Below are 144,179 nucleotides of genomic sequence, written 5' to 3' on the forward strand. Positions count from 1 at the left end.
GAAAAACAAATTCAACTCCTCCTAACTCTCTCTTTCTGTCTCTCTCTCTTCCTGTCATCTATCCACATATGTATATATATGAACATATATAATATATATATATGTATATATATGTATATATATATATATACATATATATGTATGTATATTATATATATATATATATATATATATATATATATGTAATCATTAATTATCAAGAAATACTGGCTAACTTCCAAGTTCATCATAATTTTGAGGCAAAGAGGAGCTATAGTAATCAACAATAATGGATAGTCACCCATGGAATGCAAATTCCTTAAACTAGGAATCTTTCTTTCTCTCTCTCTTTTTCTTTCTTTCTTTCTTTCTTTCTTTCTTTCTTTCTTTCTTTCTTTCTTTCTTTCTTTCTTTCTTTCTTTCTTTCTTTCTTTCTTTCTTCCTTTCTTCCTTCCTCCCTTCCTCCCTTCCTCCCTTTCTTTCTTTCTTTCTTTCTTTCTTCTTTCTTTCTTTCTTTCTTTCTTTCTTTCTTTCCTTCTTCCTTCCTTCCTTCCTTCCTTCCTTCCTTCCTTCCTTCCTTCCTTCCTTCCTTCCTTCCTTCCTTCCTTCCTTCTTTCTTTCTTTCTTTCTTTCTCTTTCTTTCTTTCTTTCTTTCTTCCTTTCTTTCATTCTTTCTTCCTTTCTTTTTTTAGTATATCTTTTCTCAGGGACTAGGATAAAGCTGGCCATCTAGCAAGTAATAACAACACTACCATCACCACCACCAACAATAATAGCTATCATTCATATAATACCTACTATGTGCCATGCACTGTGCTAAGTGCTTTATGAATATTATCTCACTTGATCCTAACAACAACTTTGGGATGTAGGTGCTATTATCTCCATTTCTTGAGGTTAAGTGACTTGCCTAGGATCACATAGCTAGTAAATGTCTGAGGCCAGATTTAAAATTCAGTCTCCCTGACTGTAGGCCCAGACTTCTGTTCATTGACCACCTAGCATCTTAGCCCCATGACTCTCTATAATCCAGGTTAGAAAACTGAAACTGGGAGAGGGTAAGTGATTAGTCCAGGGTCACGAAGCTAGAAAATTTCTGGGCATTTGAATCTAGATATTCTATCTAATGAACACAGTTGAAAGCCTTGTTTAAGAATATCAGTAAAGTCTTTTATGTTCCAGAAATGGCACCCAAGGAAGATGAGGGAGTTGGGGAGAACTTAGGATTTCTATGATGAAAACCAAGATAATGCCAAATCCAGTAGAAGACTACTCTCACCAATGACAGCTAGACTTTTCAAAGTTCTAGAAGAATTTCGTGAACTTGGACTTCAAGTATTGCAGGTACAGTGAAACATATGGTGAGTCCTTCTACTGATTAATTTTACCCTGTTGCCATGTAGGCTCTGATCACTGCCTTTGATTGTGGATGCTGTATGGCTGGGTACAATTCTGGCAAATGCTTGTTATCCAGGGGTGTGCTGGGGTTACCTTGAATGCTCTACAGGAATTATTAAGTTTTCAGTGTGAGCATTTACTGCTTGGGAACTCAGCAAACACTACAAATCAGGGCCTGATTTATTGTTTTATTGATTATGTGGACTTAAGAAAATGGCAGATAAAATGTTAGTAATTCAAATTAAATTTAAAAGTGGGTCATGCATCCTTTTTTTTGGGGGGGTGAGGAAGCGAAGGGAGTTGGTTGTTAAACATTTACCAGCACACCTTTGGTGCTATCTTTTCTACTAGGATCTCAGCACATCTGCCCTGAGAGTTGACAATGAAAACTGGGAATATAAAATATAGCATAGGTTCACAGATCTACAGCTTCAAGGATACTGAAAATTATTCTAACTCATTTTCTTCATTTTATTGATGGAACAAGTCAGGCCCAGAAGCACCGTCCAGGGTCACACTACTAGTAAATAGCAGAGGTGAGGGTATGAACTTTGATTTTCTGAATCCCAGGTCAGAGTTCTTTTTACTATACCTTGCTATATCATTATCTTCCATATGAAATTTTTTCCCTTCCATATTACCTATACCATATTACCCTGTAGTATATTAGTAATGTATGAAGAAAGTATATCAAGCAAAAGTTATACTGACTGATTTTTTTTTACTGTAAGTATGATTTTATTAATGCAAAGAATTATACATAAAGAAATTCCCTTTACCAGTGTCAGCGCTGGTAAACAATTGCCCTTCCACTCATAGTCCTTTTTTTCTTCTGGCAATCAGGGTTAGGTGACTTGCCTAGGGTTACACAGCTAGTAAGTGTCTAAGACTGAACTTGAATTCAGGTCCTCCTGACTCCAGAGCTGGTACTCTATCCACTGTGTCACCTAGCTGCCCTACTCATAGTCTTAAAGATCTGCCTGGTTCCCTGAGAGCAAGCATGAAAGAAGCATTTTAAGGACTTACAGAAAAACTGTGAGATAGTTTAAGTGCTGGGAATAGAAAGACAAGTAGAAAGAAAGTCTGGTACTAGCCTCAAAGAGTTTACATTCCAAGTGAAGAAAACACATAAAAGGGAAATATTAAGTTACTTGCCTAGGGTCTTGCAGTCAGTATGTGTCAGGGGCAGGACTTTACACTGGAGTCAGGAAGACTCTCTATCCATTACTACACACTGCCTCTCATAGCTAGCTAGATAAAGTCAGCCTGGACTTTACTAAAAATCTGTCAATCTGATTTATCTTGGGCAGTCCAGATGGTCCCACAGTATTTCTGGCTTTTCTTCATATATATATATATATATACATATATATATGTGTGTGTGTGTGTGTGTGTGTGTGTGTGTGTGTGTGTGTGTGTGTTGAGATGCCTACGGGGTTCACAGTGTAAATTCTAGAAGGCAAGAGACTATACTTCATCTTTTCACCCTTCTGACTCCAAGGGTTAGGACAGTGCTTTCTATATAATATCTACTCAATGAATATTTGCTAAAAGCATGAATCAATGAATGCATTTAAGGGTTCCTAAATGTATCACGTAGAAGGCTAGGGCATTATCTTTTTATTTAAACTTAGGCCAATGGACATATTTTAAAAATTCCTCATCATTTTAATTCGAAAGGAAATCTAAATTTATGGAGCTCCATGACAAGCCAATCTAAACTATAAGCTATTCCCACAATTAAAGTAGTGAGAAAATTTTATTTTTGTTTTTATGGAGTCATCTGTTACTTTATGTATAGAGTCAGTTTTAACAAAATTCAATATGGTAATATAGAGTGACATGTTTCATTTCATAATATTAAATTTAATTGTAGTAAAAGTAATTACTATCCCATTGGAACAGTAAGCATAACATAAAGTTCTTTTCACTTTGATGAACGCTGTAATTCTTGTCAAAACATTAAAGCTAACTGACTAAAGGAGATCTTTCTTTTCCCAAGAATCTTGAATCATAGAAGAAGTTTTAATATTGCAGGGCCACCCTGAGTTATGAATGGCTGACTTAGAATTTTCAAAGTTGATATAGCTAGATTAATCTGCTCACTTTAAAGATTAGAAACCTGAGCTCTAGTGAAAAAATTAAGTTACTTACTCCAGGTCACACATTTATTGACAGAGATGGAGCTAGAAAGCATCCCAAGTTTCTTGATTTTCAATACAATCTTCTTTCCCTTTGATTCAGCCTAGCATCTTGTGCATCCTTGGCATCTATCTGAGGATGTTATAGACATGGGCTTATCCCTAGCTCACCAACGTGAGGCTTCTCTATTTTCTGTCCCTGTTGGACTCAGATAGTGCCATCCAGTGACTAGTGTAGGAAACTCTATTGACCCAAAGCTCCTTTTGACTTTGTTAGTCGGCCTTCATTTCACATGCAATGGCTTGTTTCTTTCTTTTGCCTTAGTCTTCTGTGCTCACGACAATTTTCACATCATCTGATTTTATTTTTTACATGTACTTATGAGGAACAAAAATCATTACTCAGGAAGAAGTAATGAGAGATTCCCAAGGACTTTTTACTACATATATATGTAGTACTCTTACTTTGTAATACCATGAACACTTTCTTGGGAAAAGAAAAAAAGAGAATCACTTGGCATGGAACATGGTGAGCAAGAAATAACACTATAAAGAATGAAATAGATTGTATTTTTACAGACAGGAAAAGACTCGTTATTGAGGTGGGAGTCAGCTGACTCTGAACTATGATCAGAATTGGTAAAAAACAAGAGAAAAGAATGTAAGTGGGAAAATACATAGCATAGAACTGGAAAAGCTTAACCTGTATCTATATAAACAAATAATAATTGAACATCAAAAACATGAAATGTACAGTAGAAATGACATTGTCACAGACCATAATAATACCATCTGGACTTCCAATTAATTAATTAATTAATTACAACAAGAAAATAAAAAGAGGTCAAAGGTCACCTTAGAAAACTTCTGATTTACTTGCCAAACGAAGATGGTCACTAAGTGCAACACTAGATTAGAATGTAAACTTGTTTATAAAATCTTAGAAAGAAAAATCATTAAAAAGTTTAACTAGTGTCTTCTCAGAGAGACAACAGTGAAGAAATGTGCTAGTTTAAAGAAAACTTGGTAAAATATTAAACTAAGCAGAGTCATACTGAGGGAATTCAGAGATGAAAATGGAGAAGAAGAAAAGTAGAAAACATTTTTTGAAAAAAAAATTAAGTTATTTCCTTCATCAAGAGCAGTAGAACTACCACACTTGGACAATAACAACACAATTATGGGTATTTTTGTACAGGAAGTACAAATGGTACTAAGGAGTGAACCTATGGGAAAACAAAAACAAAACAAACAACTGGATTCATTGGACCAAGTACATATAGAGGACTGAATATAAGGTGTCTGAACGAGGGAGAGAAACCAAATATTAAAAAATGACAGAGAATTCATTAACTTCCTATCTATGTAACTATTCTTTCATCTCTGCAAAACTTTTATGAGAATCACCTGTGCATGAACTGAGACCAGGAATGAAATTTGTCAACAAGGAATTGTATAATTTGAAGAGAAAATGGATTAGTCCTGGCCAAGAAGATGGGATGGCAGTGCTCCACATGTACCATCATGATAGCAAAAGGATTGGAGAAGTCTTCTTTATATTCATTAAACCCTCATAGTTAACTTTTAGTTGCACATGTTAAAAAATCCTACAATCTGCATCTTTTGAACTCCCAAACTGATAGGTTATAGATCGTTTTGAATATTCAACTCAGTTCAATTCCACAAACATGTACTAAGTGCCTTCTGTTAACAAGCAATTGTGCTAAGCCCTGAGAAAATCAGAATACAAAACAAACAAATAGCCCCTGACCTCAAGGAGCTAATGACCAGATGGGTGGATAATAGCTACACTAATCAAGAGGAGGTAAGTAGAGGTGAGATGAGGTGATATAATAAATATGACTGGGAGAGATTATTTTAAGATAGTGAAGTCATTCACAATAGAGATGGTACCACCTGAATGAATCTTGAAGAAAGAAGATATCTTCTTTGCAAAATTGGGCACTGTCTTTTGTTGGATGAAGGCCTAGATTTAGACCTCAGTTCAAATTCCACCTCTGGCACCAGTTCACATAAATGCTCTCAGATTGTTCCTCATCAGTAAAACCATAATTATATGAGGCAGTGCCTGCTTCAAAGGACTATGATAAGAATCCATAATGTACTTTACAGAGGTATCAAGCTAGGGGCGAGTGTAAAACACCCCAGATGACAAAACATTAAAATGTAATCGGGAAAAGTTTAATGAAATTAATAAAAATCTAATGAAACATAGATAATATTAATTTGAGTTTGACAGAACTTGAAGCCTCATATACATATAATTCATTATACCTCATCATACTATCCTGCTCTTGTACAACTCTTAGTTACCTCAAATATCTATTTATTTCATTTTTTTATCCTCTCTCTCCCCAAACACAGGAACAGTTTACGTTTTATTTATATTTTTGTGAGTGCAATTTTTTTCAATGGTCCTCAACCAAATGATTCTTCTTGATTTTCTAATTGGTTTCCTCCTTTTGGTGTATTTACAGAATCTCCAATTACTTGTTTGTGGTTCAACAGCAATTCAGTATACATTTATTGAGCACCTGTGCATGCATATTCCATGTTCTAGATACTTTTATGATGCCAGATGAACAAGATTTAATTGCTGTCTTCAATGATCTTTCAATTTAGCATTTGATATGACATGTCCTCAGGTATCTATACTATGAAATAGGATGTGGTTAGTACTATTAGCGGTACCAATAAAATACAGTGGGACCTGGTGAAAGGCACAGATCATAACTAGTTTCAGTGATCAGGATGGTTTAAAAGGTTGGGTATGATTAACAAGTACCCCTACCTAGAAAGTTAGGTGAGAATCTATATCAACCAATGATTCAGTGTACTACAAATTCATATTCATAATTTCAACTGGATGCTATGGGATCGGTATAGTCTTCTAATTCCTCCCTAATTGATTCTATAAAGTAGTCCTCATAGCAATTTTTCCACATCTTCTCTCTTCAAATCCCTCACACAACTACTTTTATCTCCTTCACAGCTGAAGATTTGAATTCATACTTCTCTGAGGAAATAGAAGCCATCAACTATCTCTTTTTTTATGTAGGAACCCCAACATTAATATCATACCCCAAATTTCCCTTCTTTACTCCAGTTCTGATGCTGATTCACCCTTTTTACTAGGTATATCTTTCTGCTTATATCCTTAATATGATTCCCTCCTATTTCCAGTAAAGTGTCCCTATAATCATTCCAGCTGCAACTCTAATCTTTAATTTCTTGCTAACTACTGGATTATTTCCTTCTATTATCATATCTAAGTTCCCATAGTTAAAAGAAAAAAAAAACTCTCTTGGTACATCCATCTACATAAGATATAATCTCATACCTTTCTCATTTTTACAATTAACTTCTGAGAAAACACTTTCTAATCATTGTTTCATCTTCCTTCTTTCCAAACCCTTTCAGTGTGATGTCTATCCTTGACAGTCAAAGGAAACTATCCTCTACAAAGCTACCAAAGATTTCTTAATTGCTAAATCTAATGGCCTTGTCTCAGTCTTTATCCTTCTTGACATCTCTGTGGCATTTGACCTGATTGGTCACATTTTCTTCCTAACTACTTTCTCTTTTCTTAGTTCTTGTGACATTTCTTACTATATTCTTTCATTTGGTGACCTCATTAGCTCGCATGGGTTCAATTGTCATCTCCATGCAGGTGATTAGCAAATTTGCATATCTAACCATAATCTGTCTTCTGAACTTCTGTCTCACATCATAGTCTGCCTATTGAACATTTCAAGCTAGATGTCTTGGTGTCTCAAACAAACCACTTACAAAATCATTGTTCTGTTTTGTTTTCCCCAAACCCACCCTTCTTCTGAATTTCCCCTATTACTGTCTAGGGCTTTACCATCCTACCAGTTACTCAGTTATGGAATCTCCGTGTCATCCTCATTTTCTGTCACTAATTTCACATATCCAGTCAGTTCTTAGTTCTTTCCATATGCCTTCTCTCAGTCATGTCCCCTCTTTACTTGCATAGCCATAAAGATAGTTCAAGCTTTCATAAACTCTCGCCTAGAAGTGGAGCCAAGATGTCAGAGAAAAGGCAAGGACTCACCTGAGCTCTCCCCCAAACCCTTACAAATATGTTTAAATCATGAGTTAAAAATTCTAGATCAGCAGAACTCACAAAAAGACAGAGTAAAACAATTTCTTTCCAGCACAAGACAACTTAGAGGTTGACAGGAAAGTTCTGTTGCACTATGGTGAGAGAGGAGTGCGGTACCTCTCCCCATATCATACTGCCTTGGATGAGCCAAAAATTTACAGGTTCCCAGAATTACCTTTGAAAACAGCTGCACAAAAAACCTGAAGCTTGTGACAGTGCCCCCTCACTTGGGAAGCAGAACCCTGCTTTAGCATAGAGTTAAAAGTTAAGAAATAGTCTGGAAAATGAGCAAACAACAGAAAAAATAATTCTGACCATAGAACATTACTATGGTGACAAGTTAGATCAAAATACACACTCAGAAGACAATAGAGTCAACATTCCTGTATTCAGTGCCTCAAAGAAAAATATGAATTGGTGTCAGGTCATGGAAGAGCTCAAAAAGGATTTTTAAAATCAAGTAAGGGAGGTAGAGGAAAAATTGGGAAGAGAAATGAGAGCAATCCAAGAAAAGCATGAAAAAAGAGCAGCTTGGTAAAGGAGGCACAAAAAAACACTAAAGAAAACAACACCTTAAAAAACAGACTAGCCCAAATGGAAAAAGAGGTACAAAAAGCCAATGAAGAGAAAAATGCCTTGAAACAGAATTGGCTAAATGGAAAAAGAGGAACACAAGCTCACTGAAGAAATAATTCCTTAAAATTCAGATTTAGGCAAGTGGAAGCCAACGACTTTATGAGACATCAAGAAACAATCAAACAAAATCAATAAAATGAAAAAAAAAAGAGAAGAAAATGTGAGATACCTCATTGGAAAAACAACTGACCTGGAAAATAGATACAGGAGACATAATTTAAGAATAATTGGACTACCTGAAAGTCATGATAAAAAAAAAAGAGCCTAGACATGATCTTTCAAAAAAATTATCAAGGAAAAATGCCCTGATATTTTGAATCAGAGGAAAAAATAGAAATTGAAGGAATCTACCAATCACCTCCTGAAAATGATCCCAAAATGAAAACTGCCAGAAAGATTAAAGCCAAATTCCAGACCTCTCAGATCAAGGAGAAAATTCTGCATATGGCAAAAATATTCAAATATTGTGGAGCCACAGTCAGGATAACAGAAGATTTATCAGCTTCTACACTAACAGATCAGAGGGCTTGGAATATGATATTCCAGAGGGCAAAAGAGCTAGGATTACAACCAAGAATCACCTACCCAGCAAATTGAGTATAATTCTTCAGGGGAAAAAGTGGGTATTCAATGAAACAGAGGACTTTTAACATTCCTGATAAAAAGATTAGCACTGAATAGAAAATTTAACTTTTGAAAACAAGATGCAAAAGGAGCATAAAGAGGCAAACAAAAGAAAAATCATAAGGAATTTGATAAAGTTAAGCTTTTATATTCCTACATGGGAAAATTATGTTTGTGACTCCAAAAAACTTTATTATTATTAAGACAGTTAGAAGGAGTATATATATATATATATATGGACAAAAAGTAGAGGTGTGAGTAGATTGTGATGGAATGATTATCTTAAAAAATTTAAAAAAAGGGATAAAAAAAAGAAGGCACTGGAAGAAGAAGGGAGAAGTAGAATGGGATAAATTATCATTCATAAAAGAGGCCTGAATGAGATTTTACAATCAAGGGGAAAATGGGAAAATTGGAGAGTGGAGTGCATGAATCTTACTCTCATTAGAATTGGCTCAAAGATGGAATAATGCACCTACTCAGCTGGGTGTAGAAATCTGTCTTACCATACATGAAAGTAGGAAGGGAAGGGGATGAGGAGGGGAGCTGATAGAAGGGCAGGCAGTAGTTTGGGGGAGGTAAAAGTCAGAAGCAAAACACTTTTGAGAATAGACAGAGTAAAAGGTGAGAGAGAGAGAGAGAAAGAGAGGCAGAGACAGAGAGAAGGGGGAAATAGGATAGAGGAAAATACATAGTTGGTAATCATTACTACAAAAAATATATATTTACAGTGAGTTTCTCTGATGATAGACTTCATTTATCAAACATACAGAAAACCAAGTCAAATTTATAGAAATAAGAGCCATCCTTCAATTGATAAATGGTCAAAAGATATGAACAAGCAGTTTTCAGACAAAGTAATCAAAGCTCTCTATAGTCACATGGAAAAAAATGCTCTAAAATAACTATTCATGAGAGAAATGCAAATTAAAACCACTCTGAGCTACTACCTTACACCTATAAAATTGGCTAATATGACAGAAAAGTAAAATGATAAGTGTTGGAGAGGATGTGGGAAAATCAAAACAATAATATACTATTGGTGAGGTTGTATACCGATTCAACCATTCTGGGGAACAGTTTGGAACTATGTCCAAAGGGCTATAAGTAATATCACTAGTAGGTTTGTATCCCAAGAGATAAAAAAGGGGAAAGGACCTATGTGTACAAAAATTTTTATAGCAGTTCTTTTAAGTGGTGGCAAAAAATTAGAAATTGAAGGGTTGTCCATCAGTTGAGGAAAGGCTGAACAAGTACTGTATGATTATGATGGAATAGTATTATGCTTTAAGAAATTGTGAGCAGGTTGCTTTCAGAAAAAAAAAAACATGGAAAGACTTTGATGCAAAGTAAAATGAGCAGAACCAAGAAAACATTGTACAAAGTAAGAGCAATACTATATGATGATCTACTATGAATAACTTCACTTTTCTCAGCAATACAATGATCCAAGACAATTCTGTAGGACTTATGATGAAAGGTGATTTCCATCTCCAGAGAAAGACCTTTTTTTTTGTCCGTGTTTTCTTTCACAAAATGAATTACATGGAAAGTGTTTTGCATGACATATACATGTATGTATGTATGCGTATATATATATATGTATATATATATATATAATGTCAAAGTGCTTGCCATTCAATAGGGAAGGAAAAGGAGCGAGGGAGAGATTTTAGAACTTAAAATCTGAAAAAAAAGTTAAAATAATTTTTACATGTAATTGGGAAAAAACCCCTAAAATATTAAATAAGACACAGACTGTCACCTAGACTACTGTAACATCCTTCTAATTGCCCTCCTTTCCTCAAGTTTCTCTTCAGTCCAAACCATCCTCCACACCGTCAAAGTAATTTTTAGTAAAAGTAAATGTCTAAAGATAATCTTGCCTATGTGATTGCTTTGCTCAGCAAAACTCGATGGTTCCCCATTAACTTAAGATCCTCCTTTTGACATTTAAAGCCTTTCACAATCTGACTCCAAATCATCTTTCCAATCTTGTTATAGATTCTTCTCCTTCCCAACTAACATTTGAAGCAGACCAACAAACAAGAACAAGTTAGTCCGTGAGAATTTTTGTTGGAGCCACTTAACAGTGCCAAGATCAAAGAAGGGCAGCAGAGAAACTAGGATTACATGACCTTTAGGGAAGACTAGGCCCAATTTCTAATATAAGGCATCAGATAAAAGAAGTCAGCTTCACCACAAAGAGTAGACCCATACGTAATGATGGACTAGAAAATTTATTTTGGGCAACATCAGGAGAGACATTGTGGATCAAAAAGTAGAGAAAGCCCCTAAGAGGCTGGTGGTAATTTGTATCTTCAGAGAATTGGCAGAGGGGGCCACCAATATGGTGGCAGAGTGGATTCTTCAGGGTGCTAGAGAAAACAAATAGCCCTTCAATTGGCTTAAGACAAAGGTGAGTGCAAATTCTTTGTACCCAAGAAGAAAACATGATTGGAGGAGAGGGAAAGAAAGTGATGGAGAATTGTACGTGCAAGGAGCACTAACTCTGGAGTTAAAGGTTCTGGGTTCAAATCCTGTCTGTGGCACTTATTAATCTGTGACACCTTGGAAAAATTACTTGATCCCTCTGGGCTTCAGTTTCCTCTCATGTAAAATGAGGGTGTTGATCTAATCTACTGTGGCTTGAAAAATTGAAACTCCATAGAATACTGAATTGACGGTCTGACAGAGGGAGTCCCCCAGGCAAGGGAGATGGAAGGTAGGCAGTTGAGGTTATGCTTTACTAAATATTCACATGAGTTTGATTTTCATAATCTTGCCTCTTTTTCCTTTTTTAGTTCACTGTGTATTTCTTTGATGTTCTTAGTAGTAAAACTTTTTAAAACTCTAAGACCATGTTGTGTGCCATTTTTAGGAAGCAGACCAGAACAGAAGGGAAATGCTTGCCTCATTTTTCATTCTTTTTTTTTAAAGCATAACTGATAACTTTAAAATCTTACTTCATTATCACTTTACGATCATTTGCCTGTTCATCCTCAATAGAAGCCAACCTTGTGACTGAGGAGCTACAGTTAAACCAAAGGAACAAATATCTTGGCCTTGCATAAAAACCTGCGCTTCATTCTGCAGCTATAGCCTGCCACCTCTCTGAGGAGGTGGAGGCATACTTCACTCTAAGTGTTCTAAAGTCATGAAGTCATCATAGCCATAGAGGGAAATCCAGAGAGCATCTCTTCCGAACCTCTAATTTTACGGTAGAAAAAACTGGTGCCAGGGGAAGTTATATGACTTAACCAAGATTGTGCAGGTAATTAGTATCAGAGGCAGGATTTCTTTGTGGGTTCTCTTACTCCAGAGACAATATTTTTTTTGTGTCACATTTCCTTCTGCCACTGCGGTGATCACAGTTTATTGAGGGCAGCTAGGTGGCAAAGTGACTAGAGAGCTGGATCTGGAGTCAGGAAGACCTGAATTCAAATACAGCCTCAGACACTTATTAGCTGTGTGACCGTAGGCCAGTCCCTAAACTTCTTTTTGTATTAGTTTCCTTTTCTGTAAAATAAAGATAGTAATAATATCTACCTCCCAGGGTTGGTGTGAAGATCATGTGAATTAATCAATCATTAAACACTTATTAGGCATTCAAGAAGCAAAAGACAGTTTTTCCCCTCAATAAGCTTTAGATCTAATAGCATGAGGTAATAATGGTAAAGTGCTTAGCACAGTGACTGGCCTGTAGTAAGCACTCTATAAATGTTAGCTATTTATCATTATTATTCATATATCCTCCTCTGCAGACAAGACTAGGGGTAAGGGGGTGACATTGAGAAATCAAAAGGAAACAGTGTCACGTCAAGCTCTGAAGCTTTTTGGAGGAGAAAATAGTGGGGGTGGGAGTTGGGGGAGGCTCAGGCCTTCACTATGCTTACAACTGAGGATATATTTCAGCTGGCCAAACGTACTAAACATTCCATTACCTTGTGTTTCTGTTCAGGGGCTCAAGTTACCAAGAGTGTTTTATTTCTGAATGGCAAACCAGACACTTTGCCATTGCTGTTTGGTCAAAGGGTTTTGTCACTTTACTCTGATGTCCACTCTTCCAAGAAAAATAATGTTGTGGTTAAATACAGAGCAAGGGGTTTTATATGTGACTACCACATTTGCAATTGTCCTTGATTTCTAGTAACGAATGTTTCGAAGTATTGACAAGGCTGCAGTGAGACACTCTTGATGCCTGTGTCTGGGCCCCAGGGATTTATGTCCAGGCACTGATAATGCTGTATGCCATCCTTTGATGGATGGCCTTGCTCTTTGTGTCATAAAATGCCTGGATTATGCTATGTATAGAAATCCTCATGGATCCTCAAGTTTTACTGTGTTGGTGGTTATTTTCACATGTGCCTTATCTCAAGAAACCAATCATTTTTATAGTAGCTCAGTCATGTCCACAGCAAATGGTCAAAAATAATCTCTAAAATGAAAACATTTTCCAGGAGCAAAGGTGAAAAAAAAGCCTAAAACCATAGGAAAAAAAAAACGGTTTATAAGATGCAAGAAGGCATCCATTCAATAGCCCAAAATGGAGTTGCTGACTGCTGAGAATTTATTACATGCAATGAGGATAATTGAGGGAGACAAGGACGAATTAAGGGAAGAGTTGGCAACTTTACACTTTGTGTGACTTGCAATTTTGCTAGCGCATTTAAAAGACAGCTTGACAACTTTTGAGTGACTAATAGATTTGGCAGAAGATATCAATCAAGCACTTTTTTATGGAGTAAAAAAAATATAGCACCCTCAGAACAGGAAGAGAAGATGCCTGATAATTGCAGTTTCTTCTCTTGAGGTTCATAGCAGAATGGTGCCAATTCCTACCTGATGGCTTACTTAAACTCCCCAGCTGAAAGCCATCTCTCTCTCCTTGGAACTCTAATGGCATTGTTCCCAAGTGGTAGAATTTGTCAATTTGTCTCTTTGATCCTCTGGTGGGTTTTTAATCTCCTTGATAGATATGCTGCCTGCACTGAGTGGTTGAAACCCTTCCAAGACTTATTTTCCCACAACATTCCTCTTCAGGTCTCCCCAAGTATAGTCTGTGGAGGATGTTACCAATGTGATGGAGGTCTGGTAAAGTTTTGGATGCCAGTGATTGTACATAGAGAAGGTAGATTGGTCATATTGCAAGAGTGGAAAAAAAAAAAGAGACTGATATCTTGAGTCCTCTATTATTATAAATGCATCAATAAATATTTACATGTATATGCATGTGAATGTTATAATATATGTATATGCATATAAGTATATATAATATCACTATTTCCAAGAACTTACACTCAGAAAAGAGCTAATAGTAATAGAAAGAAGCTAATAGTAGAAAGGAGTAACATTTACAAGATCTGAAACTTTAGTAGACACTCTCATACTTGGCTTTAACCCATCCTCGGTTTAAGACGTTAAATAAAATGTATATACACAGAAATGAAACATTTTAGGCCCGGGGGGGAAGGGGCAAAAGGAAAACATAATTATCATTGAACAGACTTTAATAGAATCCAGCTGTGACAGAAAATTATTTACAGCCTATAGGCTGCATTTCAATTGACCATAAAGTTGTTTTTAAGTCACTTGGAACAAATATTATTGCCACAATCTGAGGCAATTGATCTGTGGGGGCAGTAAGGTTGACAGGTGTTGCCAATAGGTGTGTAAAGGGCACCAACCTCTGTCCCACTTTGAGGCTGCCTGTAGGCAGTAAATAAAAGGACAAGGAGCCTCAACTTCTGGGTTAATGTTTTTAAACTTGTGCTTTTTCTATGTCTCTATGGCTGATTATTTTAATAGTATGGAAAGTTAGAGACCCAAATGAGATCACTTTGAGCATTAGCATCTTGAAGTGGTTGGCCTTTTACACCTGGAGTTAGAAAGGCAGGGGTTTGATTCCCACTCTAAAACATTTACTAGCTGTTTTAGCCTGAACCAGTCACTTAAACTCTCTGAGCCTCAGTTTCTTTATCTGTAAAATGAGGATAATAAAACACCTACTTCACAGGTTGTTGAGAAGAACAATTAATTTAATGTACGTAAAGAGCCTGACCATCCTAAAGGTGTCATACAAAGGCAAGGGGTTATTATTATTGTTGCTGTTGTTTTTATCATCATCATTATTACCATGCTTTGTGGCACAGCTGTGACTCTAGGGAGACTGGTTACTTGGATGGCTTTCTATGTGTCCGTGTGTTTCTCTGCATAGCTTGTGTCCTAAAGGAAGTCTTGTTAGTCAGGCCATGCTTCACGCTAACCGAAGTCTTAGAGACAGAAGACAAAGAAGGATTTAGCTGATGATGTCTCTGTGACACAGGGTCAGTGACAGCTGTCTTCTTACCACCATCTGAGTCCTATCCTATTCTTTTGGGATGCCTACAACAGAAGTTCAAAACCCTGAAATATGGAAGATATATCATATGGAGTGCACAAAGAAGACTGATTTAGAAATCCTGCTGAGATTCTTGATTTGCTGTAGCTCCCTGTGAACGAGAACAAGTAAGTCCACTTAACATTTTTGACATGAGTTTCCTTGTCTGTAAAAGGAAGTGGCTAAAGCATGTGTATATCTAAGGTTCTCTATAGTTACAATATTTTGTGGTCGTGTACATATGAATGATAGCTTAGGCAGTATATTTAAAGAATCTGCAAAAGCTATTTACTCTTACTAATTGAAACTTTATACAGAAAGCAAAAAAAAGTACACGAAGTTATAACCTTTAGGACATTAGTTGTGATCTAGGAGATTTGATAACTTTAAATATCTACATGGGACATAGCCATATTAGCGTGGAAAGACAAATTTTCCTATTTAGATTTGTCACCATTCTGTTGACAACCCCATAGACTCTAGAATAGTTTGTTTGTTTTTGGAAACTCTAAGATAATGGTGATGTTTTCTAAATTGAGACTGGCCAGTTCTTTTCTATCTGGACCAATTACATAACCATGGAGGCTTTGCATGGACAACATTATATTTAAGTGAACTGAGTCAGAAGACAGTTCCTGCTGTATAGTTAGTAATGCTGTCATTACAGAAGTTATTTATTTTCATGAATTGTTCCCATATGTGACAGTTTCTTTGATGGATTTTCTGGTACAGCTCATCTCAAGTGGATTCCTCATGATTCTTGAGTAATATGTAACATGGATAAAATGCTAGAGTAGGCCATGATGTGATTTTAAAGGACACTAGATGGCAGTATGGGATCATAGTGTAGTCTATTCACACTGCAGTTTCATGTTGCTTCCATTGACATCTGTGCATTTGGTGATGATGAAATCACCTAAGCCTTTCTTCATATGTGGAATTAGTACTGGCTTTCTTGTTCCTCACACGGGATTTGACTTATGAAGTCAACAGATTGGGAAATGCTACTTTGCTTTCTTGGTTCAATAGCATTTGTTTTTTTTTGCAATTTGGGGAACATAGAGCAACTGAACAAATATAACTAGTCACATCTACAAGGAAAATCTATTCATCCACTTTTCAGAATAAATTAGCTGTTTTGTTTATCATCACCATAACATATCAATCCATCCATCACAAAGTAGTTACTCTGACTTGGTTATATAAGCCACTGATTGTTAAGAATTTGTTAAGAATTGTTAAGAATATTCTCTTGGTGTTAACAGATCAATTCTTTGGTAATTAAGCTACTAATAGTCAAATATTCAATTTGGCCAAGAACATAGGCCTGCTTTCTGTGTAAAATAAAAAAAATAATGAAGGAGGGAAAGAGCCAGATGAATAGGGATAGAAGAATGATTGTGATTCTGAGCTTCTCTCTTTCATTTCCCCCCAATTCAGTCAGCAGCCAGTTGAAACTCCCACTTTCTTTCACGTAACCTTGTGTAGTCTAATAGTACAAGCTGAAATTGCATATTGCTCTATGTGAAAAGTTTGTCTTAGGAAGACATTGTTAGAAAACGTTTTCAAGGAAGAGTTGATAGAGATAGACCTGGGAAGATCACTGCAATCAAATACTTTCTCTGTTCCATATTCATGACGAAAACAATTCAGGTAGATCTTGATTATTTGCTTGTGAGAGGAACTGTTTGCTACCACATAGAGAAGTCGGAGAAGAAATTTGCCCATATTCCACTCAAACCCCCAATTTCTATGAATGATGGGATGGCTGTATTGCAGGGAACCTCTTGATAGGATACAAATCATTTCCAGAAGCCTTTTCTTTTTGTGGGTTGCTGAATGGCTGTTCCCCGTGCGAAAGTAATTGGAATAGGAAAAGTCTTCCTTCAATGCACATGAATTGACATTTGGTCTTTGAAGGCCACATTATTGAAATATACTACCGGTTATCCTCCAGTACTTCACTACTACTCTAAGAGATCTGTGATTTCATCAACATGGAAATTCCCAGTAGTGACAGAGATTACAACTCAACCCTGCCTTCCTGTCCTGTGTAATTTTTTATCCATTTGCTGTCATATACTTACTACAGGGCATCCACCTAGCATGCTGGTCTTTTTATATTCTCTGGGAGTCATGTCAATCCTAATGTGGTAAACATTCTATACAATTTCATTTGAACTAGATAATCCTCATTCTTGATACATAACTAGAGCATTTTGACCTCTCCACCGTTCTCCTCCCCCCTCTTTTTCTTCCTCCTGCTGCGAAGCAGGTGTTACTATGCCAGAAAAGCTTCAACTTTGGGACTAGTAATGATTTGCATCCTTCTTGTATGCAGGCCAATCTACCTAAGCTCATAGTGGCTCGTCACCATGTTGACCTTAGAATGAAGAATTTTTTTAGCCACAGCAAATATCAGCGATTTTCTACTAAAGCATAATTCTCAACTCTGATAGCGAATGGACCTAAGAATTCTTTGGCTCTAGTATGATGGAGAAAAGAGACATGGCCTCAACCCAACTGGGTGGATTAACTCCTTTTTTCCAATTTTGAACCAGTCCTACATTTAGTAATTGGAAAATTTAAAAAAAAATGACTTCAGTGTGAAGAGGATCTCTAAAATATTGTTTTTTATCTGTCTCTAAGCATACACACACATATTATATATATGTGTGTGTGTGTGTGTGTGTATGTCCATGAATGTACAGATAACAATTAACATTACCACAATGAACCATATACCAGATTGTTCATCCTTCTATCCAGCATAATTCTTGAACTTACTGTTAACTGAATACTAACAGTATGCTATCAATAAAAGTGACATTTTCCCCTAGGAAAGTGGGAATGTGGGAAAAAAAACGACAGACAGGCAATAATACACCATAGGGTAATTGTCCCATGGTTATATTCTTGGATATGCCTCTGAGTAGGATTATATCTTATAATTCAGACTCCAAAGGCCTCAAAGACAAGGAAGCTGACAGTATTTATGCTCTATACAACATCCAACAGTATGAGAACTCACCCAAGTACGTTTCATTGTTAATAAAATATGAACCTATTTTTGTAGAGTAATTAATCCAATACAATTATTTGCTGTTTATGTCAAGAACAGTGGTTGAAGAAACAACAGTCAGTGTGGAAATCAGACCATTATTATTTTAGCATCAGCAGAGCACAAGGCTTTGAAGAGACTCCTTGCTTCATTGCATCCATGGGTATATTTCAAGCGGTATTTGCTGCCAGAGATACTTTAACTATATAGACCAGAACCCTGGATTCTCTAAATCATCAGGTGAGAAGTGATGACTGTCACCTAAAATTTGCCGTACTCCCTTCTCTCCTTCCTCCCCTGGTTGAAGCATGTTCAGTCAGCATTCCATCCTAGTGCATGGGAATTTGGGGTGGGTCTGTAAGCACTTTGGGGGATTCTTCTCCAATGCCCTTCCTCTGAACTCCTTTACACATAGTTTACAGCAGGCATAGATATATGTGGACTGTTTCTTGTCAGGCATGATAACTCAGGGGTTCATACTGTGTGGTGACAAAAAAAGGATTGACAGCTGAGCTACAATTCCTTGGATAGAAGGGTGGTTCTTGCCCCTCAGGTTTCTTTTTCCTAACACCTTTCAAGTATGATGATTCTTGGTGTCCTTTTGAAGATCAAGTGTGTGGTATATTTCTTCATATACCCCACTAAATGAGCTCTTGACCTCCAAGACATACCTGTGCCTGGAATAGAATTATCTTCTGTTTTATTTTCTTTCCTTCTTTTTTTGTGTCTCAAAGGCCTTGAAAGACAGATGATATCTTTTCCTTCCTAGCTATTAAGTGACTAGGGTAGCAGCTATTGGAGAAGCTGTGGCATCAAACACTGGCTGAAAGGGAAAAAAAATTCCCTCAGAGAAGGAGATCTCCAGAAAGAAAGAGCCCACTTGGTACTGATTGGGCTGTAGTCAGAGGGAGGTGAAATATAAGGTTGCCCCCACAAAGAAATATAAGTGTCCCAACAAAACTTCAGTATTAGTTTCTCACCTGATTTGACCAGTAGTGGTAAGTTACTAGTTTCTGTTACAATCATCTTATTATTCTTTATTGATTAGTGTTCTTCTTTCAGTATGGGAATAAAACTGCCTCTGACCCCTAATTCAGCTTCCATGGATTTAATTATCATCTTCTTGCCTATGATTCTCAAAATTTACCTCTCTTCCCCCCATCTCTTTACTGACTTCCAATCTCATATCTCCAACTGCCTTTCAGACATCTCAAACTGGATGTCCAATAGACATCTTAAACTCAATATGTCCAAAACAGAACTCACTACTGTTCCCCCTAAACCCTCCCCCATCTACTTTCTCTATTGCTGTAGAGGACATCCTAATCCCTTAGGCTCACAACCTAGGAGTCATCCTGGTTTCTTCATTGTCTTTCTCTCCCATACTCAACCTGTTACTAGGGCTTGCTGATTTTACTTTTTCAACATTTGCTCTGTAGGCCACCTCTTTTCTGCCACTGCCACCACTCTGTTGCAGGCCCTTATCGCCACATACCCAGATTATTGCAATAATCTACCTGCTAGTGGGTCTGCCTGCCTCTAGCCTCTCCCCACTCCAATCTGTTCTCCATTCAGCCACCAGTGATTTTTTTAAAACACAGATCTGATCATGTCACTGCCCTGCCCCATCACATCTCCCAATCCACCTCAACAAACTCTAGTGGCTTCCTATTGCCTCCAGGAGCAAATGCAAATTGTTCTTTTTGGCATTCAAAGACTTTCATAACTAGCCCCCCCACTTTTTCCAGTCTTTTTGTGACTTATTCTCCAAATATATTTTTTTTAATGCAGTGACGCTGACCTCTTGGCTGTTTTATGAACAAGATACTCTATCTCTTGGCTCCAGGCATTTTTTCTGCCTATCCCCCATGCCTGGAACACTATTCCTCTTCCACTTTGACTATTGACCTCTTCTGCTTCCTTTTAAATCCTAACTAAAATCCCATCTTCTATTGGAAGCCTTCCCTAATCCCTTTTAATTCCAGTGCTTTCCCTCTTTTAAGTATATCCTATTTATCCTATATGTAGCTTGCTTTGTGTATTTTTTTTTGCATGTTGTCTCCTCCATAAGATTGTAAGCTCCTTGAGGGCAAGTACTATCTTTTGCCTCTTATATTCCTAGTATTGAATACTGCCTGGCATAGTGTGGGTATTGAATCGAATACCTGATTCATTCTTGTACTCAAAGTATCTTTTCCCTTTCTTCCCTTTCTGGAAGAGTCAAAGGTGGAATTCGTTGTCGGAAGTTTCAGATGGAGATATAAGTGAGAAATTAGAGAATCAAGTTCCCCTGTTGAGAAAGCTGATAATCCTAGAGTAATTAACTCTGGGCAATTCTTGAGGGCAGGTAAAGAACAGAGAGTGGTAAGGTAAAGTTCTTCAGCCCCTGTGGTCTCAGCTGAGCAATGCTTGGCTAGCCACTGTGCTCAGTTATTATTACTGGTCATAGCTGACTAACTTTAAAGAATGTGCACGTGTTCTAGTTGGTGAATATTTGGGCTTCCTAGGTAGAAATCTTACCATTTGACAACAGATATTTATGTCTCTCAAAGGTGAATTATACCCCACCAAAGACTTCTGATTTTTGGTGTCAGGTTACATTCTTTGCTGTACATAGAGAGTAGGCTGGGTATATAGGAATCCCCTGGAAAAGTGTCCTCATTGGCCTTTCCTCTTTACCCTGAGGAGAGTGAGATTAGAACTGTCTTATGACAGATAAATGTCTGAAGGGAGACTGCTATTGGTCTAGGCATTTAATGATTTATTCTGGTTCTTGCCATTTTATTTTTAAAACCTTTTCTCTCCTTTCCATTCTGTAATTACTTGTTTTGTCAGTCAACAGTTATATTTTTTAAGCACTTACTATATGCCAGGCACTCTGCTAAGCACTCAGATTACAGAGAAAAAGTAGAAAAAAGTCATTTCCCTCTCAAGGATCTAATAGGGAGACACAGGATGCAAACAATTGTGTAACAAGCTATATACAGGATAAATTGGAGATCATCAACAGAAGGAAGGCATTAGCATCAAGGGGGACTAGGAGGGGATTCTTTTTTCTTTTTTTGAAATTGGGGTTAAGTGACTTGCCCAAGGTCACACAGCTAGTAAGTGTCAAGGGTTTGTTCTGAGGCCAGATTTGAACTCAGGTCCTCCTGACTTCAGGGCCAGTGCTCTATCCACTGCACCATTGGGAAGGAATTCTTGTAGAAGATGAGATTTTATTTGGGATCTGAAAGAAGACAAAGAAACCAGGAGATGGAGAAAGAATTTCAGTAATGAGGGGCAGCCAATGAAAATGCCCAGTTTCGAAAGATGGAGTGTCTTATTTGAAGAATAGCAAAGAAGCCCAGTACATGACAGGGAAAGATAAGGTATGAAGAGACTACTAAAGAAGGAGGGGACCAAATTAGAAATGTCTTTGAATGTCAAAGAAGGGATTTTATAGAACTTGTTGAATGAGGAGTAGAGTGGAGTGATGTGACCAGACTTTTTCTTTAGGAAGATCACTTTGACAGCTGAGTAGAGAGGATGGACCGGAGTATGGAAAGACTTGAGTCAGGGAGACCAACAAAAACACATTCATGCTTTATTGTTTTAGTACTTTATGATAAGCAGGTCAGTTAAGAAAATAAAAAGGTCCAGTTCTTCAAGTTGCATGTTCACTAGTCATTAACTAGTTAAGAAGACTGGTCACTGGACATAAAAGTTACATGGATTATTTAGGGTAGTACTCTGAGTATCCAGTGGAGTGACTAATGAAAGTAAACATCATGAGATCAATCCACAGTGGGAAGGATGTGGAAAGGGAAGGGGCATATGCATACCATTTACAGGTAAAGAGTCCAAGAGGAATCATTAAGACAATTAACTTTGACTTGCACTAACTAGTTGGCACCAATTTCTGATCAAACGGGAACAAAATCTCTTAACTATTGTTGTCTTTCCAAGTCATCAAAACAAAGTTCTTCAGAGTAGAATGTTTCACAAGATCTGATTAATTTGTCCTTTCTTCTGTCAGATAGTCAACGGTTGTGGTATGGGATGCAATATTGTATTCCAGATGACATTTATATTTTAAGGCAATTATGGCAAACTCAAATAGAAATGGATCCCCATGGCAGAATACTGGCTTAGAAAACCACAAATCGACAATATCTATGTTGCACTTTTATTTACTTCATTAAACACTTCCAATTGTATTTTAATCTGATTCTGTCTACACTCTGGAATTTTGGGGTTGCAGCCCATGAGCATTAAGTTTTACACCTCAGCTTTAAGGCATCTACTCTTTCACTGAGACAATGATGTTTTAATATAAATGAAAGTTTCTTTGAAATTATAAACTGGTAAATGGTCACTCAGTGAATGGGTAAAATGGAAACTGGATAATAGGGACCTTGGAGAGGGTGCTTTCCCATGAGATGTATACTTTCCATAGAATAAAGTGACCAGAGGGGAAAAGAGGTGTGAGAGCAAACAAACAAACAAAAAAAAAGGAAAAGCTTACTCAAGAACAACCCATGAGAACTGATTTGAACTGTATTTAGGCAAAAATAGTGATTCTAGAGGTTCTAGAAGTTCATGTCCTCTAGAGAGAAGGCACCTAGAATGATTACCTCAAAGTGCTTACAGAATGGAAAGAAGATGGTATAAAGGGGTTATCTATGAAAATCAGCCACAAAGGACTTGGCATCACTAAGGAATGGGTCTAAAAAGAAATGTACTAGCTGATTTGGGAATGAAGTAGACCAGAAATGGCAAGGACAGACGTAAGCTATCCCAAGCCTAATTTTTTAACTTCCCTTTATCTAATTATTAACATTTTGTATCCTGAAATATATTACTCTGCAGTAAAGGGGGTTTTATGTTCTAAATGTATGATTAAATTATGATTCATATGATTTTACCCATGGAAGAAGGGTATAGAAACAGGCGTGTGGGTGTAGCCTGTCAGCACAAAGTTGGAATTCTGAAAAGAGAATACTGTTTAATTGCTTAGATGAATAGAACCTTCTGTTTTAGGGTACCCTCAGCAGTTTTGTCCCATACATTAAGCATCTTCTAATGAGATTGTTTTGTTTATGTTTGGCCCAATCAGAGGTAATGTGACTGCTGCATTATGGTTAGACCTTCTCAGAAGTCTATTGAAACTGTATTTGATTTTAAGTGGTCTTAAGTTATTCTCCTAATTTTGGGGAGGACCTGTGTGACCATTCAAAAATAAACATGTTTATCTGCAAATGGAAAAGATTCTATATATCTTTGTGAGAGATTGAAGATGATAACTTTGGATACCTGAACAAATGAATGCATAAAGTGATTATTGTGTGCTTAGTATGGGCAGCTATGTGGCTCAGAAGATAGAGTACCCAGACGGGGGTCAGGAAGACCTGAGCACAAATCTGGCCTCAGACTCTTATCTCAGAGTTCAAATATGACCTCAGCCACTAGCTGTATGACCGTAAGCACCTCACTTAACCCTTTTTGCCTCAGTTTTCTCATCTGTAAAATGAGCTGGAGAAGGAAATGGTATGAAGAGTCAGACATGACTGCAAATGACTAAACTGAAAAAAAAATTGTAAAGCACTTACTGTGTGTAAAGTACTGTGCTACGCACTGGGGATACAGATAGAAAAAGGAAGATGATCCTTCCTCTACTGTGGATGACAAACATGGAAGATTACAGCTGTCAATCAAAGGTAAAGGTCCCATGTTGCTTAGGGTGCAGTGACAAAGCAGGTGTTAATGCTTCTTTAATGCACTTCCTGCTTTTGCTGCTGCAGCTGCTACTACTACTACTACTACTACTACTACTACTACTACTACTACTACTACTACTACTACATCTAGCATTTATATAGCACTTTAAGGCTTGCAAAGAGCTTTGAAAATAGTTACTTATTTTATCTTCATAACACTATTGGGAGGTGGGTACTATTATCATCTCCATTCTGCAAATGAGGAAACTGAGGCAGAAAGAGGTTGTGACTTGCTCAGGTTGAGGTAATAAGTATCTGAGATTAGATTTAAACTCAGGTCTTCCTGACTGCAGGGGTTGTGTGAGGATTATATGAGGTAATGTATTCAAAGTACTCTGTAACCATAAAACTAATTACTATAGAAAATTTTTTTTTCTTAAAGTTTTGGTTTCTCTTTCAGACTCATAATAAAGAAATAGCCGTCAGATACAAACCAAGTATAATTTAACAGACACTAGATTCACTAGTTTTGGAAACATAGATGCCTTAATTTGAATCCTGCTCGGGTCCCTTCAGGTAATTTATGCAACCTTTCATTAGTTTATCATCTGCAGAATTCGAGTAACAACACTTACCCTCCTAATATTTTTGTGAGGAAGAAGCTTCTGTTAAGGAAGAACCATAAAGTACTATGCTATTATTATTCAGTAAAAATGAAACAAAGTATTTGTGACATTAAAGCAAAGATAGTGTCCTGAGGATGAAGGGAAAAGATTTTATTTATTTTTTGGCTAAGGGGAGATGCTGGTTAAAGTTGTGGTGTTGATGGTTTGACTTGCTTGGCACACACTGCCTCCTTCCTGTCTCTCCCTTGGGGTGCCTCTGCTGTTTCATCTAGTCTGGTTTGCCTATCCTGGGTATGGCAGCTGGTAGGGATAGCTAGCGCCTTCTCCACAGGCCTTTCTTCCCCCAGATGATGGTTGTAAGGGCTGGCCTGGATACAGGACAGGTGGTCTGGGGGTTCTAAAAGAAAAACTTGATTTTTTTTTTAAACAACAACTTCCTTCAGCACAGATAGTTCACACTTCATTAAGTAACTGGTAGAGCATAAATTGCTATAGCCCTCAAGGAAGAGACTAGCTGCACAGTCATAAAACTAGGTTGTTTACAGAAGCTGCATTTTAAGGTTATTCATTAGGGGGTTGCTATTGAACATACTTGGATTTTACCTCTTCATAGGGACAATATACAGTTGTAGTCTTAGTTTGTATTTTATAATTAGAATTACAGATGGGGAAGTTCCATTGCCCAAAGGACAGCTGTAATGGGAAGAAAAAATAGGTAGATTCTGGAATCTATGATTATATGCATAGAAAGAAAGGTCAGTATAAAGTGAAGTGGGCATCGAAAAGATCAGTTGATGGGCTTAATATGAACTCTCCACATTGCCTATGTCAAATGTTTACATTTAAAATAGTCATCTGGTTCAGTTCAACGGAATGACACATTAAGTGTTTACTAAGTAGTACAGTGGATAGAGTGCTGGACCTAGAGTCAGGAAGATCTGACTTCAAATTTGGCTTCAGACACTTAAAAGCTGTGTGACCCTGACCAAGTTACAACCTCCATCTGCCACAGCCTCCTCAACCATAAAATGCAGATAATAGTAGTAGCATCTACCTCTTGGGGTTGTTATAAACATCAGATGAGATAATTGTAAAACACTTAGCATAGTTCCTGGTTCAGGCTCTATGTAAATGTTAGATATTATTATTATTATTATTATTATTATTATTATTATTATTATTATTATTATTATTATTATTATTATTACTTTGCTAAATATTAGAGGAAACGAGTTTAGATTATAGTGATCCCTGCCCTCAGAGTGCTTACATTCTTTTAGATAACCCATTTTAGATAGGCAACATAGTTGAGTAGGAAGTCCATTGCATTTGGAATTCAAGTACCTGGGTTTGAAACCAGTCTCTGCCACATGGTACTTCTGAATTTGGCCAAATCATCTTTTCTCTGGGTATCAGCCTCTTCTGCAAAATGATGGGTGGATTTGATAACCTTTAAGATTCCCTCCATTTCTAGTAATGGTGGAGAGGGTGGCATAGTAGGTAGATACCTATCTCTTGATATATACTTTGATCCTAATACTGGCAAGCTGTTGAGCCTGGAGGTAAGGAGGATCATTTCTACTGCTTCAAAATTGTTCCATTTCTAGAACGTGTAACAGACAAATTAGATAGAAATGGAACAATTTTGAAGAGTGCCTTTATTATTCATTTTATCGTTAGGTCAGTGTGGCAGAACCAAGAAGTAGAAGCAGTAGAAATGATACTGTTCAGCTTTGGCCTGATGTGGAACTTTACACTCACCGACGGTAGTTTTGATTAATACCTCTGGCAGCTACTCTGGGAATATATATCCAGACCAGAACAAACACGGAGGGGCCTGGACACCATTTAAGGGGTGCTTTTATGCTAGCCTTTTCCATGTTTTCCCCACATTATTGTATCCATTATTTCATTGGATGAACATGGCAGTAGATTCTTGTAGACTCTGTGCATGGATCACAGTACTCGATTGGAGAGAGGATGCTCTCTGGACAACTTGCCTGGCTGATCTTTTAAACTAGCTAGTCCAACTTTTTCCTAAGACAGAGTTCCTAGGTAATCTCCATTACTTCCTAGGTTTTATCTGATGTAAAAAATGGCAAAGTTCAAGTGTCTTGTGAAGGACACTGAATGAAACTGAATGAAATCAGTCACCACTAAGCAAAGCTCTTTTCAATGCAGATGTTCCCCAAAACAATGCAGACTGCAATTTGTAGATACTATAGACCTATGGTTCTTGAGCAGGGGGACCTATTGTTGTCCAATCCATGAGAGCCAGAGTGAATTGAGTTTAAGGCATGGTCTTTAAGAAAGAAATCTAGCCAGAAAACCCAAAGATATCTAGGTAGGTTTCAGCCATCAAAATTTACCTTCCTTTGGGCAGAAAGCATTCAGGGGAGGAAAGAAGAGGAATTGCATATGTATATTCAACAGACAAGGAGCACAGTGAACTCTTGTGAAATCTCTCCCTTTCCTTCACATACTTGTGACTTGATCCCTCAATGTCTTCACCATTTTGTCATCTCCAGCATGTAAGTCCTTTATACACATGATATATTACAGCTCATTTTCTATCTTTATTGTTTTTAGTACCACTTCTAGTGCCTGTGGTAATCCAGGACTGCAACATCAGGTAGAATTCAAATATGGCAGGTAGCCCAATTGTCTGAGGGTTAAAAGAGTTTGTTTAAAAAAAAAAAGAATTTTTTTTTTTGGTGTTTCATCCATTTGTTTCCATCTTTTCAGATTCATTCTTACATGTTCTTTTGATGACTTTTGGTGGTTGGTTCTTTTGTCAAATCTTCTTTAGGGTAGTTTTGCACTCTGGTCCTTCTCTCTATTTTATGAGGCAATACTTCTACAATTTTGTTTTGTAAAATTTCACAAACAAGTTAATACTCCAAGCTGGTGTTCCCTTTGTCTGCTACATATCTCCACTTGAAGAGTGACAGTTTTTTTTCTGGTACTGAACTTATAGGTTCTTTGGCTGCTTTCATTTTGGCAGTCAATTAATATCACTATGAAATTAGTATAATTTGTGTCTATTTACTTTCTTCCATCTATATCCTAGTTCTAATATCAATCACTTGCTTATATAAGTCAGGTTGGAGATTTTTTTCATTTCATTTTTATTCTACCTTCCAGATTCATACTAATATACTAGTTTTGCTCTAACAAGTTGTTTTGACTATATACACTGTGATTTAACAACTACTCTTACATCACTAATGAGTGGTTTTTTTTAGTGTATTAAATGGAACAAATTACTGATATTGTATGATATCATTTGATGCTTTCTACTTCTAGCTCCTTTGTAATTTTTTTCTCAAAAATATTAATGATTTATAGGTATGAGGTTAGTATATATTTTATAAGCTTTGGGTCTCTTTCACTCCTTAATCTTGATCATGTCTTTCATCATTTTTTTCTCTGTCTTTGCCTTTTCTAAGTATACAAGAAGGTCCTAAATATTAAAGTAGGTCACAATTTATTTTGTAGGGCATTATTGAATTCTGGGAAGAATTTCTTAACCTCTTCATCTACCTCAGGAAACATTGCATGAGCTGTAATTATATTCATACTTGTCTTTTTCCCAAAAAAAACCCCAAATAATTATCATGCTACCTGCAATACAAAGTCATCTTACAATGTCTTTTTTTTTTCTAAACTCTTCAATAAACATTTGGGACAGATATGACTTCTCTAAAAGGCAAATGAAATGTTGCAGAGAAGGCAGCACTGATGGTTGTAACTGTTGTCTGTGATTTGCTTTTCACTTTAGAACGGAGTTTTATCTTTCTTTGTTGTAGATCTATGATATAAACTTAAACCAAAGAGGAAAAAGAAGGTGAGAAGAAATTTCTTTCTTGTGAGAACTGTTATGAATAATGTTTGAAAGAAACATTAAACAGAAAATTCTTTGAGAAATTAAGTTTATAGTGTATTTTAGAAAAGCTATTTTATATGATGAATGAAAAGAACACTAACAAAACAAGAATGTACATTCATTATTTTCCAAGAGACAAAATTAAAGACTAAATTTCACTAAGATGGTAAAGTGAATTTCTGAGACTATAACTAGTAATGTGAATCAGTTGAATGGTGAATTGTATTTCAGAATTGAAGAGAATTCATCTGCTATTAATATATGAATTTGAGGTAATTCTGGCTATGATCGTTTTCATAGCCAGAGTATTGTAATTTATTATCTATGTTATTGTTGTATTATTTATTTCATTTGCTTTAAGCTGATATTTAATTAATATAAAAATTATTAAATCATCGCCGATGAAAGGACTTAATATATAAAGAGATATGAGCAACTGCTCTTGGAAAAAGAGGTTGCTTCAGTTTAATCAATAAATGCTATTTAATGAACTGGGACAGGGATTCAAGCCAACTAGTTAATTAATGAGAAAGGTTAAAATTTCATTAATCAGAAAGAAAATACCCAATCACACCTGTAGCTTACTACAGAAATCATAATAACACAATTAAATATGGAAATGAGTCAAATAGGAAGCTGGGGGTGACCTAAAAATGTGTTTAACCTTTTAAAGCTTGTTATAACAGGATCATGAGATCACAGAACCAAAGCCAAAGGATACTTCTATTACAAAACTGTCATTTTATAGACGATAATACTGAGGCTCAAGGAGTTTAAATGAATTGTCTCAAAGCACATAACATAAATAACTGCTAAAGGGGGGATTTTAACCTAAATGATGTTTCTTCTTTCCTATGGGCACAAAGGAAAACAAAATGAACAGTATTCTGGAAGGGAATGTATGTTGAATTTCAAATCAAGGAACATAGTTTGAATAGTGATTCTACCAAGTTCTATCTGTGTGACTTTGACTAAGCTATGTAATCTCTGATTCTCAGCTTCCTTACCTATAGAAAAAGGATGTTGAACTAAGTGACCTCTGTGTTCTTTTCTAATTCTACCTCTGTGATCTTACAATCCATTTATTTCCTTTCTATGGGAAAACTTGTGAGCCATCCCTTCATATATAGCTTTCTTCTATCTATGGTTTAATTTATAATGAAAATGTCAAGATTGAGGCAATCTTCTTCCAGTAGTATAGCCACACATTGGCCATTGGTCAAGGACCTCACATTTAGAATACTTACTGATTACTCAGTATGTATAGATAACTGAAAAAAACCCGATTCATCACTTTTAGCGTCTTGCTCTCATCTGTCATAATTATAAGAGACATCAATACTAAGAACAAGGCTTAGATTTAGAAGCAAGGGGAAAAAGTGTACTTTTTGAACACCCTGTCTTGATTCTTTCTATTGAGTAAAATTTGTCTCAGGGGGATATAATTAAATGTTAGATGTCATTTGATTCAAGATACTTTGAAATGCATGAATTAATGAAAATGAAATAATATATGACTGCAGGATCATGGTAAGATTCTTAGGTAGCTGTAGGACATTTTATGCCAAGCACCAAAGCCATGGCATCTCTTTTCATTGTTTCAATAACTGAGTCCATAGATTTCAAGCTTACTGATTTAAGAAAGCAAGGTACAGATCTGTTCTATCCGACCTCATTTTTAATGTTAAAAGGTTTTTGGGGTTTTTTTTTGTACTTGACCGGATAAGACGTTACTAGTAGCTGGTGTTGAAATGCTCTCTTACTCAGCTCTAACAGATAATGTTAAATTGCTGTAAAAATGGTGGGGGTACAACATCCTGGGAGCTACAAAAATACTGTAATGGCATCCTCAGGAGAAAGTTGAGTTGTTGTGGTCTGGGAAGGCAGGAAGTGAAAGAATGGCATCAGAGGAGAGATGTTAACATTGGGGTTATAAAGAAAATTGTTGTGGGGTGGGGGAAGCACTTTAATACTATAACAAGTAGGTGTTCTGACCACAAATTTTGAATACAGTCAGATCATAGATTTAGAGTAAGAAGGAGAGTTAGCAGCAGTTGTCCAGTCTAACACCCTCATGTTGTAGATGGGGAAACTGAGGCAAAGAATGATTAGCTGATTTGCCCAGAGTCATATAAGTAGTAAATATAAGAGCTAGGATTTGAACTCAGTCAATCTGACTAAAAACCCTATATTCTTTTCACTACATCTTGTTACCTCTCTAACATAGTGAAATTTTTCTTTTTACCATGGAATTGTATACTCAGTTTTATTTTTTTTATTTTTTAATTTTTTTTTAGACAATTGGGGGTTAATTGACTTGCTCAGGATCACACAGCTAGTAAGTGTCAAGTGTTTGGTCTGAGGCCGGATTTGAATTCAGGTCCTCCTTATTTCAGGGCCAGTGCTCTTTCCACTGTGCCACCTCGCTACCCCATCAGTTTCATAATCATGACAATACATCTTATAATTACAAATCTGAGCATGTGGTATCACCACAGAAGACCTTGGGCACAAGGATGGAATAGATGACCTCTAGGATCCTTTTTTATTTTTGGTAATTTTTATTTTATTTTAAACTTCACTACAAAAAAAGAAACAAATATTAAAATTAAAATACTATAAAATAAGGGGAAAAAAGCATTGTCGTGTGCATTGTAAGATCTTTTCAACCAATACTTTGCTTTTCTATGAACATGATCTTATCCACATAATCCAAAGAATAATCATGAAAGTCCAGTTATTTAAGATATGATCATTGTTTTGATTCACTATTCAAATTACTTCAAAATATATTTTTATATTTTTGTTTTGACTTGAAGTTTCCATATTCTGTTGTGTGAATAAAGGACTTAGTTGTAAAGAAAAGATATTGGGACATAAAGTAGGTCTTTTTGGTCCCTGAAAGCCGGGCAGGTACAGGATCTCCTTTGGATTGTAGAAAAGCATTGCCTCACCCCTTTTCTCTGCAGAATGAATGTCTCTACCTGGCAATATTGATGGGAATGCTAGTTGCTGCTTGGGAACCTCTTAATCATGTCAAGGGAACAGGGACAAATTATCTACGCCAATGAATCCTTTAAATGTCACCATATCATACTTCATATTAAAGAGTTAGAATAGTAAAATCAGTTACTTTTGAGGCAGTCATTGGCATAGTTAATTTGGAATTCCTTGGAGCTTACATAAAACTCCTTTTCATCTTGTCTAAGAAAACCAGCAACATCATAGTCTCCAGACTTTAATCATATTTCAAGGTGCCCTAATGTCACTAGAGACAGAGTCTAGGTGTAATCACTTAAAAGCTCATGAATAGATAGTTATGGAGCAGTCAGACCAATGGCTTAAATGGACATAGTATTTTAAAAGAAGAGACTGTATTAATGCATATTCCAGTTCTGACATTGAATGTACGCCCACACAGAAGCATACACAGTAAAGTTTCTTAGCAAAACAATAAACTAACTGAATATATATATATATGTAAGTGCTATTGACAACCTCATTAGGACTATGTTGGCTTTCTTGGCTATATATTCTGCCTTTTCTCCTTGATTCATGCTGGGAAGATCAGGAGACTATATAGCTTAACACTAAACTATTGTCTCTGGATTTCTGCTTTCCTGACATAAAATCTGCTGTTATGCACATCTACCAAGAAGAAACAAAAGATCTATACAGCATCCCAGAGGAGCATCCTATTTCATTAACATATGGTAATTAAGTCTTTTTCAGGTGTATAGAGCTTACTTATATGTAATAGATGGATTCTAGAGAAAAAGTTATGTAAATTCAAATCTTTAAGTGCTGATCAAATGCCTATCCTGGAACCATGCTAGTTTCCGGAGATAGAAACAAAAAAAAAATGAAAAATGTGCCTGTCCCCGAGAAGTTTATACTATATTGCCAACTTGGGAGGTGTTTGCTCCACAGTTTTGTGTTTGATCTTAGGTGGCACAGTGGATACAGCACTGAATTTGGAAGTAGGAAGACCTCAGTTCTAATTATGCATCAGATTCTTACCAGATTCTCACCTATAAAATGGCAATAATTATAAGATCTCAGAGGGTTGCTGTGAGGACCAAAAGAGTTATTATATAGAAAATGCTATACTAAGTACTGAGTAAATGTTAATTATTATTGTTATTATTACTGCATTATTTGCTTTTTTGATTAAAATTAAATCATTTGGAAAAAAGAATTAAGATCTTTCTATATGAGAACCAGTTAAAGGAATTAAAGATATTTAGCCCAGACAAGAAAAGACACTCTCTTTCCATCCAAGAGAGATTTGATTTCTTGTGTCTTACCCAGGAGAGATGAGCTAGGAGAAATTAATTAAAGTTATAAAGAAGCAATATTAGTCTTGATGAAGAAAAAAAAAGCAAAACTTCTGACCGTTAGATTTATACACAAGTTGAATTAGCTCTCTGGAAGTACTGAGTTTCCATTAACTGATAGCTTCCAAGCAAAGACCAAGTTTTCACTTGTGTAGCATATTGCACAATGGATTCTAGTACCTATATCGGGTAGACAATAATCCCTCTAATGCCCCATCCAGCTCTGAGGTCTGAGATGATTAATATCTCCTTTTACTAACCTAGGATTTTTATTTTTTATTTTTTAACCCAGTGGCTTATTATATTTGTTTACTTAAGTGGAATGGGAATTGCCTCCTGTTTATAAGTTGTTTCCTCAAAAATGACATGAAGTTCATTAAGGATAGGTGCTGTATCTTAAATGTAGCAGATATAGATATTTCTTCTCTTAAGCCTCCCGAGTTTCCTTAACAAGGAGCAATGTATACTGATAGAGTGCTTTCTAAACTAATTCCCCTCCACATTAGGTGAGACTGGTTAAGAGGACAGAATTAGAATACAGAGGAAGAAAGGTAAATCTTAGCATATAAATAGGTGAAGGAGATTGAGAGAAAAGGAAAAAAAATGATCAATAGTTTTCTATGAAGAGACTGAGGAGACTGTTTTGATGGATTGGAAGACATTCATGATTCTTGCTCAGGATATGGGGCAGTGAGGTGGCACAGTGGATAAGAATGGAGGACCTGGAGTCAGGAGAATTGATCATTTTTCTGAGTTCAAATTTGACCTTAGACATTTACTAGCTGTGTGATCCTGGACAAGTCACTTAACCCTGTTTGCCTCAGTTCCTCCTCTCAAAAAAATGAGCTGCAGAAGGAAATAGCAAACCACTCCAGTATCTTTGCCAAGAAAACCCAAATGGGGTCACAAAGAGTCAGATGCAACTGAAAAATAATTGGAAAATAACATAATATAGGCCATGAAGAGTAATTGGAAGTTGGAGTGAAAGAGAAAATTATTCCCTCTTCCCCTCTCTTAGTTTCCTTTCTTGAGGGATTATTCCTTTCCAGGGCCAAATCTCTAGAAATTTCAGTACAGAATTATAATCACACTTTTTCAAGGATCCATTGGCTACTGAAAAATATTTACCTCAGAAAATCTCCCTATGTATCTGGTCTTGATGTGTTATGTCCTTTCTATAAATTCTGGTGTGTAAACTCCCTTTAACAATGACAGTCAGCTCCTTATCTCTATAGTCTTAGAAATTTGCTGGGTAATGCAGAGGCATTAAATTATTTGTCAGTGGTCACACAGTTAGTTTGTTTCAGTGACAAGATTAGAATCCAAGACTTGAATCTTTTTGTTTCCATGACTGATTTGCTGGCCCCTATGACACTCTATCTCTGAGGCTTTTAGTTGAACACTTATTGCCATAAAATTTTCCACATACTCTTTCTTCAGGGATTCTTTGCTTCTCGAATTTATTCTTGATTCCCAAGCATCGATGTTGAAGTATTCATTTCGTTTTATATACTGTTTGCTTTTGTGTAGCACTGTAATCTTTTTGATTTTCATGTTTAATTGTTGATTTCCGATAGTTATTCATTTTCTGAATTCCATTGTATAGATCTTTTTCATTGATTTTAATCAAGAAATAAGGTGTTCAAGTTTTCCAGTGCACATACTGACTAGATATATTTTTAAATGCTTTTATTGATATTTTCTTTCTTACATCCCCATAGAATCCCACATACCCCACTCCCCCAAGAGCCATTTTATCTGACAAACATTATTTTTGGAGGAGGAAAAAGAAAAAAAAAGTTAGCACAACTGATCAATATAATGAAATATTGTGAGAAAATTTGCAATGTGTGACATTTGTGGACCTCTTACATCCATGAAGGGGTTTGTCATCTCATATCTCTTCATCAGAATCCCACCTGATCTTTATAATTTTAATACACTTAGTTTTGATTTTTGGTGTTTCCTTTCCATTTACATTATTATAGTTAATGTGCATATTATTGTCTTGGCTCTCCTTGCTTCACCCTTCATCAGCTCATATAGGTCCTTCCATGCTTCTCTCACACATATCATTTTTTACTACACAGAAATTTTATATTATTTAATATACCACAATTTGTTTATCCATTTCCCAGTTGATAGATATTAACTTTGATTCCAATTTTGAGCTATCAGAAAAAAAGTGCAGCTATAAATATTTTGTAGTGTATAGGGAATGTATTTTTTCTTATTAGTTGCTTTCTTGGCATATGAAGTCAGTAATGGAATCTCCAGTTCAAATGGGTGGGCATCTTGGTTACCTTATTTGTGTAATTTCAAATTGCTTTCCTAAATCATAGTACCATTTCACAGCTCCACCAGTGTGCCTATCTTTCTACAACCCCTCCAACATTGCCTGTTGCCATTTTTTGTCATTTTTGCTAATTTGCAGGATGCGAGGTAAAATCTCAGGGTTGATTTTATATATATATATATATAATTTCTCTTATTATTAGTGATTTTCAACATTTTTATGTAGTTGTAAATATTTTTATATTCTTTTGAGAACTGCCTATGTGTGTGTGTGTGTGTGTGTGTGTGTGTGTGTGTGTGTGTGTGTATGTGTGTATTTTGGATACCAAACCAAAGACATTTGATATAAAAATTTGTTTTCGCCTTCAATAACTTCCCTTCTTATCTTAGCTGCATTAATACTGTCTGTTCAGAAACTTTTCAGTTTTAATTTCCCTCTTCTGCTGTCAACACAGTATTATTTTACTTCAGTTACTTCACTTTAATCTTTTTAAAGGTAGTTTTGTTCTCATTGGGTCTCTTCCCTTCACCTCTGATACCTTCTTATTTGATATTCACCCCTTTCCACCTTAACCCCTGTTTTTTTTTGTGCGCACTTAGAAAGAAGTCTTACTGTTACCTGTTGTCACTCCATTGCTTTTACTGCCATTTCCTGCTTCATTTATTTACTCCTCCTGCATTTCTGTTGTTTGAGGTGTCTGAGAGGCAAATAATCTTTTCAATTCTGGTTTTCATCTAAAAATGTTTAAATCTCTTCTTTATTATTGAATATCCATATTTTGCCTGGTATAGTTATGCTGAAATTTGCAGCATAGGTCACCCTGGGTTGAATCTTCAGCTCCATTGCTCTCCAGAACATATTATTCCATTTCTTCCACCTTTTTTCCAGGGGCTGCAGAATACTCTTATATTATTCACATCCTTTCTTTTGTATTTGAAGATCTTTCTCCTGATAGCTTATAGAACTTGTTGTTTCTGAACTGAATTGTTAAATCGTTAAAGACACTTCATTTCTTTTGAGTTTGCAGTGTTTTTTTTTCTTTTCTGAAGACAATCTGTGAATTCTTTCAATTGCAATTTCATTTTGTTTGTTTGGAAGTCATAGATATTTGTCTTCTCTGATTTCTTTCATTATGGTGTCAAGGTTTTTTGTCCTGTCATGTTCTGGGAGACCTATGATCTTTAGTTTGTCTCTGTCTATCCTGTCTTTGAGTTCAGTTCAGTTTTCCTTGCATCGTGAGCATGTTCTGTTTTAATGTTATTGATTTTTTGCTTTACTTCTTCTAGGTTGCCCTTTACTTCTATATATTTGCATTCTTAATCTTTTTTTTTTTAGTGAGACTTGCAACACATTGCAGATTCATGATTTTTTTTTATTTTGTTAGGTATTTTTGCTGTGTAAGACATAAATTCTGCTGCCATGATTCTTATTTCTCTTTTAAACCACTCAGGAACAGTGCATTGTGGTTCCATATTCTCCATAACCTCCACAGGGTTCTTTGTCTCAAGTGTTGAAGCACCTTCTTTTATTTTGCCATATATTCATTGAGGTAGCTAGGTGGTGCAGTGGACAGAGTACTGGGTCTGGATACAGGAAGACTTTTCTTCTTGATTTCAAATCCTTTGTTAGACACTAAATAGCTCTGTGACCTGGACAAGTCACTTAACCCTGTTTGCCTCACTTTCTTTATCTTTAAAATGAGCTGGAGAAGTAAATTGCAAATTGCTCCAGTATCTTTGTCAAGAAAAGATCACAAAGAGTTAGACACACCTGAAAAATGATTAAACCATGACCCATTTATGCATAGATACCTGAGTTTGTTTACTAGATCTGGAGCCATATTTCCTTCTGTTGTTACTGTTTTTCCTTTTAATTTATCTGTTTATTTTAAAAGTCATTGTTTTCTTCTCCCTGAAATCTTTGGTACATTCAGCCTTTCTCCTCATTTATTTTCTCACTTCTTGACTTCTTCACTTCTAATTGTGGTTTCCTTGGGTGCAGGATCTCAAAGTATGTCAGCTTTCTCCCACAATTCAAAGTTCACCAACCAAGTTCTCTGCCCTAACTGACCTTTGTTTGGGCAGAACTGGCTCCAGATGAATGCAGGTTTTTTTTTTTATATTTTCTCTAGTTCTGAATTCTCTTCCTTTCTCCCATCTCTTTCCCACTCACTGAGAAGGCAAAATATATGAAAACCACTATACATATGAAGTCCTGAAAAACATATTTCTATATTAGCCATGTTGCAAAAGAAAAAGAAAAGCAAGAAAAATAAAGTGAAAACCAATATACTTCAGTCTACAGGCTGACTTCATCAGTTCTCTCTCTAGAGGCAGATAGCATTTTGCATCATGAGTCTTATGTCACTGTACTGACCAGAGTAGTTAAGTCCTTCACAGTTGATCATTGTTACAATGTTGCTGCTATTACATACCATGTTCTCCTACTTCTGCTCATATCCCTTTGCATCAATTCATATAAGACTTCTCAGGTTTTCCTGAAACCATCTACTTCATCATTTCTTATAGCACAACACTGCCCAATCACAATCATATATTAAAAACTTCTTCAGCCATTCCTCAATTGATGGGCATCATCTCAGTTTCCAATCTGCCATCACAAAGAGTTGCTATATATATATATATATTTGAAATATAGGCAATATTGCTTTTCTTTGTTCTCTGGACTAAAGACCTATATATTGGTACTGCTGGGTCTAAGGGTGTGGACAGCTTTGTAGATTTTGGGTATAGTTCCAAATCATTCTCCAAAAAGATTGGACTAGTTCACAACTTTTCCAACAGTGTATTAGTGAACCTATTTTTTCCACATACCATTCAGGATTTGTCATTTTTCTTTTCTGTCATGTTAATTAATCTGATGAGTATAAGGTAGTACTTCTGAGTTTGTGAAATTTTCATTTCTTTAATTATTAGTGAATTAGAGTATTTCATATGACTATTGAAAGCTTTGATTTCTTTTTCTGAAAACTGCCTGTTCAAATCTTTTGACTAATTATCAATAGGGGAATGGCTCATTTTTATAAATTTGGCTCAGTTCTTTATATATTTAAAAATTAGACCTTTATCAGAGAAACTTGGTGTGAATTCTCAACCCACACCAGTTAACTATTTTTTTCTTCTATTTTTGGATGCAGTGTGTGTGTGTGTGTGTGTGTGTGTGTGTGTGTGTGTGGTGTGTGTATGCAAAACCTTTTTAATTTCATATAATCAAAATTATATATTTTGCCTCCCATGATCCTGTCTATCTCTTGTTTGGTCAGGAACTCTTCCTTTATCCATATATCTGAAAAGTAACTTTTTCCATGCTCCCTAATTTGCCTATGATGTCACTCTTTATGCTTAATCATGTACCTAATTTAAGCCCATCTTGGCAAATGGTGTGAGATGTTGGTCTATGCTTTCTTTCTGTTAGATTGCTTTCCAGTTTTTCTATCGGTTTTTGTCTAAAAATTTTCATAAAAATGCCTCAATGGCTTGGATCTTTGAGTGCTTAAAGTACTAAGTTATTGTAGTCATTTACCTCTGTATATTTTGTGCCATAAAAACCATTCCATTTCTTAGCCAGTACTAGATTGTTTTGATAATTGCCATGTTGTAGTATAATGTGAAATCTGGTACTACTAGGCCACCTTTCTACACTTTTTTTTTATTGATTTCCTTGATATTCCTGACTTTTTGTTGCTCCAGAAGAATTTTGTTATTACTTTTTCTCTAGATCTTTAAAATAATTCTTTCATAGTTTGATTGGTATGCCACTGATTAAGTAAATTAATTTAGACAGAATTTTCACTTTTGCTGTATTGGCTCTGCCTACCCATGAGCAATTAATATTTCCCCAATTGCTTAGATATGTCTATATTTATGTGAAAAATACTTTGTGATTGTTTTCATGAAGTTCCTGGGTGTGTCTTGGCAGGTAGACTCCCAAGTATTTTATATTGTCTACAGTTATTTTGAGAATTTCTCTGTCCCTTACTGCTGGATTTTGTTAGCAGTATATAGAAATGCTGATTTTTATATGGGTTATATTATATGCTACAACTTCACTAAAGTTTTTAATTGTTTCAACTACTTTTTAGTTGATTCTCTAGGGTTCTCTAACTATGCCATTATATCATCTACAAAGAGTAATAGTTTTCTTTCCTCATTGCCTATTTGTATTACTTTAATTTCTTTTTCTTGTTTTGTTGCTGTATCACATGAGGGTAGATTTGTGGATATCCTAGACCATAGAGACATCTGAAGTTGCTTTATCTTTATTATTTCTGTTATAGTGAGGTTTGAGATTTGTGGAGATTAGAGAAAATATGTAGTATGCCATCTTGTTGCTCACCTGACCTGACCTGGCTAAATAGCAACTTAATAATTAAATGTAATATTTTCTTAGTTTAAGCCACTTTTGTCTTAGTAGTACTATGCACCTGTCCTTAGAATTATTTTTAAATCACTTCATTTTTTTCCTTATGGTTCTGATCATGTCAACAAATGCTTTTTTTTTTGTCCTGAAATGTCTATATTGTCTGTCAAATATTGTGGGAGAATATATTTGTTCATTCTGGTTTTAACAATTACTAGCTTTTTTTTTTTTTACATTTTGTGTAGTCAATTTCTTAGTTGGACTGATGCTGTCACATTAAAAAAAAAGGCTTTGGAAATTTCATTCCAAGTATATCCATCTTTACAAATTCATTCAGGATATTGGTATTATTTGTGCCATCAATTACATTATTAAATGGCCTATTTAAAGTTTGTGTCAAGTGTAGATTTCTAGTACTTTCCATGTCCTGAACTTTTTCTCTCTTTAGATTTAAGTAACTTTTCAATATTTTCTCTATTTCATGAAATAGCAGTTTAGAAATGAAGTTATTTTCTACAATTGCCCTGCACTGATTTGCAATGAGATGTGGTATAACTGGGCACTAAGCATAGCACTGACAAACAGCAGTTTGAAGTCTTTATATCTGCTGGGCAAGATTTCTTCCATTCATGTTAGACTGCAGTGCTGATACATAATCAAAGCGTTCATATCTCTAGTCCATTTCAAGTGCAATTATGATTTCCCTATTTTAGTTAGTGCCAACTTTACTGATGCTTTTTCATCAGGTGGTTTGTTGGTATTTCTGATTTATTCCGATGTATCTTTCTTTCTTACTAGATTATGAAGTATCACATTGTTCATTTGTTCTCTGGGTCAAGCTAATCATCATAAGTTTTGAGTAGGGCCAGTCTATAACCCTGTGACATCCTGTTCTATTCCTTAGATTCATAGGAGCAGTTACATCTGTGGTACTACCAATCAGTGGTCATATCTTTTTTTTTTAGTCATTTTTTTCAGTCATGTGACTCTTCATGACCCCATTTAATGTTTCTTTTCCTTCTTCTTTTTTTGGCAAAGAGTGGTTTGCCATTTCCTTCTCCAGCTCATTTTACAGATGAGGGACTGAGGCAAACAGTGACTTATCTAGGGTCCTATAGCTAGTAAGTGTCTGTGGCTAGATTTGAACTCATGAAGATGAGTCTTCCTGACTATAAGCCCATCATTCTATCTATTGTGCTACTTAGCTGCCCTATCACTGATATTATCAGAATCCAAATTGGCCAACATTTCCCATTTCCCATTATGCTTTTACAGTTACAGCATTGACCTCTGGGCAGAGGCCCTGCTGTACATCACCCAGATTGTCATTCCCTCACTTTGTCACAGCCAATCTCTTTCCTCAGTGGCATACATGGATGTTGGATTGGACTTAGAGAGCATATTTCCATTTTTCTCATCCTGATTTCACTAGTGTGAGGAAATCCCAGGGAGGAAATTAATTTAACTTATAGCCTTAGTCGGGGGTGGCGGAGAGAAGGAAGGAAGCTGTGGCCTAGAGGCCACATGTGACCCTTAAGTCCTCAAATGTAGCTCTTTGAATGAATCTAAATTTCACAGAACAAATCCCCTTAATAAAAGCATTTGTTCTGTAAAAGTTTGACTCAGTCAAAAGGCCATGCCCAAGGACCTAGAAGGCCCCATATGGCCTTAAGGCTGCAGGTTCCTCATCCCTACCTTAGATAGTTATCTGATTCACTGAAAATTAAGTAACTTGTTCACAGACATATAGAGAGCATGCATCAGAGGTGCAATTTGAAATCAGGTCATTCTCATACCAAGGGTGGTTCTCTATCCACTGGGACAATTTTTTTTGTGGTGATGATGATGACAATAATGATATATACAAAAAAAATATATTCTACTGAACAAAAACTTTAGACCCTAATGCCATTTTGCCCTATCATCTAAAACTAAGGTAAAAAATAAGCCTATGATTGCAGTAAGTATTTATATAAGGCTTCAACATTTGCAAAGCTCTTTACAGATATTATATTTTTTAAACTTCACACCAACCCTCAAGGGTAGGTGTTTCATCATCCCCATTTTACATTTAAGGAAATTAGAGCACATGGAGATCAATTGACTCACCCTGGGTCATATGGATATTAAGTATCTTAGGCGGGATATAAACTCATATCTTCCTAACTCCAGATCCAGTTCTCTGTCTACTGTGCCATCTGCCTCATTATATCTTATTATCTTCATGCATTACAGAATCACAAAATCTCACAGTTTGAAAGTACAATAGGACTGTTCTATAACACACAGCTGGACAGAGATATCTCTACAAATCTGGTCACCCAATATCCACTAGACTACTTCCTCCCATAATATGGAACCCGCTGCCTCCTGAGGCAGCCCAATCTCTTTTTGGACTAATGAATCATGGATTCAAAAGTTATTTTATGGGTACTTCCCCCACACCAGCCAATGCAGAATAATAATTATATCAGGGCTGAGAAACTATTGGACACTGGTGTACTGGGAAGAACATGGATAAGAATTCATGAGAAGCAAAATCAATCAAGCTCCCTTATACACTAACTGCACCATCTTGAGTAAGTCATTTCCTCTTACCGGAGTGATATTTCCGTGCCTGTGAAATAGGAGAATCAGAATTTATTGTGGGTTTATTCAGTTGTTCAGTCATGTCTGATTCTTTTGTGACCCCATGGGCCATAGCATATGAAGCACTTCTATCTTCAATTCTCAGAATAAATGTCAAGGTCCTTCTAGGGTGGCCTATAATTGCATGATTTAATGTTTAACGTACAGGAAATCAGTAGTCTTTCCTAACCCTGTCAATGATTGTAGATAGAAATATAGGTGTTCTCACTTTTCATCCATTATCCAAACTATTCCAAACTTTGTTTGTTTTGAGAACACCTTTCTTCCCATAAGGGCATTTATAAGAGGGATGACATTTCCCATTGTGTTCCTATTAGGATTCAATCATCAAGAGCATTAACCTTTAAAATTCTAAGGGAGCATTCATCTGTTGTACAGGATTTCAGTGCTGCTTAGCACTTTGGTCCTGGATTGGTTCATTTCCTTTTAAATCCTTACTAAGTAAAATAGGCTTCACTTCAGGGCCTGGGATTTTAATCCACAGAGACAAAACAGGATGAGCAAAAGGTTAGGATTGTTGTTGCTGTCTGGTGAAAAGTGCAAAATTTCTTGGAGATGGTGTATCTGATAGACTGCCCCAGGATTCGTGAATTCAAAAAGTCACTCTGACCTCACTACAAAACATTTCTAGCACACATACAGATTGATTTTAAAAAATCTCCCTACTTATTATTATAATGCTCCCTACCCCATTGCCATTGATAACATTTTATATAATTCATGAAATTGCCATTATGTATACACAATGAAAGGATTTAAAGTTAAAGCTACTGTAGAGGTACAACTTTGCCTTTTTTCTCACAGTTTAGAATTATGATTATAATATTCCATGGAAATAGGTCCCCCTCTCCTATTAAGCAGGTAAATGACAACTGCCACATGTCCTTTCTAATGTAGGGAACAGTAAAAGTTCATACTATATAAATGCTTTTGATTTTATTACATAAACTTTATGTTTTTGTTGACTTTCAACCTTTTGATATGATAGTGAAGTTAGGGAATGCTTGCAAATAAGGAAAACTTAATATATTACCCCATGATTTGTGAATGCCTGATTTTTCTTCCTATCAGTAAGTTACTTTATTGAGACCACAAAAAAGAAAATCAGTTTCTTGTCTCAACCTCCTACATCTTCCCCCCTTAATTTATTGAAGATACTCTAGAAGGAGTAAAGAAGAATAATTCTAAGCATCTTCTTAAAACAGTAGAATAATACCAGCCAGACAGTGGTGGGAGTGGAAAGAATTTTTACAACAGAAATGAAAGAATGTCTGAAAATGGGAAAATGAATGTCCTTGCTATGTTTTATTGATTATGTTAGGCTTTGAAGTAACACAAAAGTACAGCTGCTAGCCTCTGACAGAAGGGAAGATTTTCTGAAGGACAAAGCATAAAGCAAAGTGGAATCATTATCTCCATTTTCAAGTAGGAGTAATCGTTAAGCAGGTCCCAAGATGAGACTTATAAATGCTAAGATTAGTTAAATCATCTGTCTGCTAAAAGAGGCCTTTTATAGGATGTAGCATGTTTTATGAGAAAGAGGCATGGCTGGGATTCACAGTTCTAGTCCCTGCCGTGTACCAGTTCAATATGTGACCTTCGACAAGTCCCTTCAGCTCTCAGAAATGAATTCTTCTTATCTATAAAATTAAGGAAATGGAAAAATAAATGATCTCCACAGCTTCTCTTATTTCTAAGGTTCTATGGAGGAGCAGAATCTGAGTTTGAATTCCAGATCTACCACTTAACTACTTGCTGATGTGACCTTGGGCCAGTCACAGATTCTTTGGGCCTCATCTTCCTCATTTGTAAAGTGAAGAGTCTGACCAATATATCCTCCAAGACCTACTGCAGCTCTAAATCTATACCCCCTGCCCCCTTGTTACTAAAGATACAGTAATGAAAGAACTCACCATGAAAGTTCTTGGTGCTGGCAAATTGTTCAACTTCAGAAATTAATCTCATTGTGTCAATGCAGGTAACATTAAAAAAAAATGCTTTGTCCTTGACTTTGTGTCAGCACAGTAAGGACCATTAGGTCATTCCATCTGACTTGCACCTGAAACTTCCTGTATGTCCTGTTTCCTCCTTTGACAATATAAGTAGCTTGAGAGCAAGGGCTGTCTTTTCTATTTATTTCCCTAGCACTTAGCATTTAGTGGTTTGCCAATACTAAACATTTAAATATATATAGTACTCATTCATTCATTTTAATGCTGATCGTTATTTTTGTAGGGTATAAAATGCATGGCATGTACATTATTCCTAATTTTATACATATTTGTGTGTGTCTGTGTTTGTGTGTGTGTGTGTGTGTGTATGTATGTATAAAATGAATTAAAAAGTAAACCAAAAAAGCACAATAATTACAAGATTATATTTGGGGAGGGAAATTATATTTACTTCCAACAAATTTAAACCTTAGATTTATAGACATGACGTTAAAATTACTCCATGAATTAAATCCATTCCTTGCACCAGTGAAAGAGAAGCACTTAAATATAGCCCCAACCACAAATATAGTTACCCAGCAATGGGAAAACTGATTCTTTGGTTAAATTATTTCACTTATTCTTTATCCAAAGTAATGATAGGTTTTGGAAATAACTGGACTATAGACATCAGAGCTAGATGCTTCTTCCAAATATACTATTTTTATGGACTGATTTATTATCAATAGCAAAATCTACTTCCCCCACAGCTATTTATTTTTTTACTGGGGACTGAGACTACTTGAAGGTCATGATTATTTATTTGGCTAGCCCCTCAGCCTGTTGATGCTCTTTTGTGAGTAATAGATTAAGGATTAGAGAAAGAGTGAGAGTAGAGGGGTGAATAGTAAGGAGAAAGTGCCTAGGCAGCCCAAGTCCTTCCACAGGGTATTGTTTCTCTTAGATAGGTTAATTATAGCTGACATTTCATGCAAGTCACTGCAGTTCTCTGTGAAAGTAATGCTCAATCCATCTGATACTTTACAAATTATAACCAACACTGTAGAATTGTGGCTCAGTTGAGGTGAAGGAAAGCGGAGGAAGAACTTCTCTGATTCTTAGTTTTAGTTCTCATTTCACACTGGGGAACTAGGGACTCAAGAATATGTAAAAGGAAGGTTATAAAAAAATCTAATGACTTTTTTTTCAATCACTAATCCCCTCTGCTGTAATTCTTGCTTCTTCTATTTTTCAAAGGAGAAGAAAACCCTTTATGATTTTAAATACCACAATAGACCCTGTTATGAAAAAAACTCATCAAATGCTGATTGATTCCTCCAAAGCAGTGAGAAAATAAGCCTTAGACTCCAACCCAGGAGCAAGGAATAATTGCTGAAGAAGGTCTAACCTGGCTTTGAAGAACAGTGGTTGGTGCTGTAGAATTCAGTAATACAAGTTTTTTTTTTTTAATTTGGGAAGGGCCTGGCTAAAGTGTGTATGTGTGTTTGTGTGTGTGAGGAGACTAAAAATATCTACTCTCTCATTTTGGAATTAAGCAAAATTTCAACAAAGAAGATGTTCCAACACATCTTTGTCAATTTAAATGCAAGAATAAATAATCACAACAACAGAATGCTAGTTAGAAGGAAACTCAGTGGTCATTCCAGCAACAAATACTTATTCAGTCTCTACTTCAGAACCTGTAACTTATTTTCTTATTAAACAGAAATAATTGTTTTTACTATTACTTCTTAATATTGATCTGTCTCCTTATGATAAAGATGAATATGAAGAATACAGGAAGGTAAAGGAGAGCTTACACAAACTGATGCAAAGTAAACAGAGCCAAGAAAGCAATGACATTAAATGAAACATTATAAATGGAAATAACAAAAAAGCAAAACACTGTGTATTTATAATGATAATTTTTAAACCTGTGAAAGAGAAAATATGGCTTTGATCCTTTTTTCTTAGAGTTAAAGGATTATGAATGTAGAGTATTTCATGTATGTTTGGAAGCTTCTGTATTCTGTCAAAATTTTATTATTTAATGTCCTTTTCCTCCTTTCTCTTTTATTCTTGGCAGTGAGAGAAAGGGGTATATTTATAAATTTAAAAAAGAAAGGGTATCAACAAAAATGTAAAAAAAGTAAACACTGAACTATCTTCCTGTAACTTCTATCTTGGTCCTAGCTGAGATCTCTGAAATTACACAGGCTTAGTCTGTGTAGTCTGTCTTAGTCCTTCACTTGAGAGGCAGTAAATGGATAGGCATCTGCAATGTAAAGCATCAGTGATTTATAAATAAGAATCAGATCTTTATGAGATTTATAATAGAATTGATAGTGTAGAACTATGTGATCTTAGTAATTTAATTTCCCAAACAAGCAGGAACTGTAAAAAACTTAAGAGTTTAGTGAATTTGGTTAAGACAAGAGCAAGTAAGTTGAAGTTTTCTTGGATCTCACACAATACACTACAAGGAGCTCAAAATGGATGGATGACAGATACAGTAGCTCACACCATCCAAAAAATGGAAGTTGATATAATCAGGTGACTTTCATGATTATGCTGAGGAGAAGAATTCTAAAACAAAAGTGAAGGATAGAAGAAATTAGAAATTATGAAATAGATTACTTCAATTACCCAAAATTAAGAAAGCTTTTGCAAGAAAAGAATGAATGGAGCCAGAGAAGGGAAAATATCATCTGGGAGAAAAATGAATCAAATATCTTTGATCTACTATCCAAAATATGTAAGCTATCATTACTAATATAAGATCTTGTGCCATTTCCCAATCATTTTCTGATCAAAAGATATGAGAAAAGAGTTTCAAAAGAGACATTGCAAGCTATTAAAAACCACAGCAAAAATTGCTCAAATTTACAATAAAATAAATGCCAATGAAAACAGCTTGGAGATTTTACCTCACATCAATATTACTGTCAAAAGAAATGACCAAAAAAATCCCCCAGGAAATAGGTAACATGGAAAGAATTTTGATCCCACAGGCACAGCAACACACTGTATGAGGAACTGTGAAGTGGTCAAACCATTCTGGAAAGTCAGTCAATAAGGAGTAAAGATCTACTTTAGTAAGGGCACTATGCTAAACACCAGAGATACAAAGAAAAAGAGGAAAAAGTCAGTCCTTCTCTTAAGGAGTTAACGGTCTAATGAGAGATAACATGCAAATAGTTGTGTATAAACAGTATGTATCCATGGTAAATTGGAGATAATCTGGTAGGAAAGATACTAAGATTAAAGAAAGTTAGAGAAGACTGCTTGTAGGAGGCTAAATTATTTTAGCTGAGAATTGTAGGAAGCTAGGGAAGCTAGGAGGGAGATCAGGAGAGAGAGAGTTTCAGGCATTGGGGATAACTTGTGAAAATGTTAAGATCTGGGAGATGGTATGTCACCTACAAGGAACAACAAGAAGACCAGTGTCACTGGATCACAGAATATGTGGAGGGGGAGATATAGTGTATAGGAAGGCTGGAAAGGTAGAAAGGGTGCAAGTTAGAAAGGTAGGAGGAGGGCAAGTTATGAAGAATGGCAAACAAAGACATTTGAAATGACAAATAAAGGACTTTATATTTCATCCTTCAGATGATAAGGAGCCACTGAAGATTATTATCTAGGTTAGACCTTTACTTTAAGAAGATTTATTTGAGAGCTGAGTGGAGGCTGAACTGGAATTAGGAGAGATTTGAGGCAGGGAGACCAAAGAGCAGTCTTTTGTGATAGTTCAAGCATAAGGTGATGAGGTCCTGCACCAGGATGGTGGCAGTATCAAAGGACAGAGGGGAGTATATATGAGATTGGTTATGAAGAGTGAGAGTGAGGAATTGAACATTCAGGTTTTGAATCTGACTGAGAATATAGTGTCTATATTAATAGGGAAGTTAGAAAGAGGAGAAGGTTTTATAGGAAAGTTATTGAATTCAGCTTTGGACATGATGAATTTAAGATATCTATAAGACATGTAGCTTGGAATTATGCTAAGAAAGGTCCTAATCTTTAAACCAGAGATCTATGATTATGTAGCTAGTATCAGAGCTGGTAGCTGAACATGTGTCAATGTGACATTGTGAAACTAGGCCTTCTTCCTGAGAAGTCCTGTGCTCTCTCAACAACTCTAAGAATTATGTTTTAATGGGTACTTTAAGTCTTTAATGGTACTTTAAGTCTTCTTGGAAATAGAACTTGTTTATCAAATATAAACCAGGTCAATGTCATAAAAGAGAAATTTTAATTTAAAAAAAGTACTGAAGTATAATGATACTTACCTTACCTTGGTTGACTTTAGTGAAAAGGAAATACCAATGTAAGCATAGGCATTCATGGAGTGTGGAATGAGTGTGCCCTCAAATGCAGCTATGCCAGGCTCATGCTTTATGTACATCTCTGAACATGAGTATATTATTTAGGCAGCACTGAGTATTCTCTTCTAGTACCACTTTGGCCAAAATTGATCTTGTGAATGGCAAAACTCTTTGGCCACTTAAACATTTTCTTAGATACCTATAATAGAGTATCCAAGACATGGCTTCTTTTTCCAAAACAACTACCTCCTTACTTGTCAGTCTCTTTTAGTCCCCTCTGAGAATGCAAACACCTTTGTGAGAAATCACACCTTAAGATCTTGGGGAGGGATCAAACATGGAATAGATATTCGTCTTCTATATGTGTGTGTGTCGGGGGAGGAGCATGCATGAGCACACGCATGTGTGTGTGTGTGTTCATTTCTATGTATGTGTGTGTGTTTATATTGAATGTGAAGCATGCTGTAATTGGGGGAAATGCATCTGAAGTCAGAAACCCAGGGTTAAAATCTTGACTCTTCGCTAGCCCTCTCTGCCACCCAGGAAAAAAGGGACCTCACCTCTCTGGCTCTCCATTTCTTTATACAATGATCCTAACACCAAAAGTAGAGATAGCTAATGGAGCTAGAAAGACCCTGAAGATATACTCCATTTACAACTTTGCCTAGGGTCTGATGTGCTGAAAAATGCAAAAGGGAATAATCATCTAATTCATTGAATGACCTGGTTTTAAATTGCTATAATTTTGAAACTCCATATAGAGAGTTTCTGTATAATAAGGGATACCTAACCTACTGATGAGGAATTAGCCCTTCTTATTTTGAAACAAAGTCCAGGAAAAGATTCTCTTCCTCCATTTAAATTTCTTGAGACCCATTTCTGTCAAGATACAGCAACTAAAGGCCTTTGGAGGCCTTATTATGTTGCAGTGTTCTGTTGGGATTTATTAGATCATTGTCTTTGTTTACTTCTCTCAGTCATTTTCACATCCTAAGCTTACAAAGGCTTCAAGGAGTAAATCACCTTGACGACAAAAATGCATTTTAGGCTATAAATTATTATGTTGTAAATTTCCTTATTGGAAAACACACTTTTGCTATGAATTCTCACATAACAAATCTTTATATTCTCATTTAGCTTCCTATTTGTAACCTGAACTTTAAATAATTTATCCATTCATTACTAATACACCTGGATATGCCACAAGAATGTTTACATTTTATCACATGTCCTCTAAAATGCTTACCTTAAATGTATCCAGTATGTGCTTAAAAATGTCATTTTCCTGATTTAAATACAGTAGACATTTCTACAACTTGACATAATCAAGTGAGGGTCCACAGAAAACTCTTCAAACAGCTGATGAATAACATTTGAACATACCAGTGGAAATATGTCCTGTTTACTTCTTTTTACATGCCTATTGTTTAAAATGTGTAATTTGACCTTGCATTATGTTTGCCAATGAAAATTATTAGTGAGGTGGAATCATGAAATCAAATTTATATTTCTTATGATGGGAGGAATTTATAGAAGATATATTTTAAGCCTAAGAACTCAAGTCTGTTATCAGTGAAGTGTTTGGAGAACTGATTCATAGGTGAAGCCCAGGTTAATGAAGCATTACTCATGAACATTACTCATGAAGCTTATAGTTTCAAGGGATTTGTTAAATGGAACAAGAGAACAGCTATAAGGTATCAGAAAGAGTATGTATGTATATGGAGGTGTTTATATACATATGTTTCCATAAATATGTGAATCAAGTTTCACCTCTTCACATATGTGACCCTTGACAAATCTTTCAAACTTCTCATTTCTTTTTTTGGTGAGGCAATTGGGGTTAAGTGACTTGCCCAAGGTCACACAGCTGGTAAGTATCAAGTGTCTGAGGCCAGATTTGAACTAAGGTCCTCCTGATTCCAAGGCCAGAACTCTATCTACTGCACCACCTCGCTGCCCCAAACTTCTCATTTCTTAATGAAGCTTCTTGAGACTCTAAGTTACAGAGAAGGTAACAATCTTCACTGGAAGAAGGAATTCCTCACTTTGCTCCCTACTTTGCTAAAATAATAGATTTGTTGAAACGATAAAAACAAATGACAGAACGTATACATAGACATCCATTTCAATATGCGTGTATAGAACACATGTATGCACACATCTCTCTATACATACACATTCATATAAATACATATATATGCATAGTTGGTGTTTTGTCCAGATCTGTGGTTAAAGGAGTTTGGGAAACTCCCAGTAAAGAAATTCCTTCCAGAATTAGACACATGATTATTCTATAACTTAAAGAGTAGGAAAAGTAAAGTCATATAGTCATTGTATGTTAGAAGGACAATTTAAAACTATGTCTTACTAATTCAGAAGTCAGACTTTTATCCACAAAACTGCCTCCTCTTGGCTATATGTATGTGTATATGTGAATGCAATAATCAAATGCTTTTGTTATTGTACTTGTATGGGTATTTCTTCCAATATTGCAGATCTTATCCTATCCCTACTTATTCATTGTGTTCCACACTTGTCCATGTACTCCAACGAATTTGTTACTTTTGGGTCTTTGTATCTGTACTTAATAAGGGAACTGCCCCCTTTTTAATTTGTCAATGAGTCAGTCAATTTCTCCCTTCCTTCTCCCGTACTGTCTTAAGTCCCCAAAATCCCTTGATGAAATGTTGCCCAGCAGCACAGCCCCAGATAGAACCATCACTAAGGCTTTGCAAGGTTTAACCACTTTAGCTGAGGAGTTGGCAGAGAACTCTGGGATAGATAATTAATTGAAGGGATGGTTAGAATCCTGGTTTTGCAAATGGAAAGGAATGTGTGTATCCATTCAGGAGTATTAACTGATGTAGGATATTGCATAGTCCCATGCATTAGAGGATGGTTACAACAATTAATAGAGATGTTCCTCGCTAAGATTATCTCAGTAGGACCCATGGTAGGAGTTCAGATGGCAGGCTCTGGCAATATAAGGATGATGGTTGAAAGTACCAATGAGACTTCCCCCAGTGATAGAGATTTTGAAGTCATGTGAAAGAGATTAGAGGATAAGGAAACTGGGAATGTGTGGAAGCCAGATCTTTACTAGAAAAGGGAAGAATTGTGAGAAAGGATTAGGAGTTAGGCTTTCACAACAGAACAAGGGGATTCTGAGAAGGACTTCCAAGACCTTGTGGATAGTCCCTCAACTAATCAGAAAGTACCCCAAAAGTTCTGCAAACAACTAGTTCTTTAGCAGCCCTGGAGGCTGAACTGTTTGCAACCCATTAGGGTAAAGGATGGGGCCTCGACAAGAGAAAGGCTTTCCTCCACTGCGCCTGCTTAATAAGCTTATTGAATATTAACTGACACACCCTGAGAGTAGAGATGGCCACCATTTTTCAACATGAGAGGCATGACAAGGAAGGACATGGAGGAACACGGGATGGGCATTTCAGGAAGAGTGTAACTCAGATGAGCCAGTCCCATCCTGGGCTCAGGGGGGTGGAGTATGGATCTTACTAGCCATTTAAAAGTTGATTTTACTACTGTACCAGTGTGTACATGCCTCTAGGGTGCGGTGTGCCTGCTTCTCTCAAGAAGCATAATAAAGTCTTTCCTTCACTCAAAAATAAAGTCTCCAGCACCATAATATGCTTTCATAATATGAAACTGTCTATTCTGTGGCACTCAGTTTTCCTGCTAGTCCAACTTTCACAACCGTACATTGCTACTGGGAAAACAAAACAAAACATAGCTTTGACTGTATGGGGCCTTTGTTAGCAAGGGAATGTCTCTGCTTTTTACTATGCTGTCCAGATTTGCCATAGCTTTTCTTCCAAGGAGCAAGAGTCTTTAAGTTCATGGCTATAGTCACCATCTGCAGTGATCTTTGAGGCCCCAAAATATAAAATATGATACAACTTCCATTTCTTCTCCCTCTATTTTTCAAGAAGTGATAGGACCAGATGCCAAGATCTTATTTTTTTTATGTTAAGCTAAAAGCCAACTTTTATACTCTCCTTTTTCACCCTCTTCTTAAGTAACTTAGCTTCTTAACTCCTCTTTACCTTCTGCCATCAAAGTGATACCATCTACCTATCTGAGATTATTGATATTTCTCCCAGCAACCTTAATTCCATCTTTTGATTCATCCAGCATGGCATTTCACATGATGTATTCTGTACATAAGTAAAATAAATAAGGTGGCAACATACAGCCTTGTCATAATCCTTTTCTAATCTTAAACCGATCAGTTGTTTCAAGTTCAGTTCTAACTGTTGCTTCTTGGCCCACATAAAAGTTATTCATTGAACAAGTAAGATGATCCGTTTGAGGTATTCCTGCCACATTTTGTTATGATCCATACAGTTAAAGTATTTTGTGTAGTCAATGAAGCAGAAGTAGATGTTTTTCTGGAACTCCCTTGCTTTTTCCATAATCTAGTGAATATTAGCAATGGGGTATCTAGTTCCTCTGCCTCTTCAAAAACCAGTCTACTCCTCTGGTAATTCTCAGTTCAAATATTGCTGAATCTGAGCTTGCAGAATCTTAAGTATAACCTTGCTGATGTGTGAAATGCGCACAATTGTTCAGTAATTTGAACATTCCTTGGCATTGCTCTTCTTTGGGATTGGTATATAAAGTGATCTTTTCCAATCCAGTGATCACTGTCATGTTTTCCAAATTTGCTGGTATGTTGAGTCCAGCACTGTCACAGAATCACCTTTTAGTGCTTTAAATAGCTCAGCTGGAATTCCATCACTTCCACTGGGCTTATTGTTTGAAATGCTTCCTAATGACTTCATTCTCCAGGTTTTGTTGCCTTAGATCAATAACCACACCATTGAGATTATTGGTGATGTTAAAATCTTTCTTCTGTAGTTATTTGGTGTATTCTTGCCACCTCTTCTTAATCTCTTCTGCTTCTGTTAAATCCCTACCAATTTTGTCTTTCATCTGGAGCAGGTAGGTGGTACAGTGGAAAGAGCACCAGCCTTGAAGTCAGGAGGACCCGAGTTCAAATCCGGCCTCAGAGCAAACACTTGACACTTACTAGCTGTGTGACCCTGGGCAAGTCACTTAATTCCAACTGCCTAAAAAACAAAACAAAACAAAAAAACCATACAAAAAATTTGTCTCTTATCATGCCCATTTTTGCATGAAACATTCCCTTGATATCTAATTTCCTTGAAGATTTCTTGTCTTTCATATTGTATTATTTTCTTCTATTTCTTTGCATTGTTCATTTAAGAAAATCTTCATAGCTCTCCTTGCTTTTCTCTGGAATTCTTTATTCAGTTGGGTATATCTTTCCCTCTCTCTTTGTCCTTTCTCTTTTCTTCCTTCCTCCCTCAGCTATTTTAAAAGCTTCATCAGAAAGCCATTGTGTTTTCTTGCTTTTATTTTTGTTTGGAGTGTTTTCCTTGTTGTTGTTATTGTTGCTATCACCTGTACGTCATTGGTAACCTCTGGCTACAGTTCTTCAGGCACACTGTCTACCAGATCTAATCTCTTAAATCTATTAATCACTTCCACTTCATATTCGTAAGTGATGTTATTTAGGTCATATCTACATGGTCTGATGGTTTCCTCTACTTCATTTAATTTGTCTGCATTTTGCATTAAGATGCTTATGATCTGAGGGGTAGTCAGCCCTAGGTCTTGTTTTAACTAACTGTATAGAGCTTTTCCACCTTTGACTGTAAAGTGTATAATCAATCTGATTTCTATATTGACCATCTCTTGAATGGTCACCTTTTGGGTTGTTGTAAAAGAGTATTTGTTATGACCAGGGAGCTATCTTGACAAAACTCTATTAGTCTCTGTCATGCTTAATTTTGTACCCCAAGGCCAAACTTGCCCATTATTCCAGTTATCTTCTGATTTTCTATGTTTGTGCTCCAATTCCCTTTGATGATTGTGACATCTTTTTTGGTGTTATTTCTATATGTTGTAGGTCTTCATAGATATGATCAACTTTGGCCTCTTAGGCAACAGTTTTTGGAACATAGACTTATGTTACTGTAATGTTGAATGATTTGCCTTGGATTAGAATGGATATCATTGGTAATTTTTGAGATTATACACCAATACTGCTTTTTTCATTCTTTTATTGACTGTACTTGGCTCATCTCCATAATGTACATCTCTGCCCTTCAAGTGATCTTTTTCTTTAACGTTCCATAGACTATAGTATACACTATGTTTCTTAGACTAAAGTGTCTCATGGCTTATAGCCATTCAACATAACCAGAAGAAAAACAGTATCAAAAATGTGAAGAATTTTGGGTTCATTCAAGGAACTTTGGAATTTTTCAAAGGCAAGCCACTCTGCTCTCTTGTTCCTGTTAAAATCTAGGCTCATATCAAAGTTGATTTGCAGTATTTCTCCAGAATTACATACACACACACACACACACACAACACACACACACACACACACATACACACAAAAGCTCCTCAGGGCATCTGTTCACTGTATGTCAGAGTTTGATTACTATGTAAACAGTCTTCATTCATTTGGTTTAATTAGGCCAAATGCTTAGGAGTGATTATATTTAATCATACTTAGGAGCCTCTGTTTGTCCTGGTCCTTTATATTAGTGCAATGGCATCCTTAAACAGGACCATCTGGAAGACCTCAAAATCTATAAGTATCATTCTTCTATGTGGACTCTTTGCTTGACCTCATCCATGACAGTGATATTCATCTGTGATGAGTATCTTCCTATTTTACGCCTCCCTTAATATTAATAATAAAAGGCTTATGAAACAAGGTTGTTTCTATTATTTTTTGAGGAATATTACAATATACACATACATAACCACTTGTTGGAAAGACAGCCTTTGCAACAGTATTTTGGCTTATTGATTCAAAATTGTAGTTCTTGTATTATCTGTATCTTTCTTTCAATTTTGTGAGTATAAAGATGTCTCTGCCAGTGTCATATTATTTGCAAAAATCTCTGCTCATTCCTGTCCAGTATCCTTATCAAAGGTACCTTTATTACACACATGGATTGTGCTCACTTAGCACAGTGCTTGGAACACAATAGGTCCCTAATATTATATATTGGCTGATTAACCAACTCACAAAATGAAAGCTAGGAAAATAGGTACATGAGTTGGTAGTTATTGGTGTTTTCTCAGTTACAATTTTATTGTAATGATGATGATGATGATAAATAATTAATGTTTATGTAGCGATCTAAGGTTTATAAATTGCTTTACCAATATTGTCTATTTTTGTCCTCACAATAACCCTGGGTGGTAGGTGCTGTTATTATCTCCATTTTACAGTTGAGGAAACTGAGATAGACAGATTAACTTGATCAGGGTCAGTTTTTTCCTATTCTTTTAGTATTTTTCTCGACTTCAATTTCTTTCCAAACTTATCTTTAGCCAAATCAATCAAATAAGCTATATGCTACTTTGTAGAACTAGATAGAATAGTTTTATTGATCTGGAAGAACAAAAAAGTGAAGACTCTTCAGAGAAATAAAGACAAAAAGCAGGAACAAAAGATAAAGAAGAATAAATTGATCTGAAGTTATATTCTAAAGAAGTAAAGTGATCATTAAAACTGGTACCAGTTAAACAATAGAAAAGTTAATCAATGGGAAAAATAGGTGTTGTACACCTAGTCTATTCATTCTTACCCTAAATATTCAAATAAATTTGTGATCTCATTACTATGATGTTTCTTCTAAGGATACAGATCATATATCATCTTTGATTGCCCATCTGATGGATCACTCATCCCCTATTTCCTAAAGAGTTCACCATTGGTAGGATCACCTAACATTTTTTTTTTGTCAAACTTCCTTGATTTCCTTCCACAAACAACGGAGTAGGCAATCTGCCAATTGTTTATCCCTGATTCTTGCCACATGAGGAGGCCATCTTCCTTTTTGGACCTATAATTCTTTGATGGCATCCTTTAACTCTGTTTTTTATAGATCCTTATTTGTTATATTTTTCAGGTTATTCATGCCTATCATTGCCTTAAAAATGACACTCACTTTTATTTCTTCAGTTCCATGAATATAACAATACTAGCACAATATTGGTACTGAAATGATGGGCCATTTTTTTTTTCAGGAGAACCTTGGGTCACTAAAGGAACTCTGTTATGTTTTCAAGGTTAATACAGCTTATCCTCTTCTTCATGTTTAATTCCGGGGCCACTTCATCTGTTTTATCTTAACTTTCTATCTCTTAAACATGTAGTGATAAACCAGTCCATTCAATAAATCCTGCTTTTGTGGTTGGGTTGTTATTCATTTTTTTCCCCCACATTGATATGTCTTGTTGTTGCTTATAACATACTTTTCATGATAATTCTATGAGGTAGGGTGTAAATATAATTGCTTCTATTTTACTGATGTGAAAATTAAAGTTCAGAAAGGCTGATTTGCCTATAGGAGTATAGTTAGGAAAACACAGATCTCAGATCTAAATCACTTCTGAAAAAAAAAAAGCCCAGGGATTCCTCCACTACAACAGGAAATATTGCTTTGCCACTATTTTATGTATTGTCTTTGTTCCTTCTATGCCCTTTTATTGTGTATTTGTTGTGTAATACCCTTTGCCATTAGGGTATATTCAAATTCAAGGGGAACATTAAGTGTTCTCTTTTGAATAAATGGCAGTGTGGATGATATATGAGGGATAGAAGTTTGGGAAATTTGAAATTTAAAGAGAAGTGGGTTTGACTCCTAGCTGACACCTGTACTAGTTGTGTGACCATGAATGAGTTAAACATATTGAGCCTCAATTTCTTCATCCATAAGATGGGGTTAATAATGCCAATATAATTCATCTCACAGCATTGCTATGATAATAAAATAAGTCAACAATATTCAAAAGTACAGTATAAACCTTAACCAGATATATAAATGTCAGCACTTTGGATAGTGCTATATTCTCAACAACTTGGAATAACTAGAAATAACACCTCAAAGAATGCTTCTGGGACTTAACACTCTTGGGTAAATGAGATCCTAGATGGAGAAACTTCAGTGCAAGGTTCTCTGGCCATTTTTTCAAGCTAGATAAAGAAGTTCTATTATATCATCATTTAGCCTGAAAATCTCAAATATTTCCCTAGTTTTTGAAGATTTTAATTTCTATGGTCTCACTGCAAATCTCATGAACATCAAGAATCCTGAAGTAGGCCAGTAGGGCACTTATTGCCTCCAAATCATGTTTGGAATCCAAAAATTTGTTCTGAGATTATGGGCACATTTTTTACAGTCTCCATAATGTTGGTGTGTGTATGCACATATATGCCCATGCACATCCACATATATGTGTGTGTGTGTGTATATGTGCATATACCTATCTAAAATATGTCATTGTTATATCTAACTATATCTAAGTATACAAATATATGTATATATATATGCACAAAGATTTTAATGCATGTATAGATGCATATATATCCAGGTATTCCAAAGTCTTAGTGCAGTTTTAAACACACACACACACACACACACACACACACACACATATATGCATACATATACACATAAGTATATAGCTAAATATATGTTTATCTATATCTATCTGTCTGTCTATATATCTAATCTCACCTTGAAATTCATCAGGGCCCATAGTTATATTTTCAAATTGGATCCTCATAACAACTTATTCTGTCCATCTAGGTATCATTCTATCCGCTGGACAGGAAAGGAGACTGAACCTCAAAATGATTAGGTGAGTTACCTCTGATCTTGTATTTTGTGACTTTTGGAAGCCATATGCAAAGCTAGTTCTTTCCTGACTCCGGGTCTAATATCTTTTCCCCAGTGTACTAAAATAGCCTTAGTCATATGGGATAAGACCAGTGGTGGACTGGAGCCTGCTTAAACTGATTTATGAAGACTGATTGTTAAATTTCCATTCAGTGTGAGTAGTAGGGAGAAGCTATGGATTCTTATAGAGGAAAACTTGCCCTGAGCAGGAAGATGAGGTAACCAGGGAAAGAAGTTCAGAGCTTTGCCTACTGTCTAGACATATTAATATTCCATTGTTCGATCCTGGGTGACAGAACCCATTAGTTTTGTATTTCATTGACCAGCCTACTTGAATCTCTTTGTTTCCTAAAGGGGCTTTAAGTGGTACTTGAGATAATAGGCTTCTCCTTGTCCAGTCCTTTGAGCCAGCTTGAATGGTTCTGGAGAACTGATTGTTAAATTTTCAGTGTGAGCATTTACTGCCTAGAAATCAGCAAATACTATGCATCTGGACTTGATTTGTTGTTTTGTTGATTGTTTAGACTTAAGAAAGTGATGGACAAAATATTAATAATGCAGATTATATTTAAAAGTGCTCATCTATAAATCCACCTTTCTGCCCCAGAGCTGGTTGTTAAACATTTACCAAAACAGCCCTTGACAGGACAAATATTATATGATTTTTTCAGAGACAATATACCCGTATAAATTGGTCCTTTATTAATTTCATCATAAAAGCCTTAGAACCATACAAGAGGAGATTTTGGAAGGAGACATTTTGAAGGAGTATGTTGGCTTATTAATGGGACCTAAGGAGATGTATGTCACTTCCTATGTTTAGTCACTCTTCTTGCTTTATGTCCAAAATTAATGTATATAAAATTATTCCATTAGTTTTCAATTCCTTAAAATATAGTCATTAAAAACAAGATATGGCAGTTCCTTTTAAGAAGCAGACTAAGCAAAGTCAAGATGGTGGAGTAAGAAGTAAGTTGCTTTCACCATCCCTCACTGGTCTCTGAAAACCCAGAGCCAGCCAAAAGACATGGCATGGCAGTCTTGTACCCTAGGAAGCTTGGGGGATTAACAGGAAAGGCCTTTCTCACTCTGGGGAAGGGGAAGTAGTACAGTACTGGAGATGTCCCAGCAAGCCAGGGGCAAGCCCCACATCAGCATGCCAGGGGGAGATCCTGAAACCCAGATTGTTGGAACGGGTAAGTGCCAACACGAGGACCCCTGACAGCCTTAATACAGGAAAGGGAACTGGTAGACAAAATCTTGGAAAATGAGTACAGGTGATGGTGTTCTCCAGCAGTGAAATTACTCTTCAGAACTATAATGTCCTCATGACATTTAAAAGGGGGTATACTTAGACAGAGAGCATGGGTTTAAGTTGACTTTGATGTGGTGGTAAAAAATCTAATTAAGTGGTGAAAAGGGATTGTACTGGGAGAAGAAGAAAGGAGGAGGCAGACAAGGATAAATTACATCACATGAAAAAGCACAAAAACCAAATACAGTAAGAGAAAGAAGAGACGGTGATGAGCATTGTTTGACTCTTACTGTCATCAGATTTGGTTCAAAGAGGGAATAACAATCAGTTAGGTATAGAAAAATAACTTCCTCTATAGGAAGTAGAAAGGGTAAATGTAAAATAAAAGGGAGGGTGCTAATAAAAGGGAGGGCAGACTGAGGAAGTGGTGAAAAGAAAAACTACTCATGAGGGAAAGGGAAAAAGGAGAGAAAAAAGCATAAGTGAAGGGGTGAGGGGAATAGGATGGAGAGGAAGACACAGATAGTAATCATAACTGTGAATGTGAATAGTATGAACTCCCCTATGAAATGGAAGCAGAAAGCAGAGTGGATTAAGAACCATAAACTTACACTATGTTGTCTACAGGAAACATGTTTCATGCAGAGGGATACACACAGAGTAAAGGGAAAAGACTGGAGCAGCACATATTATGCTTCAGTGGAAGTAAAAAAAAAAACCTGGGGTTAGCAATCTTGATTTGAAACAAAGCAAAAGCAAAATATATATATATGTATGTATAATTAAAAGAGACAAGGAAGGGAACTACATCCTGGTAAAAGGTACCATAGATAATGAAGTAATATCATTACTAAATATATATGCACCAAGTGGTATAGGAGCCAAATTCTTAAAGGAGAAGTTAAGGGAGATACAGGAAGAAATAGACAGCAAATCTATGCTAGTTGGGGACCTCAACCTCCTGCTCTGCGAACTAGATAAATCTAACCATAAAATAAACAAGAAAGAAGTTAAGGAGATCAATAGAATCTTAGAAAAGTTAAATATGGTTGACCTCTGGAGAAAACTGAATGCGGACAGAAAGGAATATACCTCTTTCTTGGCAGAGAAGAGACAAAGGAATTGGGCTTGCAACTAAAAAACCTAAAAAAGAACAAATTAAAAATCCCTAATTAAACACCAAATTAGAAATTTTGAAAAAGGAAGGAGAGATTAATAAAATTGAATTAAGAAAACTATTGAACTAATAAATAAAACTAAGAGCTGGTTTTATGGGAAAAAACTCTTTGGGTAATTTGATTTTGAAAAATGGAAGAAGAAAACCAAATTACCACATCAAAAATGAAAATAAAGCATTTACCACCAATGAAGAGGAAACCAAAACAATAATTAGGAACTATTTTGCCCAATTGTATGCCAATAAATTTGACAATCTTAAAGAAATGGATGAGTATTTGCAAAAATATAAATTGCCTAGATTAAATAACCCCATCTCAGAAAAAGAAATTGAACAAGTCATTAATGAATTCCCTAAAAAAAAAATACAGGGCTGGATGTATTTACAAGTGAATTCTACCAAACATTTGAAGTACAACTAATTCTGATAACATATAAACTGTTTGGGAAAATAGGTGAAGGAGTCCTACCAAATTCTTTTTATGATACAAATATGTTGCTGATACCTAAACCAGGAAGAGCCAAAACAGAGAAAGAAAGACCAATTTCCCTAGTGAATGTAGATGCAAAAATTTTAAATAAAATATTAGCAAAGAGATTGCAACAACTAATCTCAAGAATAATATACTATGATCAGGTAGGGTTTATACCAGGAATACAGGGCTGGTTCAGTATTAGGAAAACTATCAGCATAGTTGACCATATCAACAACAATACTAACAGAAATCACATGATTATCTCAATAGATACAGAAAAAGCATTTGACAAAATACAGCACCATTCCTATAAAAACACTAAAAACCATAGTAATAAATGGAGTCTTCCTTAAAATGATAGATAGCATCTATCAGAAACCATCAGTAAGCATTATATGCAATGGGGATAAACTAAAGCATTTCCAATAAGATCAGGAGTGAAACAAGGATGTCCATTGTCACCACAATTCTCCAATACTGTGCTAGAAATGTTAGCTGTAGCAATTAGAGAAGAAAATAAATGGAAGGAATTAGAACAGGCAAAGAAGAAACAAAGCTCACTCTTTGGAGATGATATGATGGTATACCTAAAGAATTGAGTAAAAAAAAATTACTTGAAATAGTAAAAAAAAATTAGCAAAGTTGCAGGATATAAAATAAACCCACACAAATTATTGACATTTCTATATATTATTAACAAAGCCCAGCAAAAAGAAATACAAAGAGAAATTCAATTTAAAATTACTGTAGACACTATAAAATATTTGGGAGTCTATCTGCCAAAATAAAACCAGGAACTATATGAACACAATTACAAAACACTTTTCACACAAATAAAGTAAGATATAAATAATTGGAAAAATATCAGTTCCTCATGAGTAGGCTGAGCTAATAGAATAAAAATGACAATTCTACCCAAATTAATTTACCTATTCAATGCCATACCAATCAAACTGCCAACAAATATTTTACAGAGATAGAAAACACAATAACAAAATCCATCTGGAAGAACAAAAGCACAGAATATCGAAGGAACTAATGAAAAGAAATACAAGCGAAGGTAGCCTAGCTGTACCTGATCTTCAATTTTAATATAAATCAGAAATCATAAAAACTACTTGGTACTGGATAAGAAACAAAGTGGTGGATCAATGGAATAGATTAGGTATGCAAGGCACAACAGTCAATGACTGTACTAATCTAATATTTGATAAATCCAAAGACTCCAGCTTCTGAGATAAGAAATCACTATTTAGCAAAAACTGCTGGGAAAACTGGAAAAATGCATGGTGGAAATTGGGCACAGACCAACATCTTACACCCTATACCAAGATAATGTTGAAATGGATATGAGATTTAGATATAAAGACTGATACTATAAGCAAACTAGAAGAGAAAGGAATAGTTTATCTTTCAGATCTATGGAGAAGGGAAGAATTTATGACCAAACAAGAGACAGAGAACATTATGAAAGCCTAAATGGAAAAATTTTGATTATATTGAATTGAAAAGTTTCTTGAACAAATAACATCCAAGATTAAGAGGGAAACAGAAAACTGGGAAAGAATTTTTACAACCAATGTCTCTGATAGAAGTCTCATTGCTAAAATACATAGAGAACTGAGTCAAATTTATAATAATACAAGTCATTCCCCAATTGATAAATGATCAAAGATGTGAACAGGCAGTTCTCAGAGGAAGAAACTAAATCTATCTATAGTCATATGAAAAAATGTTGTAAATCACTATTGATTAGAGAAATCCAAATAAGGACAACTCTGTGGTTCCACATCACACCTATCAGATTGGCTAACATGACAAAACAGGACAGTGATAAATGTTAGAGGAGATGTGGGAAAATTGGAACACTAAAACATTGTTGGGAAGTTGTGAAATGATCCAGCCATTTTGGAGAGCAATTTGGATCTATGCCCAAAGGGCTATAAAATTGTGCATATTCTTTGACCCAGCAATGCCACTTCTAGGTCTATATCCCAAAGAGATCATGCAAATGGGAAAAGTACCCACATGTACAAAAATATTTGTAGCAGCTCTTTTTTTGTGGTGGCAAAGAATTGGAAATTGAGGGTATGCCCATCAATTGGAGAATGCTGAACATATTGTGATATATGAATGTAATGGAATAGTATTGTGCCATGAGAAATGATGAGCAGGTGGATTTCAGAAAAAAACCTGGAAAGCTTATATGGACTGATGCTGAGTGAAATGGGCAGAACCAGAAGAATATTGTACACAGTAACAGCCACATTAAGGAATGACTGACTTTGAGAGACTTGGCTCTTCTCAGCAACACAACAACTCCAAAAGATTCTTGATGGAAATTGCTATCCACACCCAGAGAAAGAAATATGGAGTATGAATGCAGATTTAAGCATACTATTTGCTCTTCTTTTCCTTTGTTGTTTTGTTTTATTGCTTCATTCTTGTGGTTTCTCCCTTTAGTTCTAATTGTTCTTTAAATCATGACAAATGGGAAAGTATGTTTAATATGTACGTATATGTGGAGCCTATATTAGATTGTATACCATCTTGGGGAAGGGGAGAAAATTTGAAACTCTAAATCTTATGGAAGTGATTGTTGAAAACTAAAAATAAATAAATTAAATTAAATTAAAAAAAAGAGATCTGAGATATTTTGTAAATATTTTTGAGGTCTCTTTTTTCTCCCTAAGTACAAAAACAAATGGTTTTTCAATTGTACTTCCTGGGGCAATATGAAATTAATATATAACTTTTTTAAAAAAATGCCTATTTTTCCACAGAGCTCAAATTCTTAATACATATTAAACCATGGTCTTTTATTTATAAACTCATCTCTAATTCTTCTTGCCAACATACTCAGAGATAATAGATTTTAAATTAAAAGAGACTTTACAGACTACTGAGTCAAACCAACTAATTTCATATATGATTAAACTGAGCACAGTAAGATTAAATGAGTTGCTCAGGGTCACACAGCTACTCAGTGTTTAAAGCAGAATTTGAATCCAGACTTACTAAGTCCAAACTTCTGTCCATTATGCTTTGCTGTCTTTCTTCAAATGTCACATATTTACTTCTGACTATAAAAGTTTTAAAATAAATTCGGTTGAAGAGGGGAACCAGAGACCCCAAAGACACAGTACCCCATAGAGGAAAGTACTCCAGGAAATCCCAAAAATACTATGGGATTGGGGAAAATCAAGGCAGGGCTGAAGAAAATTTTATCTAGGTTATGGTAACAGTGTTCACCATCTTATTTCTTCTTATTATAAATAACTATTCTGTGTTGCAAGTTTATTCATTTATGCTCTATTTAATAAGCATAAGTGCTATTAGAATCCACTAGAAATGTGTGACCACCCACGTGTCAAAGGACATCTGGCACCCTTATTATTGGTACAGATTGAAGCTTGACATAATAACAATGATAGTGCTAGTGGCAGTGTCATCCACAGTCTTATGTCCCAGATTTTTCAAAGAGACTTTATATATAGCTGCTTATACATCAATAAGAGAGAGTCATCAATAAGATCAAAGGAACAAAGTTTAAGAGCTGAAAGAAATAGTATCTGTCAAATCCCTTCATTTTACTAATAAAAAACCCCCCAAAATAACAATCACAACAAAAACAACAAAGGACTGATGATGTTAATGATTTTTTCCCCAATGTCACAAACATAGCAGGTGTCTTTCTATTATAGCACAAGATTTCAGAATCTCTTTGTCATATTCCAAGTCAAATGAAATGTAATTTTCTTGACAAAATCATATAAATGCATCAGAATCATTGAAAATAGACAATTCTTTTCATTCTGGAAGTCTAAGGCAAGAGCTACATGGATTCAATGAAACAGATGTGACTAAAAGTTGAGGTTAATCTAGTCCCAGACCTGGAAGCAACCTGAAAGTCCATCTAATCACAGGCATTCTTGAATAAAGAAACTCCTCTATAATACAGCCCAGCAAATGGCGATCTGGTCTTTGCTTGAATATTCTTAGGCAGAGGAACTAAGTATCGTCACTTCATTTTAAGAGCACTCAAGTTATAAAAATGTTTCTTGTTGCATCAGGTCTAAATATACCTCTTTGTAACTTAAACCTAATGTTCCTTGTTCTGTTTTGGGGTACTTGAAGAGAAGCCTATTTCTCCGCATGAAAAAATTTCAGATTCTTGCAGACAGCTTTCCCCCATCACTAGCTAAATCTTTTCTTCCCTATAGTAATACCTATTTCCTTCAATTGATCCTTTTATGGAATAATTTTGAATCTTTCAATGATCCTGATTGCTTTCTTCTGATACCTTGTCTAACTGCTACTTATTAAAGCAACCCTATACAAAATAATTATATTTGGCATTTTATATCATTAAGTATACTTTTTCATTTGAAAGCTAGATAGAATTCATATTATTTTATATTGGATAGAATGCTGAATTTGTAATCAGGAAGATGAGTTCCAAATTTTTCATTAGACACTAACTGTATGATGCCAAGTGAGACATTTACCTGTCTCCTTTTCTCTTAGCTTTCTCACCTGTAAAATAGGGAAATTTTTTTAGGGGTGACTGGGGGTTACAGTGGAGGTAGCAAGTATAGAAGAAAGTGAGGTAGCCTTGAAGCTAGGAAGACATGGGTTTAAATTCTGCCTCTGATACATAATGGTTAATTGTGTGACTGTGGGAAAGTCATAATGTCTTGGTACTCCAGGAAGTACTCTAAGAGTATAAATTGCAGAGAAGTGCTGACCTGCATTAGTAAAGGGAGTTTCCTTAACTATGAATTCCTTATATCAAAAATATGAATTTTTATATCAATAAAATCATAGATCCATTATCTATCTATCTCATTTGGTCCCCTCAATAAGCCTTTGCATTAGGTTATTAATACTGTAGATTTTATAGATGATGAAACTGAATCATAGGGAGGTTAAGTGACTTCTCCATAATCACAGAATTGGTGTTGGAAGCAGGATTTGAACTTGGGTCTTAATGACTCCAGTTCCTGTATTCTATCCATTCTGTCATGTTACCTCTCCATTGAATGAAGACTGACATTAATGGATCACTTACATCCTCAGAACTTGAAATACTGTAGAAGAGACACAAACTCAGGTAGAAGCTTGACCTACTACCAAGGATTAAAAAAGCTAGTAGGAATGAGCCTATCTTTGTTTGCTGCCAGTGAATAAGTACTTTAGAATTCATTTTCTGAAAACTTCAATTTAGGCCTGTGCTATTGGTAAATATCTCCAAAAGGCTTTGATTACTCTAGCTGATTCATTGTCATTTGTGTGTGTGTGTGTGTGTGTGTGTGTGTGTGTTTGAGGTATTTGGGGTTAAGTGACTTGCCCAGAATTACGCAGCTAGTGAGTCTTATGAATCTGAGGTCAAATTTGAACTCAGGTCCTCCTGATTCCAGGGCTGATGCTCTATCCACTGTGCCACTTAGCTTCAGATTTTCTATTCAACTCTTTTGTTTTCATCAGGAATGCTTTAAAGCCTTCTATCTCACTAAATACCCATTTCTCTTTTCCATACTCACCCTCTACCCCAATGATTACACTCAGTTTTGCAGAGTAGATTATAATGATAGCTTTTTATTGCCCTCTGGAATATCCTATTTTAAGCCCTCCAATATTTTAATGTAGATAATGCTAAATCTTGTGTTATCCTAACTGTGGCTCCATGATATTAGAAATGTTTCTTTTGCTTACCTGCGACACTTTTTTCTTGACCTGCGAGCTATAGAATCTGGCCACAACATTCCCGGGAGTATTCCCTTAAGGGTGAGCTGTGGATTCCTGCAATTTCCATTTCACCCTCTGGTTGTAAGATATCAAAGCATCCCTCCTTAATAATTTCTTAAAAGATATCTAGGCTCTTTTGATTCTGGCCTTCAGGTAGACCAATAATTTCTAAATTCTTTTCCTTGATCTATTTTCCAGGGCAGTTGTTTTTCCAATGAGATATTTCACATTTCCTTCCATTTTGTTCATTCTTTTGATTTTGTTTTATTGTTTCTTGATGTCTCACAGAGTCAGTTGCCCAATTCTATTTTTTAAGAAATTATTATCATTTTTTTCAGTGATCTTTTGTACCATTTTTCCATTTGGTCAACTCTGCCTTTTTTTTTTTTTGGTCATCAATCTAAACATCCATTATTTATTTAACTGATCCTTACATGATGTTGAAGTCTTTCATTGCACTGGTGTTCCTCTTTTGGACCTAAATCATACTTGATTCAATCTTTCTTAAAAAGTGACATCCATTTTTAAAAATTACTTATTTATTTTTGTTATTTTATTATTTTATTAATTTATTTTGATTTGTCAACAATCACTTGATATGCTTTTGAGGTTAAAGTTTTTCTCCCCCTTCCTCCCCACTACCCTCCCCAAGACGGTACACAATCTGATATAGGCTATGCATATACATTCCTATTAAACATATTTTCACATTAGTGATGTTGTAAGTAAGAATTAGAACCAACAGGAGGAATCACCAGAAAGAAGAAACAAAACTCAACAGAATAGAAAAAAACCCTAGCAAATAGTATGCTTCAATCTGCATTCAAATTCCATAGTTCTTTCTTTGGATGTGGATAGCATTTTCCATCATGAGGCCTTTGGAGATGTCTTAGATCCTTGTTTGCTGGGAAGGGTTAAGTTTATCAATATTAGTCATCGCACAATGTGGCTGTTATTGTGTACAATGTTCCCTTGGTTCTGCTCACTTCACTCAGCATCAGACCATACAAGTCTTTCCAAGTTTTTCTGAAATCAGCCTGTTCACCATTTCTTTTAGGACAATAGTATTCCATTACATTCATATGCCACAACTTGTTCAGCCATTCCCCAACCGATGGGCATCCTCTCAATTTCCAGTTCTTTGCCATCACAGAAAGAGCCGCTATAAATATTTTTGCACATGTGGGTCCTTTTCCCATTAGTATGATCTTTTCAGGATATAGTCCTAGAAGTGGTATTGTTGGGTCAAAGGGTATGCAAATTTTTATAGCCCTTTGGGTGTAGTTCCAAATTGCTCTCCAAAATGGTTTGATCATTTCACAACTCCACCAACAATGCATTAGTGTTCCAATTTTCCCATATCTTCTCCAACATTTATCGTTTTCTTATTTTGCCATCTTGGCCAATCTGATAGGTGTAATGTGGTACCTCAGAGTTGTTTTGATGTGCATTTCTCTAATCAATAGTGATTCAGAGCATTTCTTCATATGCCTATAGATAGCTTTAATTTCTTCCTCTGAAAAATACCTGTTTATATCCTTTGACCAATTATCAATTGGGGAATGACTTGAATTCTTATAAATTTTGACTAAGTTCTCTATATAATTTGGAAATGGAAGCTTTATCAGAGATACTGGTTGTAAAAATTACCAATTTTCTTTTTTCCCTCCTAATCTTGGTTGCATTGGCTTTGCTTATGCAAAAAACTTTCCTTTTTAATGTAACCAATATTATCCATTTTGCATTTTATAATGTTCTCTATCTCTTGTTCAGTCATAAATTCTTTTGTTCTTCATAAATCTGACAGGTAAACTCTTCCTTACTCTCCCAATTTGCTTATAGTATCAACCTTCATGTCTAAATTGTGTGCCCATTTTGACTTTATCTTGTATATGGTATAAGATGTTGCTCTATTCCTAGTTTCTGACATTCTTTTTCCCAGTTTTCCCAGAAGTTTTTGTCAAATAGTGAGTTCTTTTCCCAGAAGCTAGAGTCTTTGGATTTATCAAACAGTATATTACTATAGTTATTGACTACTATGTCTTGTGTACCTATCTTATTCCATTGATCTACCACTCTATTTCTTAACCAGTACCAAGTAGTTTTTATGATTGCTGCTTTATAATACAATTTAAGATCTGTTATGGCTAGGCCGCTTCTCCTTGCATTTCTTTTCATTAATTCCCTTATATTCTGTACCTTTTGTTCTTCAAGATGAATTTTGTTATTATTTTTTCTAACTCTATAAAATAATTTTGGTAGTTTTATTGATATTGCATCCTTGACAGGATGAAGGAATTTTTCTTTTCCATTGATTTTTGTTCATCTCTTTCTGTTTAACCAATTCTGCTTTCTAAGGACTTCATCTCTTCAGTGGATTTTTGTGCCTCTTTTTACCAATTGGCCTATTCTGTTTTTTAAAATTTATTTTAAAATTTTTTTGTGTGTTTCTTTTATGAAGCCGTTGACTCTTTTTCATGATTTTTTTTGCATCATTCTCATTTATTTTCCCAATTTTTCCTCTACCTTTTTTTTACTTTATTTTTAAAATTCTTTTTAAGCTGTTGCTGAACTATTCTTGTTCCTGAAACCAATTCACATTTTCCTTTGAGGCTTTGCATGTGATTATTTTATCAATGTTGTTTTCCTCTGAGTTTGTGCATTAATCTTCCTTTTCTCCACAGCAGCATCTCCCGCCCCCTTTTTTTTGCTCATTTTTCCTGCCTACTTCTTGATCTTTATGCTCACATCAACGTTGGACTCTCCTCCCCGGGTGGAGAGGACACTGTCTCAAATTTTAGGTCCTTTGTGCTGCTGTTTTCAGAGCTAAGTCTAGAGTTCTGCAAGTTTTCATTTCTCCCAAGGTGGCATAATTTAAAAAGTATGATCACTATTTTCCTGAACTGTCCCTTGGTTCCCACAAGTACTCTCCTTTGTCCTGCAACTGTGCCTCACTGAGTTGCTGCTCCAAAGCCTGCTGCTGCTTGCTGAGGTCTGGCCTGCACTGGACTGTGTTTTACTCTCACCCCAGTGAGAAAGACATTTTCTGTGGAATTTCTAAGTTGTCTTGGGCTGGAAAATTGTTTCACCCCATCTTTCTGTTGTGTCTTACTCTCTTAAATTTGCCTGAGGTGTTATTGTAACATTGTTTAGAGGGGAAACTGGGAGAGCTTAGGGAAGTCCTTGCCCTCTTTTAGGCCATTAATTAAGACTATACATTGCAGAGAGTGTGCAAATGTGCACAGAGCTAGTTTCCTTAATAGGTAGTGTTTTTTTTTTTTTATTAATGAAAACTCTAGTCCAATTCCTATCACTTAGTTCTTAAAATTAGACTGGGATGACTTATACCTTTAACAAAAGTACTTTTTATGTCATATAATCCATTTGTTCTGTTGAAAGATTTCCAAGATTTACAAAATTATAAGATTTTTCTTAAGATAAATGATACCAAAACAGAAAATATATTTTCCCTCTCAAGACTTAATTCCTTAGGGAGTTAAATTATTAAAGCATATTTCCAAGGTTAATGAAATAGAGATATTGGCTGAAAAAGTAGTCTACCAAAATGATCAATTAAATACAATTTTCTGAAGTTAATTAACATAATCAAACTCTAAAATCCTTTACTGATAATCCAAGTTGATGGACAACAGACCAGATGGCAAAGAGATATATTTATTTTTTCTCCTTATGAGGACTCTTCTCTAGTTAATGCATGTGTTGTGCAGACTAATTAAATTACAGACAGGAACTTTGAATAGAAATGCTAATATTTCATCCCATCATAGCCAAGATGTCAATCCAAAAGACATTTTTTGGTTCTTGAATTTGCTCTTCATTAAAAAAATGCTCTTCATTAAAAAAAAAAAGTTAACAAGTTATACTATTAAACTAAAAGGAAACTTTCCTCTTTTCATATATCTTTCCCTTTGTTGTTAAATTTGTCATTGGAAACTCCTTTTATGTTAAAATGATCAAAAAGTGTTATAATGATTTAGTGGAATGATTAATTTGGCCTCAAAAGAACTAGCTTCAAGTTTCCACTCTGTCCGCTGTTATTAGTCATGTGATTTCAGATAAGTCCTCTCCCACTTTTGAGTCTCATTTGTAAAAATAATCCCCATTGATCTAGATGATCTATAATGTACTTTCTATCTCTAGCATTAAATGATTACATAAGTTTTATTTTATTATGTATAATTACATATATGATTATATATAATTTTGCTACATCATAGCAAAGCCAAATTAAAGGACCATATGTCTCCCAATCTTCTAATTTATTGCAGTGTGTATAAGGAACAATTTCTTATTTGTGAAATGGTCCACTTCAATTTTTTGCCTTCAATTTTTAACTCTGTAAATTAAGGAGATTTTGATTGTATTTGTTCCAGCTCAAATAATCTACAGTCCCAGGTGCAACCCTAAAAGAAACTGATTTACATCAAGGAAACGATAGAGCTAGAGTCCAACCTTCTAGCATGTTCCAGGGGATACATATGAATGCCTATATTTTCCCAAGATCTCCAGTTTTCTTTTTCAAAGGTGACACTATAATTTCTCCATTTTGTTAGGGTTGGAGGCCACAAATAACTGAGGATTAATTCTCAGTTGCTGACAGACTTCCAAAGAGAGGCTCTGGGAAAGGAATTATGGAAATCACTGGGCAAGATTTTTAAATAATTTAAAGGTTTTCATATCTGAAATAGTTCATTGAGAAGTGATCATCCATTCTCTTTAAGATCTTTAGGGATGAAAATTTTGTTGCCTGAAGATGTTTTCTGGTTGGTACCTGGGAGATCATTTTGCTAGAGTACTTGAAATGGAAAGGAAAAATTGAGCAAAATAAAGTTTTGGCAGCATATCACTTCTGCTCAAGCAGTTAGTCTTGTGGAGAGACATCAAGTAAATAAATACATAGGTTATGTCCCTACAATCTATACAATTTAAACCATTTGATTGAAGAGCCTGTTTTGTTTTTATTTTCTTTTATCCCTAACAACTAGGACAAAGCATGCGGACTGTAGACATTTATTAAATTTTTGTTGAATGATAGAGAATGAGAGGGAGCAATAAGAATTAGTGAACTATTATAGAAGCCAAGGAAGAGGTGTGAATCAAGGAGAATAGCTTGGCCTAATGCTTCAGAAATAATGAGGAGAATGAAATCTGAAAAAAAGATCATTGCATATAGCAATTAGGATACTATTAATTACTTTGAACAGAGCAATTACCATTCAGTACTGGGCTCAGAAAACAGAATACAAGGGCTTGAGTAGCATATGGATGCTGTTATTGGATATCCTTGGAATTTCCCTGATTTTTTTAAATTACATGGTAAAGAATTATTTATTTTTATTTTTTTTGGTAAAGAATTAATACATAATAGCTGTATTCTTAGTTATCCTGTCCATCATAGTGACAGAGCTAATACTTGATTCAAACCAGCTATTTGAATTGGAAGAGACCAGGAGGAAAAAAAAATGTTTTTGTCTTCAACTAAGCTCCTTCTTGTGCAGTGATATTCTTCTGAAGAATATGGGACTAAGTTGAATAATGTTCAATTTTTGAATTAGGTAAGATTCTTTTTTTTGACTCTGTGGTCCCCAAGGGGTTACATTGATTAAACTGAAGGAAGTGTCATTCTGTTTACCCAGTGGAGGCCATATTTTTCTGTTCAAATTAATTTCTACCTCTGGGAAAGCTTATAGCAGGAAGCTATATAATGCTTGGTGGTGGAATTGAGATACATTTTTGGGCCTTAGTAGTGGAACATATACTGGAGGAATATAACCTAGTTTTAATCGAAGTAGAAGTCTAGGCTCCTGGGATACTGTCTTTGTTGACTTAATTTCCTGCCTATCTCTTTCTTCCCTACTGGTTACCCAAAGAATAAAAGAAGCTCCTCCCATTTTTCCTTTTCTTTCCTCCCTGGTTACTGGTGACAAAAAGCTTCTGCTGAGTCCTTCCTTTCCTCTCCCATAAGGGAGCAAACTTTAAGCTTTACTTGCACTTTCCCTTGCACATGCTCTAAAATGAAGCAGAAAAATGAAGGCTCCTAAGTCATTAGCCTTTCCTCTTTTTTTCCCCCTAGGTTTACACTGAGGTTCAGAGGTGTGGCCCCATTCTACTTGTGTTCTTCCTCCTTTCTGTTTGGTAACAAAATCCTCCTGGTTTTGGGTACAGATAGGCAGACCCCATTGGATCATAGAAAGGTCTCTTAATAACACATTCATCTTATATATAAAATATTATTGTTAAGAATATTTTTTTTATTATGTATGTTATTTTTTTCTTTTCTTTTTTTTTTTTTGTGAGGCAACTGGGGTTAAGTGACTTGCCCAGAATAACACAGCTACTAAGGGTTATGTGTCTGAGGCCAGATTTGAACTCAGGTCCTCCTGACTTCAAGGCTGTTACTCTATCCACTGTGCCACTTAGTTGCCCCTATATGTGTCATTTTTCAAAGACTGTTATATTTGTTTGTGTATATTACTTATTCCTCATAATATCAATTAAAAGTCTTCTCTGAAGTTTTGTTTTTTTAAAGTATTGTTATTTGTTCATGTTCAGTTTGGTAGACATAATGAGATCATGACCTAAACTTCCCATGAATCTTGGTATCCTGATTAAATTAGGGGGTGCAATGGCCTGAAGAGTTGATGGAAGTTGAAATGTCCCTGATATTAACAAGAATGACAATAGAGGTAAAGAGTTGGTGACAATGAGTATAGACTAATCTTTCTAGAATTTTGTCAAAGAATAGGAGGAGAGAAAGACAAGACAACTTGAAAGGATACTAGGGTCAAAGAATAGGTTTTTGTTTATTTGTCTGTTGTCATCACTGATGTTCTTGCTGTTGTTGTTTTATAGGATAAGGAATACCTAACAATTGTTGGGGGAAAATTGGTCTGAGTAGTGATCCAATCCAAATGAAAATAATAATATTATAGAATAACAATGACTCAGTAAAGTTTTTCTTTGGTAAGAGGAGGAGACTACTGTCACTTTAAAATGGAAGAAAGAACTTCAAAACCCGTATTAATTTAGTCAACAGAAAAGAGTAAAAATTGGCAGAAACATTGAAATGTCAAACTCTATTATACACCAAACCACCAGGAAGAAACATGATTTGGGATTTTTGATACCAAAGATATTTTAAAATTATACTCCTTAAATTTTTATAATTTCAAGGTAAACAGATTTTTAGCAGAAAAAATTTCCATCTTTTTCTCTAATACAGGGGGGTGCTCATTTGTGAAGCCAGTTGATTGCTGTGGTCTTTTGTTCTCCTTAAAATAATGCTAACATTTTTAGATGAATCTTTGAAACATATCAGGAGTGACAGGAGCTATTTTTTTTTGCTATTTCCATTACAGGAGTTGTAAGGAAGAGAGAGAGAAACTGGAGGGACTGCCAGGATGAGTGTTTGAGGTGTATTAACTATTAACTTTGGGGAACTGCTTTAATCTCTGATTGCTCAGTAGTACACCTTCCCTCATTTTATGACTACCCCTGCATCTGTGAATCCCCACCATTCTACGTCCTTAATCTTAGTCCTCCAACTACAATGTTTTTTTTTTTTAGGCAATCAGAGGTAAGTGACTTGTCCAGGGTCACACAGCTAATAAGTGTCAAGTGTTTGCTCTGAGGCTGTATTTAAACTCAGGTCCTCCTGACTTCAGGGCTTGTGCTCTATCCACTGTGTACAATGTTCTTTAGGCACAAAGCCATCTATCTCCTAGTGATCTCATCTCTCTTCCAGCAGTGCTTATTTTCCTTCAGTCCCTATTTCCCTTTTTGGACTCATGTTTCATTATTTATAAACTTATCTTCATTTTGTACCATCATATACACACATTCTACCTTCTGATGCTAAAAGAATACTGATCATTCTCTAGAGCCTCTATAATTCTGGTATCATTCTTAAGTACTGGCTACTCAGTTGCACATTCCCCATAACACAGGGCCAAGAGGGGAAGTAGCATATTCCTTACTCCCTAATGTCATTTTTTTTTGTCTTCAATGTAACATCTCATACTTTCCTTTCTCTCTCAGGGTTTTAATTCTGTTTTGTTGCCATGTATGTGGTGATCACATGATCAGCAGAGACCTGAGACTGCAGAGTTACTACCACACCAGTCTTTCACTTCCACTGGCATATTTTTAATGTCCAAAATAATTATGCTCCCTTTCCTACCTTAAGGAGATTTAAATGATTATCTGGGTAGAACATGAGTTTTCATGTTTCTTTTTTGTTATACACACATAATATTATATACACATATGTTCCTATCCTATTTCTCTTACATTACGTAATTGAATATTTTGATGAATAGCACTTTCTGCTTCCTTAGTGCTGTCCAATCAATTCATCCTAGCACATGATTGTGGCTACTCCAAATAGTTGATGAACAATTTCAATATATAAGGTGAATCAGCTTTGAAAAATACTTCATAATTTTTTTTAAAGTCCCTGAAAGAGATAGGATTAGCTATAATAAATAGCCTAATATTTCATATTTCTGGTTAAATCTGTTTTTTTCCTAGTCTTATATATTATTTTCATGTCTACTACTGAAACAATTATGAACTTTGTCATTACTCAACACTGCCAGGATCAAACTTCAGATTCATTGAATTGTTTGGGAATATAAAAAAAGACTAATGGAGTTTAAATTTATGATCAGGGCTTTGTGCGTAGTAGTTACCTAAGAAATATTTATTCACCAAGTGAATGGAGACAGTGTGGTGTAGTAAGAAGAGCTCTTGACTTAGAGTAGAGAGACCTATTTTAGGCCCCAAGCTGATACTTAGTAACTACGTGACTATGAACAAGGTATTTGGTTTCATTAGGCCTCATTTTCTTAGGTTGTAATGGTATCTACTAAGGCCTGCACCATCTATGCGCAGGCTTGTTCTGGGGAAACAAATGTAGGTATCATTTCCGTTCAGATACAAGATGAAATAGATGGCCACTTTAGTACCTTACATCTTTAAGGTTCTAAGTAGTGGCAGCAGTTCTGCTTAACTATAAACATTTTGACACACCATCTGCTACTTTAGTGCTGATCCAGGCAACACACATCTGTTTCACTATAACTGCTGGCCATGGTGCTGACATCAATAATGCTAGAAGGCAGGATGCTGGATCAGCCTGGTGAATTTAGAGGTAGTTGAATGAATGTAACCAAAATGCTGAGATTAATGGATTGATGCCAACCTAGAGGGTGGTCTTCTTAGGATGGGGGGGAGTATGATTATGTCATTTCCCCTTATTCAGCACATTTTTATTAATTGGACTGTGGAGGACATTGCTTATCAGATGTGACATGAAGGTAGGGACGATAGATAATATATTGAATTGTGTAATTAAAATTTCAAAAAAACTCAACAAGTGAGAAATATTAACAACTTTACAAGATTAAATTTATAAGGAAAAAATGGAAAGTCTCATATTAAGTTTAAAATAATTAGTCACACAGTTATAGAGCAGGGGAAGACATGCCTTGATATCAAGGTGTGTTAAGGAGATCTCAGGATTTTCATAGAATGCAGTATTAGTAGGAAAAAAAGTGTCATACATATGTCATGCATTCAAGCACTCACACAGCTAATATGTTTTTAGGCTGCTTTCATGGAAGCACATAACTCAGAATGAAGGAGGTCGCTGTCCAGTGGTATGCTGCATAAGACAGACTACATCTTAAGGATTACATTCACTTCTGAGCACAAGATTTATGAAAGACCATAAGACTAAAGAAGTTAAGAAATAAAGGTTATGCTGATAAGTATGCCAGCAATGATACCATACCTTTAAAGATCATGGCATATGTATTGTGGAGAAGAGAAGACTTAGAAGACCCATGATAGCTGCATTAAGACCAATGCATGAAAGTTAGTGGCAGACTTATATTGGTTCAATACAAGAAAACAATTTATTCATATTAGAAAAGATTCAAAAAGAAGTCAAGATGGCAGAGCCAAGATGTCAGAGTAAAGGCTAAGGGGAGTCATCTAAGCTTTCCCAAATTCTTTTCTAAATACTTTTAAAACAGTACCTCAGAATGAATTCTGCAGTGGCAGAAGCAGCAAAAGGATGAGGTGAAACAACTTTCCAGCCAAAGACAACTTAGAAAGTTAGCAGGAAAGGTCTGTCTCACTGGGGTGAGAGTGATGCACGATCCAACAAAAACCACACAGCAGCAAGCCAGCAGTAGGGCTTGGGGGTGACTGAATAGGTGAGGGTTTCTGGATATTTCAGCTCACAGACAGCAAGAGGGTCAGACAACTGGGCAGAAGGAGATTAAATGTACCTCTTTCCTGGCACTGAAAGCAGAACTTTGTTGCATTGCCCAAATGTGATTCAAGGTGACAGGCCCAAGGGCAAGGAGAAGCACTAGCAGGAGAGGGGACCCTGGTTACAGTGTCAGGGTAAGGGTTGGGGTTGGGGAGTACATGTGGGTGCTCACAAACCAGAACATAGGCTAGAAGAGTGGTGACCACATGATCCTTAGATCATATGACCTTGGAAGAACTGAAAACTTACAGACCCCAAGAACTAGCCCTGAAAATAGCAACATGAAAAGCCTGGACTTTGGGACAGTACTCTCTCACCCCAGGATCAGAGCCTGAATTTAACCTAAAGTTAAAAGTCAAGAAATAGACTGGAAAAATGAGCAAACAAACAACAACAAAGAACCTGACTACAGAAAGTTACAATAGTGACAGCAAATGGAGAAATTTTAAATGCTATGAATAAGTTCATTTACTTTGGCAGTACGCTTTCCAGGGATATGTACATAGATGATGAAGTTGATTCATGCATTGTTGGAGCTAGCTCAGTGTTTGCGAGGCTCTAATGAAAAGTATGTGAGAGAAGAGGTAATAGACTACCTATCCAACTGAAGCTTTATGGAGCTATTGTGCTCTCTCCATTATTGTATGTTTGTGAAACCTGGACGGCATACCAGTGTCATGTCAGAATTGAATCACTTCCATTTAAATTGTCTTAGGAAGATTTTAAAGATCACCTCACAAAATCAGGTATCAAAGACTGAGGTCCTTTATCTAGCGGAACTGCCAAGCATTCAAACTCCACTTCAAAGAGTATGATTCCAATGGGCTAGCCATGGTGTTCAAATGCCAAAAGTATGTTTGCCTAAAGAGTATTTTAAAGAGAACTCACACAAGGCAAACATTCACATGGAGGTCAGAAGAAGTGATACTTACATCAATAAAATAGAGAGAGAATAGATCAATAAGTTGGGAAAGCAACAAAAAAAGTAGAAAGAAAACAAATGAAAAATACACAATTAAACACCAAATTCAAAATCCTGAAAATCAAAGGAGATATTAATGAAATTGAAAATAAGAAAACCATTGGTCTAATAAATAAAACTAGGAGCTAGTTTTATGAAACAAATAAACCAATAAAATAGATAAACCATGGGTTAATTTAATTACATAAAGGGCATCTAGGTGTCACAGTGGTAGTGACTAAGAAATAGAGTCATGGATCAGTGGAATACATTAGGTACATAAGACACAGTAGTGAATGACTGTGTAACGTAGTAATAATACACAGTAGTAAATGATATTGTAATCTAGCATTTGATAAATCCAATGATACAAAGTTCTTGGACAAGTACTCACTATTTGACAAAACTACTGGGAAAACTGGAGAGTAGTTTGGCAGAAACCAGATATAGACCAATATTTCACACCACATGCCAAGATAAAATCAAAATGGGTACATGGTTTAGACATAAAGGGTGATACCATAAGCAAATTAAGGGAGTGATGATTACCACTTTATAATGTAGTTTAAGATGTGGTATGGGTAGGTCACATCACTTCACTTTTTTTCATTGATTCCCTTGATTTTCTTGACATTTTTTTCAGATTAATTTTGTTATTTGTTCTAGCTCTATAAAATAATTTTGTTTTCTTTGTTTTTTATTTCATTAAATTGTTTTTTTTTTCTTTTTTGTTGTTGTTGTTGGGTTTTTTTTTTTTTGGTGAGGCAATTGGGGTTAAGTGAGTTGCCCAGGGTCACACAGCTAGTAAGTGTCAAGTGTTTGGTCTGAGGCTGGATTTGAACTCAGGTCCTCCTGACTTCAGGGCCGGTGCCCTATCCACTGCGCCACCTACCTGCCCCAACTTTTTGATTTCTTGCAAATGGCTAAAATCTTCTGCTGATCTATTTTGTGATATCATCTTCAAATGATTTTTGGATATGCCTAACAATTTGTAAGCATTTCAGAAATGTTTGCTAATTTATGTGTGGAGGTCACTGAATGATAGCTTTTTTTGGATATTTGCTTTCAGTAAAGATACACATGGAGTTCATTTCATTTACCTCCAAATTGCTCAGACAGAGGTTTATTCCCTGACACCAAACTTATTCAAGCCCATAGGCATCTGATAGGATTTGCCATCACCCAAGGAATTCACAGAGAAATATAAGACCGGACTTAATTGGGTGGAGAAATGTAATCTTCAGCATAATTTTGGTATTAGTTAATTTCCCCCCAAACATTTCCCTCAAGGAATATCTGATAATTATGAATGAAAAAAAAATTCTCATTGCCTAGCTTTGGGGATTGTCACTTATAATAACTACAGCATACCAGGTCATAGAAACGATGATTTGTATCTAGTAGGCAAATTTTTGGTAATCCAGATCATTCTCTTTGTTTTGTGAATGAAGGAACAGAGACTGAGAGTAGATAAATGAGATGTCCAAAATCACACATAGTAAGTGGTAGAGACAGGCTTAAAATTAATGTCCTCTCGTCCCAAATCTAACGTCCTTTTTACATTATTCCATGCCACCTTTGTGGTTGCAAGCAGATTTTTGAGTTGTGAGCAATGCTACCCCAGATCTTGACCCAGAAGTCTGACCTGATCTCATGTGTTCCATTAACATCTTATTTCCTCCAAAATAGCTCCAATGTGGGCCCAGACACTCTTCTTTCTATCTCTCTCCCCAATAGCTCATATTAATGGGAGATTTTAGTAAGCAAGAAGACATAAGCGATGTTTTGTAGTCCTTTACTGTTATTAATTCATTGAGCCAATATTTATTAGATGATATCATGAGAAATATACTGAAGTGTATAAGTTATGTGCCCATACAAGGCTCTGAACCCTTCCCTAATTATCACATAACTGAATTTTAAGAGTTTCTGAAATGAACCTTTTCTTATTATAACATGTTGATACATATTTTCTGTGACACTTCCTTTCAATGCATCATAATGATATAGGAAGTGAACTAAATTTCTCCTGACAGACTCAGATCTGGCTGTTTGCTATTCATGGTGGACATGTGGATTTAAATGCATTCATATAACACAGTTCTTTGCCTTTTGTGTGAAAGATTTCAGAGATTTTCATAATGGCATGTATTAAATAAATTCCTCTTATCCACTTTTAGTGAACTATAATTGGGCACACAGATCTAATGTAGATATGTTACTAAAATGTAGGTGAGGAAGGCAGTCATTTAGGAAGGAACTAATGGGAGGGAGAAAAGGATACCTTTAAAAAAAACACTGGATCAGACCTGTATTTCATTGTAATAGGAAATACCTGGCAAAGAAATAATCCCTGCCAATGTAGGTTAACACCTGCTTTGAAACTTAAATCTCTGAGAATTTTCTTTAAAAGCAACTTTTTTATAAGTGCATATTTTAAGGGAAAAATTCTACTCTTCAAGGAACATGAGTATTTATTTTATGAAGTCAAATCACATTTGCTTCAGTAAAGGTTCAAAGGTCTCAAGTAATCCAGGGGATCCAATTTCAAAATTTCTTGAGGTCACAAAAACACTAAGGTTCAGTGGAATTATTTAATAACATTGTGATACTTGGTATTATGTGGCATTGCAATGATAATTCCACAAAGGCTGATAATTTGCTCCTAGGCATTATGCCATCCAATTAGCTGACACCAGGTGAACATTGCTGCTTTGAAGATAGTTCTTTTGAATTTTCTAGGTTCAGATAACTGATTCCAATCAAGCATATGTTTTTATCCTAAAGGTAAATATAATCCTTTATTAAAATAATACCAAAATATTGAGGAAGAATGTATTATAACTTTCATTTAGCATTTAAACTGTAAAAATACAATTTTGAACAATATTTATGGAAAATATCCTGGAGAAAGCAACTGGGATGATTGGAAACAAAGTCATAGCAAAGAAACTTGGAATGGTTAGTCTTTAGTCATTAGAAGGAAAATGAATTAAAGTCCATCATGTAGAAGGATATTAGTCTAATTGGTGCAGAAGGCAGATATAGAAGTCAATAGCTGATATTGATAAGAATCTGATAGTCTTTTAAAAATATTTATGTTAAAAATATTTTATGTTAAAACAATTTTTAGCATTCATGTTTTCAAATTTTGAGTTCCAAATTCTTCCACTTTCACCTTGGCTACCCACAATGAGAAGGCAAGCAATTTGATATAGGTTATACATGTGAAGTCATACAAAACATATTTAAATATTACTCATGTTATGAAAGAAAACACAGAACAAAAAAAAATTAAAGGAGAAAAATAAAGTTTTAAAAAAATATGCTTTACTCTACATTCAGACTCCATCAGTTCTTTCAATGGAGATGGCTAGCATTTTTCATCGTAAGTCCTTTGGAAATTTTCTTAGGTTATTGTATCGCTGTGAATAGCTAAGTCATTCACATTTGATCATCACACAGTATAGCTATTACTGTGTACTCTGTTCTCCTCTTTCTGCTCACTTCACTTTGCATTGGTTCTTGTAAGTCCAGGTTTTTCTGAGAGCATCCTACTCATCATTTGTTATAGCACAATAGTATTCCAACACAGTTATGTACCACAACTTGTTCATCCATCCTGGATAGAAGGTTTTGAACTGAAGTGAATGAAAAGTCCAAGAGACAGGGTTTCTGAGTAATTAATAGTTGGTATATTAATTAGGCTGGCAAATAATCAATAAATTGATGGTCAGTGGCTTCTTTCATTAACCAAAAGAAAAGGCCAGGGAGAACATCAAATGTTTTGATACCTTTGGAAAGGTGGGTGGCCCTGACAAACAGAGATCAACCCTGATTGATGAACAATCAAAGAGGGGATGGATATATTTTTTTAGGCAGTTGGAGTTAAGTGACTTTGCCCAGGGTCACACAGCCAGGGGATTGACATATTAATGAGGAGACGGGCCAAAAATCTTCAACTCCTCCTGTTTAGAACTTGACTGGATCATGGAACTGCTCCTTGCATCTCTCTGGATAAAGGAATACATGAAACCCAGACCATTTAAGTTGAACAGCTGGAGGAGGAGGGCATTACAAGAGTGTGATCATAATGCTTTTAAGGGCATGAATTCACCTAGATTAGATTCTTTTCATATTTTAAGCAAAAATAAGCTCTCCCAGTTGGGTAGGATCCCACCCAAGATTGAATAGAATGTTTCTGAGGGGTTAGGCCAATCTCATGGTCAGCCATGTCCTTCAGAGACTGGCTGAGTGACCTATAAGAGCTGGGTAGTCTTTGAATAAGGAAGTAAAAAGAGGGGGGGAAAGACCCTCAATAATTGTTTATTAATAGAAAAACAATAATGTATCTCAAAACATAGTTCCAAATTGCTCTTCAGAATGGCTAAATCAGTTCACAATTCTAACAGTATATTAGTGTCTCAATTTTCCCACATACCCTCCTTCATTTGTCAATTTCCTTTTATGTCATATTAGCCAATATGAGAGGTATGGATTGTTGTCTGAGAGTTCTTTTAATTTTAATTTCTCTAATCAATAGTGATTTAGAGTATTTTGTAGCTTTAATTACTTCACCTGAAACTGCCTGTTGATATCCTTTGATCATTTATCAATTGGGGAATGACTTGCATTCTTATACATTTGACTTAGTTCTCTACATATTTGAGAATGAGGACTTTGTACTAGAGACCCAACACTGCAACCCAGGTCCAAGAATGGGCAATGGAACAGAATCCTGCTTTCAGTATGAGCAAAGAGACCCCTGTAATCTTTTTCTGGCCAGTTTTTCTCTCCTTTTTACTGTCTGTTGATAGTTCCAGAAGCTGCTGATTCCTATTCAATTGCTTCCAAGGCCTGCTGCTCTTTTGCTGGGGCTGTGCCTGTGCTAGACTGAACTCTATTCTCACCCCGGTGCTCTCAACCTTTCCTGCATTCCTTCTAAGTTGTCTTGGCTTTGTCTCATTATTAAGTCTTAATATTAATTTTTGTTATATATATATATATATATATATATATATATATATATATATATATAGTATTTATATTCACTTTAAAATGAAAACACTTCCTGACAAACTAAGGCAGACGTGTGCTAGACCAGCTCAAATTGCATTATGAGAGCCCATTTTCAAATTTTCAGTATGAGCATTTACACTTTAGAAATCAGCAAATCATGACTTGATTTATTTTTTCCATTGCTTTTCAAACTTAAGAAAAGGATGGAGAAAATGTTAATAATGCAGATTAAAATTAATTTAGTATCATAGGTACTTTTTTCCTGTGAGCTGGTTGTTAAAGATTCACCATCATGCTATTTAACTGAGGTATAACAAAGTAGAATGGGTTATCTTGGGAGATAAAGATCTTCAAATAAAGGTTTAATGACTGCTTGGGCGTTCTGGAGAGGATTCCTTTTTATGAACATATAGATGAGAGATAATTTCTAAGTTAACTTCCAATTCTAGTTTTCTGTGCTTCTCTGAAATAGAAACATCTAGATATATTGTCTCACCTTATTGCACCAATTAAGTATTGACTTTTCTCATTGTCTTTTAAGAAAAATATGGCATTTTGCTGACTTCACCTATAGAGAACTGAGGTGCTGTTCAGAGCTCTAAGTTGCTTAAAGAATACTAGCTATTGTGATGGATGAAATTGAAATAACTAAGGAAACAAAGGTTTGAGCTTTTCAGTATCAGTTTATTAAACAATGCATACCAATTACATAACAAATTGGGGCCAGGCTTCCTCAGTTGGACACTGGACTCTGAATCCCGGAGGGAGACAGATTTTTTTCCATTAAAATTTAACAAGATATAAACAAGAATTAGGATTATTAGGTAATAGAATTAGATAATTTGGATATAAACCATATTAGGTAATCTCATTTCTTATTGGAGGAAAGATTAAAGGCTTTCTGAGTTGGAAGGTGGAGAGCAAATAGATGCAATTCCTTGAAATTGGAAAAAAGAGGTGTCCCACTCCCCACCTCCCAAGTGTCTGTATTTAATCAAAAGAACAAGAAAACAGTAACTGATTGACCAGTAATGGGCCAGTTTTCAGATAAAACATATGGTTGCTTGAGATGTATAATTTTGAGAAAACTTCTCATATCAGTCTTTGAATCTGAATGGGTTTCTGGTTAACATAATCTAGGTCCTTAGTTAAGAGTCTCTAAGCAATGGATACATGAGGTCCAAGGAAAGTTCAAAAAAATGCAAGAAAATTTTCTCACAATTCTCACATTTGAATGAAGTTTTCTCACAAGACAGAAATTGGACTAGACTCAAAATTGAATAAAAGGGAACTGAGCTTGATCCAGAGCTGAATTACAAGTTAGAGTCAGTGTGGTTCACCCAATTTTTATAATTCCGTCACTACTTTGCTGTGTTCTTCTACTCCTCTCTATTAAAAGTCAAGAATCAAAAATCTTACAAAAAGGGACACCTTAGATGACATGCAGTCCAACATGTATTGGAATCTACTCTATAATTTGCCCAACAAAGGGTTATTCAGTTTCCACTTTAACATCTCCAGATGAGGAATCTACAACCTTATGGACAACTTCAAATGTTAGAAAGGTTTTCCCCTCTATATCAAGCTGAAATATTCCTCTCTATAACCCATTCCACCTTTTCCTACCAAGCAGAGCAATTTTGACCTTTCTTCTATGTGATAGATCTTCCAATAATCAAAAATAACTTTTATATGTTCCAATTAAGTCTTTTCTCATTTAGGCTAAATTTCCCTAGGCTTTTTTTTTCACCTAAATGGTCCTAGATGTTGATCTAGATGTTGTCTGGTTGGGTCAGGGCACAGCTGTACTAATGCTTTTTATTAGCTCTTAATACTATATCAAATTGTGGTAGCTGTTTTGTAAATTATGTTATGCCTTTGTTTCATCTACTTAACCATCCACAAAATCCCCAACAGGCATAGCTTTCTTATCTGTCTAGCTGTGATTTAGCTTTCAGTAGCTGAGTCTCTTGATATGAGGATAGCTACTTTCTATTCTGCTAAGTTGCCTGATTCCTCTCAGAATAAAGACCTAAAAGCTATTAGCATGGAAACATAAGCCCCTGTGACTTTTTATTTTAACAATTAGCATTTAGAACCCTGGCACCCATCTTATACTCGTTCTAACTATTACAATGCCTTCTCCCTCTATCCTTCCACTTGAAACCAACACAACATCCATGATGCTTAGCATATTAAAGATTCTCTATTAAATCTTCATAGTAGGCTTTTAGCTTCTAAGTTTGCTTCCTAAAGAGGACTTCATTTCCCCTCTTCTAAATATTAAAAAATGCTTTTGAACTGACAACCACTAATTAAAAATTAATTTCTTTTCTAGTTTGGCTTGATTTGGTGTATATTTTAAAACTGAGCTGCATCAAAATTTTGACAGAAATGATACTGTTTTCCCACTCTCTTAGCTTCCAAGCATCTCCATTGTGTCCTCTCGTTGTCAAATTCTATTATTTCAACACCAACATATTCTATCCCTGTGCAATACATTTTTTGTTGTTGTTCAGTCATTTCAGTCATGTCTGACTGTCCATGACCCCATTTTGAGTTTTTTCTTGGCAGAAATATTAAAGTGGTTTGCTATTTCCTTCTCCAGTTCATCTTATAGATGAAGAACTGAGGCAAAAAAGGGATTAAGTGATTTTCCCAGGGTCATAAAATAGCAAGTATGTGAGGCTGGATTTGAACTCATGAAGATGAGTCTTCCTGATTCCAAGCACAGTGTAGTATCCAATTCACCACTTGGCTGTTCCCCTTTATTCCTATCTTTCTTGACCCCACTCTTGACAATCAAAACTTCACAATTCTTAAATATTCAGGATTCCTGTTTATTCCTGTCAATACTTAACCAGTCTGATATACTAATATTTTAAACTATTGTCATATTCTTTTCTATCTCTCCTAGGTAATATATGCACAATTTCTGGAAGATAACACTGTATTCCATAGAAATAGCTGTTAGGATAAAAACGCTCAGGTTTAGGAGCAGCTGGGGGGGATATTTTAAAGTTTGAGAATATTTCAAATCCTCTCAAATCATCCAAGGAAGCAGTTGCTTACTCTAATTATGTCAATTCCAGGATCTTCCTTACCCATGTGTTTCTTCACTTACTTTTCATTTGAGCTTCAGTGTATGCATTTAAGCATGTTAATCTACTTTCTATGCTATCCAGTTACTTTACATCATTAAAAAAATAACAAAAGCTAACATTTATGTAGTCTGCTTCTCAGTATCTTGGGAACCATCATTCTAACTCCTAATGGTAGGTGGACTTAAACAGTTTGCACTATATCTTATTTTATTCTCTCTCTACAAATTATTTCTTTTAATGATACCATTATTTTTCTGGGATTACTCACAAATACATATATCCATTCATCATCTCTCTCCTGAGCTCTGGTTCCCCATCATAAACTGTACACTAAACTTTTCCAAGTAGTATAGATGTCCACAGGCATCTCAAGCTCAGAATGCTCAAAAAAAAATAATTAGTTAAGCTTCCTCCTCCCAATCCTTCTCAATTTTCCTCCTTCTGTTGAATGTGTCATTAGTCTTCTAATTGCCCAAGTTTTAACTTTAGAATCATTTTTCTTTCCTCATACTTCCTAACTTTTCACTTCTAAACAGTTGCCAACATTTGGTTACTATATTACCATAGTATCTTTTGTGTATATCTGCTTACCTCCACTTACATGCCTACCACCATAAAGCTCTATTCACCTCTGACCTGAATTAGTGTAACAGTCTTTTCATTATTCTCTCTGACTCTAATCTCTCTTCTATACAATTAATTCTACACATAGCTGCCAAAGTGATATCCCTTTAAAAATAAATTGCTCTTCATATATTTTATATTACGCATGTTTTGCATTTTATTCCTCTCCCATCATCCCCCTCTTCTAACAAAGAAGATAACAATTTCAGTAAAACTAGCTAATGTACTATTAAAAAAAAGGCTCTCACTTTGGCAAATAAAGAATGAAGATTCTTTATAATTGTTTTTTTTTCCTTTGGTATAAAGCTTGGTTATTGTAATTTCAGAATATTCAGTTTTCCATTATTTTATTGTTCTTTCCACTTATACTGTTTTAACCTTTGTATATATATATTGCTTTCTTGTGTTCTGCTTACTTCCCTTTGGAATTCATATACATTTCCTGATACTTCTCTATATTCATTGCATTCATTATTTCTTAAAGCAAAGAAGTATTCTATTATATTAATGTACCACAACTTGCTTAGCTAATTGCAAATTGATTAGTATCTATTTTGTTTCTAGACCTTTGTACTTCTTTTTCACTACAAACCATTTTGCTATACATTTTTTTGGCCTATATGTCAGAGCTTCTTAAACTTTTTCCACTTGTGACCAATTCAGTGCTTTTTGAACTGTGGGTCATGACTCACAGTCTAAGAAGAACTGGGATGGCCTTTACATCATTAATTTATGTGGAGTATATGCATAGCAACAGAATCTATGTTATCGAGGGGAATGGACATTGCAGTAACTTTCTTATAATTCTAAATTACTGCGGGCAGGTAGGTGGTGCAGTGGATAGAGTATGGGCCCTGGATTCAGGAGGACCTCAGTTCAAATCTGGCCTCAGACACATAACACTTACTAGCCATGTGACCCTGGGCAAGTCACTTAACCCCATTGCCTAGCCAAAAAACAACAACAACAACTCTAAATTACTTTCTGGAATAATTAGACAAATTCACAGCTCCACCAAACGGGCATGAGTGGGCCTATTTTTCATAACTTTCAACACTGAATGTTCAATCTTGTGTCAACCTTATCAGTTTCCTAAATATGAGGCAAAACTCAGATTTATTTTAATTTTAATTTCTTCTGTTATTAGTGTTTTAGACATTCACTCAAATATCTTGAAATTATTATCTAGGTTTTTTTTATTCATGCAAACAGCCTTTTGATTTCATATAATTAAAATTATATATTTTATCCTTCCAGTTCTCCTTTATCCTTTAGTTAATATATATTGTGGACATTTTCCCAATATTTTAGGTAGTGCCCTAAACTCCAGAGCACATAGACTCCATCACAATTGAGTCCATTTGCTAACATAATACTACTATGATAATTTCCTCCACTGTGCTACCATCCATATTTTTTTACTTCATAATGATGCTTTAGGTTAATCAAACATAGATATCTTTCTGAATATCACTAATAGCTTGCCTTGTCAAATAGCAGGAAAGGTAGGAGGAGCTTGCTTCCATTTTAACCAATAAGATTAAAGTTCCTGCATTATATTATTCATGTACTTCAGTGTGACATTACCACCTAGGTCATCCTGATCCATATCTTGACACCGAACCCAGATGGTTCCAGAGGGGAAAGTGAGGCTGGTTGGTGACTTTGCACAACCCTCCCTCACTTAAATCAAATCCACTTACATGTCATGGCATCACCCCCTGATGTCAATGGTCCTCTTCTAGAATGAAGTAGAAACAACTACAGCAACCACCACCACCTAGGTAATGATTTCTAATGACTGGGAACCTGAAGTGGGCTTGGGAGGTATTAGAATTAACAAAAAGAGGGACAGTGATTAACATCAACTTTGAAGAACTGTTTTATGATCACCAGTCTGGAACAAATCTCAATGAGACATTATGGGGTAGTGTTATAAATATGAAGATTCAATGCCAATTGCTTTTTGGGATAACTTCAAGGAAGCTATGAGTCTTCTCTTTGGACCATTCAAAGCTATAATGAAAAGGTTTAATTTATTTTTTTTAAACTCTGAACTTGTTTAAGCTAGGTATCATATCACTGATACTTTAATCAGGCTAGACCTAGTCAGAAATGAGAGCAGCCAGCTCCCACTGGTTAAAACAATCAAATAGCAAAAGTCACCAACAGGTTGAGATATTAAGTGACATAAGTCAAATTAGGCTGCATGTGAAATCATCAAATCACCAAGTCTACTGTTTTGGAGCTATTGTAGAGTTTCTATCCAAAATGATTTAAGTAGACAGTTTTCCTTCCTGGAAGGGGTAAAAATAATTTATTTTATACAAATCTCAAAATTTCTAAAGTATTTTTCTTAAAACAAGCCTGTAATGTTGGTATTGTAACTTCAATTGTATCTGTTTTATAGATGAGAAAACTAGAGCACAGTTTCTTGTCATGTCACACAGTTGAATGTCACAACAGGTATTCAAACCTACGTGTCTCCTGATTTTCCACTTTTTTCACTATAGTTAACCTATCTTTCTTCTTTAGGTATCTAGAACAATTAACCATTGAATTTCATTGAAACTCCAGTCTTCATGACTACAAGTCTAGCCAGCTATCCACATACTAGGGGTTGGTAATCTACGGCTTGAGAGAAAAATTCACATTAGAGTGTGAGGTCCTTAAATGCAGGGACTGTCTTTTGCTTTACTTTATATTCCTAACATTTGGCACAGTGCCTGGCACATAGTAGGCACTTAATAAATATTTATTTCTTGATTGAATATGAGCAAGAGTGGGTAAAACAAAAGAAACTTCATTATATATAATAAAAAATAAGGTTGAATTTTTAGCTTTGACAGAAGGAAACAGATTTTTAAAACACCTTCAGAATTTGGTTATCCCCTTTCTAACTTCACTTGATAGGTAAAGAAACTGCATCATTTTTGCACAGATGTGCATTCACCCTCCCAAAACAATAAGTGGAACAAATAATAATTGTGTTTATAGTACTAGAGAGAGACCAAGATCAGAGAGATATATTCATACTTAAAATACCAGACTGAAAACACAAATTTGTTTTGAAAATGTTGTCTTGATATCTTTTGTTTTATCATTGTAGTCATTTCTACATACACTTTTTTTTTCCTGCCAAAATCAACTGGGAAATGATTGTTCCCTTCTAAGAGAGAAAAGGTTAAACAAAATGAACAGACCACATCTGACTATGCATGCATCATTCTCCGTCTATAGTTTCACACTTCTCTCTTGAAAGGAGGGAAATACTTCATTGTCTATTTCTCTTTGTACAAAGAATGATTACTATTATAACTACTCAGACTTTGTCCTACAAAGATCAAATAGAACAGCACTCCAAGCAAGCCCAGTTAACTACCATTCTGTTCTATGGTCTTTTTTTAGGCTAAAGGGTGCTCTGCAAATGGTTTAAAACTTGACCATCAAGTCCAAGAGATTAAAGTGAAATATGGGCATGGGAAAAGCCAAATTGTATATTGACAACCTTCTTCAAAGAGTTCTTTAATTCTAAGAAGGTGATGTAAGATTCAAGAACTGGATTTATTTATAATATCCCAATGTTCTACCCAAGTTCTTATACTCTGCTTGTGCACATCTATTCAACATTACAAGTTCTGTCCTCTCCAGCATTTCTTTTACACATCAGTTTTTGTTGTTCAGTTGTGTGTGACTCTCCATGACTCCATTTGAGGTTTTCTTGGCAAAGACACTATAGTGGCTTGAGGATATTATAATTCAAAGCACATATATTTAATTAAAATCTAGCCATGTAATGTCATTCATGTAGAGAACTTTTATTGTGAAATTTAATATAGAATTTGGAACTATGCCCAAAAGACAACCAAACTGTGCATATCATTTGATCCAGCAATGCCATTACTAAGTCTGCATCCCAAAGAGATTATAAGGAAGGGAAAAGGACTTACATGTACAACAATACTTATAGCAGCTCTTTTTATGGTGGCAAAGAATTGGAAATGGAGGGGATGCCCATCAATTGGGGAATAGATGAACAAGGTGTAGTGTATGAATGTAATAGAATACTATTGGACTACAAGTAATGATGAACCAGCAGATTTCAGAAAAAAAACCTGGAAAAACTTACGTGAAATGATGCAAAGTGAAATGAGCAGAATCAAGAGAACATTGTACACAATAACGGCAACATTGTATGATGATCAGCTGTGGTTGACTTTAGCTCTTCTCAGCAATCTGATGATCCAATACAATTCCTAAAGACTCATGATGGAAAAGCTGTTGACATCCAGAGAAAGAATAGATGGAGTCTGAACGCAAATCAAAGCGTGCAATTTTCACTTTATTTTTTTCATGTTTTTTTTCTTTCGTTCTGTTTCTTCTTTCACAACGTAACTAATACGGAAATATGTTTTACATGATTATGTATAATGTAAACTGAAATTGCTTACTATGATGTTACCAAAACCTATAAATTATTTACCATCTTAGGGAGGGAGGAGGGGAGAGGAGAGAGTAAATTTGGATCTAAATATTTTATAAAAATTCATGTTAAAATTGTCTTTACACATAATTGGAAAAATATTATTAAAAAGAAATTCAACGCAGATCTGTAAGTTATCTATAATTTTTAGTCTTAGAGAGTTGCCTTGTGACATTCACAGTTTCATTGACTTGTTCATAGTAAAAAAGCTAGTGTGACTCATTGACAGGACCTGAATTCTTATCTTTCTGCCTAAAAGGCTGGCTGTCCAATACACCAAGGATTTGCTTAAAGGCCAAATCCAGCCTGCTGCCAGTTTTTCCTTTCTTTTCTTTTTTCTTGTTAGGCAATGGGGGTTAAGTGACTTGCCCAGGGTCGCACAGCTAGTGTCAAGTGTCCGAGGCCGGATTCGGACTCAGGTGCTCCTGACTCCAGAGCTGGTGCTCCCTCCATGCACTACCTAACTGCGCCCCCTGCTGCCAGTTCTTCTATCACCCTATTTGTGCCTTAGGCTGTAGTTCGCCGACCCTAGAACTATACCATGCTGTATTCCTAATTAAACAACAAAGAAAAGGAAATGACAAAGGAAATACTGCAACAGTAGCATACTTTACCACAGAATCCTGTGCAACTAGTGGAAGCAGAGACATAAGTGGAGAACCCTTACAGGAAAACAATGGTCAAATAACATAGGCAACCAAAGAAAATATGTGAGAGAGGAAACATATATAACTAGGACAATTCACATTTCAGGGGATTTGTAGATATGAAAATGTCTTTCTGTATCTGAAAGTAAGTTTTCTTTCTTTTTCTTTCTCTTTCTTTCTTTCTTTCTTTCTTTCTTTCTTTCTTTCTTTCTTTCTTTCTTTCTTTCTTTCTTTCTTTCTTTCTTTTCCTTCCTTCCTTCCTTCCTTCCTTCCTTCCTTCCTTCCTTCCTTCCTTCCTTCCTTCCTTCCTTCCTTCCTTCCTTCCTTCCTTCCTTCCTTTCTTTCTTTCTTTCTTTCTTTCTTTCTTTCTTTCTTTCTTTCTTTCTTTCTTTCTTTTCTTTCCTTTTTTTTTGTGAGGCTATCACAGTTAAGTGACTTGCCCAGAGTCACACAGCTAGTAAGTGTCAAGTGTTTGGTCTGAGGCCGGATTTGAACTCAGATCCTCCTGACTCCAAAGCCAGGGCTCTGTCCACTGTGCCACCTAGCTGCCCTCTGAAGGTACATTTTGCTTCTAAAATGTCACAGGCTAGGTTACTTTTTTTTCTTCTTCTGTTACTTTATTTACAGCTTCTCCTGTTCTCCATCTTCTGACTCTTCACTGAACTTCAGGTAATCAGAAGCTTCTTCCTAGAAGAATTAGTCCAGCTTTTTTTTAGGCCACACCTTTAGGACTATTCCATCTTTTTTGTTAATCAGACCCATTCTATCATTTGGACTACTTTACTTCTTCCAAGCTATATCTCTATGATATTTGAGTCTAGTAGAATAAGTTCCTTACAACCAACATGCTCATGCAATAGGTATATGTAAATCACACCTAGCAATACTGGAGTAGCAAAGTAGAACTGAAAAATGTGCAGTCCTGCTGGCAGCAAAATCACTGTTCTTCCTGTATCTCAGTGGTCACCTCATGAGCTAAGAAAGGAGATTGCTACTTGGAAGTCAAGAAGAGAATGACATTTGAGCTTCTGGTGAGGCTAGAGACTTGAGAATGTTAACAGTGGGACTCTTCTCTTCAGTGATTTTTCAGGGTCATTTGTAGATGGTGTCATAGATGCCCAACCTGAGTTTTAGTGAGGTCTTTAAAATGAATTGAGAAAATTACTTTTTTGGTCATTTTATCAGTCTAAAAATTTTATATTTTTAGAATTGAAAGAAGCTTCAGAGGTCAAGTCAACCTCTTTATTGTACAGATGAGGAAACTAAAGTCCTGAAAATTCAAATGACTTCTGCAAGGCAATGCAATTAATCAGTGAGGCTATTAGGACTAGAATATGGATCACAAAATAGTATCTCTCCCAGAATATCCCAAGTAAAAATGTTTTAGAAGTATTTTTACCTAGTTACAAAATAAAGTTTTCTCTATTAAAATTCTTGGCCAGTTAATACATTATGCTGAGTTCATCTTGTTTTAAAAGAAATACCAATTCAATATCATCTACCTACTCTTATTAAAAATAGCCTCTATAGAAAAGACAAAATTAAAAAAAAATCAAATTATTTGCAGATTATGAAAACACATGAATTTCTAGCTTATCTCCTTTATAGCTAGCTTTCCCTAGACACTGTTATTTTATACTTCATATAAAAATATAAAATGTATACATTCAAAACATACAAATAACCCTGTCTAATTTCTTGATGCTTTCTCTGTTTTTCCTTTATATTCCCTTAAAACAACCATGTTGTTCCCTCTCTATGCAAATTAAAATTTCTCTGGATTAGTTTAAATATAATTTTTTTCTCTGAAATAGTAAGAGTGATGGAGTGGAAAAAGCAGTATAGAACAGTGGCATCCAAACTTTTCTGATCTTATACTTGTTAATAATACAATATATGTATGTATATGTATATTTATTATTTATAAACTAAGCAATTGTTTCTATACTTATAATTGCACCTGTTATAAAACTTACTCAAGATAACAATTAAAAAGAGTCTGCAAAAGACAAAATAATATTTGGAAAAATAATATTTTTTTAATGGAGTAACAATATTTTTCCTCTCCCTAAAATATTACTAAGGATATTTTTTTTTGTGAGAGTAGTGCAATGGAATCTGCTTCATTATTTAAAAAAAATCTTAATACCACATTATGTTATATAGCTTTTAGATCTAGTTCTAAGTTTGATATATTTAAATATACTTAAAGGCATGATTTTAATAATTGGTATAGCTGAAGAATAAATACATAAAGATACATGGATCAAAACACATGAAATATACCATTGTCTACACTTACTAAATCATGGTATTCATTATTTTATTCTTCCACCAAATATGCAGAGGTGTTTTTTTGGTTGTTGAAATTTGATTAGTAAATTTTGATCTTAATATATACATATATGTATACATACATATGTATAAATTCATTGAATAAAGGAAGTAGTTTAATTGTGTTGGAGATAAGTCTGCTTTGGGCTATTTCAGGCTATTTGCCCATGCTTCTATGAGTTGATAATACCCCTTGGGGTTAGGTCTGAAGGCCTTTGGAATAGTCAGAACCACCCATTCCTGAATTTGGAAGACCACTGCACTAACACCACTACATTAACATGCTAGATGCCCAGGCTATAAAGTCTCAGCACTGCTCTCTGCTTAACTGTGAATATTGACACATCAATTCAACTTTTTTTGCTAGAACAGATTACCTCTAAAGTTTCTTTTAGCTTTAAAACTCTATGCTTGTTTAACCCTTGAAGAAGAAAACAAATGTTTTCCCAAGGATAAAATTCATTTGAGCAATCATTCATTCCTTTTATAGATGGAAGAGGGGCCAGCCTTATGAATAAGGGGAGGAAACATCCATTCAGCTCTACCTTTGACCTCAGGTAGAGGGGAAAACACACAAGAAGTCTGGCTGAAAGGAGGAAGAAGAAAACTTACAACTAACAATAAGATTAGCTTCTTTGCTCTGAACAAGTCCTTACAGAGGGCTCTAGGTGGAAAAGCTGCAAGCACTCTCCTAAGTTATAATCCCCCTCTTAGCAAGAGGCAGGCAGCCAGAGGAACAATTTGTCAGATATTTTACTTCCCTCATCTTTTTTTTTAACTGAAGGAACATAATAGGAGCAGGAATTATATGAAAGAAGAAAGCATTCTTTAAAAAAATGCAATTCCAATACTATGAGAGCAAAGGGAATGAATCATCTTTATAAAGTTGGATTTGAACTATGCTCATCAACTCTTGTGTGAATCACCCAGTCAGTGTGCTTATTGAGCAGTCTTTGAATACCCACAGTGTAGGGATATGGTCATGAGCAACAAACTCATTGAAATAACTTTCAGAAAAGTAAGTCACCATGGAGAAGTTCTCCTTCTCCTGACAAAATTCATTTTGTTAAAGTTGGCATTAGAATAAATATTCACTATTTTTCCAACATGACTGTTGAGTCCATTCTTCCAACAGTGAAAATAAAACAGTAAATTTTTATTCAAGTTAGTGATTTTGTCAAAAGGAAGAGTGAACTAGAAATGCAGACTGCAAATATGTAGTGTAACATCAAAGCCATTGAATTTAGAATCACAGAATTTTAGTTCAAACCCCATTTCTGCTACTCCATGACCTTGATCAAGTCCCTTAAACTCTTTGGATACAATATATGTAGCTACAAAATGAAGAAATTGGAATAAATTATATCTAGTATTCTTTTGCTTTCTAAATTATCCATCTCCCTCTGCCCCCTTTTCCGGGGTTATTGAGTAGGATGTTTAATTTAAATGATTTGAGAATAATGCCACAAAATGTTGAGGCCATTTAAAAATTCATAAACTCTAATGATCTCGAGCTGCTGGGGAATATAGATATCATCTAGTATCTGCCTTTACTTGAAGCATAGATCCTATCTATAGGAAATCTGGCAATTGATTAACCAACATCTGTTTGCACCCTTTCCAAGGTGAGGGAATTAACCACCTTTATGTTTGTTAGTCAATTTTTAGATAATCATAATTGTTACAACATTCTTCTTTGTATTGACCTGTAATCTGCATCCTTGTATGATCTATCATTTGATGCTCAACCTGCTGTCTGATGAAATAATTCTAACCTTTTTTTCACATGATAGTGATTCAGCTCTCTGAAAGGCTGTGGGTCAATTCAATTGAAAAAAAAAGTTTATTAGGCACCTCCAAAATATATGACAAATATGTGAATCATTGTGAGAGTGAGAATCTCAGTGGGGAGACCTGGGTTCAAGTCCAATCTTTAACACAAATTAAGCTTAGTGACTCCCAGCAAATCATTTAATATCAGTGATCTTGGTAATTCTCCAAGATGAGAAATAACAGAGCAATTGTTAATATACATCAAAAGGATATTTCCTCATCTGGAATTCTCATAGCAATGAAATTGCAGGTGGATACAAACAAAGAAACAAACAATGAAAGTCTCTGCATTAGGTGCTAAGGATATGAGGACAATAATAATAAAAAAAAATCCTCTCCTGCTATCAAGGGACCTACATTCATAATAATATGCATACATAACAAGTACACAGATAAATAAATGCAAAGAATAAGAACATGGGGTTGGACTTGTAGTTTTCATTTCAAATACCATTGTAACTCTATTTATGATGGTGGGTAATTTGCTTAATTTTTTTTTTTTAGGACTCAGTTTCTGCTTGCACAAAATGAAGGAGGCAAAACTGGATGACCTTCAAGCTCTGTAATGGCATGAACTTGTGTATTCTGCCCCTGCATGTCGGTTATTCCTCAGATACATGATCTCAATTACATAGTTTACCAGGGATATCAAAGAGGCTAAAAAAAGGAGTCCTTTTTAAAATAAAAGACTTAATAATAAAAAGGAGAAATACATATAATAAATAATAATATATAACATAATATATATGATAAAATAAATAATAATAAAAATAAGATTTTATTACATAAAAATAATATATTTTATTTAAATAAAAAAGTCCTCTATTTCACTGTGTCCATTTTTTCCCAATATTATACTCAGTATTGCTGAGTAGGTGGTTCTAAGCTGTAATCCTTTCTCTTTTGCCCTCCAGAATATTACATTCCTAGCCCTGTGGTCCCTTAATGTAGAAGCTGCTAACTCCTGGGATAGGATCTTAGCTTTTCACAATGTGACTACTATGGAAGTGTTTTGCATAACTACACATGTATAATGTGAAAAAAAAAAAGGGGGGGGCAGACAACTTACCTGGAAAATAGATCCAGGAGAGATAATTGTAAAATTATTGGACTACCTGAAAGCCGTAATAATAAAAAAGAGCCTAGACATCATCTTTCAAAAAATTATTGAGGAAATCTGCCCTGATATTTTAGAACCAGAGGATAAAATAGCAATTGAAAGAATTCACCCATCACCTCCTGAAAGAGATCCCAAAATGAGAACTCCAAGAAATATCATAGCCAAATTCCAGAGCTCCCAGGTCAAAGAGAAAAAATTTCAAGCAGTCAGAAAGAAACAATTCAAATTTTGTTGAGCCACAGTCAAGTTAGCAGAAGATTTAGCAGCTTGTATATTAAAGGATCCAAGAGCTCAGGATATAGTCTGGAGGGCAAATGGGTTAGGATTACAAGCAAGAGTCATCTACCAAGCAAAACTGAGTATAATCCTTCAGGAGAGAAAAATGGACATTCAATTAAATACAGGATTTCCAAGCATTCTTTATGAAGAGATAAAAGCTGAATAGAAAATTTAACTTTCAAATATAAGACTCAAGAGAAGCATAAGGTAAACAGGAAGGGGAAATCATAATGGACTTAATAAGGTTAAACTCTTTGACATTCCTACATGGGAAGATGATACTTCATTAGAACTCTCTCATTATTAAGGCAATTAGAAGGCATATATATATATATATATATATATATATATATATATATATGTACATACATATATATATATACATACATACACACACAAAAGGCACAGACGTGAGTTGAATACGAAGGGATGATATACAAAAAATAAAATTAATGGGTGAGAGAGGAATGTACTAAGAGAAGGGCAAAGAGAGAGGTAGAATAGATTAAATTATCTCACTTAAAAAAGACAAGACAAAGCTTTTTACAGTGTATGGGAAGAGCAGAGCGGTGATGGGGAGTAAGTGAACCTTACTCTTATCAAAATTGGCTCAAAGAGGGAAAAAACATACACCCCCAATTGGGCACAGAAATGTATTGTACACTACAGGAAAGTAGGTGAGGAAGGGAAAAAAAAAAGAGAAAGTGGAGTGATAGAAGGGAAGGAAGATTTGGTGAGATGGTGGTCAGAAGTAAAACAGTTTTGAAGAAAGACGGGATGAAAGAAGAGAGAGAATGAAATAAACAGGGTAGGAAATAAGATAGAGGGAAATATAGTTAGCAATTTAGTTACTATAAAAAAATTGAAACAAGTTTCTCTGATAAAGGCCTCATTTCTCAAACATATAGAGAAATGAGTCAAATTTATAAAAATAAGAGCCATTCCCCAATTGACAAATGATCAAAAGATATGAACAGTTTTCAGATGAAATAACCCATGCTATCTATGGTCATATGAAAAAATGCTCTAACTCTATCAATTGAAGAAATATAAATTTAAACAATTATGAGTTTCTACCTCATACCTATTATATGGTATAACAGGACAGAAAAGGAAAATAACAAATGGTGAAGGTTATGTGGGGAAACTGAGACATAAATGCATTGTTGGTGGAGTCGTAAGCTGATTCAACCATTAGAACTATGCCCAAAAGACTATAAAATCATGCATACCCTTTACTTAGCAATCCCACTTCTAAGTCTTTATTCCAAAAGAGATATAAAAGAACAAAAAAAAGGACCCATATGTACAAAAATATCTATAGTTACTCTTTTCTGGTGGCAAATAATTGGAAATTGAGGGGATGCCCATCAGTTGGGGAATGGCTGAGCAAATTATTGTATATGATAATTATGGAATATCATTGTGCTGTAAGAAATGAGGAGCAGAAAAAAATAAAAATACTAAAAAAATGATGAGTAGGACACTCTCAGAAAAACCTGGAAAGACTTACATAAGTTGATACAAAGTGAAATTTACTGTGTACAAAGTAACAGCAATATTTTAAGATCAGCTGTGCATGATTTAACTATTCTTAGCAATACAATGATCAAAGACTACTCTGAGGGACTTATGATGAAAAACACTTTTCATCTGCAGAGAAAGAACTAATGGTATCTGCATACAGATTGAAGCATACTTTTTTTAAACTTTATTTTTTGAGGTTCTTTTTATTTATGTTTTCTTTCATGAGTAATATGGAAATGTTTTGTGTAGCTACACATGTTTAACCTATGTTGAATTGCTTGCCTTTTCAATGAGGGTGGGTAGGGAAGGAGGAAGCAAGAGAACTTGGAACTCAAAGTTTTAAAATTTAACATTAAAAATTATTTTTACACATAACTGGAGAAAATGAAATGCTAAATAATTCTTTTAAAAATTAAAAAAATAAGAAAAAGAAAGGACAGTTTCCTTGATCTTTCATTTTTTGTTTTTGTTTTTTTTTTTTGGTTAGGCAATGGGGTTAAGTGACTTGCCCAGGGTAACACAGCTAGTAAGTGTTATGTGTCTGAGGCCGGATTTGAACTCAGGTCCTTCTGAATCCAGGGCTGGTGCTCTATGCACTGCACCACCTAGCTGCCCCACCTTGTTGTTTCTAAGGGTTTATCATTCCATGGTATATGGAAACATAGGAAGAAAAAAGAAGCAATACATAAGAAATTCCATGTTACTAGGAGCTTTCTCAGTTATAGTCAGCAGCATTTTTTTCTTTTCTTTCTTATTTCCCCCTCTAGCCTGTTACTACCCTTTATCTAGAAAAGACGATCCCTCTGGAGTCATTACCACTCATGGTTTGGACTAGATTTTAAAAAAAAATTTATGATATACACACACAGACACACACACATTTACATATAATACACAAATTGGCAAAACCAGAATCCCCATTGCTTGTGCTCCTCCACTCCATAGTTCCAGAAGAACATTCTTGATGTCACAGTGGAAAAATAGGTGGTGAGTGGATCCATAACGCTGTCCCTTATTCCTGAAATCTCTCCCTCCTCTGCTCTATTGACCTCCTTGACTTTTCTGAAGTTCCAACTCAAATCACACTTCTAAAGGAATTATCACCTAACCATTCTTAATTTGAATGCTCTCCTTTTAATTATTTTCTATTTATCCTGTACTTAATATGCTTTGTATGTATGTTTTCATGTTGTCTCCCCTGTTATGTTGTAAGATCCTTCAGGGTGAGGGCTATCTTTTGCTTCTTTTTGCATTCTCAGAACTTAGTGGAATACCTGGAATATAGTTGGCACTCAGTAAATGTTTATTGATTGATTGGTATTGATTGATTCACAATGCATTCAATCAAAATATGTTCAGTGTTTTTCTGATTCAGGCACTAGCATTTTCTATCCCCCTCCTACTTTCACTGAACCTAATGTAATGCTTTGCATACAATAGGTATTTAATAACAACTGTTTGAATTAATGTAGGAAAAATCTTGGTAGCTCATCTTAGTTTGGGGTACTTTTGATTTCTGAGCTGATTAAAAACTACTGGAGGAAGTAGAAAGATTCCCATTTCATTTGGAATCCCTGCTCTTGTCTTCTTATTCTTTTCCTATGAAGAGAAGCCAATAAGAAAGAAAGAAAAAAAAGAAAGGAAAGAGGGAGGGAAGAAAGTATATGGAGCTTTTGTTTTTATGTTTAAGTAAAAATGTTTATATTTTATTTTAATTACACTTAAAACCAATTTTAACATTTGTTTTTGAAAATTTTGATTTTTAAATTATCTCTCTTCCTTCTTCCCTGTTTTCCCTCTTTGAGAAGCAAGTAATTGATATAGCTTACATATATGCCATCATGGAAAACTTATTTTCTTAATAGCCATGTTGCGAAAGAAAACAAAAATTTTAAAAAGTGACAGAAAAAAAGGTTTAAAAATTATGTATGATTCAATCTGCACTCAGACTCCATCAGTTCTTTTTCTGGAGGTGAATAGTATTTCATGTTATAAGTCCTTCAGAATTGTTTTGAGTTATTGTATTGATGAGAATGGCTAAATCATTCACAGTTGATCATCATACAATATTGCTATTGCTGTGTAGAATGTCTGGGTTCTGTTCACTTCACTTTGTATCAGTTCATATTAAGTCTTCATAGGTTTTTCTGAAACTATTTTGCTCAACATTTCTTATAACAACAGTTTCATATCACAATCATATCACAACTTGTTCAACCATTCCCCAGTTGGTGGGCATCCCCTAAATTTCTAATTTCTGACATCACAAAAATTGCTGATATAAATATTGTTGTACATATAAGTGTATAGGAACAAGAGCCTGAGAACATGGCATATGGCATTGTGGTTATTGTGAACAGTAAAACCTCTCACATGGGAAAATTTGCATGCAGCCATCCATGTGATCATGAGCTATCTCTTGGCATTAAACTTTCTTTATTCTGTTTCTACATAGTATCTGACTTGTCCTAAATGTGGTATGGAGACCGACCGTTGTCCTCCTGCCATCCAGGAAGGTCTTCATGAGTAAGCTCTCCCCAGCAAAACCAATTTATTGCCAAGGTTTGGAATCTCTGTATCCTCTCACAGGTGAGACCATCTGTCTGGATGGTCTGCTTCTTTACAATTGGAGTGGTCAGCAGGATGCCAAAGAAATGGACTGGGGAAGAGAGGCTTCTATGGAAGTAAACTCAGGTTGACCATCCATAACCTTGTGGGGAGGGTGACCAGCATGCTAGATGTCTGACATGAGTTTGGGGGAGACCTGGAAAAAGTTGATCAGCTTGTGGCTTGATAGGCTTTCAGCACATTGGGTTGGCTGTTTGTGCTGCTTAATGGAAGATTTATAGCCTAGGCAAATATGAAACTTTCAGCACAGTTAAGAGAGACTTTGAAATGGCAATTTCCCTCATTATCATAGGACAAGAAGAGAGGTAAATCACAGGGGTGACTAGAAGTGATTTTGGGGGGAAGACAGAGGATGGTATGGATGAAAGGAAAATGGAGAGTCTCTCTCTCTTTCTTTCTCTCTTCCTTTCCCTTTCTGACTGAAGCTGGATCAGGGAGCAGACAGTAGGGAGACAGTGAAGTTAAAAAAAAAAAGACTGCAGCTTTACATTTGGAAATAGGTCTGGCACTTAGAAACTGCTTGCCTATTATTAACTCTTTTTTGGTTCATGAAAAAGAGAAAAGGTTTGTGTACATCAGGAAACAACAAAAAGGAAAGTAAGTTTGATTAGAACATTTAATTAGAAACTTAAAAAAGTCTTATAAACAAATATTTGTAAGTTAAGTAATGATCAATTTTAAAGTAGCAATTTTAAATCCTGTAGTCCTCTCTACGTCTTCTTTATTCATAAACTTTTCCCTTATCCAGATCTGTGACAGGATATTTTTTTCCATGCTCCCCTAGTTTGTTTATGATATTGCCCTTTATGGCTAAGTTACTTATCTATTTTGACCTTATCTTGCTACATTGTGTGATATGTTGGTCTATGCCTAGTTTCTACTTTCCATAGTTCCCAGCAATTTTTGCCTAACAGTGAGTTTCTTGCTCCCAAAAATTAAATCTTTATGTTTATTAAACACTAGCTTACTATGGTCATTTACTCTTGTATTTTGTGTGTCCAGCCCCTTCTACTAATCAACCATTCTATTTCTTGGCCAGTACCAGATTGTTTTAATGATTACTATTTTGTAAGACAATTTTAAATCTGATATTGCCATACCACCTTTCTTCACATGTATTTTTAATTGATTTCCTTGATATTTTTGTCCTTTTGTTTTTGAAGAAGAATTTTGTAATTTTTTTAACTCTCTAAAGTAATTTTTTGGGTAGTTTGATTGGTTTCTAGTTTATCTACATTACAAATAATTATTGTTCTTGATTTTAGGTAGATAATATTTATCTTTTCAAGAAAAGTTCCATTTTTTCCTATGCTTTCTAGTGCTTTCAAAAGCAACGGGTGTTGTATTTTGTCAAATGGATTTTCTGTATTTGTTAATGTAATCATATGATTTTGTTGTCATTTTTTGTTGTTGTTTTGTAATTAATGTGGTCATCTATGTTGACAGTTTTTCCTAATATTTAACCAGCCCTGTACTCCTGGTACAAATCCCACATGGTCTTAGTACATTGATTTTGTGATTTATTGCTGCAGCTTCATTGTTAATATTTTATTTAAAACTTTTTGCATTAGTATTCATTAGGGGAACTGGACTGTAGTTTGTTTTCTGTATTTTGTTATATTTTTTGTTTTGGTGAGGCAATTGGAGTTAAGTGACTTGCCCAGAGTCACATAGCTAGTGAGTATTATGTGTGTGAGGCCAGATTTGAACTCAGGTCTTCCTGAGTCCAGAGTCAGTGCTCTATCCACTGTGCCGCCTAGATGTCCCAGTTTTCTGTATTTTTGCTGTCCCTAATTTAGGTATCAAAACCATTTTTGTGTCACAGTAGGATTTTGGTAAGACTCCTTTTTTTTCATATAGTCTTCCTAATATTATAATTAATTCATCTTTAAATGATCGGTAGAATTTTCTTATAAATCCATTTGTTCTTACGGTTTTTTTTAAATTAATTTGCTCATATATGCTTTGTTCAATTTATTTTTTCTAAGATAAAGCTAGTTAAGTCTCCTATTTCCTCTTCTGTTAATCTAGGCAAATTATATTTTTTATAAATATCCATCTATTTTATTTAGATTATCAGCTTTATTTATATATAATTGGGCAAAATAGTTCATACTAATTGCTTTAATTTCATCTATGTTGGTGATGCATTCACCACCGTACTTTTGATAGTAGTAATTTGGCTTTCTTTTTAATAATCATATTAATGAATAGTTTATATATTTTATTGTTTTTTCACAAAATCATCTCCTAATTTTATTTATTCATTCATTTTTTTACTTTATATTTTTATTAATCTTTCCTTTGATTTTCAGGATTTCTATTTTGATATTTAATTGAAGATTTTTGATTAGCTCTTTATCTAGTTTTTTTTAGTTCCATGCTTAATTCATTGATCTAGTCTTTCTGTCTTTTATTGATTTAAGCAAGCAGAAATGTACATTTTCCCCTAAGTACTACTCGTTCTTTTAGATTAGATGATTTATTTTCCAGTTAATTTTTAATCTATGCTTCCATGGACCTTTATTGAATGCATTTTTTTTATTGCATTAGAGTCTTAAAAGGGTACATTTCATGTTTCTGCTTTCTTGCATTTTTGTGAGGTTTTTATGCTTTAATACATGGCCAATTTTTGTAAAGGTGAATGTACAACTGAGAAAAAAATGGTATACTCCTTTCTATTTCCATTTAGTTATACCCAGAGGTCTACCATATCTAAGTTTTCTAAAATTATATTCATCTACTTAGCTTCTTTCTTATTTATATTATACTTGAATTTATCTAGTTATGGGAAGAGAAAGTTGAGGTCTCCCACTAGTGAAGTTTGACTATTTCCTGATTTAGTTTATTTAACTTTTCCTTTAAGAATTTGGATGCTATGTCATTTGGTCCATATATGTTTAGTATCAATATTATTACATTATCTCTGTTTCCTTTCAGCAAAATATAGATTCCCTGAATACCTACTTCAATTAGGTCTATTTTTGCTTTTGCTTTGTCTGAGATCATGATGACTGCCAGTGTCTTTTTTTACATTAACTGAATCATAATAGATTCTGTTCACTGTTCTTATTTTCACTTAAATTCTTTCTGTTTCTTGTCAACAACACATGTTTGGATTCTGTTTTCTAATCCATTTTGTTATCCATTTTTATTTTATGGGTGAATTCATCCCATTAACACTCACAATTATGACCACTAAGTGTGTATTTCCCTCAATCCTATGTTCTTCTATTTATCCTCACTCTCTCTTTTATTCTTTCCCATTTCAAAAGTCTGTTTTTCTTCTGACCTCTTCCTTCCTTAGTTGTTTTATATTAAAAAAAAACCTCCAAAAATCTTTTGTTTGTATGGTCTATAGCCACCAATATTTACCATATTAGAAATATCTTTCTATTGTTGTTACAATAGTTCTGACCTTGTGAACACTCCTCTGCCCCAAAAGAGTATCTTGAATACCTGCAGAGTTCACCAGATCATACTTTGAGAATTGCTGGCTCTAGTGCAACTTTATTTTTACCAAAAAAGAAATGATGGCTCCTAGTAAGTAGGTGACTTTCCAGGGTCGCAGAACTTACAAGTGGTGGGAGCAAGAGTCAAGTTTTCGTTTTCTGCCTTTTCATCATGAGTTCCTTTACTACACCATGAAGCCTCTCATTAAAATTTAAACTGATTTCATGATGGTGGCCCTCTAAAGGAATTTAACACTAGTTATACCTTGATTTAAAGACCTGCTTGTTTCTACCATCTGTCTCCTTGAAAAAAAATATGCAAGGTTTTATTCTTCCCACAGTGGCCACCATGTGAGACCAGCTCAGTTCCTAGCTCTGAGCAATAACTTGAAACTCTGCTTTGAAGGCAGCCTCTTTAGCAGTAAATCAAGGATATAACTAAAGAAACAATTCCATTTTTCTCTTCACAATTTATGTGGAACGTGTCCCTAGAGTACGTAAAGGTCTAACAAAAGCACATATCCCCATGGATTCCCCCACTGGCAGTCTAATGGGGTATTCTTTTTATTGATGCATGAAGATGCTAGGAGATCAAGCGTCTGTGTGCATGATGGATTAGACTACAACAAAATTCCATGCTGAAAATCAACTGGCTCCTTCTGGGAACTAATTTACTCTCCATGGACTCTCACAAGATACAGCACTGCACAGTGAAGTAGTCAGTGTCATTTATCATTATGTACTATTCTAATGAGCTGGGGAACGTCATACCTAGTAATTACTGAGCATAAATAACAATTTTCATGTTTTAATGGGTATCAGACAATCATCAGCATCATGGCTGTTATCATCATTATTAATGTTAATATTAATAAACATTTATCAAATTTCTAACTGAGTCTATTTTGAGGCTATGGTAGAAGGTCCTTTTTCCTGTTGATAAGTGTTAGCATTATCAAAAACATAAAAAATTTAAAAAATGCAGTTAATTTACTTATTTAATCCTCTAATTCTTTACCCCCTACTTACTTTGCTATTAAATTGCTGGAGAAGTATTAACTGATAATGCTATGAAAGAAGGCACTCTGGCCAGGTGGTTTAGTGGATATATCACCGCTCCCGGAGTCAGGAAGACCTGAATTAAATCTTGCCTCAGACAGTTACTGCCTATATGACCCTGAACAAGTCACTTAACTTCTGACTGCCTCACTTTACTCATCTGCAAAATGGAGATAATAACAGCCCCTACCTCCCAGGGATGCTGTGAGGATCAAGTATAGTAATAATTGTGAAGTGCTTAACCCAGTGCTTGGAACATAGTAAGCACTATATAAATGTTAGCTACCTATTATTCTTCTACCTTCTAAATATATATTTAATCAATTCCTTGTACAGATAGGCAAATTGTTGCCCATGGAGTTTTCTTAAGGGCATTCTGGAAGTAAATGGCAGAACCTAGTTACAAGGATAGGTTCTCTGAAACCACTCCCAAACCATGGTTTTTTCCTTTGTATCATGTAGTCTGTAATGAGAGATGAAGGGCAATCACAATGCCTGTTGTCTAAAGGATATAATCAGAATTTTTCCTAGTACTCAAGACCTTCAATAATCTGTTCAATCTTGTTTAACCAAGCTTATATTTTTTACCACTATTTTTCAGTGTGAATCTTTTGCTCTAATCTGCCAGGTCTCCTTATTCTTTATTGGGAAAAGAAAACATTCCCATCTCACTTCTTCTGCTAATAATGTTCCTCCCCTTCCCCAAATGGAAAGAGCCCTGCCTGAAGTTGTAGTCATAAGATCTGACCTTGAATCCCATTTTCCTATTCCTTCTACTTATTACCTATGTGACATTGGGTAAGTCACTTAACTTCCATAGAGAATAGTTCTTCATCTGTAAAATGATGGGAATTGGACTACATGGCTTCTGAGGCACCTTCCAGCTCTCAATATAAGTTCTTATGGACCATTCTTAAATATCTAGCTCAAGCGACACTTCCTCCATAATGCCTTCTTTATCCAATAGAATGGAAACATTTTTTTCCTGAAAAAAAGATTGAAATCCACATATTATTATTAGCATTATTAGATGACATTTATATAGCACTTTAAGATTTGTGAATTGCTTTACAAATATTACCTCACTTGAACCTCACAAAAACAATGAAAAGCAGGTGCTGTAAGTATTCCCTTTTTGCAGATGAGGAAGGTGAGGTAGACAGAGGTTAAGAGTCTCACCCTGAGTTATACTTAAATAAGTGTCTGAGGCATGATTTGAACTCAGATTTTCTCAACTACTTAGCTGCTCAAATGTGTAACCCATCCTCCTTCCTGAAATTACTACAGTACATTTTGTTTTCTTTATCAAATATTTGGGCACTTAGCATATATATATTGCATTTTCTCTTTCACTATGTGTTCGTGTGTCTTGTCTAAATTCCTGTATTGTAAATCTAAGAGATCTGTAAAACTAGGAAAAATCTAATATTTTCCTTAGCCCTTAACATATAACATAATACTAAATATTTATTTTATACATAATAATACTTGTAGAATGTGTGAATGAATATAGTGCTGGGTCTTTTTTTTTTTTTTAACCTACATTACATTTCCAGTTAATGTTCTCTGGGCTCTTAATTGTTTTCTCATTTCATAGCATCATAGATTTCAAGCTACAATGGACTTTATAATTCTAATCCAACCTTTTCATTTTGTGGAATTTGAACCCAAGTATTCCTAATTCCACATCCATTAATTTGACAAGTATGCCACCTTGAACACTTATTTGTCAATAGCTATATTTTTCCTTCACCGGAATACAGAGTCAGAAAGGACTATACTGCCAGAGTCTAAAGTGTTCCTGAATCAAGATCTCCTATATGGTATCTCCAACAAGTGCTCATCCTGCCTCTTCTTAAAAGCTCTAATTGATAGGATGACTGCCCTTTTCAGAGGCAGACCAATCTATGTTTCATGAGAAAATTTGCTATATGTTGAAGAGATTTTACCCCTGTATTCCTAGCTCCTACTTCTGCTCTCATGGGGCAAACAGATAAAGTTTAGTTCTTTTTCCATAGGTCAACCTACCTGGTAACCTACCTCCTTTAATTCTTTACTCTTTCACTCTAAATGCCCTAATTCCTTCACCTGAAAATAAGGCTTGGAGAATGATGTTAAATCAGAGTGAGAGTTATTTACAAATAATTGGAATTTAAAGAAACATGTTGAATACCCCATGTTCTATAGATAAATTTGAGTGAAGCTTGTAATGACCTGAGTAAGCACACCCAAGATGGGATGTAGCCAGCAATAAGGAAGATAAGAGGGCTGAAGTTGAACTAATAGATAAAAACTGGAGGCCAGAAGAGCCTGGGTAATTCAAATCCATGGGCTACCCAAAATAAGTTTTCTTTTTAATTTAATATTCTATTTCCCTGTAATTACATGGAAAAACAATTTTTAGCATTCATTTTTAAAAATGAGTTCCAAATTCTCTCTTTCTCCCTCCTGCTCTCCTCATTGTTAAGGCAAACAATTTGATATAAGTTGTACATGTGCAGTCATACAAAACATTTTCATATTAGTCTGTGAAAGGAAACACAGGCAAAAAACTGTGAAAGGAAACACAGGCAAAAAAAACCACAAGAAAAATAAAGTAAAGAAAAAGTATGCTTCAATCTGCATTCAGACACCAATTCTTTCTCTGGAGAGGGATAGGGTTTTTCACTGTGAGTCCTTCAGAATTGTCTTGGATCACTGTATTGCTGAGAATAGCTAAGCCATTCACAGTTGATTATCACACAATATTGCTGTTACTGTGCATAACGTTCTCTAGATTTTGCTCATTCCACTTTGCATCAGTTTATGTAAGTCTTTCCAGGTTTTTCGGAGAGCATCCTTCTCATCATTTCTTATAGCACAGTAGTATTCCATATACAACAACTTGTTTTCAGCCATTTCTCAATTGATGAACATCCCCTCAATTTCTAATTCTTTACAACTGCTAAAAGAGTTGCTATAATTGTTTTTATACATACAGATCCTTTTCCTTTCCTTTTTAATCTCTTTGGGATATAAACCTAGGAGTGGTATTGCTTGATCAAAGGATATGCATTTTTTTTAGCCCTTTGTGCATAGTTCCAAATTGCTGTACAGAATGGTTGAATCATTATATAGTTTCACTAACAGTACATTAGTGTCTCAATTTTCCCATATCTTCTCCAACTTTGTAATTTTCCTTTTCTGTAGTATTAGCCAATCCAATAATTATGGGGTGATAGCTCAGTTATTTTAACTTGCATTTCTCTGATCAATAGTGATTTAGAGCATTTTTTTTTTGGTATGACTATAGATAGATTTGATTGCTTTGTCTGAAAACTACCTGTTTATATCTTTGGCCATATATCAGTTAAGAAATGGCTCTTATTTCTATAAATTTGACTCAGTTCTCTATATATTTGAGAAATGAGGTCTTTATTAGAGAAATACTTCAATTTTTTTTTTTTAGTTTTGATTACTCTTTCTTCTTTCAACCTATGCATTCTCAAAAAATGTTTTGCTTCTGACTTTTACTTACCCTAATCCTCCCTTCTCTTCTCTTATCCCCTTTCCCTCCTACTTTCCTGCAGGTTAAGATGAATTTCTATGCCCAACTGAGTGTGTATGTTATTTCCTCTCTGAGCCAATTCTGACGAAAAGCAAAGTTCAAGTACTCCTGTCCCATCTTCTCCTCCACCATAAAACCTCTTTTGTGTCTTTTTTAATGTGAGATATTTATACCATTGTACCTGTTCCTTTCCCCTTCTTCCGGTGGATTTTTTTCTCACCCCTTATTTTATTATTATTTTTTTTTAGGTAACTATCACACCTGTGTCCTCTGTCTGTATATACTGTTTCTGGTTGCCCTAATAATGAGAATGTTTTTAGGAGTTACAAGTAACATTTTCCCATGTAGAAATGCAAACATTTTCACCTTATCAAATCCTTTATGATTTCTCTTTCCTGTTTACCTTTTTATGTTTCTCTTGAGCCTTGTATTTGAAAATCAAATTTTCTATTCAGCTCTGGTTTTTCATCAGGAATGTTTGAAAGTCCTCTATTTTATTTAATGCCCATTTCCCCCCCCCAAAGGATTATACTCAGTTTTACTGACTAGGTGATTCTTGGTTGTAATTCAAGCTCTTTTTTGCCTCCAGAATATCATAATATAAGCCTGCCAGTCTTTTAATGTAGCAACTAATAAGCCTTGTGTTATCCTGACTGTGGCCCCTTGATATTGAATTGTTTCTTTTTGGTTGCTTAAAACATTTTCTCCTTGACCTGGGAGTTCTGGAATTTGTCTATGATATTCCTGTAATATTCTCATCTCTTTCAGGAGGTGATCGATAGATTCTTTTAATTTCCATTTTAATTTCTGCTTCTAACATGTCAGGGTAATTTTTTTTGACAATTTCTTGAAAGATGATGCCTGTCCTCTTTTTTTTTTTTATCATGGCTTTCAGTCAGTCCAAAAATTCTTAAATTGTCTCCCTGGATGTATTTTCCAGGTCAGTTGTTTTTCCAATGAGATATTCCACATTTTCTTGAATATTTTTTAAATTTTGTTTTGTTGTTTCTTGGTATCTCATAAAGCTATTAGCTTCCACTTGCCCAATTCTAATTTGTAAGGAATTATTTTCTTTACTATGCTTTTGTACCCCTTTTTGCATTTGGCCAATTTTACTTTTTAAGGAGTTCTCTCTTCATTGGATTTTTGTGCCTCTTTTTCCATTTGGCCTATTCTGTTTTTTAAGGTGATATTTTCTTCAATATTTTTCTGTGCTTCTTTTACCAGGTTACTGACTCTCTCTACATTATTTTCTTGCATCACTCATTTCTCTTCCCAGTTTTTCTTCTATCTCTCTTACTTGATTTTTAAAATCCTTTTTGAGCTCTTCCATGACCTGATACCAGTTCATATTTTTCTTTGAGGCTTTGGAAACAGGAATTTTGACTTTGTTGTCTTCTTCTGAGTGTTTGTTTTCTAATAAAGCTTTGTTAAAATTCATTTATGTTCAGTAGAGCGATGTATTTATTTCTAAGCTAAATATTCATTAGATTGCCATTTGCAGTCATTAAAAACTTTCTCTCCCCCTTCCACCTGCAGATCCCTTATTTTCCACTTTAAATGTGAAGTAATATTTGTTTGAAATGACAGAGAAATAATAATCAATGAAAGTAATGTAGAGCCAAAGAGAGGAAGAGGGAGAGAGAGGAACATAGGTGAGAGAAGATGGAGGAGAGAGGGAGAGAATGAAGATAAATAAAGTGGGAGGGAGGGTGGAAGAGAAGACAGAGCTATAGAGACAGCCAGAAATACACAGAGAGAATTTTAAGTGTGCATGCATGAGGAGAAGTAACAGTATATGAGTCAAATAAGGGTATATCCATTATGGAATTCTGTGACTGAAAAACTCATAAAATTTGAGTTCTGTCTGTCTTTTTTGGATCATAATGTAAGGCTTAACCAGAGTTAAGCCTAAACTTGAGTTGGAAGGGAAATTAGAAGTTATTTAATGACACCCCACAACTCCTGCCATTTTTTACAAATATAGTTGACAAGGGGCAGGTAGGTGGTGCAGTGCATAGAGCACCAGTGGGCCCTGGAGTCAGGAGAACCTGAGTTCAAATACAATCTCAAACACTTGACACTTATTAGCTGTGTGACTCTTACCTAGCCAAAAATAAAATGAAACAAACAAACAAAATAACAAAAAAAAATGCAGTTGACAAAACTCAGACACAGAGAGGCTAAGAGACTCAAGATTTTTTCAGGTGGCAAGAGGCAGAATTAGGATTTCAAAACAGGTTTTTTGACTTTAATTCCAATACCCATGGAATAAGACTGGCAGAGGCTGCTGTACTTTGTATATGCTTCAAGCCTTCAAATACTGTATATTTCTGGACTTGGGTACCCATCTGTGGAGCAGCAGAGGATGGAATAACATGTTCCTAGCAGATCTAGATATGTGTATAGCACCAATCCTCATTCTTCATTCAGATTCCTTCCTTTGCTGTGGTGCTAATGAGACAGACACATATAGGCACGTACAACTTCATCCACTCATTGCTTTGTAATCAGCTAGCCTTTATATAGTGTTTTACGGTTTGCAAACTGCTTTACTTAGTTTATCTCCTGGAACTCCTACAATATTATTTGTGAGGTAGGTGATTTAAAAAAAATCCCATTTCACAAATGAAGCTGAGGATGACAGTGGTGAAATGACTTATCCAGTTTACAAAGCTAGCAAGTATCTGAGGTAGAATTTCAACACAGGTCATTATGACTCTCAAGCCCAGCATGAACTATTGTACCGTGTAGCTACCTCAATAATATGTGCCCTCAGTCTATTTTATTTTATTTTCTAAGCTGAACATTTATTTATTATTTAATGATAAAAGACATTAATTTTGTCAAACTACAGAAACTAAAATTTAACTAAACTCATTAAATGAACAACTTTATTTTAAAATATAAGCTTAAGAAATGAGACCCCCAAATACAATTTTTAACATATTATGATGCACCTGGGCATTCACAGTTTACTCTGTTCCCAAGCACATAGGTTAGAAGCTACCAGGACAGGTAAGTAAGCCAGCTCCACAGGAATGTGAAAGGAGGCATGCCCATTCAGCTTTGACTAATAAGCAAGTGTTTGTATGATGTCAAATGGGTCACGTATGACAGAGAACCACTGGGGAATGAAAGAACTACCAAAGCATAATGGTACTTGGGGTGGGGTGGGGGAGTAGCAGTGGAAAGAATCTTTTGGGGGCAAAGAATGCTTTAGAGTACATTATATTGCTTTACCAGTGATGAATAAGCTGGAGTTATCTGGGTGTCATGCAGCTCAACCAATGAGCCAGCCTTATTGGGAGTCTTACAAAGGGAATAATTGGAGTCACCAACCAAAGTCAGAAAAACAGTGAGAGAAGAAAAGCAGCTGGGTGAAAGTATCATTTTCTGCTATACTCTCTTCCTTCAAATGCTTTGACAATGACTCTTTTGTTATTGCAATAGAACTATAAAGTATAATTTCCATGATGATTTTATGATCTCCACCCTTTGTAAGCCCTACATTGTACAACATGGGAAATTTATGTACGTAAAACCAGGTCACAGTTCTAAAACTTTCATTTAGAAAAGAGGCCAGTCATAGGGTTCAGGCTCAAACAACTGGAATCTGGACAGTAGTCAGTTATTAATCCCTATCACAAACTGGAAGAACAGTTTTGCAAAGGATGAAAAAATGAGTTTGTCCAATAGGAGGAAGCCTAAGTTTACAACAGGCATATTGACATTTGTTTACAAAATGATCACAGATGGCAAGACATAGGGAGTTGTTTTCCTCCTGAAACAATTGTTTCAATTTATCTTTCTGCAATTGGAATCATCTCTTGCAAGGCAAGGAATCTTTGGCTGGCCTTCTCTAAGGCCTTTTATGGTAAAATATATACTGGTGCCATTTAGTTTGCTTTCTATGTGATGCAGGATATTTGCATGAAGATTGGAGCATCATTATTAGAATACCATTTAGATAATGCATTTAACTAGAAGGTTGCCTTAAATATCAATGTCTTCTAGGTTCTGGTACCTTATATTTATTCTGCTTGATTTGTTGTGACCTTTTGGTCCATACAACATGCTCAAGTCTTTTCTGACTGTCTACACAAAACACCACCTTGCCATATCCTGATATCTGTGTTGTACTAACTCTTATTTGCCTGCCTATTTGCTGACTTCTTGTCCACATCTATCATAATAGCATCTATTTTAAGTTCTTTTGCCTGTGTGCTTCCAATGTGGTCTTTCCTCATCTTCATCACATGAATTCTTAAGAGCTCATAATTGCTAACTCATTTGCTGACTTTTTTTTGGCTCTAGTCCTCTAACCCCCAGGGTACATAGAATCACAGAATTTGAAAGCTGTATAGGAACTCAATGGATATCTACTGTAACCCATAAATAAAGGAATCCTAACTATAACATACTTGACAAGAATTTGTCCAGTTTCTGGTTGAAGATCTCCTGAAGGAGGAGACACATCACCACTTCTTTTCCTTCCTTCCTTCCTTCCTTCCTTCTTCCTTTCCTTCCTTCCTTCCTTCCTTCCTTCCTTCTTTTTTTTTTGAGGCAGTTGGAGTTAAGTGACTTGCTTAGAGTCACACAGCTAGTGAGTGTTATGTGTCTGAGGCCAGATTTGAATTCAGGTCCTCCTGACTCCAGGGCCAGTGCACCATCTACCTTCCCCACAACACCACTGCTCAAGGCAAGCCACTCTCTTTTGGACAGTTCCAATTTTTAAGATATTGTCTTTATCAAGCCTAAATAGACATCTTTGCAATTTCTACCCATTTTTCCTTATTCTTTTCCCCTGGGTCCAAGCAAATAAAATTGAAAATCTCTTTTATCTGATTACCCTTTACACACTTGAACTCTGCTATCTTGTTGCTTCTGAGTCTTTCTTCCAGTTTTAACATTCCCAGGTCCATCCTCTTATGCTATGAACTCAAAGTCATTGCCCACCTTTGTATCCGTCATTTGGACACTCTCAACTTTATGAACACCTTTCTTTATCTTTGGCACCTTCAACTGAGTACAAAACTCCTGATGCGGTCTGATAAAAGGAGAGTACAATGGGACTATCACCTCCCTTTTTTTTGGAAACTATGTTCCATTTAATGTGACCCAAGTTCTCATTTTTTTGCTGACATATTGAACTGCTGACTAATATTGAACTGGTAGTCTACTAATCATCTCAGATATTTTTCAGAATAATTGCTGTCTGTCTGTTCCTCTCCTATCATATATTTATGGAGTTACCCTTTTTTCCCAATCAGACCATACGCCTTTATATTCATCCCTGTTTAATTTCACCTTATTCTCTTCAACTTAATTCTTGAATTTGTTAAAATCACTTTTGATCCCATTTCTATCATCCAATGTATAACTTTCCCCTTCAAATCCATGGCATCTGCAGATCTGATGTACATGTTGTTTATAACATTGTCCAAGTCATTGATAAAAATGTTAAATAATACAGATCCTTAGGTTATCTCTCTTGCCTTAGGAAAGTGTTTCCCAAAGTAATGTTGAACAGTTAACAACATTTTTTCATTCTGTTCATCTAACCAATTGGAATTCATATGACTGTATTATCATATATCCCATTCCACTCCATCTTCTCCACAAGAATATCATGTGATACTTTATCAAAAGCTTTGCCAAAAGCTAGAATTCCCCCCATTTACTACTTTAGTAATCCTGTCAAAAAAAAAGAAAAAAGGAAATGAGGAAAGCCTGGCATGATTATCACATAGATTGTACTTAGTAAATGCTTGTTGAATTGAATTAACTTGTCCTTGATGTACCCATGGTGACATTTTTTTTAATCACCACTTCCCTTTGGAGATATTCACCCCACTATCTTTTTAATGATCCTTTAGGAAATATTCTCAGGAATTAAAGTCAAACTCACTGGTAAATTGTTTGCAGACTTACTTCTCTTCCAGTTTTTGAAAACCAGGACAATTGCCCTTCTCCAGCCTTAGAAGCGATTGCTATCATTTTCCATGATCTTCAGATATCACCAGCACTGATTATGCAATTACATTTTCTAGGACCCAAGGATGTAATTCGTCTTGGCAAAGTATCAAATTCATCAAAGGCAGCTAAGTTCAGTCTTGCTATTTTCTCACTTATCTTGGTTATGAATTCCCTTGTCATTTTTGCACTATTTACAGAGTAGTGGTCACTTTCTTTGTAAAGAATATAGAAACAACAAAAAAATTGAGCTACCCTGCCTTTTCTCTGTTGCCAGTTGTCGTTATCCCATTCACACTAAGCAAGATTCTATTCCTTCTTTCAACCTCTTTTTATTTTCTCCCCGTATAATTTAAAAAAAATTAAAAAGCCCTAACTAAAAGCGAGTATAATAGGACTTAGGCCTAAAACATAGAAGGCACCTTAATGTCTATCAAGAACAGCTGTCTTCTTTTTTAGGTGAAGACACATAGACACAGAGATGTGAAGTTACTTGCCCAGAGTCAAATAGCTTAATAAGTGTCTGAGGCAGAATTCATAGTCATGTGTTCCTGACTTTGAGTTCAGCACCTTATCCACTAAGCCATTTACCCGGTTTATGTAACTCTAGAGGTGGGAGGAATGATAAAGGTTATTTCATTCGACTCCTTTCATTTACAGATGAAGAAATTAAAGTCAAGAGAGACATTCATTGTGACTTGACCGAAGAATACACAAGTAGCAGTTGGGATTTAAAACTAGGTCCTTTGACTCTAAATCTCATTTTCTTTCTACCATGTCACATTCCATACTTCTTATTTCTATCCTGTGTTCACAATTCACAGCTTCCCATGGTCCCAATGCTGAAAAGGCATCTAAAAGTAAATTGACTTTGGTGTTCAAAAATCAGATGCTATTGTCAGCTCCAGTGATGCTTCAATCAAATAGTCACAAAAGCTAGTAAATGATTTGGTCCCTTCATTCTCTTATCCCCAAGAGCACTTTCTTTTAGGAGGTATATTGATTTCTGCAGACAGTTAACCCATATTTCAGTGATAGTCACAGACCACCAAGTAATAAACTGTCAATGATTTCCTTTATTCCATTACTCAGACTACAGTGTGTAAAAGGAACTATTTATTTTGAATTTGCTGAATGTATGCCTTCTTAGCACCATTAGCAGAGGGGAAAGAAGAATATAACCACATAAAAATGAAGCAAACAATATGCTTTTCCTCATACCAGAAGAATTGTAAGGGAAGTTTTGATTGGTGGTGGTTGTGGTGCTTTAGACTATATCATTTCCTAGTAGGGGTTCCCTTTACTTAATAGGTAAGATGTGTTAACCTTGCTGTTTCACAGTTGTGATATCTGTGTTGAGATGGGATATTCTTTCTGCTAAAAAATCCCTCCATTACAATAAAGTTATGATGAAGCTGATAACTTTATACAAATCACATATTTGAAACCAAGATGATAGCATTTATATTTAATACCTCTAACAGCAACATTAAAGGTATGAGGGAAAATATTGTGCTGTACTCAAAATGGGCATAGAATGAAGACATTAAAAGCCAAAACATAGCCTACAACAAAGGCCATAACACTGCAGGCCCAGGTCTCATTCATAAATTCATTTATAGAACCAGCTATTCCTAAAGTTTTGGAAATTTGGCATGTCTTTCACCATTCTCAAATGGTCTTAAAATATGTCCAGCTTTAGATCCAAGATGCCCTTCTTTTCTACCCAGATTACTAGGGTTCTTTTATAATATTTCAACAGTGATTAAACTTGTAGACATCTTCCATACATTTTAAATAAATAACTGAGCACATTTTTATGATGTCAAAGACACAAGAAATTGCCATCAGCAGTCAGTCAGTCAAGATAGCACAGTAGATAGAGCTATGGGGCTGGAATCAGGAATTCCTGAGTTCAAATCTGGCCTCACACACTTACTAGTTCTGTGACATTGGGCAAGTCACTCAAATCTCTGTTTGCCTCAGTTTCCTCAATTGTAAAATGTGGATAATAATAGTATTTACCTCACAACATTGTCATGAAGGTCAAATGAGATATTTGTAAAAAAGCACTGTGCTAGGCACAAAGTAGTCACTATATAAATACTTTTTCCCTTCCTTTCACACTCATTAAACACTCATTATGTGTCTGGCATTGGGCTATACAAGGGAAAAGAAAAAAAGTGCAAAAACATCATCCTTACCCTCAAGGATCTTGCATTTCAATGGGAGTAGACAACATGTAAATGACTATGAACATATAGTATGCATGCAGAGTAGTGGAAGTTAATCTCAGAGTGGAAGGCACTAGGTGCTGGGTGAACTGAGAAAGTACCTCTACAGATTATGAGATTTGAGTTAAGTATTGAAGAAAGCCATGGAAACTAAGAGGGTAAAGTTAGGAAGGTGAATATTTCATTCACGGAGTACATTGAGTACAAAGGAATAAAATTGCAATGGAGGATAATGTTTGAGGATCAGCAAATCTGCTTGTATAGCTGGATCATAAATTGTGTGGAGGTTAGAAAAGTATGAGAAGACTACGCCTAATATACATTTATATCTCAATGTCAGAGGATACATAATTTAGCTGGTAGCTAGTCAATGTCTGACAATGATTAGCAGCTATGTAGATTGTATTTGTGTTGGCCATTCCAATCTTCATGAAATCTTATAGCTTATCCATTATAGCTGTAAGAATTGGGAAAAACTACCCATAAACAACATCTGAAATCATCAAATATTTGTTAAATCACTAGTATATGCCACTTCTAGATATTGGAGATAAGAATATAAACAATAACAAAATAATAAACCTGATGATATAGTCCTTATCCTTAAGGAGTTTAAAAGCTAATGTAGTATAATACTGAGCTTATCAAATTTAAAGATTATATAAAGGTAGTAGGAATATTAAATCTATGACAGATCCATTATATAAATGCATTAGCAGGCTAAGATATTAAGAAAACTCTGAGATGATGAAATTTAATCATCATAAAGGTATTTTTGAATCGAGGTTGAAAAAAAAACCCATTCTGCAAGTACAATATTAAAGACATATGACCACACAACAGTTTACATAAAGAAAGAATTTGAGATTTTAGTGGACTGTAAGCTCAATATGATGAACTGTGTGACGTGTCTAAGAAAGCTAATGCAGATTTTGGCTGAATTAAGAATTGCTGTTGAGAGATGATTGTTCATATGTGCTATGGATTGGAGAAATAATTGCTGTCCTGCTATGTGTAATTATGGGAGATGTATTTTAAGGAAGCTGTTAATATGCTAGAAAGCATACAGAGCAAGGCAAACGGGTTGATGAAGAGTCATGAGTTTAGGCCATTTGAGGATTATTTATAGAAACAGTTGATGCTTAGCCTTGGGAAAAGAAGACTCGGGAGAGATGTGATAGCTGTCTTTAAGTATTTGAAGAGCTGTCAGGTAGAAGAGATGTTAATCATATTCTGTTTGGCCCAAGAGGCAGGAAGTAGGAGCAATGGACTTGAATTACAAAGATGCTATATAGCCATAGCATAAAGAAAAACTTCCTTATGATTTTCATGAACTATATGAAAACAAAATGGATTCATTGTCAGGTATTGGATTCCTCCTCATTGGAAGTCTTCAAACAAAGGCTGGGGGACTCTGGGATTTCCTTACATATCTTTTCTCCCTATCATCTCAGGAAATCATCCTACTAAGAAATAATTTTTTAAAATGACCAACAAAATCCCTCAACATATTAACCAAACCTAACATTAAATGTGGTGTTGCATTCCCTATATTTGGAAGAAAGAAATATAAGTACATTTTCTTATCTCTTCTTTGGCACCATGATTGGTCATAATAATTTCCCAGTATTCAGCTTTTTTGCATCATTGTTTTAGTTTAGATTGTTACAGTCATTAGGTAAACTATTTTCTTTCTTTTTGTTTACTTTGTATTTAATCAGTTCACTTCTGTCTTCCCATGATTCTCTGTATTCTTCATATTCCTTTTTTTCTTATAGAAAATTAATATGTTATTACGTTAATGTATCACACTTTTTAACCATTCATCAACCACTGAACAACTACTTTGTTTCTATTTATTTGCTAACAAGAAAATTGCAGGTATAAATCATTTGGTATATAGACCTTTTTATCGTTAACTTCTTTAGAGTACATGGCTAGCATAGGGAATTTTAGTCACTTTTTTTACCAGGATTCTAAAATGCATTCCAGAATTGTGGGACAAAATTATACCTCTGACAATGTTTCAGCATACCTGCTCTTCCATAACCCCTCTAATATTTACTATTCCCATCTTTCATCACCTTTGCTTGTACCATCTTTCATCATCATCACAATTTACTGCCCATGAAGTTAAACTGCTCAATTGTTTGGATTTAAATCTTTCTTAGTATCAGTGATTTAGAGCAATTTTTTCAAAGAGTTGTTAATAATTTGTAATTCCTCTTTTGAAAACTGTTCGTATCCTTTAAACATGTATTGATTGGGGGGTGCCATTTGACTTTGTATATTTGTGTTAATTTCTTTTATATTTTGCATATCAGAAACTTTCCAGACATATATGAAGCAGAGATATGTAATGAGAGCCAATTTGATTTAACTCAACAGGTCTTTATTAAACACCTACTATTTGCCAGACATTTTCAAGGGTTCTGAAGATATAAAGACATTAAGGAAAAAAATACTGCCTTCAGAGTTTTCCATTATGCATGAGAGAAACAATATATACATAGAAAAATAAATTCAAAATAAATTTTAAAAAAGATTTTATCATATGATGAACCTGAAGAGCCAGATTCAGGGAAGGTCTCTTGTGAGAAGTTGTATGTGACCTAAGCCTTGAAAGGAGATATTTAAAGACATAAAGTTGATTCAGGAAAACATTCCTGTTATGGGGTGTAGTCTGTACAATAATACCAAATTAGGGTGAAGGATATTGTATATGGGAACCATAAAGTAAGACAGTTGGAATGGAATATGGAGTTGAAAATAATGTGTAATTCATCTTAAAAATATAGTTATATTATGAGGGCCTTTAAATATCAAATAGAGGAGTTTATAGTATTTGTTTTGGGGAAATAGTGATCCAGTGCATGTCTTTGAACGTGAGAGTATAGACTCTTGTATTAAGTTTATCTTGGCAAGTCTGTGAAGAAAAGATTGTCAAGTAGGTAACACAGACAATATAACTAGTTAGAGGAACAATACAATAGTCTAGGTAAGAGTTGATGAATATCAAATTTTTGGTTTTGGCACAGAAAATAAAGAAGGGGACAGGTGATATTTTTTATAGAATGTTCATTATAGTAGGATTAACTTGAATGATGGCTATAACACACAAAATAAATGTAATTGCATTTACATAGAAAATGGGGTACTTTCATCATGTATGGAAAGGAATGGGATTGCTTATAACTTTGAAAGAAGATATCCCAATCCATGCCAAAAAAACAGTGTTATGGAGGTAGCAGATATGCTTGTTTTCAAGAAAACTAGGGACTGTCTCATACAGAAGACCAGCAGGAAGTCAACTTGCAAAAGACATTTACCGAAGAATATTAAAATGGGAAGAAAGTACACACGATCCCCCCCGCTCCATGCAATAGGTAAATTACACTGCCCGTATACTCCCAAATTCAAAGGGCAAAAGAGCCCTGTAGTTCATGTCTGACATTCCCAGGCAAGGAAAGAACATGCCAGTACAAATAGATTACAAAGCAGCTTGAAAATGTCTTAAACTGAGGGAAGAATAAAGTTTTTTGATGTGCATGAAAATAATGTGTCAGTGTTGGTACAAACACATGAACCTGAATAGTATTATCCTTAGACATGACTGATATTGGATGTAACTGAGTAGAAACTATCCTGCCAGCTCGAAAATCACTAAAATTAGTGTCACTAAGTCCATACACGTCAATCATAGGAGAGACTCTTGGCTCTTGACTCAGAGCCAACCCTTGTGTTGTATACAATTTTCGGCTTCCAACTTCAGGTTGTAATCTGAATTATTCATTCTTTATCCATTTTTCCCCCTGTGGTGATGTCTAGAGAAATATCCTTTGAGTAACCATTGATCTAACTAAGATGACCCTAAAATATCTCATGTACCACTTAACACACGTGGCAAAGAGAATATATAAATTTCTCATATGAGGAAAAAATAGAAGCATACCTCAAATAAACTAGCTTCATATAAGTGAAGGCCCTTATTTTCTTACCCCAGTAACATCATATTGAAAGCTGTTTTTTGAATGTAGTCTTACAATAGCTCCTTGTGGGCAAAATTTTGAACAATTTATTTCTAGTCTTCTTTTCATTTTGTGAAAGCTGTGAAACTTTTTCATCAATTACTTTCTTTCTCCTCATCCTACACCTGCTGATTATGCATTTTGAGATTAATTTTCTAGCATCTTAATCCATCGGTATATTTCAGTGAAAAAATGGTAATGTTGATTTGGGAATATATAGTTCCATGCCTGAGAATTTATTTACCTATGCTTTGTTGACATTTTCTTTTAGGGTTGTTTTAATATTTAAGAAGAAAGTATCTATTCTTTGAAGTATATGTTATTAGACTCAATTCTTCTTCATTTGCATTTGGAAGGAATCATCTCGGCATTTTCACAAGTTCCCTCATTCTTCCCCAAACAAAGATAACCTACAGTAAATGGATTGGCATTAATCAATATGGTCAATATCATCATAAAATGAAATGGAGATTTAGCAATTTTCCATTTAGTTTACTTATTGAAAGTTCCCAGATGGTAGGGATTTTATCTTATTTATCTTTGTGTTTCTGATAGCTCCCAGAATAGCAGGTTTGTATGTAGTAAACATTCAATAAATATCTGTTGAAAAAATGAATATATTAAAACTACTAATAAATTATTGAATTAATGAGTTGGTTAATTTATGAAAGAATGAATAATTGAAAGACAAAAATCCAGTTTTGGGTATGAATAAGCTCCCTCAATTTTATGCTAGTTAAATGGACTATTTTTTCACATCAAATTATTATTAACTTGATATAGACATAAGAGCTGTCTATAAAATAGCTAAATAGGAAGATATTATTGCCTCCATGTTGCCTTTTATGTTATAGATGTTTTTGAATACCCAGACATTTGTCATTTTTCAGGCAATGCTATGAACTACATCAAGGCCTACAAGATCAATTTCCCATCTTACAAATCAGAATGACTTTTAATACAACTTTGTACTGTGTGGTTTCTTAAATAACAAATTTGTACCTAGACAATAATATCTTGGTCCCTACAATATTTTAAAGTGTGTAGATAAGCCACATTAAACCAGATGAAATGACTGTTACAATCCTGCCTGATTCAAATCCAGTTATCATGTTTCTCTTATTATACATTCTACTGCCATTGCAGCACACTTCATGGGCTACCATAAAACACAAACAATTGGACCAAATTAAACTAGTCCAAAATGATCACAGCCTTTGAGACTTTCAACTATATTAACCATATTTTTCAGGTCTTATATCCCTTTATGGCCATAGGCAGCTAGGTGATATAATGGAGAGAGTACAGGCCTTGGAACCAGGAAGCAATACAGTTTCAGATACCTACTAGCTATGTGGTCCTGGGAATGTATTTCCACCTCAGTTTCATCACTTTTAAAATGGGAAAAAATCTTAGCACCTGGGTTTTTTGAGGAACAAATGAAATTACATATGTAAAAGCATTACATAATGCTAGCTATTATTAGCATCATTAAGAGGAAGAAGAGTAATATGTGGAGTAATAACAACATCAACAGAATAACTAATAATACCTTAAATTATTGCATATATGAATCATACAGAGAAAAAAATACATTCTTTATCCTCATAAAGCGTTGATAGCTATAGGTCAGCATATCCAAAACAAAGAAGCAAAAAGTATCAAACTTGTGAAATAACATCATAGCACATAACAAAAGAAAAGATGCCAACACATTTAGGCTTTGAATTTACAAGGATAGTTTTCTTGAGATTGTTTACTCCTTGCTGGTTATTTGGCTTGTAATAAAGGCGAGGTGATTTGCTGAACTGTAATGTGGTAGTTTGGTTTAATCCTCAAAGTCTAAATAGCTGAATCAGAATAGGACACTTTTCTACTCAGTTATGCAGTTCTTATAAAAAGAGAAATCTTTATTTAAACATCTAATCACACTCATCTATTGAATATTTAAATTCAAGATTAAGTAAATAGAAATATTACGGTGATAAAAAATGGAAAGTAAAGATATGCCCATCAACTAAGGAATGAATTAATTGTGGTGTATGAATGTGATGGTTGCAATGATTATGATTAAAAAAGATGATTGAGAAGAAACACGAAAAGACTCATGAACTGAAACAAAGTGAAATAAATAGAATCAGAATAACTATGTGGACAATAATATTAATATTATAAAAGTGAACAATTTTGAGGACATTTATTAATTGATGAAGAATGAATTGAATGGAACCAGAACAATTTATGCAATAATAACAGTATAAAACAAATAGCTTTGAAAGCTGTAAGAATTATGATCAATACAATGACCATTCATGATTTGAGAAGGACTGATTATGAAACATGATATTTAATTCCTAAAGGAGAAGTGATAGATTCGTGGTGCAGAATCATACGCGCACACACACACACACACACACACACACACACACACACACACACACACGCACACACACATTTGTATACGGTCATTGAAGTGCTTTGTTTTCATAACACTTTGTTACTGCTGCTGCTGCTGCTGCTGCTGCTGCTGCTGTTCAGTTGTTTCAATTGTGTCTGACTTTTAGTGACCCCATTTGAGGTTTTCTTGGCAAGAGTACTGGAGTGGTTTGCCATCATTTCCTTCTCTAGCTCATTTTCCAGATGAAGAACTTAGGCAAACGGGGTTAAGTGACTTGCCCAGGGTTATACTATGATTATGCCTATTGAATACAAGGAATTTGATTTTCTGTTTTTTTTTTTTTTTGATGGAGTAAAAGTTATGAGGGAAAGGAAATAAATTTCTGCTCATTTAAAAATAAACAATTTAAAAAGCACAGAGGTGGGGCAATGTGCCATAGCTGTTGAATGTTGCATGCATTTTCAGGTAAGACCATACTGTTTGTTTGACTTCATTGTTTCACTTTGTTAAGAAAACCTCATGAAGTGGGGATATTTTGTAAAGTAGAAATAAAACATAAAATTTTTAAAGATTCATAATGTAGAAAATGTATATATATATACATATGCATATATGTATGTTTGCATATATGTGTATGTATTATGCATAAATAAGATTAAATATTTCCTCAATGATTTTCAACTGTTAACAGTACTTACTTAAACTAACTCTGGTTTTTCAGTTAGATTTGAGTTGAAATTGTTTTGTGTTTTTATTTTTATTTTTTAACTCACCTTGGGCATTGGAGTTAGAACTTTTAAGTAATTGTCTGATATTCTGAGACATACATTTAACTATCTCTGCATATAATGCTTGGGCTAGAAGTTTTCCTTCACTTTCTTAGTCATAGCCCTAAGTAGTCTGTGCTTGCTTCTTAGGCTACAAGGCAAATAGAGGAATGACACTATTTGATCTTCCTTTCATTCCTAATTGACTGGAAGAAACTTGTTTTTTTTTTCTTCCCCATTAATAAAAGGCAATTTAATTAAGTCTTTTAATCCAAAGGAAAATGTGAGGCAAATACATATACTTATAATGACTGATTAATATCCATGAATACAATCCCTGACTCCAAAAGGGATTCTATCAATCCTGATGTTTGACCATATCAAACCTGTATATGATTGTTGAATTTGTAAGTGCCTTTAGTTCTGTTTGTCCACTTCAATAGAAAACTGAACAGCCTCTAACATTTGGAGGCCAACCAGTGGTCAAACTGTTGGCCATCTGGTGGTGTTTAGAGAGCGCTGATCTTCTGTGAACAATTTCATGTACCTTGTTATTTCTCTGAGGCAGACAAGCTCAGCATGACGTGATGATCACAAGTTTTCCTCTACCTTTCTTGTATGAATGAGTATGTCTCCCAAATTTGCTTGGTTTCTTCTGATAAACCTTTCAGTTCCACCATTAAAGTGTGAAGCTATCTCTTGAAATACTGAAGTTTATTAAGATACCCCGAAGCTTTTGGGAGAATTTTTTCTCAATTGGTAGCAAAGCAAAACTGAAAGCAATTACACAGTGACAATATTATTCAGTGGCTATTTTTGGGTGTTCTTCTCTAGTTACTTTTCCCCTGCCAGATAGCTTTTATGAGCTAATCCTCCCATAAGAAATTTGTACATGATGCTCATTTTTTCTCATTAAAGTCCATTGTTGAATCTTTTTTTTTTTGCAGCTTTTTTAACCTAGCTTCTGAAATGGAATGGCATCTTTTAAAAAGACCATCCTCTCCCCCTAATCTTCCTAAAACCCATTAAAATATCCTAGAACAAGATTTTTTTTAATAAATTTACCCATTTATTTTTTAGTTTTCAACATTCACTTTCCTAAGATTTTGAGTTCTAAAATTTTCCCCCATCTTTCTCCTACCCCCACTCAAGATGACATGTAAATTGATATAGGCTCAACATATACATTCACATCAAACCTATTTTCACATTAGTCATGTTGTAAAGAAGAATTAAACCAATGGGAGAAACCACAAGAAAGAAGAAGAAAAAGAGAAAGAGAGAGAGCACATAATATGCTTCTGTCAGCATTCAGACTCCATAGTTCCTTTTTCTGGATGTGGACAGTATTTTTCATCATGAATTTTTGGAGCTATCTTAGATCCTTGCATTGATAAGAAGAGCCAAGTCTATGAAAATTAGTCATCACGAAATGTGGCTGTTACTGTCAACAATGTTTTTCCTGGTTCTGCTCACTTCACTCAGCATTAGTAGAACAAGATTTCTGAATAAAACTAGGAAAGAGTTCCTGCACAATATCAATCCCTTCATATCCTAATATTTAAGCAAAAAACAATAGTAACCATCACCAACAGAGCTCTTGATTATAGTTTCTCCCCCTAGAGAGTTCTACCTGTTGACTACAAGGATTTCCTAGGGCTGATTTACATGTAGTGGGAATGAGAATGAAGGATTTTTGTGGTCAGGCAGTTCCATTTTCTGGTACACTAGTTTCAAAGTGAACAGAAATACATCTTCTTAAAAGTATGAAAAGAATCTTCTTAAAAAGTTCTTAAAAGGACCCACAAAAAGCACTGTAACAATTAAGTGAACCATAAACAACAATGTAAATTCAATCAATTGCTTAGGTATTATTTGTGTAGCTACTCATCTGGTTGTATTATAGGTGGCACAGTGGATAAAGTACAGGGCCTGGATTCAAGAAGAATTGAGTTCCAATCTAGTCTCAGACACTTAATTAGCTGTATGACCCTGGGCAAGTGACTTAACTATGTTTGTCTCAGTTTCCTTACCTGTAAAATGAGTTGTGGAAAGAAATGGAAAACCATTCCAATATCTTTGCCAAGAAAACCACAAATGGAGTGATGAAGAGTGAAATGCAACCGAAACAACTGAACAAGAATAATTCTTCAAGCCACAAACATTCAGAAATTTTTATACTGATACATAAAAAAAGAAAATACAGTTTCTACCTGAAAAGTAGATTGGACCATAATTCAGAAAGGGAAGAGACATGTAATGCAAATATAAGACAGCTACTGCCTCCCCTACTCCTTTTTATATTCATAATGCTTAATACCACCTGGCACATACTAAGTGCTTAATAAATGTTTGTTAACTTTGACTTGTGACGTCTCACAATTATGTCTTCCGATAAAGTCTGAATAGTCACTGAGATTTTGGGAATTGGGTCTGGTTGTTTTGTTCCAATCTGAAAAGCATAAAACAGTTTCACCCATTCCAATATGCAATACTCACACTCACATACACATATAAGTTCATATAGCAAGCATATTCTTCCATTTTTCTCATTATCACAGGTTTCTGTGCTAATTAAAGCGACAGACTGCATGTGGGACATTTATTTATTAAAAATGTGAGATAAAGCATAATTGACACTGTTTCTGAGTTCATCAGAATATCTCAAAGCACTGATTTTGTGACCATAGTAGATATTACATTTTTTGAAAAGGTCAGTAAGAACAATGCCCCCGAACTTCTCATAACAGGGAGAAAATCGGAGAGAACTTCAGTTCCAGCATTGCTACTAGTTTATGGTGTAAATCTTAGTTAAACTACTTTGTTTCTCAGGATCTGTTTCAGTCTACTTGTCTATAAAATGAAGGGTTTGGACTATACTCGGCAACCTCTAAGGACTCTTTCAACTCCAAATATATATATATATATATATATATATATATATATATATATATATATATATATATATAATCGGTTCAGTGGAGGTGGGCAGGGCTGGGAGGAGGGGACTCAAAGACCAAAATTGATTGTATGTTACTGCTATGCCATACTGATCTTTCCTTTACAATGTCTCTCCCATTGGTTCCCTCCTTTTGATTCATGCATCTACCATTTAGTTCAATCTTATATATGATATAGTGGGAAAAACAAACACTGGTCAGAGTTAGAAGAAATAGTCTGGTGTAGTAGTTAAAATACTAGACTTACAATCAGAGAGCTAAGTTCAAATCCTGTGTCTGACACTACTTTTAAGCCATAGAGCAAATCACATAATGTCTTGGAGTTTCAGTTACATTATAAACAAAAAGGGATTTATAACTCCTATGTCTCTCAGGGCTGTTGTGAAGAATCAATGTCTTATAATAGCTTGTAAACCTTAAATCTTTATCTAAATTCTACCTGGTTAGAATTAGGTGGCCTCACTTTACGTCTTGGTCCTTCTACTTCCTGCTTTTAAAGGAAGCCTTGAAAAAGTTATTTACTTTTACTCAAATTACATTCTGGTCCTCTGGTTCCTTGTCTGTAAATTCAGGGGTTTAGAATAGATGACTTCTAAGATCATTGCTAGACTTCCTGACTCTAGGCTCTTTATCTCCAATTAATCTTTCACATAGTTGTGAAGATAGTCTTCTAATGCACAGGCTCAACTATGTCATTTTTCTGATGAGTAGCTATTGTCTGTAGTATAAAATACAATCTTTGCTTGGCATTCAAGGTTCTCTAATCATGGTTCAATCTCATGTCATACAAATTATTATTCAATCTTCATTCTAGGAAATCTGTAGTGATATTTTCCTGTACTCTACTGTCTCTGCCTATTCATGTATAACAGGGATATGTTTTTGGCATTGTGGCAGCATTGCTGACAGTAGCAATGAACTTTTTCATTTCCCTTGTGGTGTTTCTAGTGTTCTTAATACTTTTTGTGTCAGAGAGCAATTTGGAACTATCTCCAAAGAGCTATAAAAGCATGCATTCCTTTGACCCAGAAATACTACTGCTAAGTCTGTACCTCAAAGAGATTAAAAAAAAAAAAGGAAAATGACCGATAAGTACAAAAAATATTTGTTGTAGCTCTTTTTGTGGTGGTAAAGAATTGGAAACTGAGGGGATGCCCATCAATTGGGGAATGGATGAACAAGTTGTGGTATATGATTGGATGGGATACTATTGTGCCATAGGAAATGATGAGCAGGAAGACTTCAGAAAAACTTGGAAATACCTATATGAACTGATGCTGAGTAAAGTGAGCAGAACCAGGAGAACATTGTACCCAGTAACAGCCATATTGTGTGATGACTAACTTTCATACACTTGGCTTTTTTCAGCAATGCAAAGATCTAAGATAGCTCCAAAAGACCCATGATGAAAAATGCTGTCCACATCCAGAGAAAGAAATATGGGATCTGAAGGCAGATTGAAGCATACTATTTGCTCTCTCTTATTTTTGTTGTTGTTGTTTTGTTTTGTTTCTTCTTTCTCTTGGTTCATCCCATTGGCTATAATTCTTCTTTACAACATAACTAATGTGAAAATAAAAAATGATGAGAAAATTTGGAAAAACTTACATGAACTGATGTAAAGTGAAGTAAGAAGAATAGCAATATCATATAATGATTAACTATGAATGACTTAGCTTTTCTTAGCACTGCAATGATCCAAGACAATCCTGAAGGACTTGTAATGAAAAAAATTTTATCCACCTCCAGAGAGAACAAATGCAGCCTGGATGCAGATCAAAGCATACATTTTTTAAAGTTTACTTTTCTTGGTTTTTTTTGGGGGGGCATCAGTGTTTCTTTTACAATATTACTAATATGGAGGTATGTTTTGTATGGCTGCACATATATAACCTTTATCAAATTGCTTACCTTTCCAATGAGGGAGGGAGGGGAGAGAGAAAGGGAGAGAATTTGGAACTCAAAATTTTTGAAAAAATTAACATGTAATTAGAAAAAAATATATATATATATTTAAAAATAAGAAAAATAACTTTTTGTCATAGACAAAGATTTCAGTGGTCTGGGAATGGGGGAATAAGGTGGAAGAGCTGTTTTGTCCTAGCCTTAAAACATTCAAGAGAGATTTCTTGTTAAGATGGCTTCCTGAATAGGAGCCAGACTAGTAAGATTCCACATTCCTACTTCTGCAAAACGCTGTTAACACCATACTGAATAATGGTCATGAAATCTAAATAAAAACTGCAGTAGATGACTTCTTCCACCCTGTAATTGGATTAAAAGTTAGCAAGAAATACAGGGATAATAAGAAAAAGAGGGCCCTCCAGCAAAGCAATCTCTAGAAGGTCTAAAGACGAGACACATGTAACCTGCAAGGTTCTTTATCCAGAGGCAGGAAGATAGTAAGTATACCATGAGGAAATCTCTGGGTAGTCAGTAACCTGTAAGTCAGAGAACTTGAAAATCCCAGAAGTGACAACAGTGGAGCTCAAATAACAGCTCAGAACCATAACAGACAGTGACTGAGCTCACATGGCACCACAGTATTTCGAGTAGGACAGCCCAGCCCAGGATATTGGAAGTCCCTTAAAATCTTTTTTTTTATTAATTTATTTATTTTTAGTTTTCAACATTCACTTCCATAAGCTTTTGAGTTTTAGATGTTTAGAGGTTTCCTTATTCCCCCATTCCCAGCCCACTAGAATATAAAGGGAGTACCCTTTATATCTGATTCAGGAACCAAAAAAAAAAAAGAAACCAAAAGAAAAACAAAACAAAACAAAAGAAGTGATGATTGAATCAAAGAAAACACTGACCAATATTAAAATTATTGCCAATATGAATCTATAACTACTTCAAGAAGAAAAAAAAATCACTAGAATATAAAGGAAATACCCTAGATTCATTTTTACGTAATTGGGGAATAGCTGAACAAATTATTGTATATGAATGCAATAGAATATTAACAAGATAATTTCAGAGAATCCTGAGTAATATAAACTGACTCAAAGGGAAGTGAGTGGAAATAGGAGAATACTTTATAATTGGATAGAAACATTATAAAGAAAAAAACCCAAAACAACAAAGTCTTATCAAAACACTTGCAAACCGTATCTCCAGAGGACCTATAATATAGTGTACTACCCACCCACCTCGTGACAAAGAGTTGATGGACACAGGGTTCAGAAAGAACAAAGTATTGATAGAACATGAAGCCACATATCTCTGAATTCCATAAGGGCCAGTGCCTGAAGAATGGAACAGCAGTGATGGTGGAACAATAGAATTTCAAAAATGTCAGGAGCATTTGGTGTAGCAGAGAGCTCTAGATTTCAGGAGGGGCTGGAACTGAAAAAGAATGAATTAGTGAATAAAGGAATGAAACATTTGTTAAGCCTTTAGTATGTGCAAAAACTATGCTAAGTGTTCAAGGTACAAATAGAAAAGTAAGACAGTCCTTGCTCTCAAAAAGCCCACATTCTAATGGAGGAAAAACAAGGCCCACAATATAGAGAGCTAATACAGTGCTTGCCTTTCACTCATAGTTTTGTGATCAGTGTAGTAGGTTTTGCTTTTGTAGTTGGAGTAGTAGGCATGGAAGTCAGTCCCAGGATGGGACTGTGGTCAACAAGGATTTATTAAGAACTTACTCTGTGCTTGGCACAGTGCTAAGTGTTAAGGAGACAAATGTAAGTGAAAGGAAAGGTAATCCCAATCTTCAAGAAGCCTATGATGGGAAGCTGAAAACTGTGGGATAAATTGAGAGCTTCTTGAGAGCATTGTGGCAAAGTCCACAGAATCAAAAGCTTAGCTCAGAGAAGATACAAAGAATGAATGACCTAGGTCCTTCCACAATTTGGACATTTTGCGAAGAATTCACCAATGCGAGAAGTGGGGCAGAAGAACAGAAACATGTTTCAGAGTGAGATGGCTACAGGCACTATGCGAACTTCCAGAGTTAGAGGGTGGTTGAGGGATGATAATAAAGCCCAGAGAGTCAGAAGCGAAGGCAGGAGAGGAAACATTATAATTCTTGAGGGAGCATATGGAATCCTGGAGAAGATGGAACTCATCAGAGGATGGCAGAATTCGAAGGGGGAATACTCAACTTGGTGGGGTAATGTTATAGATTGGGAATGAATGTGTAGATCAATTGAGAGATATGGGATCTAATAGGGGAGTAAGTTTACTTACTATCCACAATCCTGATTATGAGGGATTATTTTTGTACTCTTAGTTTTGTGTGTAGTTGTTGGTGATGTATGATGAAGAATTCTTTCTCACTGCCATACTTCAAATAAAAATCAGAATTTTTTCTGAATGCTTTGTGCTTTCTGTAGGAGAACTCATAATCACTGAGCAGGAAATTTGAAGATATACTAAAGGTTCAATCTTTGCCCCTCAAGCTTCTGCTTTGTGCGAGTCTAGAGGCATAAGGACAACTCTACGAGCTCTAGAAGGTTAGAAGTTTTGGGAAAGTACCCCCATCTCAGAGTCAGGGATCAGGAGCATATGACTTCTTAGGTAAGCTTTTGTCTGAAATCAACCCAGCTTCTATTGATTACTTATTTCCTTTGATATTTGATCTTGTAAAATCATGAAAGGCAGCTGGTGTCTTTCCCCCTTCCTGGGCAACTAAGGGGCAGAGTACTCAGAGTTACTGACATAGTTCCAGTGGCAGTAGTGACAAAGACAATGACAGACAAGATAAGCGAAAAATAGTCACACACATAGAGAGAAAACCACTGGAAGAAAAAGAGGCTATTTAACGTTGGTCTGGTTGTGTGGAAATGTAAAATAGTTAGTGAGAAGCCCTGTTGGAAATGTCCTAAGGAGGCTTGCATACTAACCTTTCAACTGATGGCAATCGTTTTATGATCCTTCATTGCTTAGCAATCAATTGTCATCCTGTGTGTGAATAGAACTGTCTGATCCATGCCACATTCAGGTTGGTACTCTGCAACCATTCCCTTCCCCCGTCACCTGCCATTGAGAAGGACCCCTTAGGCTAGGGCCAAAATTGAATTGCTCCTCAGGAGTCTGAGGTAGTGTTGGAATTGAAACCCTGGGAGTCCAGTCCCCTACTGAAGAGACAGGCAAGAGGACTGTCAAGGACAGAGATTGGCAGAGGACTGCCAGCCTTATAACCTCAACCCAGGGGTGCCTGCTTGGTTATTCTAGTAGATGTCTCCTAAACTCCTCTCATGTCGCAAGCTTTGATAATGTGGGTTCCTTGAAGGGGAGCTGATGACTCCAATGGAAAAGAACCAAATGAAGATGACTTCAGGGCCAAGGCCCTGGGTGGGAGGAAAATGAACTAAAGAGTGCTATATTACACACAATTGCATAATATCATGGTATTTACTTATTATAATATAATTACAATTGCTGAGAAGTTTCCAAGACTCCACTGATTCTATCCTCTGAGCTTTGATGCTTGGCATACAGTTTTCATGGTCTTAGTTGTTTATTCATTGAAAATGCCTTCCTGTTGTTGAAACTTTGATATTCCTCTCCTCTTCACCCCAAACTGGCCCTCTGAAAGATGTTCTCTCTGTCTGTCTGTCTGTCTGTCTGTCTGTCTCTGTCTCTCTCTCTCTCTCTCTCATTTTCCTCCACTCCTGTTATTGTCCCCACACTTCTTTTTCTCTCATCTTTGTATCACATTGATTTATGTACATGATGCAGTTGGTCTACTAGTATAGAAGTTCCTTGAGTGCAAAGACTCTGTCATTTTCCATCTTTGTATCACTAGTTCCTTGGTGCATTGCTAATAGTACTATGTGTACAGAGCCCATGATAGTTTTTAATAAAGATTTATTGAATCAGGTTAAAATTGATGCTCTCTACATCAAATATCTCGATGATTGACAGAACCTGTTTGCTTTTTGTCCGGATGATTTGGCATCTCCTGTACATACAGACAGACTCTGATATATCCTTAAACATTAGCAGACAATTGGGAAAACAATGTAGCAGGTGCTCACAGAAGAACCAGAAAATGTTTACTAAAGGTGATGCCCAGACTGGAAAAAAAAAAAACAAACTTGTGCCATCTAAGACGTCCCTTGGGAATGAATATGTGAGCTGGAATCACAATTGCCTGTCTTTCCAAAAGAGAATACATTTATGCAAAGAGCCCAAAGGGGGTTGTAAGCCCTGCAAAGACTTCCTATTCCTAAAATGGGGCAAGGCTATATGAGAAACCATAGAGAGAGGTGAGTTTATCTGGAGCAGCACATTGCTGCATGCTCAGGCAAACCATGTAATAAACCGTGACCTCTGGTGCCCTGCTGTAGCGATTCGTCTTACCAAGCTTTCTCAGGAGGCATGCCCAGAATGTAGGCCTTGTTGCTAGAGGCCCTTAAGGTCCCATCCAAAGAGCCCACTGTTATGGAGAAAATGAGAGAAATATAAAGTTGTTCTAACACTGATCTCAAAGTTGTGAGTCTGAAGTTGCAAGAAAAAGCTTACAGGAAATAAGGTATGAGGGATTCTGGGAATATGGTATACAGGCACTCTGAGGTTTAATTTTAAAAGTTGGAAAACAAACCTCATACGATGTGCTTTTCTGGTCTTCTGTTTCTCAAACAAAACCTAATACTTAGAGCACTGAACTCAATTTTTCCACACTTTGACTCTTTGTTCCTTCCTTTCCACTTTTAATGACTACTCCAGTTTGTTGTGCTCTTGTTATCTCTTGTCTACACAATTGCTATTTCTCTGTCTCCTGCCTTTCCTTTCACTCAGCTGTCCTACATATCACTGCCAATTTTTTTTCTCTAATGTACATCTGAGATCATGTTACTGACATACTCAAAAAATTTCAGTGGTTCCCCACTCCTTACAGAGGAAAGTCTATGCCCGACATGGAAGATTTTCAACAATTTCGCTCCAATCTATGTTTACAACCTATTCTCTCTATACTTCACTATAAAATTTTCTTTCCACACACACTAGTTTGCTCACTGTTTTCTGAACATCACGTATCTCTGCCTGCTACTCTGCCTGCTACCTACATCCACTCCTCTCACCTGACAAATGATTTTCTCTCCTTTTTCTTTATTAAAGCTGTCTTCAAGTTCCATTGTTGCCATGTTTCCTTTCCTTCTTTACCTATTCAGCCCACAATTTTTTTTCTTCTCCATATCCATAACACTTCCTGTTTGTGCCATTCATTTGACTCCTAATCATAGTCTGCCTTATAATTATCTCCCATATTGTCATCTTGTATTATTATTCACATCTCTGAGTAGTTCCACTTTTAGATTTCAGCAGACAGAAAGAGCTTCATGCTTCTCAAATCTGACTAAAGAATTTTTTTCTGATATGCATTTCTAATAGTATATAATATGTGGTTCATACATTCATAAATGAAAAAGGACACATATGCTTATCATCTTTATGTGAGCTACCTAAAAGTAGTTCTAGTCTTTGGAAAGTGAAGCAGTACACAATATAGTTTGAGGAATTCAGCCCTACCCCAGAACTACATGTCAGTGCCAGTAAGCCTCTAGAGGTTCACCTAGCACTGCCTTTTTAAAAATAGTTATAAGGGTAAGGAACTGGAGTGTTCATCACACCCACCATTATAATGCAGCACCTTTTGAAGGCACTAATTCTAAAGAGCCTCAATAGAGACGCTGCAGGAATTTGTCAAATTCCTTTGTTATCAGCTGCAGACATGGATCATTCTACTTGATTATTGCCTACTTATTATCTTTCTTCCTTCAGGGCAAAGGGATTAGTTTGGGCAGAGTGCATTGATCTTTTCTTTTTTCCTTGGCATTCTAACTATTTTATGATTTCCATGGTGACAGAGATCATGTTTGCATCTCCATCATCCCACTTTTCAATGCACAGCTCAGTGCTCTTCAAGAATTAGGGGTACCACAAATATCTTTTGGATGAATATACCTAATTAGACCTCTGACTTAAAAGCAAACATTACTTAGGGAGGAATAGACTGGTGTAGATTGCTTATGAAACTCACTTTTTTATTTCCTTAAATACAGATTTTGATCTTGATCTGTGTTTTTTTTTCATATTGTCCTTCATTTTGCTTGAAAACTAAAAGTGTTTAATATATATGGGATTTTAGATTTAGAACAAGAAGGGGCATCAAAGATCTTTCATTTTACATATAAGAAAACCAAGACCTAGGGAGGTGAAGGAATTAGCCCAAGGTCATAGAAGTAAGTGTCATAGAGATAATAAAGTGGAATTTGAACATAGGTCCTCAATTACATAGCTGTTACTCATTCCACTGTATTGGCCTGCTTCCCCATGAATGAACAGATGAAAACAAAAAAAAAATTATTGAGCCCTTCATATGTGCTAAGTATTAGGGATACAGGTAGAAAACTAAGATAGCCTCTATTCTTATAGGACTCAAATTCTAATAGTGAGAGATAATATAAGAAGGGTTCAACTATGGGAAAGCTAGAAAGGTCATTTGGTCTTCAAAGCAGAGTGGTAGGGCAGATAATGAAGCTCAGTGGTCTGAGTGGGAAGCAATCGAGTTTAGCTGAAACGTGGGGAGAAGAGAAAGATGTCAGCTATTCAGTCAATAGACATGTGTCAGGTGCCTACTATATACCAGGCACTGAGCTACAGAGATAATTCCTTCTATCAAGTAACTCACAGTATAAGGATAGATATGACATGCAAACAAAAAGTTATAAATAGGCTAAATTAGAAACAATCATTAGAGACACTACAGGTCTAAAGGTACTAGAATTAAGGGAAAGAGAGGGTTGGGAAAGGCTTTCTGAAATTAGTTGAGACTTCAAGAAAATCCAGGGGAGCCAGTGGTAGGGGTCAGTAGAGAGGAGATTCCAGGCATGAGTGATAGCCAGCAAAAATATCTAGAGTCAGATCATAAAGGCTCTTGTTTAAGGAGCAAGGAGCAGTTGGGTGGTGCAGTTGATATAACACTGGGCCTTGAGTCAAGAAGACTCACGTCCCTGAGCTCACATTTGGTCGTAGACACTTCCAGTTGTATGACCCTGAGGAAGTCACTTAACCGTGTTTGGCTCAGTTTTGTCTTCTGCAAATGAGCTAGAGAAGGAAATGACAAACCACTCCAATATCTCTGCCCAGAGAACTCTAAGTGAGGTCATGAAGAATTGGACACTACTAAAAGCATTGAAGAATAAAAAAGAGTCCAGTGTCACGAGGTCACAGATTATGTGGTTGCACAGAGTAAAGTGTACTGGAAAGATGGTCGGGGTGGATTATGAAGGACCCTGAACACCAAACAGAAAATTTTGTATTTGAGGACGGGGAGTCACTGGTGTTAATTGAGTAGGGGGATAATATGGGTAGTGCTATGCTTTAGCAAGATCAGTTTGACAGCTAAGTTAACATAGAGATCATTGATGGGATTACCAGATGAAATAGTATAGTGGGAGATGATAAGAGGGCCCAGGACAGAGCTCTTTAGAGAATTCAGTTAGGGAGCCTGACCTAGATACAGAATGGACAGAAGAGACTCAGAAAGAGCAGAGAGACAGGTAGGAGAAAAACCCAGAAAGAAGAAAGTATAAAGAAGAACAGGGTGATAGTGTCAAAGACTCCAGAGAGGTCAAGTAGCATGAAAATTGAGAACTGGCCATTACATTTGGCAAATAAAGGTTGTTAGTAACTTTGGAAAGAACAATTTTGGTTGAATAGTGATGTTGGATGCCAGATTTCAGAGAATTAAGAAAATTAGAGGAAAGGAAGTGGAGGTGACTATTGTAAATAGCCTTCTCAAGAGTTCAGCCACAAAAAGTGGGACAGATATGGCACAAGAGGTAGTGAAGTCAGATCGATTTCTTTTAGGATGGAGGAGATAAGGACATATTTATGGGTGCCAACAGTCAGGAGGAGATTGAAGAAAAGTGGAAGAATATTTATACAGTATATAATTTTGAAGTTTGTAATATTCAACATATATTTTCTCATCTGACCTTCACAATAGTTGTCTTTGTTGGATTGCATTATTACTATCATTTTTCAGGGAAGGAATCTGAGGCTGTAAGAAGCTAAATGATTTTGCCTCAGGACACAAATCTGCTGAGAGATGGAGAATTCAAACTCAGGTCTTCCTCATTCCAAATGCAATGCTCTGTATTGCCATTTAACTGCTTGCCACGTAAAGCACATGTCTGAGAAATACATCCACCTAGCAGATTCTTCCAAGTTTATGTAGCTTTGATTTTAGAGTCAAGAGCAGTTATAATGTGTTATTCAAGAATCAACCTAGTGTAATAGAGAAGAGAAGTCTAGCTGGGGTAACAGGAAGATACGCACTCCACACATTTAAATAAAGGTTTATTTTATTGAGGTTCCTGTGAGGTAGCATTTTTATACTCAAGTGAAGTATTGACTGTTGCACCAACAATATTTCTAATTATATAAAATAAAATACAAAGGATTAAAGAGGAAGACAATTATATTGAAATAGTTATTAAAAGTAGTTCAAAGATGACAGTTTAAGAATTCTTGTAATGGGAGAGACACTACTTATACAAGAGTGGTAGTCAAGGAGGAGTTTTTTTGCCTGGAAAGGAACAGGTATATAGGTTTGATCCATTTGGCAGTCAATTGGCATACCTTTTCCAAAAGCAATGATATTCTTGATTTGATTACTATACCAAAATAAGAGATGGAGAAGGGTGGCAGTGATGCTACAGGGCAGATTGTAAGATGGTGTGGTTTTGGATGACTGAATGAAATGTGAAGCATTTTGCTGTGGTTTGGGGCTGGCTAAGAATAGTGGGATAGGCAAATTTTCACTTTCAGTCAAAGCCTTGAGAAAATCTACATTAAGTCACAGTATATTCAGATTTACCCTTATCTGACTTTGCTTGATGAAATAGCTCTTACTATGTAAAGGTCTTTGGGTCTGATGATTGATAAGTTTGATATTAAAAGAATCCATAAAAATCTAAGGTCCATTACACCTTCAGACATTGTTCTTATATGATTAAAGAAGCATTGTTTCTGTTATTATTTTAGTTTAATAGAAAAAGAAAAAATACTGAAGGAATAGCATGGTATATACAGGAGTCATTATCTCTATATCAGAAGGCCTGGATTTGAGTTCCAGCTCTGACACTTAATAGCTGTATGACCTTGGGAAAATCACAGCTTCAGTTTTCTGAATTAGGAAAAGGAGAACAATGAACCACCTTATGATGATGATGTTTTATAAGCTTCTAATCCTTATATAAAGGTAAGTTAATTGCGCAGTTACTATGTCAATGAAGGAGAAGTATAAAACCTTTATATTTAAATCAGTACAGATAGTGATAATACCTAGACTATATTTCCATGGCCAGGGATAAATCCTGCAGAAAGATGTTTATTTAAATTATGCAGTCATTGATTAGCCACAGGAAGTGGATAGTCAGCCTCAGAGTCAAGAAGACCCAATTTCAAGCCCTTCCTCTGACAAGCTTTGGTTGTATGGCCCTAGGTGAGTCACTTAACTTCTATGCTCTCTAAAATGTTACTTTATGCAAGTTGAAAATCTACATCAATAGAGGTAGTTTCCTCATTTACTGATAAGTTCCTTCTAGGCACAAAATCACAGATTTCCCATCCCTGCTCCGCCAACCCCCCAAATACATTCCATGCACATGATTCCTAGATAAACCTAAGATGCTAATTTTACCACTTACTTTTAAAGAAAATAATCATTTAGGTGTCTACTTTCAATTGAATCATACTGGTAAAGATGCTAGGTTAAATATGCCATACAAGCATATGTAATAATAAGAATTTTTAAAGTGGTCATTGATGGACCTGCAAGGGGTTTGTGGCAGGAAGTCCATGAACTTGTATAGAAAAAAAATACATCTCTCTTTTTCTTAGCAATTAGCAGCAATTTAGCATTGCTTTCAATTACAAATGTAGGCAACAAAACAATTTTCTGAGAAAGGGTTCATAGACTTAACTAGCCTGCCAAAGGGGTCCAAGTTGAAAAAAGGTTAAGAATCTCCATAGTAATGGATCAAATAACACATTTCTTAAGGCTCAGTTTCCTCCTGTGTAAAATAAGAGAATGGGACGTTTTGACTTTGCAGATCTCTTTCAGCTCCAACATTTTTTGATCCTATGATTTATAATCTCATAAGATAATTTGCTGATGTCTTCCCACAAAAGCAGTGATGATGCTGATACATTGGCTTTTAGAAGCCATTTAGGAACCATTTAGCAGGACAGAAGGGAAGGAGCCCTGGGTGGCAGGGTGGTCGAGCATAATCATGATTGAAACAATAAACATGATGTTCAGTCCTGTCAAACAAGATTTCACAAGTAAACACAACCAGGGATCTAAGCAGGAAGCAGACAAGGGACTTTACAGAAGTTTTTTCAAGCCTGGGTTTCAGCATGGAACCATGGAAAAAGTGTTGTGATGGAAAGCAGCTTGTACTGAGAAGGAGATTCTTGATATGGAACCTTCTCTCCTCCAAAAGTAATATTCTTTTATGGAATGTGCTACCCAAAGTATCTTTCTGAGTCAATGTTTTCTTATTTCAAGGCATAATATACCTGAAAGCACTTCCCAAACTCGAAGGGCTGGGTCAGAAATTAATATCTTCATCATTACTGTTATATTGTTCCTTATTTTTATTACATATTAACATTATTATAATAGAGACATTTTGGCAATGGCTGATGGGTGGCTGGACTCAGTATCGGGAAGAATTGGTTTCAAATCCTATGTAGCTCAGAGCTAGGCATTTATATAACACCTTAAGGTTTGCAAAGTATTTTACAAATATTTCATTTTATCCTCACAACAATTATTAAATATAGATGCTATTATTATAATTATTTTTTATGGATGAGGAAACTGAGAATGACAAAAATGAACAATCACAAAGCTAACATCTTCTTAGTTAACATTCTATGGGCCTCAGCCATTTTTTTTAGGACCTTGTGCTCCATCATTACTGTATTGAAATCTGCTTAGCAGAAGGAATTCATCATATTCTGTGAGGTTAATGCAATGCAATTCAATTCAACAAACACTTTTTAATTGCCTGATGTGTTCATGCAGACAGCCTAGGCCAGTGAGTAAAGAGCTAGCTTCTGAATTAGGAAGATCTGAGTTCAGTTACTGCTGCTTACACTAAGTACTGTGTGCCTAAGAAAAATCCTTCCACCTCTCAAAGCTCTACTCTAGGCAACTCTCCAAGACTCCAAGTTTCAGAGAAAGTAGAGGGAGTTTCTATCAAAACTCCAGTCACTGTCATTATTATGTGGTAGACACTGGTGATAAGGATATAGAAGTAAAACTGTCCCTAACCTCACAATTCTTAAATTCCATGGGGGAATGAAATCAAATCACTGATCCTTCCAGCTATCTGTTACTCCAAACTTATTTTGAAGCGAGTGATGTGTGGTAAAGGGGAAAGAATTATGGATTTGGAGTATAAAGGGTATAGATTTGAATCCTGATTGGTCCAACCACTTTTTCTACCCCTGCAGCCTCTTCTCCCAGTGGTAAGGGCTTCCTGGAACCTCCATTTGGGGGATGGCCTCAGGCTAGTCACCCCTCATTCTGTGATCTTCACCATTATGACTCAGCTCTCTTCCAAGCCAGTCCCTGGGCTTCCTTTTGAGATTGGAAACATCTTTCTGAATCCTTTATGTTGGAGAAGTGTCCACACCAACCACGCCTCATTCTTTGCATTTTGCAACCATGACTCAACTCTCTTCACCCTCTGTCCCTGTAGCTCCTCCTTTCATTAATGAGTTCTTCCTAGAGTCTCCATTTTGGGGAACAGCCAGATCAGCCATCTCTTGTTCTTGCTTCACTACCATACCCTCATGGATATCCCATCTATCCCTCTAGTCCCCTTTTATATGCTGATTTCTATATGCAATACAGGTGCCTTAAGAGAAGGGACTGCTTTTCTTTTTGCCCATATTTGTATTTCCAGCACTTAGCATACTACCTAGCACATAGTAAGCACTTAATAAATACTCCTTGACTTATTATTGGCTTTGGCCAAATCCTTCTAAGTGCCTCCTTCTTCCCACCCTCCAGTGCTACGTCTATCATCCTATGAGGGAATATTTCTTTTTTCCTTCTACGTTTCAAAGTACATATTTCAAAGCATTTGTTTTCTTGAGGGAAATTTTCCAATTAGTCTGAATTCTGTCACTGACTTTGATGACCTCATCTTTCTTTTTTTAAGATAGAGAATATGAACAGGATATATTGCCTATAATATTTTACATTTTGGAACATTCTACTATTTAAAAAAAGGTCTTTCACACATTATTAGTTGATCTGACCTTTACAAAAAATTCTCTGAGTTAAGATGGGAAGAGATTATCATGCTTTTTTTTTTTAAACAAGCAAGATGAGGCTCAGAGAAAAGAAAGTAATTGTCCTAATACTGCACAAACTGAAAGTGAGAGTGATTGTACTGTGACCTTGGTCTTTTGGCTTGGATGGCATGGTCCAAATGAGATATCTTTGTCCTTGTGTCCAGTGACAAGGTTGCTTTTGCCTAATCTAGTTTAGAAACATATAAAAAGACTACTCAGAGATGAAAATAGTACTTATTTTCTAAAATTGTATCTCCCTGTCTTTTCTGGCCTGGAGATACAGGGGCAATTTTTGGGCCCAGTCCTAATGATGCTCCATTTTTCTGATCTGGGCCAGTTTGCCTCTCCTTAGGCAGCTTGATCGGCCCTCTATTCCTGACATTCCTCATATTAGTGCAGGACTTAGTGCATACACACAATCGGCTTTAAGTACTCCTATAGCTCAGAACGCCTAAACTCAAGCAATCCATCAGCCCTATCCTCTTCTATTACAGAGATTATAGTCATGCCCCACTACACTGGACTTTAAAAAAAATAGAAATTCCATGATTTTTTGGAGTTCTTTAAAACACATGTTTCATTTTTGCCAATGTAGCAGGAACAAAAACTGTCATTTGCTCTAAAAAGATCATATTTATTGTGTGCCTGCTATATAGAGGGCAGCTAGGTGATGAAATGGACAGAGTGCCAGGCGTCCGGAAGACTTCTCTTCCTTAGACACTAATTGCGTAACCCTGGGCAAGTCACTTTTTGCCTTAGTTCCTCATCTGTAATATGAGCTGTAGAAGGAAATGCCGAACCACTCTAGTATCTTTTCTAAGAAAATCCCGAATGGGGCCATGAAGAGTTGGAAACAATTGAAAAATGACTCAATAACTAATATTATGTATAATGTTAGAGTCCTTGGGAATACTTTGATATATATATTTGATGCATCTGTAATTTAATACATGTGGATGCTCCATATCATATATTCAAATTCAAATTCAGCTAATATTTCTTAATCACATACAGTGGACCAGGGACTATGTTGTGTGAGGACTAGGTATAAAAATGAAAAAAAAATCATTCTCTGCCCTCAGGGAGTTATTATTAGTCTAGTGAGGTAAATATGAGAAAATCTGTCTTATTTGTTGTCTGAGCTACATAGAGATATGTAGTCATATAGTTCATATATGCATATATATGCATAAACAACATGTACATATATAGTTGCGGATATAGATATATTGTTATACAGGTATTGAGGAAGCTATGTGGCACAGTGGATAGATGACTGAGCATAGTGTCACAAAGATCTGCTTTCAAATCTGATCTCAGACACTAGCTGTGTGACCCTGGGCAAGTCACTTAACCCCTGTTTGCCTCAGTTTCATCATTTATAATATGGGAATAATAGCACCTACCACCTCCCAGTGTTATTGTAAATGTCAAAGGAGATGATATTTGCAAAGTATTATATGAAGTATATGTAATATGGTAGGTGCTACATAAATGCTACCTTTTGTTATAATTGTTATTATGAATTGGAATTGGAATTATGATTTGATTGAGGTAATTAACTCCGAGGTGAGAAAACTATCTCTACCAATGCAGGTTAGGACCTTCTTTGCAATATGTAAGGAACACTGAGAGTGCTCTAAGTCTTAGGGTCACATGGC

Source organism: Phascolarctos cinereus, unplaced genomic scaffold, assembly GCF_003287225.1.
Source record: "Phascolarctos cinereus isolate Bilbo 61053 unplaced genomic scaffold, phaCin_HiC Scaffold_4;HRSCAF=312, whole genome shotgun sequence".
Lineage (NCBI taxonomy): Eukaryota > Metazoa > Chordata > Mammalia > Diprotodontia > Phascolarctidae > Phascolarctos > Phascolarctos cinereus.